At 33.6% G+C, this 114,709-nt stretch overlaps 16 protein-coding genes and 1 non-coding gene across 21 annotated transcripts; 10 read left to right on the top strand and 7 right to left on the bottom strand.

Moving 5' to 3' along the window:
* The first annotated feature begins 7,257 nt into the window (after positions 1-7,257).
* LOC133683109 (E3 ubiquitin-protein ligase PUB23-like) lies at positions 7,258-8,862 on the top strand. The gene has a single exon (XM_062106632.1). The coding sequence runs from the start codon at positions 7,387-7,389 to the stop codon at positions 8,650-8,652; it is 1,266 nt and encodes a 421-aa protein (XP_061962616.1). The 5' UTR covers positions 7,258-7,386; the 3' UTR covers positions 8,653-8,862.
* A 3,891-nt stretch (positions 8,863-12,753) lies between these two features.
* LOC133682992 (aluminum-activated malate transporter 10-like) lies at positions 12,754-14,860 on the top strand. The gene is made up of 8 exons (XM_062106516.1): positions 12,754-12,859; positions 12,906-13,127; positions 13,330-13,482; positions 13,713-13,883; positions 13,987-14,090; positions 14,182-14,253; positions 14,416-14,505; positions 14,591-14,860. The coding sequence occupies exons 1-8, from the start codon at positions 12,754-12,756 to the stop codon at positions 14,858-14,860; spliced, it is 1,188 nt and encodes a 395-aa protein (XP_061962500.1).
* Positions 14,861-15,854: 994 nt separating this feature from the next.
* Positions 15,855-19,186, bottom strand: LOC133681657 (protein LEAD-SENSITIVE 1). 2 transcript variants are annotated; one of them, XM_062104754.1, is made up of 3 exons: positions 18,980-19,186; positions 18,629-18,824; positions 15,855-16,788 (listed from the first exon to the last, which is right to left on the bottom strand). In XM_062104754.1, the coding sequence occupies exons 2-3, from the start codon at positions 18,720-18,722 to the stop codon at positions 16,097-16,099; spliced, it is 786 nt and encodes a 261-aa protein (XP_061960738.1). In that variant the 5' UTR covers positions 18,723-18,824; positions 18,980-19,186; the 3' UTR covers positions 15,855-16,096. The 2 variants fall into 2 exon arrangements, with proteins under 2 accessions (XP_061960738.1, XP_061960737.1); XM_062104753.1 differs by lacking the exon at positions 18,980-19,186 and having other exon boundaries at positions 18,629-18,917.
* Positions 19,187-19,613: 427 nt separating this feature from the next.
* Positions 19,614-26,353, bottom strand: LOC133682796 (bifunctional fucokinase/fucose pyrophosphorylase). Its single transcript, XM_062106322.1, has 7 exons — positions 25,887-26,353; positions 24,819-25,101; positions 23,661-24,025; positions 22,880-23,006; positions 21,794-22,807; positions 20,838-21,571; positions 19,614-20,231 (listed from the first exon to the last, which is right to left on the bottom strand). The coding sequence occupies exons 1-7, from the start codon at positions 26,232-26,234 to the stop codon at positions 19,836-19,838; spliced, it is 3,267 nt and encodes a 1,088-aa protein (XP_061962306.1). The 5' UTR covers positions 26,235-26,353; the 3' UTR covers positions 19,614-19,835.
* A 115-nt stretch (positions 26,354-26,468) lies between these two features.
* On the bottom strand, positions 26,469-26,542 carry TRNAV-AAC (transfer RNA valine (anticodon AAC)). Its single transcript has one exon. It is a non-coding gene; the product is annotated as a tRNA-Val (tRNA).
* A 3,201-nt stretch (positions 26,543-29,743) lies between these two features.
* Positions 29,744-33,309, top strand: LOC133681854 (probable serine/threonine-protein kinase WNK4). Of its 2 annotated transcripts, XM_062105024.1 has the most exons (8): positions 29,744-30,356; positions 30,441-30,546; positions 30,763-30,800; positions 30,944-31,171; positions 31,270-31,490; positions 31,574-31,731; positions 31,841-32,246; positions 32,331-33,309. In XM_062105024.1, the coding sequence occupies exons 2-8, from the start codon at positions 30,472-30,474 to the stop codon at positions 33,209-33,211; spliced, it is 2,007 nt and encodes a 668-aa protein (XP_061961008.1). In that variant the 5' UTR covers positions 29,744-30,356; positions 30,441-30,471; the 3' UTR covers positions 33,212-33,309. The 2 variants fall into 2 exon arrangements, with proteins under 2 accessions (XP_061961008.1, XP_061961007.1); XM_062105023.1 differs by having other exon boundaries at positions 29,744-30,546.
* Positions 33,310-35,346: 2,037 nt separating this feature from the next.
* On the top strand, positions 35,347-36,445 carry LOC133681387 (protein yippee-like At4g27745). The gene is made up of 2 exons (XM_062104426.1): positions 35,347-35,690; positions 36,021-36,445. Exons 1-2 carry the CDS (start codon positions 35,595-35,597, stop codon positions 36,246-36,248), a joined length of 324 nt encoding a protein of 107 aa, XP_061960410.1. The 5' UTR covers positions 35,347-35,594; the 3' UTR covers positions 36,249-36,445.
* A 2,658-nt stretch (positions 36,446-39,103) lies between these two features.
* LOC133681379 (calcium-binding protein KIC) lies at positions 39,104-39,699 on the top strand. Its single transcript, XM_062104413.1, has one exon. It carries the CDS (start codon positions 39,222-39,224, stop codon positions 39,597-39,599), a length of 378 nt encoding a protein of 125 aa, XP_061960397.1. The 5' UTR covers positions 39,104-39,221; the 3' UTR covers positions 39,600-39,699.
* A 712-nt stretch (positions 39,700-40,411) lies between these two features.
* Positions 40,412-43,099, bottom strand: LOC133681378 (serine/arginine-rich splicing factor RS31-like). Of its 2 annotated transcripts, none has more exons than XM_062104411.1 (6): positions 42,940-43,099; positions 42,724-42,856; positions 41,499-41,611; positions 41,139-41,368; positions 40,779-41,033; positions 40,412-40,624 (listed from the first exon to the last, which is right to left on the bottom strand). In XM_062104411.1, the coding sequence occupies exons 2-6, from the start codon at positions 42,830-42,832 to the stop codon at positions 40,609-40,611; spliced, it is 723 nt and encodes a 240-aa protein (XP_061960395.1). In that variant the 5' UTR covers positions 42,833-42,856; positions 42,940-43,099; the 3' UTR covers positions 40,412-40,608. The 2 variants fall into 2 exon arrangements, with proteins under 2 accessions (XP_061960395.1, XP_061960396.1); XM_062104412.1 differs by lacking the exon at positions 42,940-43,099 and adding an exon at positions 41,741-42,182 and having other exon boundaries at positions 42,724-42,862.
* A 5,616-nt stretch (positions 43,100-48,715) lies between these two features.
* On the top strand, positions 48,716-54,517 carry LOC133681905 (calcium-transporting ATPase, endoplasmic reticulum-type). 2 transcript variants are annotated; one of them, XM_062105097.1, is made up of 8 exons: positions 48,716-49,014; positions 49,620-51,158; positions 51,246-51,367; positions 52,129-52,407; positions 52,489-52,872; positions 53,114-53,223; positions 53,296-53,524; positions 53,706-54,517. In XM_062105097.1, the coding sequence occupies exons 2-8, from the start codon at positions 49,691-49,693 to the stop codon at positions 54,267-54,269; spliced, it is 3,156 nt and encodes a 1,051-aa protein (XP_061961081.1). In that variant the 5' UTR covers positions 48,716-49,014; positions 49,620-49,690; the 3' UTR covers positions 54,270-54,517. The 2 variants fall into 2 exon arrangements, with proteins under 2 accessions (XP_061961081.1, XP_061961080.1); XM_062105096.1 differs by having other exon boundaries at positions 48,716-49,118.
* Positions 54,518-58,373: 3,856 nt separating this feature from the next.
* Positions 58,374-64,804, bottom strand: LOC133682866 (U-box domain-containing protein 43-like). Its single transcript, XM_062106409.1, has 6 exons — positions 64,670-64,804; positions 64,445-64,505; positions 62,430-63,784; positions 61,401-61,704; positions 60,414-60,904; positions 58,374-59,755 (listed from the first exon to the last, which is right to left on the bottom strand). Exons 3-6 carry the CDS (start codon positions 63,669-63,671, stop codon positions 58,757-58,759), a joined length of 3,036 nt encoding a protein of 1,011 aa, XP_061962393.1. The 5' UTR covers positions 63,672-63,784; positions 64,445-64,505; positions 64,670-64,804; the 3' UTR covers positions 58,374-58,756.
* A 4,039-nt stretch (positions 64,805-68,843) lies between these two features.
* On the bottom strand, positions 68,844-69,890 carry LOC133681511 (ATP synthase subunit delta, chloroplastic-like). Its single transcript, XM_062104562.1, has one exon. It carries the CDS (start codon positions 69,786-69,788, stop codon positions 69,081-69,083), a length of 708 nt encoding a protein of 235 aa, XP_061960546.1. The 5' UTR covers positions 69,789-69,890; the 3' UTR covers positions 68,844-69,080.
* Positions 69,891-72,785: 2,895 nt separating this feature from the next.
* On the top strand, positions 72,786-74,442 carry LOC133681874 (ras-related protein RABA3-like). Its single transcript, XM_062105049.1, has 2 exons — positions 72,786-73,323; positions 73,753-74,442. The coding sequence occupies exons 1-2, from the start codon at positions 73,061-73,063 to the stop codon at positions 74,204-74,206; spliced, it is 717 nt and encodes a 238-aa protein (XP_061961033.1). The 5' UTR covers positions 72,786-73,060; the 3' UTR covers positions 74,207-74,442.
* Positions 74,443-82,132: 7,690 nt separating this feature from the next.
* On the bottom strand, positions 82,133-84,231 carry LOC133682800 (AAA-ATPase At2g46620-like). Its single transcript, XM_062106328.1, has one exon. It carries the CDS (start codon positions 83,820-83,822, stop codon positions 82,356-82,358), a length of 1,467 nt encoding a protein of 488 aa, XP_061962312.1. The 5' UTR covers positions 83,823-84,231; the 3' UTR covers positions 82,133-82,355.
* Positions 84,232-92,295: 8,064 nt separating this feature from the next.
* LOC133681396 (uncharacterized) lies at positions 92,296-94,342 on the top strand. The gene is made up of 4 exons (XM_062104433.1): positions 92,296-92,624; positions 92,719-92,979; positions 93,636-93,795; positions 93,989-94,342. The coding sequence occupies exons 1-4, from the start codon at positions 92,400-92,402 to the stop codon at positions 94,165-94,167; spliced, it is 825 nt and encodes a 274-aa protein (XP_061960417.1). The 5' UTR covers positions 92,296-92,399; the 3' UTR covers positions 94,168-94,342.
* Positions 94,343-96,723: 2,381 nt separating this feature from the next.
* LOC133682991 (vegetative cell wall protein gp1-like) lies at positions 96,724-98,067 on the top strand. Its single transcript, XM_062106514.1, has one exon. It carries the CDS (start codon positions 96,724-96,726, stop codon positions 98,065-98,067), a length of 1,344 nt encoding a protein of 447 aa, XP_061962498.1.
* A 12,814-nt stretch (positions 98,068-110,881) lies between these two features.
* Positions 110,882-113,749, top strand: LOC133682300 (protein TILLER ANGLE CONTROL 1-like). Its single transcript, XM_062105581.1, has 5 exons — positions 110,882-110,955; positions 111,098-111,143; positions 111,462-112,057; positions 112,149-112,299; positions 113,546-113,749. Exons 1-5 carry the CDS (start codon positions 110,950-110,952, stop codon positions 113,557-113,559), a joined length of 813 nt encoding a protein of 270 aa, XP_061961565.1. The 5' UTR covers positions 110,882-110,949; the 3' UTR covers positions 113,560-113,749.
* Positions 113,750-114,709: the final 960 nt, after the last annotated feature.

Raw genomic sequence — 114,709 nt, 5'->3', positions numbered from 1 at the left:
AATAACCTTATGGAAAACATATTGAATAAAACCATAAAACTCAATTATCAAAATCAATCTAATACTACAAAATCAATCTAATATTACAGGCGAAATTGAAGAAAAAAAAGCAATGAGAAAAAAGGCCCGAGTGAACTCAGGTAAATCTGCTGAATCCATGACCCGAAGCATGACATCAAGATAACTACATAGAGAAAAAAAGTTGAAAAAATAACAAATATTAATTTCCAACGAATGAAATCAAAATTAAAAAAGAGAGCAAAAAAAACTAAAACCATCTAATCTAATCTTCAAAGCTCTTGACACGGATCATGAGACCGAATTACAAAATAAAAGACAAACTTAAAAAGTAATAATGTCAAATTCTCAACCAGCTAAAATAATTAGGGATGAAATTAAAAAAAATCAAAAATAAAAAAATATAAATTTGAAAAGAATGAAGATCAAATTTGACACAAAAAAATAGAATCAAATCATTAGGGATGAAATCAAAAAATAATTTCAATTCATAGAAGGATAAGAAAAAATATACAAATAACAATCAAAAGAATGAGAACCAAATTTGATATAAGAATAAAATGTCAATGGATGAAATTAAAAAAAATTAATAAAAGACTCAAGATCAAATACATTGCAATAAAAAAAACGAGCATCTAATTTGATTCAATAAGTAAATAACTACTCTTTTTTTTTTTTGCAATATCCAAAGTGTTTTTCAAGGAGGGGGGAAGGAAAGAGGGAGGGAAGAAAAAACATGCAGCTAAACCTCAACCGCAGACTATCGGGTGACACACGCCTCACCACCATGACAAGGGTGCGAGGTGCATCGAACATGGCCTTAAAATAATAATAAAAAACTATAATTAAATAATGAAATTGCCCTTGCTTCCAAAGCCAATAAAGTTTGATTTTAAGGGGAATTTAAGTTATTGTACTATACAAAAAAATGAAAAGCCCATATACACTATGCACCAAAGTTATAAAAAGGTTAGTTAACCCTATTTATTTTTTTAATTACTAATAGATCTTATAGAAAAGATCTTCCTACCTCTAAGGTCAAGCTAATTAAGTTTTCCTTTCAATGGCAAAATGATCATTTCACTGTGTGAATCAACCATGAGTTATGAGACCCTATATAGTATTTCACACTGAGTTTTTTTTTTGTACTTCATATTTTTTTGATTAACATAGGTATCCAGGTCAACTTGCACGCACCTTGACTAATCACACGGACCTTAAAGTTAATGACTATGTAAGCCTTCAATAACCTTAAGGTTTGTAAGACTCGAACTAGTGACCTTGTACTGTATATTTATTTGTTCATTATTAGGGTTAGTGCAACACATTAATTTACAACAAGTTTGCAAGTGATAATGATAAATAAATACATGTAAAATAATGATATTCTATTTTGTCACTCTTTTTACTCTTTTGATCATTCTATTTTAGACTTTAGTATTTTGTTAGAAATATACTAGGTATCCAATCCAAGGTAATTCCTAATCTAAAATAAGTAGGAATTGACATTCTAAATGACTTTGTTTTTTAGGCTATGTTAGTTTTAAGTGGTTTCAATAGAAAATGAATTCTTTAAAATAAATTATTTTTTTTATGTTTAGTAATGTCATCAAAAATTGAGATGGAAATCAATTTTAATTCTAGTATTTGGCTATACTATAATAAATGAGCTGAAAAATAATTGTTTTAATTTTTTTCAAGTTTATTAAAAAAAAATAGAGACCAAAATTAACATATGAAAAAATTGAAGGATAATGAAATTGAGGAAAAAAAATCATATCTTATAAATTATTTCAAAGAAAACAAATAACAATCAAATAATATGGACCAAAACTGACATATAAAAAAGTTGAAAGATGATTAAATTAAAAAAATTTAATTTGATAAATCATTTCAAATAAAAAATAGCAATAAAAAAAATAAAAGACTAAATCTATTATATATAAAAAAAAAAGTTAAAAGAAGATGAAATTGAGAAAAAAAATCTAATTTCATATATTACTTGAAATAAAATAAATAGCAATCAAAAGATTTGGAACCAAATATGATACATAAAAAAATTCAATTAAGAAAAGGATAAAAAAAAACAAATAACAATCAAAAGAATAATAAGTAAAGTTGATATAAAAATCAAATTAAATCAAATTTTAAGGGATAAAATTGAAAATTAAAAAAAAATCTAAACAAAATATATAGCAATCAAAGGAATGAGGATCAAATTTGATACAATTAACAAATAACATGATATTTTTTTTTTATTTTTTTACAACTTCTAAAAAGTGTATCCCATCCAAAATAAAATGAAAACACTTTTATGAAAACTAAGCCAAGTTTTTTTTGACTAAAAAATGTTTTTTTTCGATCAATTTTTCTAATGATAAATAAACATGAGAAAGTTTGGAAAGTGATTTTTAAAAAACATATTTTTGTGAAACAAACGAAGCCTTAGTTAGAGCAACAAGGCATACATGATACAACATGTCATTTACTAAAAACGAGAGTTTGAGTTTTTAAATCACAAAAACTTAGATTTCAACCTATTTTAAATAAAAAGATCCAACCTCAGTAACCCAATTTTCAATCTCGTAGCATTCTCTAATCAATCTTAAAATAAAAAATCAAACCAAATACTAAAAGTTTACGAACCTCATTTTATTTTGTTCAAGTCAAACCAAACACTAAAACTTTATGAACCTCATTTTATTTTGTTCAACATGGTTAAAAAGCAAAACCATCTCCATTGAATTATCCTTCAAAAGATGAACTAATTGACATAACTATCAATCTTTTTATGGTTATAATGTAGTTGACTTTAATATTTCTCTCCTCTCTTCTTTTTTTGTCAACTTTCTCTTTTTTTGCAACATAAAGGGACTAAAATGTGAGGTAAATGAAGTTTAAGAACCAAAACATACATAACTAAAACTACAAGGACCAAAAATATAAGATTGAAAACATTATAGGTCAAATAAAACTTCTATGAAATATCCTATGACCAAATTGAGCTTTCTTAACATCTAGGGACTAACATTAGAAAAACAAAGTTGTATGACCATGACATAAACACACAAAACAACATGGGTAAGAAATATAAAAATACAAAAAAGAATTAGGATCGAAACATAAACACCTAAAATTACAAGGTCAAAAAATGTAAAGATAAAGAACTTTAGGTTCCAAATTGAATTTCTAACAAAGTTTTATGGATCAAATTGAAAGTTTTTTTAATTTCATGGACTGATATTTGACTTAAATGAAGTTTTAGGATCAAAATGTAAATACTTAAAACTACATGGACTAAAAATGAAATATATATATATATATATATATATAATTGAATTTTTTATACAAGTTAAAGCACAAAAAATATAGAATTTGATGAGCAAAAAGGATTACAGACATGAACCCTAAATTTATAGTTTTATTGATTAAAATAAAGTCTAAATAAGTCTACCTCTTTAAGAGGTTTATAATTTCTTTAAATAGACTAAAAAACCAACCTCTACTAAGTAATAAAATTAGAATTATAAAACATAAAGGAAAATAATAGAAAATCCAAAATAAACATGAAATACAAAAATAAACAATGAGAAATAACAAAATCGGCTACAATAGGACCTTCTAAGCCTAATTTAAAGTAATTTATTTAATGAATTGATTGAAAAAATAGGTTCCCTATAGAAGTAGGCCTTGGTGATCTCCTTTAAAAAAAAAGAGCTTTGTCAAATGATTGAAATAAAAGTTATAGTCATTTTTACATATTATACAAATATAACACAACAAAACCTTCTCGGGAGCCTAGTCATGTCCACTGATCCATAAAAAAATATTTATTAGACTATTTATATAATCTATTTATGATATATTTCCATCTAGTTATGAAAAATCTCTATCTAATTATATAGGACCTTTAGCTTCCGTTGACCTAACTACATCAATTTTATAAGATATTTTAAGGACCAAATTGAATTTTTAAAGATTGCATTATTCATATAACCAATAAAAGTCCAAGATCTTTTAGAATATTACCACATTAGTTATTTATTCTTTTTATTTAGTTCTTTTACAATTAAAATAGATATTTGTATGAAAAGGAATAATTAAAATAATGAAGAAAAAAAATACATTTATAATGTGAATTATTCTTTTCTTATTCATGTATCTTTTATTGTTTGAACAAAACATAATTTTTTTATTAGTAATATTTTTTTGAATAAAAGGGGAAGATAATTAAAATAAAGATTCATAAGAATCTTAATCATTTAAAATTAATAGGAAAATAATATCTCTTCAATCTAAAATCAATTTTCTTATCAATGTGTCTCTTTTTTGTTTTCAAGAAAATTAACATGTTTTGTAATTAATAAAAAGCAATGGTTTTTTAAATGAAAACTTATCATAATCTCAAAAGCAAATTTCAATAAAGAAAAACTATTAAAATAGTGTCTCAATATTTCAATCATTTCAAATAAGTAGGAAAAATATATCTCTTCAATCTAAAATCAATTCCTTATCAATGTGTTTTTTTTTTCAAGAAAAATAATGTGTTTTGTAATTAATCAAAAACATTTGTTTTTTAAATAAAAACTTATCATGATCTCAAACACAAGTTTCAATAAAAAAAACCATTAAAATATTGTCTCAATATTTTGTATATGATTAAATGAAAAATTAATTATCGTTATAAAATCATGCCAAAACTCTATTAAAAAATAAGCAAAAAGATTTATTAAATATTCATGAGCACATTGTTGATTTGTTTTGGCATATTTGGGATATAATAATTAAAAAAAATTAATATTAACATAAAAATATATAATAATATTTAAAAAACACATGGTAAGATTGAATAATAAATTAAATATCTTTTTAATCATTTAATTTAGAGTGCATTTTAATCAAAACCTAAAAACAATAATTTTTAAAATAAAAAGGACCTAAAAAGATACTTAAAAAGGCGAGGTAAATATGCATAAAAGATTAGAACCACATGTTTGATTTTATGTAAAGAAGGTCAACATACATAGGCTTCCAAAGCCAAAAGCCCATGAACACGACTTTCTTTTTTCTTTTTTGTGTTTGAGGGCCACTGACATGTCATTTACATTATAGTTTTTAATAAATAAATTGATGACGTGTTGATTATATTGACAAACAACATGTCATCTAATATGGTTTTGATTTCGATTACCTCAAGTAGCTAAAAAGTTGAGATTCGAGTTTTAGAACTTTAAAAACTTATTTTCAACATTTTTTTCACCTGAAAAATCCTAATAAATATCACAAAAACCACATTAAGTTTATTTCTAACATCAAAACACCTTTTATATAAAAAAAAATCCAAAATAAAATCAAAAGAAAAAATCTTCTTGAACCCCAATTTATTTTTCTGGAAAGATGAAAATTCTAAACCATAATGGAACCCCTAACGGGAAGTTAAATCTATTGACACCAATATCATCTTTTGTTGTTATTGAAATGTGGCAAACCAAATACTTTATCTCTCTCTCTTTTTTCAGCAACTTTCTCTCTCTTTTTTTCAAATTTATGGACTAAAACGTTGAATAAATGAAGTTCAATACTTAAGGGTACATTACAAAAACCACAGGGACCTAACATCCACGAACTAAATATTTATATACCAAAATGCTTTTTTTCACATCAAAATGAAACAAAAACTATTTGTTTTGTTTTTAATTCGATCCTTAATACTATGAATTTAAATCTAATTTCATTAAATTGACATCTAATTATATTTTAAAATATCACCAAACATCTTGAATTCGTAAAAATATGCAAAAAAATAAAATATCAATATAAAAATTATCAATAATATATTATGCAAGGATGAAATTGAGGAAGAATAAAGTTCAAGGATAAAGAAAAAATTAAACAACATATGTTGGGCAAGTAACACACTATATTCTTTTAATGTAATTATATAATGTATAATGTATAATAATCATTCATCTATTGCCATTGGTAGATTCCCAATTTACACTTATTAATTAGTAGAAAACTTTTTTACCTTTTAAACTAATATATAGTGATTCTTATATGTTACAACTTGTCTCAATTGTATCGATCGTAACATTCAATTTCTCTATAATTTATAACTTATTAATTTTTAATCAAACGTGTATGTTTTTATTTGAGTACGTATTTTTATTCTTTATACTTAAACATGCAAACATTAAAAAGAAATAACTAAGCATTTCTATTATATTCAATCAAGTATAAGTTGATGTCGCTGTTAAATTTACAGATCAGTAAGATAACTTTTATATCAAATATGCATGAATATTGCACTTTATTTTTTATTATTCAAGTGTATTTACCTTTTTTATTTCCATTTGATTATACTATATTTTTATTTTTTCTATTTAAACATTTGTTTAAAAATTTATCAATTAAATGCGACGATTTTAAAAGCTAATCTACTTTATAATCTTATGTGGGCATAATTGATCATATAAAATCAAATTAAAAAATGAAACAGGAAAAGAATAATATTAATTTACTCAAGTTAAAAGCTACAAGGGAAAAAAAAAAGACAAAATTGTGAATCATAATTAACGGGGCAAGAAATAAATGAAGCGACAAAAAGCCACCAAATGAAGAAATCGCGCGCCCTACCACAACCATATCCATGTCATATGACGGCTTTTGGTTGAAATGATGGAAGCTACTTCACTTAAACTACACTCCTCATGCCAAATAACTTTTTCTTCACGGCAATATACCAAGATTTTATTTTTATAAGAAAATAAAACCTCCCATTTTAATTCTTCATATAAGAAAAGAGAAGAGAAGAAGAACGCCAATATCGGTGGGGGGGGGGGGGGGGGAGAAAACCCATTAATATATTGGGTCGAAGGAAGCAGTTTGGTCTCCACCATCTTGTATAAGATCGATAACATATAAACCGAATTCAACAGTCTCCGTTCGGCTTAATTCATACTATAATTAAGTTATATGCATATAGAAATTAACATTTGGCTTAACAAATCAAAAGTCAACGACGAGAATGAAGTCCGAGCTTAATTATGGTTGGTACAGGTTGAGAAAACTGAACGTAGTCAATGCTTCCAAGTAATAAAAAAGGATATACGCAGCTCCGGGGAACAAAAGAGATTCAATGAACTCACATAAGAACGGTGTCACCGTGGCATCTCTTTTCCTCTCTACTAATATAATGCAGCGCCTTCTTTTGACCGTTCAAATGTCAACGATGTCAACACCCCATCCTCCTCTTTTAAATTAATCCTATCCTTGCTATTTACGACCATATTTGCTACTATAGCAATTGCATTTACTCTCTCTCTCTCTTCTTCATCCTGGCTAGTTTGCTAGTTCAACATTAATTACATGCAAAGAGAGGAACAAGAAATTCAAAGAATGGATGGTTCTGATCATCATATTGTGCCATCTTTCTTTATCTGCCCAATATCTCTTCAAATTATGAAAGATCCAGTTACTATATCCACAGGTATGACCTTTGATCGAGATAGCATACAGAAATGGCTTTTCTCTTATAAAAACATCGCCTGTCCTATTACAAAACAACCCCTCTCTGATTTCCGTCTCACCCCAAACTCTAATCTTCTTCGCTTGATCCAATCATGGCACTTGCAACACGCATCATCATCAACAACAAAGTTTGCGGAGCCTAATCATGATGCCTTGATGAAAGTGCTTCTTGAGGAGATCAAGCAACCCCATTTACAGGTAAAATCTCTCAGAAAGATCAAGTCATTAATCCAAGAGAATCATGGTGATAATAGCAGGATTAGTTGCATTAGAGATGATAGTTTATTTTCCCTTGCAGTATCTCTTTTAGTACAAACTGAGTTACCAGGGATTCCACAGATTACTGGTAATGACACTCCGGTGATCGCTGAAGCGGTGTCTTTGTTGTGTCTTTTAAGTCCATCTGATGAGGCATTAAAGATGGTTTCACAAAATGAAAATGGCCTATTAATCTGTTCACTATGTTCAATTATGACACAGTATCTGAGCAATCTACAGCTTAGAATTCAAGCTGCTCTTGTCCTGAAGTCCATATTCGAAGTGGTAGATGACATGTACAAGGAAGGACTTAAATTTGAGTTCTTTGAGAATATCATTGAGATATTAAAGGACCAAAATTCAAAACATGGAAGCATGGCAGTTTTAGCTATTTTAATAAGAGTTTTATCATATGGGAAGAATAAAGAGAAAGCTATTAAGGGAGGATGCATTCCGATCCTGATCGAGTTGCTAGCTGAGGAAAATGAGAGGCATGTCTGCGAGATGATGTTAGTCGTTCTAGAAAAACTGTGCCAGAAAGCAGAAGGGCGGGCGGCCTTTTTGTCACATCCAGCAGGCATGGCAGCTGTGGTATCAAAGATCTTGAAGGTTTCCCATGTTGGAGATGATAAATCAATAAGTTTGCTGTCATGTGTCTTAAGATTTTGTACTAGCAGTGGTGAGGCTGCTCAAGAATTTATGGAGGTGGGTGGAATGACTCAGATTTGCTTGGTGATACAAAGTGGAAGCAATTCAAAAACCAAGGAAAAGGCCAGGGAAATTTTAGGGTTTCACTTCAAAACATGGAACAAGTCTCCTTGTTTCCCCTCTTCATTCAAAGCTTGATTAATTACCTTGCGTCCACATTGTAGATCGAGAGAACCATTAATTTCTTGCGAAAGCTATACTTATGTGCATTATTTTTTTCCTGGTTATTTGTTATGTTTTTCAAGTGGATCGAAGACAGTTCTGTTTATCCCCATTTTGTAGTTGTTGCCAAATTAATGTAGTAAATAAAATATCATGATGAAGAAAAACAAAATAAAACTTGAAGTATACGCAGGCATTATTTTTAAAAATATTTTCTCACCATAATGCTATTCTTTAAAATTCAACAAGTTACTTTTCTAAAACAAGAGTACAAAAACAAATAAATCAAGAGCAAAAATAAATACCAACAAGTTTAGCAAACACAAGAAAAAACAATGGCATTCAATATTTTTGTAATTGCAAGAGTATATGGTATACATAGATTGCTAGCATGTAACAATTAGGTATGAAATAAATTAGAAAATTAAAAAGGTTTGCAATAATTCAAAAAATAAAAGAACTATTAGGGAATTAAAAATTTGCAACTATTAAAAAAAATTAAAATAAAAGAGCTCTTAAAATTTTGTAATTGTTAAAAAATTAATTCCAGGTGTTTAAAAATTATAGTTTTAGTTTAAACATCAAAAACAATTATTGTTGAAGACAAAATGTTCAAAAAATACGAGCATTGCATCGTGCATAAGAAAACAATCAAGGATTTTTCTCATGATTGGCTCAACCTTATACATACAAGCCCATTATCATTTTCTCATTGATTATTATCTCATATCAAAATTTACTATATAAAAACTAGATGAAGTTTTTAATTTTTTCAATGTGAAATATAAAGCCTTATATATATTTTATGTTCTTAAGAAGTAAGTTGTGTTTCTTTAATGTGAAATAATTTTTTTATGAAATATTCTTTATTATTTCCAACAAATGCAATTGTAAATCATAAAATGGAAGAACTTTAGATCTAGAATATACTGTTTCTGTTACAATAAATTTACTCTTTTGTTTGCAGTACTGGGAGCTAGCAACACCAGTACTGTTATACTCTAATATTTATGCTGTTATACTTGATTACGTGAATATGGATTCTGCAGCATATATACATGGCCGATAATGCAATATTTTTGCTACATCATAGGCAAAAGTTTACTACTCCAACAGCTTGAAATACCTTCTTTATATTTGATGCTAGGGTTTTGTAGTCATAAGTAGTGCAGCTGGGAGTTAATTACCAAGGCAAGGGATGAGCAATATTGTAACCAATAATTCATGCCAAACAATTATTCTTAAGACAAGCAAAGTAAATATGAACAAGTCTTCTCTGCGTACGTGTCAACATTGTATCATATATCCCAAACCAACAACCTTCACTAAGACGAAAGCGAACATGTTGTTGACAGAGTAAACCATCAATTGATTTTTCTTTTTTGATAAATTATATCAACTACTCTCTTTCGGATTTGTAAATGCCAAACATATGACGATAATAGTAGTTGGAAGACTTTTCCTGACGTAGCTAAATAATCAGGCCTGAATATATATATACATGGATGATTAATTAGCCGCCCGCAACTCACTGGCATCGATCTGCCACTGAAAGGGTCCTGCTTTGCCGCCGTGCATATCGAATACACGATAGAGCAGAGCAGGATGCCGCCGGGTAAATGCAGCCAAATCACTATGCATACGTCTACAAGGTACGTAGAAAGTTTTGTTGTAAATGAAGTGCATTTGGGAAAAGAAAAAAAATTAAATTGTCAGAAAAATAACAGAGGATTAAGTCATAAACAAGTATGAGAATATAGGAATTGAATTGTGGGTTTTTTAAACAATCGGGATTAACTAGTTATTTTTCTCAAAGACAATAAGCATGCATGGCAATTGAATAAAAGCTTACTTTCATTTCAATAATAAAGTGTATATATGTATGTATATTAATCTCATAATTCTAGAGTTTTCCAAAGTAGATAATAATTAATAATAATCCTTCTAAATATCATTTAGAAATCTTTTTATATATATATATATATATATATATAAATCAGGGAGATTATATATATATATATATATAAACGTTCAAGTACTTAAAGGCCTAATCAATTAATAATTACTCGATCGACCGATGAAATTTGTTAAATAGTTTTGACGAGAACATATATTATAAATTATAATGAGGTCGTACGTCTAATCCCTTAAACTCGGACATTAAATTGGAACGTTGAAAAGAGCTGAACCAAATGTTGTCAAACATGGTTGCTCTTTATTTCTGATTTATAAGTCTGATAACAACTTCGGAGAAATAATGAAAAAGCAATAATTTTTTAAAAATTTAAATTTATTTTTTTTATTAAAATTTAATATAATTTATATATTTTAAATTATTTTGATATATTGATGTTAAAAATAATTTTAAAAAATAAAAAAAATATTATTAATATATATTTTAATATAAAAAATTATTTAAAAAATAATCACAATCATTCTATCATGTACAGTTGCGTGCAATAAATTCGAGACAAGTTGCCAGTTTTGCGCTTGTGAATTTTCGTCGCTTGCTCGCAGCTTGGACGCCGCAATTAATAAGGTCAATTCAAGAAAAAAGCGCTTTTGACCACTTTGTTCCAACGATCCGGTCCAGCTATACAGAATTTGAATTTCAGAACACCAGTTTTAAAATTTTACACCAAAAAGTTTGAAGGGTATATATATATATATATATATATATATATATACAGAGAGAGAGAGGTATCAATATATTTTTCAAAATTTTACTTTTAGTGTAGAATTTTATTCAATACGTTCGACGGAATTACTCTAAGTTGGTCAAGTTTAAATTTATATCTTTTATTTTTAATTATTGTGGGTGTTCGGGTCAGCTTGCACGCACCTCGACTAATCACACGGGCCCTGAAGTTAACGACCATGTAAGCCTCCAATGGCTATCATATAAGTAACTATAGGGTTCGAATCTGAGACTTAAGAGGAAGCAAACCCCTTAGTTCCAAGCTCTTACCACTAGATCACCACCTATATTTATACTTAACATAGCTAGATAGAATGTTAGTATAGATGATATAGATGTAACTCATTCTAGACTTTATGTTTTTGGACGTGGTCAAGAACAAAATTCAAGTGGGTATACATTTAATGAGTTGCTAAACTCAACATTCTTGAATTTATCTATGTATTAAATCTAAATAAACATGAATATGACAAGCTGATCTAATATTTTTGGGTTTCATCTATATATCAAAACCAAACATACATGAATTTAACAAGTTACCAGACTCATAACTTGTGAACTTAGTATCGTGTTAAGTTTAGGTGGATATGAGTTTGATAATTATTATAGGTCCCTTGTTGAGCCATAAAACTTTATTTGTTTAATTTTGTAATTTTTAATATAAAATGTTAATATCCTATTACAGCAATTTACTCCTAAGCATCCTTTGCAAAATTGCTAATTTAATTTCGGATACAAAATTTAAAGAAGTTTAAGTGCATTTTAAGAGGGTCTATGTGCTTTATAAAACACCCACTTTTCTAAAAGGATAGGAGCACGAGGATATCACTAACTATAGCCACGAAGCAATGGCGTTTAATAGCAAAATCTGATATAATTTTTTAAGGCAATGTCATGTTATCTCTTTTCTATGTGTGCTCTCCGTGCTTTCTAATAAAAGTATTTGCCCATAAAGAATTGCATATCTTTGGCCACTAATGTGTCGAAGGTACTCTAGTTTTAATTTATCTACCACCAAGTACCTTGGAAATTTTCTTGTACGACCATCGAAGATCGAACAGGCCATTGTCTAAATTCATTTCAGAGACCTGGCTAGGTAGGTATGGAGCAGAGGCTGACATGTATATAAATGCTTTACTTGTGATAACTAGTCAGAAGTCCTAGAACAAACCGATATCAGTTACCTAGAAAATAAGCCTCTGAAAGCTTAAAAATTCATGTTAATGTTATTGAAGTTTCTCTAGCTATAAATCCTTTTTGTTAGAAGACACTCATATAGCACAAATAGATTCAAAAGAACAGCCCACTTGGCTAAGTATATCAAATTTGTCCTACCAATCTGACCTTTGCCATTTTGTGAGTGCTTTTCCCCCGCAAAAATGGTGATGGGAAATGAAGTGTCAAACATACTGGAATGGAGGATAAATGTACCTGATGGAACATTAGAGATATTGCAGCCTGAACATACTGGAATGGAGGATAAATGTACCTGATGGAACATTAGAGATATTGCAGCCTGAATCTGATTTAGTCCACAGAATCTGGCTGGGGTTAAAGGGTCTTCTAGGAGAATTCATATTGAAAATTTGGAAGTTTTTGGAGAAGGCTAGGAACATAGCAGTTGCTGAGCCTAAAAAGGTTATTCATTGTCTCAAAGTAGGGATGGAACTTTCTATTGTGTCGCTCTTCTACTATATGAGGCCTTTATATGAAGGTGTTAGGGAGTGCTGTGTGGGTGATAATGACAGCTGTGGTAGTTCTTGAAAACATTGCGGGTTAGTACTTAGTACTCCAAATTAAACCCCAGCAATTTGTGAGCTTCACTTAATTTTTCTGTCTTTACGTATGATGTCTACTTTATTAAGAGATAACAGTGTAGTACTCTAGGATCGAAACCATAATTCCAAACCATGTCTTCATGAAGTTCCAATGTTCCATGATATTTACTTTTTAAGTTGCTCGTTATATTGCTGGTGCAACATTATATAAATGTATTAGCAGAGGAATAGGCACTTTTCTTGCTGGATCACTTGGCGTTGGTGTTCATTGGGCTGCAAATCACTCTGGAGTTGAGCCCATAATTCTTGGAATCTCAGTTTTCCTTCTTGGTGAGTTAGAACCTGTTCTCAAAACAGATTTCCTCCCTTTGCAGTTTTACCTGCTGTTTTGTTTGTGGGTACTGTCTTGTTCTTTAAATACCTCCCTTCCACCCACACACCCTTCTCTAAATGACAGCTTCAGCAGCAACCTTTTCGGCGGTTTATACCATCTGTTAAAGCCCGATTTGATTATGGTGCTACGATCTTCATCCTGACCTTTAGTTTAGTGTCAGTTTCAGGTTATCGCGAGGATAAGGTGATTGATATTGCACACCAAAGGTTATCCGCAATTGCCATTGGGGCCTCTCTTTGCATTCTCATAAGCATGCTATTCTATCCCATCTGGGCTGGCGAAGAGCTTCACAATTTGATTCATCGTAACCTGGAAAAGCTTGCTGATGCTTTAGATGGTATATATGCACACAGCCAACCATGAAAATTGAATTCATCCGTTTCAACAGAACGACAATATAACTGATTTGAGGTGCAAATAGCTGTCAACATGAATTGCAGGATGTATTGCCGGGTACTTCACAGGCAGCAGTGATGGTGATTCTTGCAAGAAAATGGAAGGCTATAAATTCGTTCTTAATTCAAAGGCAGCTGAAGATTCTATGGTAGGTTACTAACCAATCCAAATCATTTTAGCAATAGATTTTCAGTGAACTTCTTGCAATGGTTGATAAACTTCCCCTTTAAAATGCGCAGGCTGGCTTCACAATATGGGAACCTGCACATGGTCGTTTCAACTTCCGGCATCCATGGAACCAGTACCTAAAGGTTGGGGCTTCGTTGGGAAGCTGCGCATATTGCATTGGAACTCTCAATGGTTGCTTAAACTTTGAAAATTGAGGTAAACCCTGAATATGGAATTCACTTCTATCTAAGTTCTTCGGTTTGCTCCACACTGTCAACTCTGGAAACATTAATGTATCGCTACAGGCACCTGAGCATCTAAAGAGGTATCTCAGTGATGTCTCCAACACATTGAGCTCCTATGCTTCACATGTCTTGAAAGAATTGGCTGTTGCAGTTAAGACTATGAAAAAAATCATCAAAAATAGACTACTCAATTGGAAAGATGTAGCATGCAGTAAAAGAACTTCAAAAGGCCTAGGAATCTCTTCCTAACCACCTTGTTGCTGCACCATCCTCAACATCGGATGGAGATGCCACAGTAGAGCCTATCAGAGCTGCACCATCTGTCATGGAGATTCTTGGACTAGCAACATTAGTACCTATGCTAACAGAAACAGCAGCAAGAATCGAAGAAGTTGCTGATGAAGTCAATGAACTTGCAAAGCTTGCAGATTTAAAGCCTCCTACCAGCAAAAAGGCTAACCAAAGCCAACCCCGTAACAAAGTTGATGAGATGATCAACCAATGAAGAATGCATGCGCCAAAGGTCTGGTATAATCCTGATTACACTATCCATAAAGTCCTGTTTTTACTGGTAGAAAACTATGAAGTACACATTACTCTGCAGCAAAGCAGGTTGTCATTGCCAAAAAAAAAATCAATCTTTGCTTGAAGAACAACTAATATTTTCACTTGTCATGCGTAAACAGTAACTTATGTCCTTATTCTCCCAGGGTGTACTCGTGTTGGCCATTCAATCTCCTGATGGCAAGTTAATTAAGTCGCCGATGGTTTTGATAAACCCATTTCATTGCTTGCTTGGGCAATTGCCCGACACCAAGCACACCACCAACTTAATTTATGCTTTCCACTATGCAAATCTTTCGTTACGCATATTGAATCATCACAGCTTTCATGTCTATTCGAATATAATATGTTAGCAATTATCGAAAAGACAAACGATAATGTTTTCGAATTCTAGAACCCTATTTTGCAGTACACGTCGTGTGAATCATTAAGTAGGCCGGTCCATTCATCAGGACTGTTTGATTTGAAATTAACTAATGACGAAACACAATAAGCAAGCAAAACAGAGAATGCATAGGTCCTACAAGTTCAATAAAAAGTGTCACATTAGTTGGAACTTGAAAGCAAGATGGGATTCAAATGAGTCAAGACCACAGCAAAATGAGAAAATCAGTTAATCATCCTGGCCACGGTTTGACAAATTACGTGATAAAAAGCTGCTCTGTGACAAGGAAAATGCTTCCCAGTACAATTCATCATCAAACGATATTACTACCATGAAAAGAAGGGCACGGCGTTTTCTGAATGAGGTACTCTTCACGTTGAACAGAAATTTGCAAGTTTATAATTAAACCAGTGTCATGCGTTGGATATTGTGATAAACCAAATCTGCCATGCCATGTATTGGACTATGATCTTGCCTATTTGTGTAAAGTCAGCAGGAACTGCATCTGTTACACCTGATGTTTGAAAGCGAAGAAACATGCTACCATAGCTTTGACAAACCACTAAAGTTCAAAGATCGAATTTCACAAGTAAATAATTATAACAGACCAGTCCAGGCCTCCGGAGGGTCAGCTTAATTTATTAGTACAGAACCAACAGCAACTAACTTACAAAGAAAGAAGAAAACAATAGACTCTCTCATGTGAGTGCACTTACATCAATGAATTCTTATTAATGGAGACTACCAATCACATATATACGCATCTTGACATGCATTGAGATGAAATTCACTTCAACTGGCAATCAGTGCACCAGAGGCCTCATTGTCTTCAGGTACTTCCTCCAGAGGGCCAGCCCAGCCCAGGTTCATAGCCAAATCTTCCACGGCCACCTTGATTACATCACTCCGAACACCTATATCAGTAGCATATCTGCTCATGCAGTACATTCCAGCTGTTACCGTAGCCACACCAACAGGACTAGGCATTAACAACTTTAAAGGGGATGAAAGAATTGCGGCCAATGGAGCACCAATAACCGAAGAAGCTTGACCACTTCTTCCAACCCCCAGCCTGTCCATTATCAAAAGACCTGTCTTGCAGTACATTGCAAAATCCTCGCAATTGTTATGAAATACATCATAATTGCCAAATCCATTTTGAAGAAGATACATTGCTCTGTGGATAACAGTTTCTGCTGGATCAGATGCTGCAGTGGTGCATGTGCCTCCACGTACTTTTGCAATAAAAACAGTAGGGGGCACCCCATACTCAAAGCTGTAAAGGGATCCTTTTTTGAGGAAGCAGTCCAGGCATGAGAGGACTACGCCACTATCAGGTTGTCTGAATCCACAGTCAGGAAAGGTTTCACAAGATGATGGAATGCTTGACATTGAATCATAGAAGTCAGAAGATGTATCAGAGCTTGAATTTGCATTCTGCCTGGGTGTAAAATGGACCACCTTGCTTCCCCCAACAAAGACACCTGCACAATCAAATAAAAAATATAGCTTCTGCTATATGTCTAACCACAGAAAGAAATGCTACTATCCAACAAGATTAGCAATGACCATTTGAAAACATGTCCAACTGCAGATGTAACTCATTAACAGAGCAAATGCATATACAAAAGAAGCTCAAGATAAAGATAACAATTATAATAAAACAATTGGTGAACTTGTGATTGCTTTGTTAGGCAGTAAATGTTATTTACAGTATTTTTCATTTATTTATTTAATATAACTCAGCATTAGAAAATGCAATTCCAGGTCAATAATTGCTTGAATTTACCCTAAACTCTCACATGGCATTTTATACCCACCAAACAACAACATTGAGAGAAGCCCAAGTTAGAGATGATATAGCAACACTAAGAGCTAAAACCCAAGTTAGAGAAAAGCACAAAACAACTTTAAGAGCGAAAACCCAAGTTACAGAAAGGCCCATGCCTAATATGCTAGATGCATGAGATTGGTTGGTGAAAATTATATGGTGGGAGTGGAAAAACTACAGCACAATAAGTTTTGAATAGTAGAAAAGAATTACAAAATATATTGATTCAAGACCAGAGTTGCTCAATAATACTAGACAAGAATGGCATGGGTTAACATTCCTTCCTAAATATGAGCTAAAGAAGAGCTAGAAATATAGCCCACAGCTCTAAACTGCCCATGACAAGCAACTTCCAACAACACTAATATAGGGATGTAATTGACAAAAATCAAATGGTGCGATATGACACAAATGTTGCTGACACAGCCACCATCCACTGAACTTGTTCATGTCACTAGCCTTCTAGCTCTAGACATCCTGATAGGCCAATTGACTCTTATCATAGAACAAGAAGTCTAAATGTGTATAAGTAGCTTCTCTAAATTGCCCACAAGGTTAATCATAACAAGGACATGAAGACATTATGCAAAATTCTATAAACACAATTTAATCCTGATGGTAGCCATTCAACTTCCAATTCCTTATGGCGACGCAGAGAAATCAAAACCATCAGATTACGAACCAAGATTCCGTGCTCGCTAAGGGTTAATGAACACTATAGAGAGCACAATTGAACATTTTCTTGAGATCAAAAGCAAAGATACGGTCCATTTTATGCAAAACTACCGCTCATCACCCATCTTCATGATGATACTATTTTCATCAATCACTGCCCTAAAATTATACCGAGATAATCTACAGAGTCCTTCCTCTTTAACTATCTTCCTTGATTCTTCAAGCTATAAAGCCCAACACAAATGTGAACTAAAGAAAGGTAATTAAACGACCACCAAGCAATCTAAATCCAAGTAAGAAGATGATATGATAGTCAAAGGACAACCAAATGTTAAGATAATGCTGTTGGTAGGTTTACCCTTCATCCAGAGAAAATGTTACAGTTTTAAGTTACATATTCCACAACTGATAAACATGATGAAGGAATCCACAGGCATAACCTTGCTAGAAAAGAAATTTCAAGTTTCACCCACCTCAAAACTGTCAAATGATCATTATAAATATCCAAATGCAAATTATACGGCAACTTTCAGACATCAGTAGGAGACCCAATCCAACCTAATTAATATCCACAGTCCAGAAGTAAGGAAAAAAAAATACAGATAAAAAAGAAAAGAAAAGAACTTATTAGACAAGGCATGTAAACTCAAACAATAATGTTGTTTGAAATAAACAAGAAAAGTCACGTTCTCAAATCAAATAGATTAACAAATCTTCAACAGTAGGAAAAAAGGAACAAACTTTAGCATGGGAATTACATAAGAAACACCCACATTGCAAAATTCAGAAAGAAGCAAAAAAAAAGAGGGATGAGATACCATGATGGGAGTAAGTGAAAACAGCTCTATAAGTATAGATATGATCTCCTGGTTTGATTTCACTTCTCTCCACTCTATGGCTAAGGAAACCCATCTCTCTGTGTCTTCCTCTCCTTCACTCTCCGTTACCCCACTCGTAATTTTTACTCAGGTCAATAGAAACAGCACGGCAGCATCCTCTGTACCTGCTCTAAAGCTAAAAAAACAAAAAACTGTAGAGTCAATAGACTCAATACAACTACATTTACCGAAAACCCCATAAAAAATATTTAAAAGGTGTCTATCATGATGGTGAGATATCGATGAAGATTCCTTATGTGATAGATAAATTCTTGCTGTTTAGACTTTTACCTTAACCTTTTCTTTTCCTTCTTGACTTTTCATATTCTTGGGGCCTTGACTCGACTTCGTTTCCGAAGGGTAAAAAAGGAGCAATGTGAAACCGACAGAATCATAAACAGCACCGGTTCGATAAGGTTAATGAACTATGTCATTCCATGTCTGATGTTGTAAATTGTAATGTAGGTAAGTTTAATTGGAAGGCAAGAGCGATACCGTTTCCTCAGAGGGGAGAAGGTAATAGGAGTCCAATGCACCTTGGATTCTTTGCTGGGTTGACAAGTTATCCTTTTCATACTTTTGCCATTAGACACATGATGATGTGCCTTTTAACACTTTTATTTGTAATCCAACTTTGGGTCATTCGATGTTTTTTAAAATATATTTTTTATTTTTTTTAAACAATCTAAAAATATTTAAAAATTAATTTGAAATAAAATAAATAAGTTTTCATAAATAAATAAATAAAAATCAACTGCAGCCCCACCAAAAGGGCACTTCAGAAAGACGAAACCGACAACCACAGCTTCAATTAAAAAAATGATTTGTTGTGAATGTCTGAATTCGAGGAAAAAGTCTATGCATAAATGATGGGATGGCCTGAGTACCGTTACGAAATACAAGCAGAAGTACAAAACAGAGAGAGTAATGCAAACAGCTTATTGCTACATCCTATTAAGCTTTTATAATGGATACCCAATATTTTGTGTTCTATTTGCAGCACTGCTTAATGTGTACAACAATGAGACAACCATAGACTAACAGTATCAAATAGCTTATATGCCCTGGACAGAAAGAATGAATAATAAGGCTGTGCGGTAAGAATTACATTACATGAAAACTATATTTCTGATTTTCTGCGTTTAATCTAATTATCTAAATGGATCTTCCAATTGTAGAATTTCACATTAAGACTGGAATCTTCTAGTTTATTCTTCAGCTCATTTCCAGATTCGGCATTCTTGGCCAGTAACAAAGCAAAGCCCCCGCCACCAGCACCGACAAGTTTGTATCCACAGCAGTAGGGGTCAGCAAATGCAAAGAGTTTATCCACAAATTCGTTGCTGCAGTAAGGGTCAAGTTCTTGATGCAACCTCCAGGCCTCGAGCATTATCTTCCCTAGTTCATCTACCTCACAGTTCATTAAAGCTTCCCTACCAATTTTGGCCAGCTCAGTGAGGCGCTTAATGCTGGATACAAGAAGGTTATCCCGCTGAAGATATCTAGTTACCACCTTCTGTAGGACTTGATGTGCAAGACGAACCTGCATGACAACACAGGAAGGCAACGGTTAAAGTAGGCAGATGTTTGCATTACGGATAACAATCATGTAACTCAAGATGTTTGCATTCCAGATAACAATCATGTAACTCAAATGTTTATTCAAAAAAGAAACCCTCAGATGTGCAAATCGCCATATAATACACAGCACCTAAATTCCAAGAAACAGCAGGGGTGCTGTCCACTGCAGGAAGAAAGTAGCCAGCTCTAACAAAAACACTCTCAATTAAAGAAATGAGCAACAAGAAGGATTTGAATCTTACATATCCATGACCACCTAGCATATACAACTTTTAAATTTACATTTGCATGTTGCATGTATTTTGAGGAATATTTAATTTCCATAAAATTACATCTAACATTTGATTATTCAAATAAGAATGTTACTATTGAAGAGACAAGCTGCCCAAATTTAATGAGTAAACATCTGGTTCAGTTAACCACTCCATGGACCATCGATCCTTACTATATCTACATCATGTTGTGCAGACTGCATAAGCCATTAATAAAAAGTTGGAGTGGTTATATTATTTATTTATAAAATATACTCACAAAGCATGTCCAAACTAGGAAAAGGATGGAGACTTACTTGACCAGTAAATACTACAAGCAATCTCTGCTGCAACTCCAAAATCAACTGAGGAGAAGCCAATAGGGGAATGACTTGGAGCCGCAACGGTACTCCAGGGAAACTTGTAGTGAATTTAATCCCAGGGTACAAACCTCCAACTTGATCCTGCCAGCCACCTCCTGTTCCCATGAGTTGCTCCAATACCAAAACAAGTCTAGCAACATTTTCATTACTTTCATCTCCATCTGTTATCTGAAGAAGTCCTTTCACAACAGCAGCTGCTAGTATGCTAGAAGTTCCCAGTCCGCTACCACGGGGTACATTAGCCCATGTCTTGATTTGCAAGCCCATGGATACAAGAATGTTTTCATGAACCAAACCAGTCACCAGCAACGCAGATTTGACGAGCCGGAATGGATCGTTGCCATCAAATGGAGGAGCAATAGAGACAAGATTCTCAACATATAACTGGTTTCCAGCATCATCATTAATCAAAACTCCAGTCTTTTCTGTTGTCTCTATAATGGTGCCAATTGGAAGGCAACCTTCCAAACTTATTGCCAAATTCAGAACACAACCAGCACGCTCTAAGCTCCATGGAGGGGTATCGCTCCATCCCCCAGCAAAATCTACCCGAACTGGTAACTCAACCTTTACCATTCTAGGGCAGAAAGGTTGATCCACATAGCCATCAAAATGATTGTTCTGGTCTGCTGAAGTAGGTGTGCTGCTAGGGGACTCCAAGACACGTTCTATAGAACAAAAGAATGGAGTTTAAGAACCATGAGCATTAAAAAATCAAAGACTAACCTATATGAACTCCAATGAAAAACAAAACAAACCATTTGTATCCATTGAAAAAAGACAACAGAGTTTAAAGAAAGTAAAGAGTGTATGAATCTATGCCAGAAGTTTTGATTCATTTAGAGGTTACTAGTTTGCTTTGTTCAAGACATGAATATTTTTTATTCTACCTCTGAATCCATATCTCACTGCTGAAGCAGTTTCATCAGCAACTGCAGCCCAAACTTTATGTTCTAGATGACATGCAGTTGTTTCATCTCCACATGCTCGAAGAAGATCAACTTGCACCTGGTATGCCCTGCTTTTGGGGAGAATTTTAGAATTCTGCTCCTCCAGTTTGGGACAAAGTTCTAGGAAGTCCTCACATATTTTGACTCCAGAAGCCTCCTTCTGTAAAATTTCTTGGCATAGTTGAGATAAATTCCGTCCAAGCATGCCATAGTTAATGCAAGCTTTAGCGATTCCAGCAGCAAGATCTGCTTGATGATTACTTGACCCCGTACACATTTTTGGAAAGTCAATTGATCTATGCAATTCCTCTAAACTGACGCGGCATGAACTTTTCCACAAGGGAAGCAAGGTTCTTGAATTTTGATCACTCAACCCCATCAGCCATGATGCCAGATGAAGCATCTCTAAGTAAGAAAGAATGGGGAATAATTTTGCATTCCATAAACAGTTCTCTTGAACACCTACTGAACTCCACAGATCACTCTCTTGAATACCTAAATCAAGCAAGACTTTCTTCCAGGGTTTCCCACAAAAGGTCCCATCCCTGGAAAGGGAACTTTTTGGATTATCATGAAGGCCACAATACACTATTACTCTTTCTGTGCATCCCACTAAAGGAACCTCCCAAAGACAATGACGATCTGGAAGCATGAACCTAAATGAATCATCTGCCATCCCACCAATATCTCTTGGGACATTAACGCCAACAACCACCGATAGGGAACCAATTTGTATTCCACTGGAAATGAATGAATCATATATAAGAGAATCTTCACCAACAGAAACACCAGGTTCAATTTTGCTAGAAAGGACTACAGCAGATGCTGCAATATCAGATGAAGTTGTGGCTGGGATGGAACACAAATGTCTTCGGCCAACAAGTTCTGAGCTAGCTCCACTTAAGTGATCCAATACTTCACTTGAAGTTCCAAGGTGTAGGAACAACAAATCATCTGCAACAAATATAAGGCATATTATAACAGCAATGAGATAAAATATGAAAATTACAGATTCTTTCAACATACATGCACAGTAACTAAACATATTTTGCCTGCCCAAACTCCTGACCATTTCCTCGCCTAGAGGGCGTGCTCTCAGCCAGTCATGTTTTGCAGGTACCCAAGCTGCTACCAGATCTTCATACAAACTCATCTGCATAACATTCCAGAAATGATGCCAGTTTCAATATTTCTATGTCAACACTTCTTGGACTTTGAAAATCCACAACATATGTTTTCTTTTCATTATTGTAACGACTTAAAGTAAGTCACATATCAAGTAGTCTAAGAATTAAAGACACTTGGGAATATACAGGTCTAACATGGAAGAAGCAAAGTAGCGGAAGAAAACTAAAAAAAGGGATTGATGCAAAACATGACAATCAAGGATGACCCAAACAATGGCTCTTGTTGCAATGAAATAATCATCCATAAGTAGGAAATCAATCAGGGTCCTCGCAAAAAAAAAAGGAGATCAAAATGGGAGCAGAACATAGTATTAATGTGCTTTAAAAGCTGGGAAATTATCAAAATAAGATAGCAGGATTCAAAGCAAGTTCTGAATTATAGCACAAAATGCTGGGCAGCGCATCCATAAATGAGAGTGCTTGGAAGTCCCAGACACAAACAGCGAGGAATAACAAACAACTGAGTTACAAAACATTCATGGAGATGAAGATTTAGAATAAAAAGCCTAAAGAGCATGAAATCAGTAACAATTTGACAAATAGAGATGACTGACATGGATGCATGTATAGTTTCTATATTTTATTATTTTCAATTAAACAACTGAAAAAATGGTACTCACCTCTTTTCTGCTCTTCAAAAGCTCTTCAATCATTGATTCACAGGATGATGCAAGCATGGCAAGTTCTGCCCATGCTTTGCCTCTGGCTGCTATTATTCCAGTGTCCAGCAATGTTCTACCATCATCTAATATAGCTTCATTCTCAACAAGTTCCTCTAGACTGGGTTTCTGTAGGAGATTGTCAACTAGACTGACTGTATAGCTTTCAGTGAGAATACCAGTATCAGATGCCACAATAACACCATGATTAGATGCAACATCAAGAGTGATGGGCACAGTAATAATGCAGGATGCATCCTCTGGAATAACCAAGGTGGATGCATCAAAACATGGAAGGACATCCCCAGTCATGGTCAATATTCCTCCTGCAAAGATTACAAATTCGTAAGTAAACACTTAAAATGGGGCATGACATGAATCTGTTCCCAGTACCACTATTCTAGCATGAATATGAGGATTACTTAGGTTGTGTTTGGTTAGTGTCCCAGGACAAAAGGGACATGATCGTGTTTGGTTGAAGGGGCGGAGACAAAGACATAAAATAAATGTCTTCGGGCCAATTTTATAGTGAGTTTCTGTCCATTCAAAACAAGAGGTACATGTCTCCCCTGTCTTCATCTCTTCTGTCTCAAGACACAACCAAATGCTATCTTAATGTTACAATGTCATCAAAAGTTTGAAAAACAGTTTATCAAATTTGTTCAGGCAGCAAGGTGTGGGAACTATCCTCGGGTATACTCAAATCAAAATAGAATTGGGAATCATGCCGATGAGGAAACGTAAATACAGATACTATGCAGTTTCAGAATAGATAATGGCTAAATAGTTCCAGACAATATGGAGAAGCACACATAAACACAAACACCCATAAACCATCACAAATCACACTGAGAATAATTTAATCATGCAGACAAATATTTTGCATACTGTCCACCATAGAAGGATATAAATAGACTATATACAAACTGTGTTACCCTTCAGCTTTTACTATGACAGTCTTTTCTTTTTCTTTTCATTTAGTGAAAATAAACAGATGTAAATTAACATAAAAATAGCAAGTACATGTTTTACATTGAAGAAAGTTGATACTGATTATGAATGTTTTACAGTTCAAATAAAGCCAATTTTCACTTGAATGTAACAAGCAGGAAAAATAACCTTCATTTTTAAATGCTTGTCTTGCACAAGAAGCAATTGCAAGAATATGGTCAAAAAGCAGCGGAACTGGCCCATCAGGGTCATCTGCTGCCAAAAATGGAAGTGGTAGGAAAATTTTCCCCATGGGGTTTGCCCATGGTACCCTTTTAGAGTCACCTCCAGCATGAAGCAATAGTATGTGTTTTTTTTCCATAAACCTAACCATTGGCTCAGTAGAATCTGCACTATTAGACTCTTCATGCGGCACACTTGATCCAGAACTACCATTCTCTGTTGTTTCCACCTGTTGATCACAGATATCATATCAAGCCTGGCAGTAAACTAGTTCACCAATAGCAATGTTGATTATCAAGTAACGCACTAATGCTGCATCGTGAAGACAACCATAACAACCAACATAAAAAATATTCAACTCATGAGAAATATACACACAGCGAAGAAAACCACAGCATCCCCCACTTTGTCAAATGCATACCAAAACAAGAACGGAAGATGATGTTAATCTTTCTTGCGACAAAATCATATTAGTTTAAGTGAATCACAATTAAAGTATAATTAAATGGTACTTCCATCGTCCTCCTTCCTTTTCTTTTATGTAAAATATATAATGAAAAACACTAGTAAACGGATGAAACTCCTTGAAAACCCCTTAGAATAAAACTCCATAAAGAAGGGTAAAAGAACATTCTATCTCAAAAGCAATAGACTCGAGGAAAATTCATCCTTAAAGATTCACGATTTCTGCTCCTACAAAACATTCCAAACAATAGTAATCATCTGCTCATCCTAGATGGACTTAGAAGCATATTCTTTTTTCTTTTTTCTTTTTTCTTTTTTCTAATAGTGACAACCTTACCAGACAATTTTGGCTCATATATCCATCTTTTATCTTTCACAGCAGTAAATTACACTCTTATGCTAACACACAAATTATGAGATATATTCATTTCATAAAATTCTCTCCTAAATCCCTGATAAGACTTTCCAAATTATTCCCAAGATAATTATCAACATTAAACAACAATTATAGAACAAAATCAGCAGTGCATTACATTAAAGCAATTTTACCTGTTCGCCAAGATAGAGACCGAGAGACCGATAATGTCTGCCAAGGGCAAAAATGGCATTGAGAGTGGCAGCACCGGAGCCGATCCGCTTAGCATCGGGATCAGGCACAGCTAACGTGATAGTAGAGCTAGCGATCCGGCCCATACGCTTGGCTCGGTTAAGCTGCCATTCATATAACTGGGCTTGTTCAGGGCTAGCAGCAGTTAGGACAATAGCATCCCATGTAGGGACTCTGGAAGGATGCCTGACCGACAACCTTAAATGGTACCATGATTTTCGTAGAATTGAGGTTATGTCAACTTTCTTGTGTTTGGTTCGAGAGAATGCTCTTTCTCTTCTTGATTCCATTTCTCTCTCTTCTTGCTTCGAGGGAAGAGAAGGAGGGGATAGGCAGTAAGTCAGAGGGAAGAAAAGAGAGGGAAAGGAAAAGATTTATTAACGCAGAGAAATAGAATGCCGACTGTCGGGGTTTCATGTTAAAAAAAAGAGAGAGATAAGAATTCAGAATACGGCGTCGCATATCAAGATGAAGGAAAACATACTCCAGGAGAACAAAAGTTAAAATAATTCAAAAAAACAAAATGGCGTCGCCCGGACTCGAACCGGAGACCTTCAGTGTGTTAGACTGACGTGATAACCAACTACACCACGACACCGCTTTGTCAAGGCTTGCCATATTTTTATATATATATTAATTTATTATTTTACATGTTTCTTTCCCATTTCAGAAAAACTAAAAATAACAGAGAAGAAGAATAGGAGAAGAATTGATCTTTCGATAATACACTAACATAATAGATCTAAAATGAAAACTTCTTTCAAGCTTGAGCTCACCGGAAGATCATAAAATCCACCACGATTTGTATAGGGATGGCAAAAGGATTGGTATGGGATATACGATTTTACCCCACCAGAAAATCAGAGTTCACATAAGGTAGATTTTTTATGCAAAAAAATCATAATTCTAAAATTCTCGGCGGGTCGACTTTGTATTTAACCAACCTGAGACTGGAGTCAAGTTAAATTTAAAAAAATAAAAAGTAAAAGTAAAAATCTAGAAAACTTGATTAATCGATAAGATTTGATAAAAATCTCGGTTGTAACCCGTTAACTACTTATTTTTTTTAATAAAAATAATATGTTTTTATTCTATAAAAACAATATGAATCAGCTTGAATTGACTCAATAATCTAATCAAAACTCATAACCCGAGTTTAAAGCACATCTACCTTCTAGTTGTATTTAAAAACTAAAATAAAATCATAAAAAGTAATTTTCTATCTTAATAAGTTTTTGTTAAAACAAATAAATAGCCAAAAAGGAAACATATTTCTTTTGGGGGCTAAAAACGGCAACATAATTAATAGTGAGAGAAAGTAGGTAATAATAAATTTTTTGACTTAATATCATCTAAAAGATGCAAAGTAAATCAAAGATTTTGTGCCAAGCTATAAGGGTTGCGAATTATTTACTTTAGATCTATGTTTAACATCAAATCACTATTTTTATTTGTTTATAAAAAAAACAATTTAAAGATACATTTTAAATGCAAAAAAAAAAATTAAATCATAATTTGGCAGGATAAAACATGGTAAGTTAGTTTAAATATTGACTTACTTTTTTTTTTTACAATTAACTGGGTTGTGTTTAAGGGTATAATTAGGGGCGGACTTGTGGTTCAAACCACAGGTGTTATGGCGTCGTCAAACCTCACAAATTTTTTAATTATTTGATTTAATATCATCTTAGTCAACCCTTCCCGTGACACCCTCAAACCATCTTAGTTAACCCAACCTGGAAATTCTAGTTCCGCCCTGAGTATAATATTGAGCAAAGTATCAACGTTTTCCAGACTAGCCATGAAAATGAAAGGGAAAGGAAAAGTGAGAAAAGAAAACAAAGATGAGGCAAAAACCAATTGTAGAATGAACGAGGTTGGTTTTGTGCTGTGCCATGGATCTGGAATCTGGATCTGTATTATTTTTTTTTCAGTAAAATATTTAGATGTTATTAGTGTTTTTTTTAAAAAAAATTCATTAACTTGAGTTATAGTCTCAATCAACTAAGAAAGCTAGTTTTATTTAAATTATATGAAAAAAAAACAATGATAAATGATGACCGAAATAAATAAAAATAACAATATACCATTAACTTGGATTTGAATTGAATGGTGAAATGAAAAATAATAAAATTTTTATAAAATCATTAAAGAAAAAAATTAAGAAATCATGAAAACAATGATCAAATTGAAAATATCAATACATAATAATAATAAAAAAACTTGAACATGTAAAATTTTTTAATGCGTTTTTTCACATAAAAAATCATAAATGTAAATTAAAAAACTTATGCATGCATCCAATTAAATAAATCAAGAATCATTGTATAAATAGATGAACTTAAGTAATTAACGATAAATAAAAACATAATTGAAAAAATCAAGAGATCAATGTAGTTAAAATATTTAATATCATAACACAAGTCATTTATTTGGTTGTGTTTAATAAAATTATTTATAAAAATCAATTTGTAATAGAAATTGACACACATATAACATTTATTGAATAAAATATAAGAAAAAAATATTATGAAAGGTTGCACATATTAAAATAATATAAGGAATTAATATTTAATCTATAACAAATATATAAAAACAAATTACAAATGAATTACAAAAATTAAAAACAACCAATATAATTAAAAAGATTGCTATTCAACAAAGGCTAAAAAAAAATCATAGAGAATATATATTAATTATAATATAAATTTAAAAAACATATCTAAAAAAGCCATTAATACATATATAAAAACATTTATGGAAAAAAAAAGCAATGAAGCCAGATGTTGTTGGGCCTGGTAAGTCAAGCCTAAGCCTCGTTTGTGTGGGTCTTTAATTTTTTTAAGTTTAACGGAGCGGATGACTTGAGTGGATCTTTAATTTATTTATTTTTAAGATTAACGGGATAGATAACATATCGTCCGCTAGTTTCCTAACAAAAAAACCGACACGTTGTTTGGAAATCCCAGCATATGGGTACTAGTGTGGTTGGAAAAACATGGCTCTTTTTTTACCCAAAAACCAATTTTGAACCGAATTTTTACCCAAAACATATAGGAAATACCTTAGAAACCTTGCTAAAGTAATTCATGGCCTCCAAAACACACAAAAAAATATATCTCAAAACTTGAAATCAATCTAGAAACAAAAATCTTCCCAGGCTCAAATCTATTTTTTAGGTGTTTTCAAGTTTTTTTTAAAAAAAAACATCTAATTATAACTTTTCTTATCACATGAACCTTTTAACATAAAAATAGACTATTTTGATTTCTAAAATCTTCCCCAACATTAACTTTCTCTCCTAAGCCGGAATTCAGTGGCCGTCCTTTTCTTCGCCCAAAAAAGAGTAAAAAAAAAAATTAAAAGTTGATATCAAAATATATTTTTAAAAGATTATAAGAACCAGCAATCTAATAGTTAAAAAAAATAAGGAAAAAAAATAAATTTTAAAACAAATTTCAAAACGACACTTATGTCGCTCATATTTTTTCACTTCAATTCTCTTTATTATTTTAATTCAACTCACCCTGCAAAAAAAAACATATAATTAAGTGCTAATTTGAATTTAAAATTGCTTAATTATATAAAAAAAATATTTGAGAATTAAAATATATATTTTAAAAAAAATACACTGTTATAACCAATTGTAAAAGAGTTAACAATGAAAATAGCTACAGTAAATTCCCGATTTAGTTTCTGTTAATTAAGAAACAAAGGGGGAAAAAAATAAAGAAATATGGTAACGGTTGAAAGCTAAGCTGGCAATAGATACAATAGAAGCGGCAAGACAAAACCAACTTCGCATAACGACACTCTCCAACCTAAACCAAGACAAGAAAAGAACCATCGCATGTTAGTTAACTAAAATTACTGATTTCATCGACCATACAAGTGTTTGTTTACTCCTTCTATTCCGGTTCCGTACATCACCACCATTTTCTCCTCTTTTTAGCCTATCCCATTTCTTCTCTCATTTCTTTTTTTCACTCCCATTTTCTTTTCAAAACAGACGTTCTTTTTTTTATATATATATTCTTTTATTTTTTTGGGTTCTTTTTTTGTTCTGGTTTACAAGGATGTTAATAGAGAACTTGGTGGTGTTGGGATTAGTTTAGAGAATGGACAAGAATTGTAGAGGCGTGGCTTTTGGGCTTACGAATTTCTGTAGTTCATTGCCTCAAGATCAACAACAAAAAGACGTGTCATTTCTTGTCATCGAATGCCGATTTCATTTGCGACATTCGGCTTTCGATATCTTCTGCATTGCTTCTGAAGCATTCTCCGAGCATCGACACGGAAAACGTCTTTGATTTTTGCCTGTCGATCAAGGGGAATTGCCTTAATTAGGTGTGAAAATTTTAGTAAATAACAGACAGGTTTTTTTGACCACCCAACAAGATAGGGAAATACGAGTGCGTTTTCCTTTTCCTTTTCTTTTTTTGTTCTTCTTTGTTGGTTTTTAGTTCGGCAAGAATGATACCTGTTACTAGTGACAGTGCTGGATTAGTTTTGGCACCAAATAATGGAATGTATTCGGCGATGGAGCCTTCTGATGCTGGGGCTGATTTGGTAGAAAAAGATCCAACCGGTAGATATGTCCGGGTATATAACAGTTTTCTTCAATTCAATTTCATGTTCGTTTTAGCATTTAGCTTTTCAAGTTGTTGCCTTCAGGTACTGTATGAGATGATTTGGTTTAATTTGAGGCAATTTAGTTATATTTTGGTTTTTTATTGTTCATGTTTTCTTTTATTATGAGAAAGCTCTTTTCTCTATTTGTGATCACTAATTTTCAGTTTTCCTTTTTGTTGATTACAGTATGATGATGTGTTGGGAAAGGGTGCATTTAAGACTGTGTATGATCCTTATGCTTAACCTTTCTTTTATTTAAGAAAAGTCTATTTGGAGGTTGCATATTTTCAGAAAGCTAAAATCTTTGAAAGCAGAGAATTAATTTTTGAATGCATATATGGCGATCCCTCTGTACTCTTTTTTGCAGTTACAGGGCATTTGATGAAGTGGATGGGATAGAAGTTGCTTGGAACCAAGTGAGAATTGATGATGTCTTGCGGTCGCCAGAAGATTTTGAAAAATTATATTCTGAAGTTTATCTGCTAAGGTCACTAAGACATGAAAACATCATCAAGTTCTTCAATTCTTGGGTGGATGATAAGAACAAAACAATTAACATGATTACTGAACTCTTCACATCTGGGAATCTGAGGCAGTATGTTCTTGAATCATTTTTTTGTTGGTTTTTCTTTGCCTTGCATTATTTGTCTTTGTTGTTTACATTTGTACTAATTGTTTGTCTTTGGTTATCAGATATCGAAGGAAGCACAGAAATATTGATATAAAAGCAATAAAGAATTGGGCGAGGCAAATTCTCCGAGGTTTAGTCTATCTCCATTGTCACAGTCCGCCTATCATTCACAGGGATTTAAAATGTGACAATATATTTGTTAATGGAAATCATGGAGAAGTTAAAATTGGAGACCTTGGGTTGGCCATTGTTATGCAGAAGCCTACTGCAAAGAGCGTTATCGGTATTGACTTGATGCTTCAATTCCTATGCATAGATAAAACGAACTTTGTTAGAATTACTGAGCATTTCTCTTGCTTACACCAGGAACTCCTGAATTTATGGCTCCAGAACTATATGAAGAGGAATATAACGAACTTGTCGACATATATTCTTTTGGGATGTGCATATTAGAATTGGTTACTTGTAATTATCCATACAGTGAATGCAGAAATGCAGCTCAAATTTATAAGAAGGTTACCTCTGTAAGTTCTTTAATCATCAGCTTATTATCATTTACATGGCCTTTCTTATCAAATTTCTTTATATGACTATCTTCTTGATTGATTGACGTGCATTTCACTACATTTGCAGGGTATTAAACCTGCTTCCCTCAAGACAGTGGGTAACACACAGATTAAGGAGTTTATTGAGAAATGTCTTCTTCCAGCATCTGAGAGATTGTCTGCCAAGGAGCTACTCAAACATCCATTTCTTCAGCTTGAGATTCCAATACTGGAACAGATCTGTGATCCCTTACCGGTACCTGACCAGTTTCCTATTTCACTAAGTTTACCCAAATCTGGCCCTCTATTCATGGACATGGATATCGACGAAAAGCAACTTTCAGAAAGTACATGTACCGGAAGCAACAATGGAAGTCCAAAATCTCCAGTTTTGGAATATCAGAGAGCACATAAGAACAATGAATTTGGGTTAAAGGGGATGAAAAATGATGATAACTCTGCATCTCTGACCTTACGAATCTCTGACTTGGGTGGTAAGGAATTATGAATTTTGGAGGACTTGCTGTTACTCATATTCGCAAATGCAATAACTTCAACTTGGTCATTGCTACTTGCAGGTCGGGTGAGGAATATTCATTTTATCTTCTACCTTGACAGCGATACCGCAATATCTGTGGCAAGTGAGATGGTTGAACAACTAGAGTTGGCAGATCATGATGTCGCTTTCATAGCTGAACTTATTGATTCCTTGATTGTGAAACTTCTCCCTGGTTGGAAGCCATCGTCTTATGGTTCCTCAAATGTTGCAATAGGTCCTTACACTGAGTCCCCAGTCTTTGAAAATGGAGAAAAATTAATTGCATACCCTTGGAATTCAATGTTGAGTAGTGTTCCTTTTGGAACACTAGCTGAGCAAGATGATCTCTCTGGGTTAACAAGGAGTCATTGCTTACAAGCTGATGGTAGTAATATCAGTGACCACCCCAATAATGAGATTTCTCAATTTGTATACAATTCCTCTCCAAGTTTAACTAACATGGGAGATCAAGAATCTCCGTCAACAGTTGTTTCAGAGATACTTGTCCAAGGTGCTTCATCTATAAACAATAGAACGTCTGAATATTACAATAATGATGGAAGCTTCAAAGGCACAAATGGATATGTTACTGAGTCAAAGCTTGGAGATGCATATCTCAATTGCGAGTTGGATAGACAAGATAGTTATGTAGGAGAATTCGTTTCAATGAACGAATGTACAGAGAACTCAGAGTGGTCATTCCCCAAGCAAAGTGGAGCATCAAATGTTATGAGCTTGACGAGCAGCTGCTCTTCTCAATCATTAGCTGACAAAGACGGATATGATGATCTAAAGCTGGGACTCGATGCAATAGAGGCACAGTACCATAATTGGTTTGTAGAACTTACTAGGATGAAAGAGGAGGCGCTGGAGGCCACCAGAAAGAGATGGACAGGAAAGAAGAAGTTACCTGCTCATTGATTAAGAACCTATCCCCCAGCTGATTTTTGTGTGTTTTCTTCTATCTTGTTTATAATAACATTCACTAATAATTTGTTTAAGGGCTGTAATATGTATTAACTTGAAACATGCGAAGATCTGAGTATAACTTGTGAGGCTTACAAGGCAAAAATATGGATGACAAGTCCTGAGCACATCACATCTTTCCACGCGTGTCATTCAAGCAAAAGTAAAATGCTGTTGCTGGCTTCTCAGCTGATCTAATCTGTACCTACCGTTAACAGGCCTTTCCGAAGTTGCAAAGGGAAATCAAATAAAAGAGAGAAAGTAGTAGAATTGAGAAACGACACCAAGAAAATAAGACCAATTCGAGTTAGCAAGCCTTCATCTGCCCTGATGAAGGAGCTGTAAGGATGCTGCAGGATGAACAAGAATGATTGAAAATAAGACCAGTTTTACAAGTTAAAACTTAAGGCATCGTCTTAAACTGTGGAAACTGAATATCATAATTTAGTCAAATCTAATAAGGAGATAGAAAATATTTCTCCCATGCAATTAGGTGAGCAAGTTCAGCTTAACCTTGTAAAACTCATGAACTCAACCCTGACACAACCGACCAGTTGAACAAGGCATAGCATTTCCATTGTTAAGCGGATGAGGTTCACTACCTAGTACCCTCATAGCCGCTCCCCACCCCCCCCACCCCCCCATTTATCAAATAAACCGAGATGTTTTTGAGTGTTCGTTTCGTTTTCTCAAAGCTTGAGTTATTATATTTCTTCACTAGAATTAGTCGTCCTTTATTGAAAAACAAATCGGAGAAGAAGAAAAAATGTTACATTGAATAATGTTTTATGATGAGAAGTTTAAAAAAACTCTAATTAATTTAATATTAAAAAAAATAAAATAAAAATATAAGTCAGTAAAGTTAACTCGTCAACCCCGCAATTTGTATTATAAGAATGTGATAACTCAATAAAAATATAAATTTAATATTAAATAATAAAATTAAAAAAACAATTATTATTCCAATAAATAATACTTTATTAGAAGGGTTGAGTAACTTCCTCTTTTTGTTTATACTTAATAATATATACTATTATTTTTAATCAAGTGATTAATGAGAACTTAATCAAATCATAATTAAAATTAAATATTTTCATTAAAAAAAAGTAGTAGTTGGAATAAGCGGAAAGAAGTGCTTTTTCTTTTTTAAAAAATAATCTTCTTCTCATTAATTTTCATATTTTATCCACTTCTTTTTCTTTTTTTCTCTATCTCTTAAGTAATAAAAATAAATAAATTGAAAAATAGTATTAAATGGACAAAAAGGATTAAGTTATTAATAGATTTAATAATATAAAAATTAAATTAATATATAGTTTTTTAAATAATAAGGACTAATTAATTAGTTTTGCTATAAAAAAAAAAGTCTTTCTCTTCCCCTCTCAATTATTCGGTGCATAAATGAGAGATTCAATCAATATTCCAAATAAAAAGGCAGAAGCTTGGAGAAAGATAATGAAACTGAAGGACAGTGTATGGGAGCAGTGCTCGTGAATAATTGGTTATGGCAAGGAATTTTCTATATGGTGAGACAATTGGTACCCTCGTGGTCCATTTGTTAAAGCTCTTCGACGAGGGATAATCATTGAATCAGGTTTATCTGGGAATTCAAAATTGTGTGACGTGATTCAAGAAGGAGAATGGATGTGGCCTCCTGCACGATCAAACCAGATGGATCAAGAAAGTTTCTTTATATGTAATTTGTAATTTTGATGATGAGGATCGCGATCATCTTTTCTTTACCTGTCTCCTTACCAAAAGGACTTGGCAGCAGCTATTGCATCTATGTAAAGTGCACAGGCAAGTTGGGAACTGGTCTTCTGAAAAATGAATATTGTCTATGGCCTATGGGGAAGGCAATCAATTCAGAAGATTTCGATAACTTGGCAGTCTTTAGTTAAGTCATAATACCTGTTTACCGTTGTTTTTGCTTACAGTACATTCTGTGAAACTGATGTTTTAATAATTTATTAGATTAGAATTTCCAGGACGAAGGCTTAGTCTAAAAGCAACAACCATTGACGGGTTTAATGCTTTGTTAATTACATTATTAGTGTAAACTTTTCATCTTGTTTTGGGTTTTGCTTTGGCCCCTGCCATTAACGTCTTTGTCAACCTGGTTTTGTTTATTCAATTTACTATATTTTTCTATTTGGATTCGTTACTCCATCAATTATCTTATTAGGGTCTCTGATTAGACTACATAGTTCTCAATCATTGATGCCTTATTAATGTTCTGATCGAGTTTATCCTTTAAAGAAAATTCTGGTTTAATGGCTGGCTAGTTTCTTTTCTTTGCCTTCTCTTGCTCTGGTTTCTTCGGAGAAGCAAAGTTTCCATGGCTGAGGGCGCAGTTGGGCCACGGTTGTACTGTTGTTTTAAGTGCAGAAACCTTGTTTCCTGTCACGATGATATTGTCTCCAAGACTTTTCGGGTGAGCTTCATTGATCTCTCAAGGTTTCTTTTTTTTTTTTATGCTGCAATGTAAATAAGTAAATAACACTATAAAACACGAAATTAACGGTACGGTTCACATAAAAAATATTCTTCTACATGTTCGATTAGCCTAGTAATTACAATTTACAGGATCTTCGCATGTCAAACATATGGAATCGAAGGATCCATATATACATGAGCACGATCTTAATTAAGTCATTTAATTTCAGTGTTGCTATAATTCAAGAACTTGGTTTATTAAATGATCCTTCTCGACATTTGGATGATAATATTTCAAGTTATTTCACAACAACGGATATTTTCTTAGGCAAACAATGGTAGAGCCATTCTGTTCTCCCATGCAATGAACATTATCTTAGGGCCGAAAGAGGACCGCCGGCTTATCACTGGTGTCCACACGATCGCTGATGTTTACTGCTCCGATTGTGGGGAGTTATTAGGTTGGAAGTATTGGAAGGCTTATGAAGAATCGCAGAGGTACAAGGAAGGAAAAATTGTCCTTGAAAATTTCAAGATTGTCAAGGAAAACTGGTAGCAGATGTATGGTCACCACAAGCCCTCGTGTCCTGGCCAATGGCCATCCATACAAGTTCTTTGATTGCCTTCAGAATGTTTTATCTTTTACACAGTATCAATTCAAATTCTAATTAAGTGGACATTAGCATGCTTCATGTGGTGAAAAATATTGTCATTAATGAATGTTTTCCGTGTAATTAGATCCAGTTTGTTTTTGTATTTTAAAAATATTTTTTTAAAATAAAAAAATTATGTTAATTTTTTTTTTAGATATTTTAATAGGCTGATATGAAAATAAATTTTAAAAAATAAAAAATATATATATTATATCAACTATTAAAATACTAACCAAATCTTAAGATCGGTAACTGTTCAAATTCTGCATTGAAAATCGGAATGTTGTATTATCTTGTGTTTTGACGTCAAGAAAAGTGGGAAAGTGAAATTTTTGTACCTAGGTGTCTAGCTTCTTGGCAAGTAAGGGGATTGAAGATGATATTTCGTCTCGAACATCAATGAAAAAAAAAATCTTTTTGGTAGTTTCTGGGTAGCTTCCTATTCCTTTTCAGTTTTAAAATTTCCTCATTCGTGTAAAATGATGCATTGCACATGCAGCGAAGCCACCTTTTGGCAGTCTAGCTAGCATATCTCCAATCAACAAGATCGTGAAAGTTGATTAAGCCATGTAATTTTGTAAACCTCTATAGAAAAACTTACACATTTCAGCCACATTTACTTTGATTCGCTCGAAGCTTAGAATATTGCTGGCAAGCAATGCTCGACAAACCAGTTGAGTAATATGTCATATTATCTAAAGTTAGATAGCAAGACTAAAACTTAAAACATTAAACAATCTCTTGATAATTGATTTAGCCATCTGTGCCAACATCAGACAATAATTTTTTTAAGAAAACAATTGAGGTGAAGAACATAAAATGATGTTATTGATGGAGACATGAAGCTAAACAAAAATGTACAATCAAACTGCTGACCCCAATTCGATTGTCTAATTGCATACACAGACAGTCTGGTACTCGTCAATTATTAAAATGGTATAGCTACCAAGGAGACGAGGACAACAATTTCGTAACGGATGAGCTCATGAAATTTGTAAGCATGAAAAAACCAATTATGCTTCCATCAGGCAAGAAAACAATTATCCCTGTAAGAACCCTGCAATTTAATGATGCCGCCATCTCGCCGCGCACCGTTTAGCCCACCACATCACTTGGGTAAGACCCAAGGGCATGGCAAGACCACTCGATCCAAGGCTAATAGGAGATGTTCGTGAGCCCAAAAACTCGCAACTGGTGAGCGCTAGCTATCCAATCACTTGCCATGTTCAAGATTCTCTTTGGTTTTATGTGTGGGTTTGAGCTTTCTTGCTTGTCTTTCTTTCGGGAAACATGGGTTTTTTTTTTTTGTCATTAAACTGACCTGGATAATATATGGCACTGATATTTAACTTCTAGATGACTTGGCAAGGACATCTCACCATCAAATTCAGCAAAAAAAAAAAAAACTTAATGTTTATGGGTGTTAAAAGGGTCTTAGGCTCTTGGCTGGAAGCAAGTCTTTATGGGAATCTCCCCTAATCTTATGTATTCAATAAGAAAGAAAGAAAAAAAAGAATCTTAATTAGGGTTCAGTCTTGACGGAGAGCAAGCACACATGATAAATGATTCAATAATTAGTAGGAAAAAAAACTCGTGGATAGCTTTAACAAATACAAGTTGAAAAATTGGTTACGATAAAGTTAATGGATTGATGCAGAGAGCGTTTGAAAATGTGAGTTTTAACAAAATTAAATTTTTTTATTAAAAATTAATTTTTTTTATGTTTTAAATTATTTTTTGATAGGCTGGTCTAAAAAATAAAAAGATATTATTTTGATGCATTTTAAAATAAAAAACACTTTAAAAATATCTATAACCACACTTCCAAATAGGTCTTAATCTTAATGAAGAGCAAGCATGTTTATTATTATTATTATTATTATTATTATTATGCTTTAATTTTTAAAACTAAAAACTTACTTTTGAAAATCCAAATAGTTCCAGAACATAGAAAAAAATGTTTTATTTTCTTTCCCTTCTTAGCTCTTGTGATATCCTTCCTAGAATCCCGACAAATTATTTATATTAAAATAGTTTACATTAATTGACGAATAATTAAGCTTTAAGGAGAAGAAATACAGTTCTTGACAAACAACTATCTTTATCTCTTGTTTTAATCCGAAATGGTTTTATATATTTGTGCTTATCGTTTGTGTAGTATGTTATTCGCTTGGTTATATGTCAAATATTCTGCAAAATCGTTGCTTCTCCTAAACAATTTTTAACAGCATCCACCATCTACATGAGTAGGCATGTGAATGCTTCCAATGGTCTAGTGCGTGCGTTAGATGCTGGAATCAATGACTAATTGGATGGAACAAATAAATCATAGTATTATAATGGACAGAGAACAATCAATGGAAGAATCCAAACATCAAATTGTTAGAGTGGGGGAGGGAGAGAGAGAGAACAGGAACCTTCACAGAAGCACACCAATCGGACATTTTAAGCCAATTCATCCCATCAATTATTAAGTTTGCGTCTAGCCACCGCCCATACGATCCTGTATTCCCCGCAAGATGAACCTTCCTAGAAACTTATATTCCTGGGAATAAAATAAAGGAAAATCTTAAAATGGTGGCACCACCACAGAACTTGTAAGACGCTGAACTGCCAATTTCTAGATATGTGTCCTGACACATGAATCAGACCGTCCATTTACATGAATAGTGGATGGATATCAATGGTTTTGATGTGTTTACTTTCTTTTGAGCTTCATTAGAAACTGCCCAAATGATATGGGACCATATCGAAAAAGCAATGACACTTTCCATGCTTATAAAAGGTCAGATAAATCTGTCAACCTTAGCTCATCCCTAAGGCTTTATATATTTTTCCACGCCCAAATATTGTCCTGAGTTTTCTCATCAACAGAAATGGAGAAGGGTCAAATTGGGATGAAAACTGCAACAAGCGGCGAGTATCAGGATTTGTTACCGGTTATGGCAGAGAAGCTTGATGTAAAGGCTTTTGTGTCTGAATTATGTGGGGGCTTTCGTCTTTTGGCGGACCCCGAAAAGGGGTTGATTACATCAGAAAGTCTGCGAAGGAATTCGGCACTACTAGGGATGGAAGGGATGAGCAAAGAAGATGCGGAGGCTATGGTGAGAGAAGGAGACCTTGACGGAGATGGAGCACTCAATGAAACAGAATTCTGCGTTCTGATGGTGAGACTGAGTCCTGAGATGATGCAGGATGCTGAAACCTGGCTCCAGAAAGCACTTGAAAAGGAACCAAGGACATCCTCACCCTGATTTTTCCTGTTGTATTAACTTAGAAGAAGGTTGTCTCTTTCATTATGTTGTACGAGCAGGTTGTAATTGATGAGCACAATGAACTTCATTTTGTATTGCATGCAGGAATACATCTACCATTAACAGGAAGTGCTCTCAGATTAACAGATCCGGCCACTAACTGAATGAAAAGAGATGCTAAACACAGCAACTAGTGACACGAATACACAATCACTCACCTTCACGTAAACTGCTCTGGAGACGGTGAGGTGATGATCATGTGGGTCTCCAAGTTCGTATTCCACGCGTGCATTGTTCACTGAAAATGAAAACTCAAAAGGCTTTTATTTTAGGCACATCAAAGAGGGGACAGGTTAGGCTAGCCTTCCTAGCAAGACAAATAAACTTCTAGCGGGCAAGGAAAGTAGGGAAGCAAAAACCCTAAAATGCTTGGATAGGACGTTGGATAATTGACTAGTTTGTCTTCTCTTAAAAGGCCATAAACTAAAAATATGCAGGCGTGATAATTGAGTTAAAAAGAACGGCCCATGAACTCAATGGAGAAGTGGGAATATAATTTACAATTCTTTTAGCCTAATCATCCATCCATCCAAGGAAACAACTTATTAAATTAATTGAACATCCAACTTCTCAACTACATAACCAAAAAACAATTTTGAAGGCATCGGCGCGGTTGACAGAAAATCACCATCTATTAGTAGGAATTTAACGAGGATGTTGCCAGAACCTTAAGAATTAAGATGCGCTGCTTCAAGCCCAGAGCAAACCATTCAAAGACATCGCCGTCTACTATGCGGCCAATGATAACCAAATTCGACCAATATCTCTACTTTGATATAAAATAGACAAGTGCCCCAAATTGTAAATCCATGAAATCTACACTGGAGAAGAAACTACATATACTATGCCAATATGCACTTTTCTACAGATCTTAAGCTATTGCAATTACACAAGAGATGGTGCAGTGAAACAAGCAGAAAGCTTCCATCATTCCTCGTGTTCTTGATCTTCAAACTGGTGATCGACTGTAAACAAACATAAGAAAACAAGATAATGAAAAATATGCGTTCCTCTGGAACAGATGAGAAGATAAGCTTCAAACAGCTGTGCTGTTTCTTGGAAAAACGAGCAAAAAAAAAGAGGAGTGGAGAAACTCTCAGTTCAAGTGGAAAGCAATACCTGCGGTGTCTGCCATACTCAGAGCTTCTGTTCCTACCATAATCAGGACTTCGGCGCCTGTCATGCACTGGACCATTGTACTTATCATAAACAGGGCTGTGACCTCGACCATAATCAGGATTTGGCCGCCTGTGATGAGCTGGACTCGGCGACCTCCCATCATAACTTCCTCTTCGAGGACTATCATATCTGTCACCCCTCTCACTGTCATCTTTCAAAGCATACTCAACAGAAACCACCCTGTCCAATATCTTGCTGCAGAAATGTAAGACGATACAATATGTTAATCATCTGATCTAAAAAAGAAAAATATAACCCGGCCATTTTAACAAGCAACATAGTCAAAAAATGTTGACTAACGTCATGTGCGTGCACTGAAGAGCTTTGGTAGCATCTTCTTGTGTCTCAAACTGCACAAATGCAAAGTTCCGTCGAATTCTGACATGAAGAACCTCTCCGTAACGCTCAAAGTGTCTTTTTATGTCCTCAACCCTTGTATGAATTGGATCGAAATTAATAACAAACAGGGTTTTAGTTGGCCTCTGGTTCACTGTCAACCTTGGTCCATCTCGATGCCGACCACGTTCACCCTAGTATATTCATGATATAATCAGAGAACAAAATAAATCTCAACCACTTACAAAAAAATATAGCAACAATTTGAGCAACACATGGACAAAACATTAGATTAAAAACTAGCAAAGTGAGAACAACATATACCCTAGCCCACTCAACAGAAAGCCTGCGCCTGTGATAACCGAAAGGTATATTGTCAAGTCCATGTATAGCATCTGCAGCATCACGGTCGTCCTCGAAATAAACAAAAGCAAACCCTGCAGCAAAGACTGAAATTAGAGACAGAATAAGTGATGCATGGCCTAGGAATTAAATCCACTTAACCAGGGTACATCAGCCAAATCAGGATTCCTTGTCCTGGTAAGAACTTGAAATTTATACAACACCTGTAGAATATTTGATGGGCTGATGCACATAGGGATGTAGATTGTGGAAGCGTTGCATGATGAACTAAGTGAAGATGTTGGCATTTAAGAGTTTAAAATCCAAAGTTTCACGCTGAGATGTCATTGCTAAGCATGCTTCACCATTCAGATAGCACTAGTTCAGAAATGGAAGGCATGGCAAGACAGATTTCAATTCATCCTCCTATTATCAGTAGTGGTAGACAAGGCATAGTAAATTGACTGAGATCATCACGACCACTCTTTTGAAATGCATAGTTAGGGCGGTGAGGTGGGTGAGTGACAGATGATCGAGTGAAGAAAATACAGGATGATTCCATCTGTGAGTGGAAGGAGAAGGAGAGCAGACAAGCAAGAAAGTTTCCAAGCCACTACAAATGTTGGCGAGCCCAGATAGAAGCTCAAATTTCCTTAGTAAGAGTTCCTGCGTCAAAACAAACACTTAATATGGAGGTGTTCTCCAGAGAAACTTCAAATTGCCCATTTCCGCTTTTTTATTTATAAATGGATTTTTAATTTGAACGTAATCACCACTACTCAAGTAGCCATATATTTTATATCCAACAAACTGATTTTCAGAATACCTATCCAGTCAAGAATTAACAAAATAACCACCCAATCCCACTCAAAACCAAAACTAGCAATCCCTTGGAGAAATCACAAAACTTAGCTCGAAACAAACCGTTCATGACACAAGAAACTACAGTGTGAAATTCCATTTTAAAAAAAAAAAACCATCAGACCATGTATCAACAGAGTTTCACAAGGCAAAAAAAAAAAAAAAGAGTTAAATGATAATCGAACTTGAAATGCAAAAAATACAACAATCAGACCAATAACTTCCATTCTTTCCTAAACCACGGCTCAATCATAAATAATATCATTAAACCAATTATCAAACTCAACTACAAGTCCTTCCGCATTTCATCACCAAATAAAAGTAATAAAAAAAAAGTACAGTTTACCAGATTTCATGTCAACTCGCTCCACCCGTCCGTACTTTCTGAACAAGCGCTCCAACTCCGAATGCCTCGTCTCCTGCTGAAAGTTTCCAACGAAAATTGGCCGCGCCATTCTTGCAAATCGATTCGCCCCTAACTAAACACCAACACAGTCGAAGACAGATAAGAACCCTAGAGGCGAGATTTATTTAACGGAAGGAGAGTGATCGGAAACCATACCTGAAGAGGAAGAGCACTTAGCGTGTTCGTGATGATAAAAGGAGTAAAACCCTGGAGGAAACAAGGAATAATTGAGTAGGGCTTATATAAATATAAACCCGTAATTAGACTCCACCTTTGGATTTTCCTTGCCACTTTTTCTTATTTCCAACTATTTCAGCCGTGGAAATTAAGGGTATTTTTGAGATATCAAGTTCATGATATAGATGGAAACGATGTTCGACGTGAAATAGATATAGGAAGGGATAAAGCCCGTTGGGTTTATTGAAGAGGTAATATAATCAGGCCCACTGGATAAATAAAACTCAGTAGAGCTGGTTTAATTAAGGCCATCTTACCTTACCTTGCCAGGTATCATTTTGATCAGACTCTCTCTCGGATCCCGGGTGTTTGTTTATGTGACTATATCTTGTTTTTTTAAAAAAAAAAATTATTTTATTTCTAAATTATTTTGATATATTAATATAACAAAATAAAAAATAAAAAAATATCATTTTAATACAATATAAAACATTATATTCATAAAATCTAATCCGTGTTTCAAAAATGATTTATTGATAAGAAAATTCACAAATTATTAATCTATTTGTCTCGGTGTATAAACAGGTGCGGAGCTAAAATAAAATAAAATTAAGGGTCAAGTTAGAAAAATTATTCTAGAGATGAAGATTCTATTTTATTTTTTACTTTTTTAAGCTAAAAATATAGATATTATTAACGGCGGGGAAAAAATTTCCTTGTCGGGGTCACGGTACTGCCAGCCCCTCTCTTCGTCACCGACTGTAAATTACACTATTATATAAAAAAAATATAAATAATGGAAATGAATTGGACTTTTTCTAACAATTCCAGTGGCCACGGCAGAAGTGAATTGGTGGCCGAAGAAGGGTTGCGCTGGAGAGGAGAGCTATTCAAATAACCTGGAAAAAAGAATAAAAGGAAAAAAAACTACATACAGCTCCTTAAGCCATTTATAGCCGTTATCACACGATACAATCCACTGGACACGTTCTCTTTCTTCTTCTTTTTTATATTTTTTTATGAATAGTGGGGTTAGGAGTAGACTTCTGTGGAAGGATGGAATTCCAGGAAATTGCGTTGTAGAAAGGATAACGGTCGAAGTGTGGATGGGGAGGTCAAACGAGCAAGGACAAAAGCAAACTGCTTGGATTCTTTGAAAGGGGTGGTCCATCAGGACAGCTTTTGTGTGTATCTTTTGACCATTGTATGTGTTTAATTGTAATAAATTTATTGGATAGGACATTTAAATTCGATCGGCTTGTCTCGGGGTTGATACAATGTTAAAGTGAGTGGTTGGATTGGATTTTAAAAAAATTAGAGCAGTTTTTTTAAAAATATTGGTGGAACAATAATTTTTGATTTTTTTTTCCTGGTGAAATAATATATTTTCTTCTTATTATATTTTAGAAGTGTCATAATTACTAAATATTACTATTTATAAATATAACAATATAGTTGTTGCGTTTTATAATAGCAATAATTAGTAAATGTTACGCTTCTGAAGTATAACAATATAAAATTTTATTCATCTGGCTTAACCGATTGACCGGTTGAGTTCAGTTATATTAATTGGTCAACCATTTCACATAAAAACTATAATTCAATAAACTTTTTCTTTTAAATATGTTTTATAAGTTATAATATACATATCCATCCAACTTGCAGGACTAAAAATAAACTCTAATTAAAATCTCAAAAAGTTATTATTTACACAGTAGTTATCTTTTGTTTTTTCAATGTTAATAATATAGTCAGACTTGCAATAACAAATAATTCTGAGCAGTTAAGTGTGGGTCTGTCATACCTAGACAAGGATCAGCCCCAAATAAATTACATGAATGATCTAGCAGATGTATTTTATGGTTCAATGTCAATGATGTAGTTGTCCTTTGTTTTTCAACATCAATAATGTAGTCGGATTTGCGATAACAGATAAATTTAAGCAGTTGGGTGTGGGTCTATTATAGCTAAACAATGATCAACTCCAAACATATTACATGGATAGTCTAGCAAATATATTTTATGGACTAGTGAGACAGGTTCAGACCCAAAAAAAAGTTTGATCACGTCAAACTAGAATAAGCTAAGCATGTGAACTTGACTTTTTACACCTACCAACTCCTTATTTTTTTATTATTTTTATTTTAAAATTATTTTTTTAAGTAATATCATCTCTTTTAATTAATATCATTCTACTAATCATTCAGGAGGCAAAATGAAACTAAACGAATCAAAATCTAAGTGTGAGAATGTGTTTTAGAGTGCAGTTACGGTTGTTTTTTAAAGTATTTTTCACTCGAAAATATATTAAAATAATATATTTTTTTTATTTTAAAACAATTATTTTTAACATCAGCATATCAAAATGATTTAAAAACACAGAAAAATATTAACATGAAAAAAAATTAAATTATTTTAAAAACACTTTTAACATGTAAAAACAAATAAAATCTTATGCATGTAAGTTGAAGGTGTGAAAAGAGTTAAATTCTTTGATTGGGGTGATGTCAAGATCATTGAGGGATTGAAAATTGAATTTAAGAAAAATACAGATAAAATTATTTTGTATCGTTGTAATTCATGACTCACTTCGTCCTGTGTAAAGTCAAAGAAATCAGAACGTAAAACCTTCAAGTTTTGTCTACACCGATAATCACATCATTTTCCAAGTCTCATGCAATTCTACATATGCTCATTATCAGAGTAGCCCCCCTCCGCAACTGGCATGCTTCAACAAATGCATAAACAATCACGAAGGGAATGGAAGAGATCAACTAAAAAAAGGGGAAAAGGAGGCTATAAAATATGCAGGAAAGCAACACGAACCATGAAAATTAATCGGGCATGACACTATCTTACACTGCACTCCTTGTTAGTTAAATGAAAACCGGTGACGAGAAATTATTCTAGATTACAATAGAGATTGTTTTTTAAATTAGTTTTTATTTGAAAATATATTAAAATAATTTTTTTATTTTTTTTAATATCAATACATAATTACATATATATATATAATAATTTGAAATGAAAAAAAAAATTGTAGAAATAAAGGTGTACCGTAATGATATACACCACCGAAGTAAACCCAACGAGGCGACAGAACAAGTCGAACAAATGGCAGCATTGCTGTCTTTGGATTTCGGATGACGTCACGATGCAGTGCTGGCAACTTTTGTTGCAGGTGATTAAAGCAAAATGGAACTTTCCAGGAAGGTGGGTTATGCTTTAAAAAATTGCTGATCGGGAGGATTATGTGCGCATTAGCTCCACAACAGAAGAGAAAATACTAAATTAAAACGACCGTGCTGTTCCAGTAACACTCTGTCGAGTAGTCGTGCTCATGTTTCGATAAGAAAAAAGTATTGCACACCTGTACTTTCACTCTCATTAAAGGTTTATATACACACACATTTTAGATGGATGCCTCCGTGAATTATATTAAATTATTTTTTAATACAAAAAAATATATTTTGGCATTCTAATATTTTTTTAATTATATAAATGTTCATCTGATGTGACATAATTAGTTTTTAAAGTCAACTCATGTTAAAAAAATAATTTAATTAAAAAAATTCAAAACAATATATGTTTTTAAAAAATAATATTGAAACTACAACATATTGAATTCAATTTGGGTTAATTTACTAAATTTCTAGTCAGAATCATGAGATCACGATAGCTCAATGTAAAACAACTCAAAATAAATTATAAAACTTTATTCTTAATCAATTCAATGTTAAAAAATAAAATTAAAAAAATAGTTAAAAAACATGAGTTAACCTTCCAAACCCGTGACTTGAGTTATTGAATTAAGATAACCTTGTAAAAAATAAACATAAAAATGACTTGAGTTAACCTGGGTTAACATGTCAAACTTGTAATAAAGTTCATGAAACTATGATAACTTAGTAGAAATCAAATCAAATAACAAATTATGAAGCTCAATTTTTAATAAACCTATTGTTGAATGTTAAAAAAAAATCAATCTACAAACAAGACATGGTAAAACTACCCGAGTCTACTCGGGTTAACCCACAAAACATGGGAATTGAGTCACAAAACAAAGTAACCTCATAAAAAGCAATCCAAAATAAATCATGAAGTCTAATTCGTAATTAATTTCATGCTGAAAGATGAAATTGAAAACAAATATCAATTAAAAAAGATTAAAAAAACTCGAGCCAACTGGGTTAACTCGTTAAATCCACAACCCGAGTCATGAGACCGAGATAAACTCATATAAAGAAAATCAAAATAATTCATGAAACCTAATTCTCAATCAAATCAATGTTTAATGATGAAATTGAAAAAAATAATATTAATTAAAAAAGACAAAAAAACTTGATTTTATCAAGTTCACCTGCCAAACCTGTTATACTAGTTACGAGACTGAGCTAACCGCATATAAAGTAAATCAAAATAAATTATAAAGTTCAATATCCAACAAACAAAATGTTAAAATATAAAATTAGAAAAAGAAATTTAAATGTAGAAAAAAAAGGAAAAAAACAAAGAAATAAATTGTGTTTTTATGAGTTGATGCACAGTAAAAGCACTATCTCTTTTAGTTTATACTATAACACACACTCACATACCACACACTCTCTACTATTAAACTCAGTCAAGTTCAATAAACTAGCCTGGATAAATTATGTATATAAAAGTTGATTTAATCAAACCTGTATTAAATATTTTTTTTATGTAGACCATCCCATCATGAACTCCTAACACTTTTGCACAGGGTTTCTTGAACATCTATTTCTTAAAAGAAATCTTCTTGCCATCCCCTACAGAACACATCATTTTATGTAATTTATTTTAATTATGATTATTCAATATCACACAATAACTAACCATCAAGAATTGTTAAGTTTTAATACATGTGTTTTACGACATTTAACCAAATTCATGAAGAATTATTAGATTTTAATACTAATACATCTAGAAGCGAATAATGAAATATTTGTTATAAGTTAAACTCTTAAAAGGCTAGAAAATATAATAATAAATAAATAAAAATATATAAAATTAATTTATTTTGGTGACCAGTGTAGAATGTCACTTCACTACATTTACAATAACAAATTAATTGTTACACGTTGAAAACAAAAGAGCTTTAGAAAAGAACGAGCCACTTAAATATTTTTAAATTTAGATTTAATAAGATATTTGGTATTGAAATTAAACTTGTTTTTTAATTAAAATTTATTTTTTTTGTTTTAAATTAATTTGATGTGATGATATTAAAAATAAAATTTTAAAAATAAAAAATATATAATTTTAATATATTTATGAATAAAAAATATTTTTAAAAATAACTAATATAAAAGAAAAAACCAATAAATTTCATAGGAATCCACTGCTCTTCCAATTATTAATCACCTCTTTTTATGCAAGTAGATATGATGACAGTTATCACGTTTGGTGCAGCTCCATATTAATGAAAACCACCTGATGAGCCCACGTCCCACAAGACGTCATCTCGTGTGCCCCTTCCCACTTTTGATCCCTCAGAAACTTCCAGGCAAATACACATACATATACGTTCGCTATCAGAGACCGACAAGTTCCGGATTCCTTATACGTGTATGGTCAAAGACACGACACAATTCATTATATGCAAATTACAAACTCCAGAAGGTCAACCTTGCAAAGGTAGAACTGTCATTCCACAACCTTTTTCAAGGGTACTTAAGTAAAAACAGACGGTTTCCATTTTCAAAATATTTAAACTGCCTGTGGTGGAGGAATTTTAAAAGCAAAGATCCCAAAATTCCAAAACCACCCACCATCCCTTTGATTCTTCAAAAGGAGAGAGAGACAGACAGACATAGCATGTAGTCCTAAAAATCAAGACTGGATTAAGAAGATGAAGAGTCTTGATCACAATTGTGGAATGTCTGACTGGCTCGCTCTTCTCCTATTCCTTTCTTTATTTGGTGTTTCCTCAGTGAACAAAGAATTTTTCTTTGTAGCCTTTGCTTAAGAATTTTTCTCTGTAGCCTTTGCTTTGTCTCCAAGCCAACTTTCTTGTCTTTAACTTAGCATTCAAAGGTTCCAATTCTGCTTCTCCTCTTTATTCCTCAGTTTTTACTTGCATTATAAGTTTGGAAGATTTTGTTTTCTTTTGCTGTCCAAATGGATGTTTTGATCCACGGGTAAGATTTACAGTGTACGTTTGATAATGATGATGATGTTTCTTTTTATTTTTTTATTCTTTGTTGTAAGTTCTTTTGATTTTACTAGTCTTTCTGTTTATTTTGGTTTGTTGGGGGTACTGTAACTAGTTAACTACTACTCTTCTTTTGGTGGGTGTATGACAAGACCAGTTATTAGAGGGATTTTAGTTTTGGGTGGTTGGGTTTGGTGTGCTGGAATTATGAACCTCCTGCTGCATATTTGAGTTGTCATGCTTATTGATTGTTCTTTTACCTCTCCTCTGGCATGAGTTTTTTTTAGTGATTAGAGCAAAAAAAAAAAAAAAAGTATGCAAAGTGATTTAGTTTGTTATACCTATGCTTTTAAATTTAATGAAGTTGCATGCTTTATTCGTGTTTGCGGCAATATTCTGTTTATCTGTAGTTAGAAATAGTGAAATTCGTGTTTTTTTTTTCCTAAACTGGTTATTGGATTTGACTATGTAATCAACTGTGTTGTAGGATTTTGAGGGAAGCTAGATTAAGATTTTTGTTTGGAGTAAATTAAAGTTTTGGAGTTGAAATTGAATTCGATGGAGGAAAAACCATTCCCTGCATGGTCATGGTCTGTGGAGCAGTGTTTGAAAGAGTTCAATGTGAAGTTAGACAAGGGTCTGAGTTCTTATGAGGTTGAGAAGCGGCGAGAGAGGTATGGTTGGAATGAGCTTGCTAAAGAAAAGGGTAAGCCCTTGTGGTGGTTAGTATTAGAACAATTTGATGATATGCTTGTAAAGATACTTCTGGTTGCAGCTTTTATATCATTTATTCTAGCTTATTTACATGCGGGTGAGTCTGGGGAGGCTGGATTTGAAGCTTATGTGGAGCCACTTGTTATAGTTTTGATTTTAGCCCTTAATGCTATTGTGGGGGTGTGGCAAGAGACTAATGCCGAAAAGGCTCTTGAAGCCCTTAAGGAGATGCAATGTGAATCTGGAAAGGTTTTAAGGGATGGGTACATGATGCCGGAGTTGCCAGCTCGAGAGCTTGTCCCTGGTGACATAGTGGAACTGCGGGTTGGAGATAAAGTGCCGGCTGACATGAGAGTGGCAGTTTTGAAGACATCGACTTTGAGAGTTGAGCAGAGCTCATTGACTGGAGAGGCGATGCCTGTTCTGAAAGGCACTGCTCCCATATTCATGGATGACTGTGAGTTGCAGGCTAAGGAAAATATGGTTTTTGCTGGCACAACTGTTGTTAATGGGAGCTGTATTTGCATTGTTATAAGCACTGGGATGAAAACTGAGATTGGAAAAATTCAGAAGCAAATACACGAGGCTTCTCTGGAAGAGAGTGATACTCCACTGAAGAAGAAGTTGGATGAATTTGGTGGCAGGCTTACAACTGCTATTGGGTTTGCTTGCCTCGTTGTATGGATCATTAATTACAAAAATTTCCTCTCATGGGATGTTGTGGATGGATGGCCTACAAATATCAGATTTTCTTTTGAGAAATGCACCTATTATTTCAAGATAGCTGTTGCCTTAGCTGTAGCAGCTATTCCAGAAGGCCTCCCTGCTGTAATCACGACTTCTTTGGCTCTGGGTACTAGGAAAATGGCACAAAAGAATGCAATTGTGAGAAAGCTTCCAAGCGTGGAAACTTTAGGATGCACAACTGTAATTTGTTCAGATAAAACTGGGACTTTGACCACTAACCAGATGTCTGTAACAGAGTTCTTCACTTTGGGTGGAAAAACTACTTCTTCTCGAATTTTTCGTGTTGAAGGAACAACTTATGATCCTAAGGATGGTGGAATTGTTGACTGGACTTGCTATAATATGGATGCAAATTTGCAAGCCATGGCAGAGATATGTGCTGTCTGTAATGACGCTGGGATCTTTTGTGACGGTCGTCTTTTCAGGGCTACAGGTTTGCCTACTGAGGCTGCTCTAAAGGTTTTGGTTGAGAAGATGGGTGTCCCAGATGCTAAGGCAAGGGAAAAAATTCGGGATATGCAGCTTGCTGCAAACTATTTGATTGATCGTAGCACAGTGAAATTAGGTAAGCAGAAACCTGAACATATTTATATGATGCAAGTCGTGCAACAGTTACGCAGTTTTCTGTCTTATTAACATTTGGTCACTGTAGGGAGTTGCGAGTGGTGGACAAAAAGATTGAAAAGGCTTGCCACATTGGAATTTGATCGCATTCGCAAGTCAATGAGCATTATTGTACGGGAGCCCAATGGACAAAATCGACTTCTTGTTAAGGTTTATTAATCTTCTTAGCTGATTTTGATGAAATTAAAATCACTTCTCGGAGTTAGTGATTAAATTGTTGTCTCCTTCATGTTATCTAAATAGTGATAGGAAATTGAAGTACTTATTTTAGTGCCTTTCGTTTCTTCTGTATTATTCGGAAACTCAATTCACTTGAAACAGGAGTTAATCTACTAAAAACAGGTTCCTGATTGGTTAAGCTTGAAAACCTATTGGGCTTGAGAATTAATTATTTGCCAGCGTGAAAAATGCAAATACAAATCCTGATCAAAACTAGAAACTAAGTTTGCAATGCTTGTTGGTCGTGTTTCATTATTAAAGCTAGTGGAGTGTGCAAGGCATCCCTATTTTTTTATTCCATCTAAATTGGATTAATTTCTGGCTAACTGATGCATGGTTGAGTGGTTGCCCAGTCAAGTTGAAGTTTCATTGAATTGACTAATCTTGAAGTAATTCTTCAGTTATATTGTTTTCCAATATATTATTTTAGTGCTTGATTTTAAACATGATAGCACTTGTTTTACTAACGATGAAATGCTTCTGATTAACAAAAAAAAAAAAAGAACAAGAAGAAACAAAATTGCATCTTAGCTATTGATTGGAGAGATTTGCTGAATTTGACAGTGCCAATTTACAAAACAAGTTTTTATCAACGTTTTTCCTGCCAGTGGTGGTTTTGGTCAATAGCTTGCTTCAATTATTGATTTCATCTACTGGTATTTGGAGATGAAACTAATTTTTGGGATCTGCAGGGAGCGGTCGAGAGTTTACTGGAGCGCAGTTCACATGTGCAGCTTGCAGATGGATCTGTTGTTCCTATAGATGAACCTTGTAGGCAACTATTATCTCTGAGACTTTTGGAGATGAGCTCTAAGGGGTTGCGGTGCTTGGGACTTGCATATAAGGATGATCTGGGGGAATTTTCAGACTACCATGCTGAAAATCATCCTGCGCACAAGAAGTTGCTCGATCCAGCTTACTACATGTCCATTGAAAGTGATTTGGTTTTTGTCGGAGTTGTTGGTCTAAGGGTAAGTGTACGTTGCAATCTTTCTGTTTCACATCCATTATTGTAAGACCAGTGAGGTAAAAATAATTTCAATATTGAACAGGACCCCCCACGTGAGGAAGTGCACAAAGCAATTGAGGATTGTAGAGGTGCTGGGATTAGAGTTATGGTTATAACTGGAGATAACAAGTCTACTGCTGAGGCTATTTGTAAGGAAATCAAGTTATTTGATGAAGGTGAAGGTCTCAGGGGAAGAAGTTTTACTGGCAAAGAGTTTACTGCTCTTTCCCCTTCAGAACAAATGGAAATTTTGTCCAAGCCTGGAGGGAAGGTCTTCTCACGTGCTGAGCCAAGACACAAGCAAGAAATTGTAAGGATGCTGAAGGATATGGGCGAAATTGTGGCAATGACTGGAGATGGTGTCAATGATGCACCTGCACTTAAACTAGCAGACATTGGAATTGCCATGGGAATAACAGGAACTGAGGTAAGTTGGTCAATCATTTATTGGGGGATATGGGGATGCATTTCTCACTTGTTGCCTTCATGCTGCCCACCCCACTCTGGCGAATGCATGATGCAACATGAATGCTCCACTGCTGTTCGATTTCCATTCATTAAGCAAAGTTGTACTTTTTAATTACAGTTAACAAGTTAACTTTTTTTTTTAACTGCGTACGGAAAGATCTTTAGGCTAAAAGTAACACCTGCCATTTTTACCAACACAGGTGGCAAAGGAAGCTTCTGATATGGTTTTGGCCGATGATAACTTTAGTTCCATTGTTTCAGCAGTTGCGGAGGGTCGCTCAATTTATAACAACATGAAAGCTTTTATCAGGTACATCTCTTTGTTGATCTTTTGCTTCCAAGTTCTGTTATATGGAAGCTGTATATATTCTTCAATCTGCAGGTACATGATATCATCTAATGTTGGAGAGGTGATATCCATTTTCTTAACTGCTGCATTGGGTATACCAGAGTGTATGATACCAGTACAGCTTTTGTGGGTGAATTTGGTTACTGATGGCCCGCCTGCTACAGCTCTTGGTTTTAATCCTGCTGATGTTGATATAATGCGGAAACCACCCCGCAAATGCAATGATGCCCTTATAAATTCCTGGGTTCTATTCCGCTACCTGGTAAATCATTTTCAGTACTCTAGTTCATTTTGGTCTCATGAAAAGACTGACACTTGCTGCTCTTTTATATTCGTCTTTGTTTGAGAAAACAACATCAATTTCTTTCTTTACTCCACTTAGTGAAGAAAGTCTCACGTTTGTTTTCATTGAATAACACCATTTAAACATCTTTGCGATTCAGGTCATCGGTTCTTATGTAGGAATTGCAACTGTTGGAATCTTTGTTTTGTGGTATACCCAGGCTTCTTTTCTGGGTATCAATCTCGTGAGCGACGGGCACACACTGGTTCAACTCTCCCAGCTTCGCAACTGGGGAGAGTGCCCCACATGGTCAAATTTCACCGTGACTCCATACCAGGTTGGTGGGGGACGCATGATCACCTTTTCAAACCCTTGTGACTATTTCTCTACTGGCAAAGTGAAGGCCATGACTCTGTCACTTTCTGTGTTGGTGGCGATTGAAATGTTCAATTCCCTAAATGCGCTTTCTGAAGACAATAGCTTGGTTACGATGCCACCTTGGAGGAACCCTTGGCTTTTAGTGGCCATGTCAGTCTCATTCGGATTGCATTGCGTTATACTGTATGTTCCGTTCCTGGCTGATGTGTTTGGTATCGTTCCATTGAGTCTGAAAGAATGGTTTCTAGTGATCTTGGTTTCAGCACCTGTAATTCTAATTGACGAGGCTCTTAAATTTGTTGGAAGGAGTGGAAGATGTAGAGCTAAGAAAGAGAAGATAGCGTGAGGGAGCACAATCAGTTATCGAGGGGTGTCCTTGACAGTGGGGGGGCTCTGTTTATTTTATATTCTTTAAATACCTTTTTCTCTTCTTTTTTCCTCTAAAATTATGAATATTTCTTCCAGTTTAATGGAAGGCATCATAACCACTCTCATTTTTCTTCATAACTAAAAGGAACAGTGATTGTGCTTGCGCGAGCTCTGTGCAAGAGGAGCTGAGAAACCAAAGGAAATAAGTTTCTTCTTTCCGAGACATTTGCCGGTTTTTATCGAGTACGAATAAATCCAGGATGTTGTATAGTGTCCCTATCATTGTCCAATGACCATGAACATCTGGGTACGTTCACAGATAGGAAATGTCCTATTTTGCCCCTATAAAAACCAGCAAATGAACTGGCCACTGAGAGGTAAAATAATCTTTCTTATAGACATATTGGTTATTGTCAAATTCAATAAAGTCAGACTGGTCGAACTGATATTTGGGGCTTTTATAGACATTTTATTATTTTTGCGCACAATGAAGTTACTTAACTTCCCTCAGGGATATTTTTTTTTTGTTGAGAAATTCACTGTAAAGCCTTTTTCATCTTTTACATTTTTTTAATTGATTAAGAGGTAATTTGATTTTTTTATATAAATATAAAATATTAATAAAAAAAAAGACTAACACATCTAAAAAACAAATTGAGCAATTAAGCATGTTCGTTTCCTCTAAAATATGTTCATCTGGAGTATATGACTGCTCATCTGGTGGTAATGCCACCTTGTGAAAAAATATCATGACATGTGCAAAATTCAATGTTTTCGATTTATAAGTGGATCCAAAACTTGGAAATTCATATCTTGATGTCACCAAAATCTTGTAATCTTCTATTCAAGACTTGAGTTTGTGAGGAAGAGATTCTGATCTAGGTTAGACATCATTACGGACCAACAATATAAGATCCGGTCCTATCTGTTTGAACAATCGTTCCAAATGGTCGGCTGTATCTGTATCTTTCTCACTTTAAGACTCAGGTAATGTGCACTTGTTATGTTGGAGTGGTTTGTTCACAATGACCAACCTGGGACGCTGATGAAGAAGATATTGCTCTTGAATTTCTCTGAAAAGTCACATAAAAGAAGGTAAGACATAATTAATATGTTTTAGATTTTCTGTACCATATGTGGGAATCGCTTCGTCGCTCTGTTAAAGACTTTCAAGTTATGAAGTGTGCATGAAAATCTCGAACCAATACATTAATTTATTTCAATCAGGAACAATTGAACAATTTTGCTGAAACAAGTACGCATATGTATTTGCAATTCAACATGACATAGAGGAGAGAAAGACGAAAAAAAGAACACAAACATAGAAGGCAGACAGACAGGAAAACTACACAAGAAGAACAGAGACACACACACAACATAGGGGGGAAGAAAAACAGAGGAAAAGAACCTGAAAAAAAGGAAGGAGAGAGAGAACAATAGAGAGAGATAGAGAGAGACGAAGACGAAGAGAAAACCAAAGAACGGAAGGACCTTCTGGGCTTCCTTTCAGAACACTAACAAAGGAATGCCTATTGTCCCTTAAACAGCAAATCACCGAACCAAACCAGCAGAGGAGAGACAAAATAAAAAAAAACACAGCAAAAGAGGAGAGAAAACCAGAGAAAAAAACAGAAGAGACAAAGAGAGAATTGACTGGAGAAACAGAAACAGAGAACGACAGAAGAAAAGACAGAAAGCAGAAAGGAAGTAGAAAACAAAAGCTTCGCCCAACAACAAGCACCTGTGGATTCTCGTCGAAAACGCCTGCCAACCAAGTAAACCGTTTTCGTTCCCTCCTTGCATTTTAATTACCTTCTTCCTGTAGCAAGCGTGCCTCCTGCAAGTAAAAACAGAGAGAAAGAGGAGCCGGGTTACTGGCGTAGAACATTAACCGGGCTGGGCCGCTGGGTGTAGCACAGCCTGCACGGGTTAGGCTAGATGCAGCTATCCTCCTAAAAAAACACAGACCCAGTTGTTGCCGGGATGGGTCTGGATCTCAGGCCCAGCTGACCAAACAAGCTTATTTTTTATATCAAAAACTTCTAGAAAAAATTATGTACCCTTTTGAATTTACTTGTGGTCCTTCGTATTTTTTTAGATGATTTCACTGTATATCTGATTTGTGGATTTTACTGTAAAATGAAAATATGATATGCGATACATGTTTTTTTTCAAAAAAATAAAAAATATGTATGCTTTGCGTTCAATTTATTTTACCACTTTATTCATTAGAGTTGGAGTTAGAAATATGATATTTTTTTGTGTTACATAATATTTACCAACGCCAGAGTTAGAAGTATTTTTAGTCGAATATCCACTGGTAATAGAGTCAAGAATATTACAAGTAGATCATCATAGCATAATTCAACATACTCTTAGTAATTTAAGGCAAAACCAACAATGCAACATGTTTCGGATAGGATACTTAAAGAGTGATAATATCTATTTTTTTGCGTAATTAGTCCCGAACCATAAAATATTTGTTGACCAGTTAGGGTTCTTAGTAATTATAATAATAGGTAACAACTTTTTAAACAAAACATTTTTCTATCCAAGAACAAGACACCATATCCATTCCTTTTCAATTTATTTTTTAAAGATCGCTGCGATATCAAGTGCGACATTTTACGATTTTTTTTTATAGGAAACATAATGACTCCAACACCAGACTATTTGTTTGGCATCAGTTAAATGTGACAAGATGCTCTTCTACAGCCACTCTATCTAGCATTGGAAACGAGAAGTCTTACACTTAGTGATACATAGGCTTCTTGCAACTGTTTAATCACCATGACGCTGCTAAAAAATAAAGATAAGATTCATTTTTAGTAATTACTTGTCAAACCTAGAGTAATTTTGTGTGATTTCAAGGAATAAACATTGAATTTCTTTAGAAGTGAGAGGGCTGGTCATGAAGTACATTCAAATGAGCAAGTATTCTAGCGTAATGATGCCTACTGTTAAGTTTTATGACAATAATTATAATTTTTAATTCGAACATTAGATTGGGTTAAAAATTTACCTAGAGTTTCCCAACATAATGTTCTATGTTGGGGTACACTTTCATATCAATTGGGATTTAAGAAGGTCTTGCGATGTAGGTCAGAATATGCTATATGAATTTTGTTATTTACTTTTTTTTGACTTGTGGACTTTTTATTTGGCAAAAATCCTTTTCATACAAGAATGTGACAACTTATTATAAGAATTTTCTAGTTTTACAAGGATCTTTAATGGACTGCAACATTATTTTCAGGTGTGGTAAGGATTCATTAATGTTCCAAATTTTTTTTCTTACATATGGAAAAAAAGGCTAATACCATATTTAATGTCTGATTGGTTAGCTTATTTTGAGAAGTTTTCTATCCTATAAGAAAAGTTAAAGAAAGACAACAAATGTTTTCATGTTTTGAGAGTATTCTTTAAAGCTACAATTAATTATTTACTGATGCAAATCTCTTGATCACGTGGTCAAACAACTCACGATGAAGATGATACAACTCTCGAAAAGCCAAAAAATCAGGTTTGATAAAAGTTTGATATAATAAAAACATGTTTCAAGACACCAACACTGTTGAAATAAAAAACTCCTACCTAACGAATATCAATTCGCGAAATGAGAAGTACAAGAAAAACACCACAATGTCAATTATACTTTAATAAGTCAATTCATTCTGTCCCAACAAAGAACACGCGTTGCTTAACGCAAAACATAAGTTTATTTCATAAATCCATGACTCCTGAAAATTTTAGCATACAAAACCTTATGTAATAGCTCAACTAGTAAACCTAATAGACCTAAAACTTATGAGCTAATATTTATCCACTTACAATAAACCCAAAGTATGTTAACTAAGCCCAAACAATGAAGAAAATAATAAAAATAACTAATTTATTATTAAATACCATCAACCATTATTTCCTTGTGTAGTTAGGATGAATAAAAAATTCTTATAAGAAAATAATTTTAGAACATTAATAAATCATTACGACACCTGGAAATTATATTGTACCCCATTAAAGATCCTTATAGAACTAGAAAATTCCTATAACAAGCTGTCACATCTTTGTAGAAAAAGGATCCTTGCTAAATAGAAAGTCCACAAGTAAAAATAAATAAATAAATAACAAAATTCATATAATCTATTTTGATCTATATTATAAGATCTTTCTGAAGCCCGATCCAATAGTTAGATTAAAAATTATGATTATTGCTATAAAATCAAAAAATAGACACAATTACATTAGAATCTAAATTTTCTTATTCAACCCTTTCTGGGATCAAATCACACTCTATCCAGCATTGGAAATGAGAAGTCTTACACCTGGTGATCCTGGGGCTTCTTGCAACTGTTCACTCACCATGGCGCTGCCAAAGAATCATGATGGGATGCATTCCTAGTAATTACTTGTCAAACCTGGAGCAGTTCTGTATGATTTCAAGGGAATAAACATTGAATTTCTTTAGAAGTAAGAGGACTGATCATGAAGTACATTCAAATGAGCAAGTATTCTGGCTGAAAGAGACTTCATGCTGCTGTTACCCCGCAGTGTCAGGTCAACCAAAGGCATTTGAGCAGAGGGCCCATACTTCTGTTTTAACTCGGGCAGCCGAAAGATCCTTTCTAATGTGTTTAGGGCCTTTTCCTGCAGCATGGGGGAGGAAGAACTAAGAAATCCAACAATTGGTTGTATGGCATTTGCCTGTGCGAGCACCTTACCACCATTTTGAAGTTTAACACCTTCAATTAGAGTCAATAGGGCGTCTAAAGAAGCCTCACAGGTTGCAGGATCTGGATCTCGAAGAACCCTCACAAGGGGTTCGACTGCATCAGCTTCCACAAGGCAAAATGATGATTCAACAGCACAGATTCCCCCATGAATCAGGCAGCCAGTTTCTGGTGGAACAGAGAAGCACCAGAATCCCTTGCGCTTGGGTATTGACCGGCTAAGCTCAAGCGAGCTCTCAGAGAAACGAGCCAGAGAAATTGCAGCACATTTCTTTGTCATGGTGGTTCCGAAGTCTAGCAGCTGCACTAGCACAGGAATTATCCCAGCTTCTGCAGCTTTCTTTTGCCATTCTGGATGTGTTGGAACAGTAAAACGACGCATGGCTCCAGCAGCATTTTCGACTAAGTCATTTTTATGGGGATCATTCTGCTTGCTATCAGGGAGAATTCTGGAGATTACAGGAAGTGCCCCGGCATCCAGAAGCCACTGAGTGATCTGGGGCTTTTCTGGGAGGTTTGAGATAATGCCCATTGACGAAGCAATCTCTTCTTCAAGATTAGAAGATTGGATAATCCGGAGCAAGGTCTCGAGGCATTTCTGACCCACATGCTCTAATATGGTGCCTTCATCACCATCTTCTACCAAACAATATAACAGCTTCACAGCATTTACTCTTACATTAGGGTTGTCGTCGCGCTCACATAACTGGACCAATACTTGCATGGCTGAACACTGTTATCAAGACCAATTAGTGAAAATACGATGAAACCCTATTGAATAAAATGTTATAGAGGAAACTTAAATGGAGGAGCAGAGTGGTGGGAGAAGACAATTACAATAAAAAAAAAGAGGAATAAACATCTCAAAATCAACAAAACTAAGAAGCAATAAGAAACCCAGCATTCCACTTTTTCCCATCGAATTAGCCCTCAGGGATGAGAAATAACTTCTCAGGTATTTGCAATTGGCAATTTGCCTGGTTTTTATACAGGTTTCATAAACAGTATATAATAATCATATGTTTGATCTGATCTGGCACTTTATTCTCTACAATTATAGTGAGTTTCTAGATCCCTTTCATCTTGTAAGAGCATTATTAGAAGATCGGAATCTTGATGACATTCTGAACTCTGGCACCAAATAGCCAAATTTGTTAGTCTAGCCAATCTCTGGTCATATCATTGCATCTACATATCTAATCACATTTAGGCACCAACATTTCTTGTTTTCTTTGTAGGAGAAAATATCTCTACTTTTATCTCAACCATTTTGGTCAGAAAATGTAAGTAGCTAGTGTGCACAATAGCCACGGTCTACTTTTCTTTCCATTTAATAGGCAGTAATTTTCTTACTAGAACTGGACATACACACAGACACAACCTCTTGTTACCTCTGTCAACTTGGTCTTGATATTTAATGCTGATGGGGACTGGCACAAGGCATGGAAAACTCGAAGAATGTTCTGTTGCACATTAGACCCCGTCAAGTTGATCAAAGAAAAGAGCCTGAAAGTATCATTATCAGATTCCAACAATGAAATCGGTGTTGGGCTGGATTCTTGAGACACTGTTGATAGAGCGAGGTGCACAATTGTGGCAGCCGCCAGCTCACATAAACTTGAGGATGAAGAGATGTGCTGAAAGAGAAGGCCAAGTAATGGCTGCACTGCACCTTCTTTAATCATCTGCAGGCCATTTGCAGGTAAGCTTGATAGGTTCTGAAGAGCTTTGACTGCCACTTTTTTCATCCGAACATCACCGCATGATACCAAGTGAAGAAGTGGACCCAGAGCACCTCCTTCCAACAAAGATGCTTTGTTGTGGTCAGTCAACTCCAATTCTGCCAAAGTTGATGCCATCATCGTTTTCACTTCTTCTGATCCTGCATAAACATATAAACAAGTACTTCTGAAGTATGAATATGTCTCTCTTCAATCACTGCAAGGCTAGGACATAAACTATTATAATATAAGTAATACAGTTAGCAGTCACTGGCAGAAACAATTTAAACTCCAGGCTAAATTGCTGAACTCACAACAAAACAATTTAGAGATGTATAGCAAGTTGGAGACCAGCATCCAGTATGCTGTGAATACGGCATGCCGCATGTTATTAGGATACCTGGAATTGTACAATTTGACACACAAAACACGTAAGGATTTTAGGGTTCTATGCAAGCGACAGCATAATTAGGCACAGTTTGACTCCATACTGTGACAGATTCTGCTCATTTGACAAGGGGCAGCAACAATTTCAGAAAGATTTTGCACCAAAAAAAATACAAAAAGCAGAAAATGTAAAGGGGAAAAATTGATGACAGCCAGAATCAAAATTCCATTAAGAAGCTTAAAATAGGTTGTCCTATGCAAGAAAATCACCTGTGGATATACGCTGGAGAAAATGTCTGAAATAATTTGCTTTAGTCATTTGTATGATGTTCTGATCAGAGAACGAAAGATTCTCCAATAGCTCTTGGGCATCTGTGGCAGCTTGACTGTCATCACTGCTTGCCATAGTCACTAAGAGGAGAATACAACCCTGAACCTTTCCAATGCCATCCCTTACCAAGTTACACTTTGACAACTCCAACAATAATGCCACGGCTAACTTCCTTTCCCCAATACGGCGTCCAAGTGATCGAACAATGGATTCGATTGCATTATCAACATCTGCAACTCTTTCCTGCAGCATGTTTCAGATTTTAGAAAAGAATTACTAATAACAAACACAATCTTGATTTTACTTCATCTACCAAGTTAATATGTCAAATATAATTAAGCCAGTCAATATCATGGATAATTTTATGAGTGTGATTTCAATATAAATCGAAAAGGAACTTCTTTTTGTTTAGTATCAATCAAGCATTGAAATTATCAAGAATAAATCAATTAACTAAATTCAACAGAACAAACAAATCAGCTATCACAGCTCACATATATATAGATTTAGAGGATGTATAATTGATCCAAATTTAAGGTAAGAAAATGGCTCATGTGCCTGCATTGTATTTTCCTATTCATGTATACGCATATTGTGCATGAGAATCCATGTTCTGTGTTCGCATTTGTTTGTGTCCAGTAGACACATATTTTCAATATTTGTGAGCATAATTTATATTTGTTAGAAGAGAGGAGGTAGAGAAGGTAGACCAAAATTAACGTGAGCTCAAGAGATGAAGAAAATCTAGCATCACAATGAAACTTTAGCCTCTAAAAAATGGATTGGAAGAGGTGGATCCATGTAGCCAACCCCAGCTACTTGCATATAGAGGTTTGGTTATTTTGAGTTGAGGTGAGCTGAAATGCTTAGTAAAATGCAGTTGCAAATATGATTCCAAGTATGTCAGAAATGGAAATAACAGAGAAAGAGAGAACACGCCATAATAGATCAAATAAATTTTGAAGTACCTTGGCATGATCACTATCCTTTGCCAGAATCAAAAGGACAACAAGAGCACGATTCCTTATATCACGATTTTTTGCTCCAAGAAGCTGGATAAAAAGTGGTATATAATTCTCCAAGATCACCCATTCCCGATGCTGTTCTCTTTGTTCACAGAGATCCTCTAACTGTTCCAGGCAACGAAGCACTTCTTCTTCTTGTTGTTCTTGATACACAAGCTTTGATTTCATGGAAGCAATTGTAATCATGGTGTTTCTATCCTTCCATTCTTCTATTGATTCCCTCAGGGTTTTGTTAGGCCTTAAAATTGATGTGTCTAGGGGGGTCATGGTCAGAGGACACATTTCATGCCCATCTGCTAACCATTTTTCTATTGCACTTCTCTCAAATGTCTGTCCTGAAGAGGTCTCCACAGGGTCCACCATAACATCCCGAGTAATTGGGCAATAAAAGGACTGAAGAGGTTCCAATGGCTGACTACCCAAAGACTTCCGTTTGGTGGAATACTTTATCTCTTTCTCCTTAGAAGAAGAAGCAGCGTCTGCCCTTTCTAGCAAAGCAATTATCTGATCCATTTGTATAGCTTCAGCCTGGTCCTTCCTAAGCCGCGCATTTTCAATCTCACTCTTGAATTCTTCAAACTCTTTCTTCAAAGCAGACTTCTCTGTTGAGATCCCAACAGCCTCAGCTATGTGAGCCAGTATCTTGTTGGCATAAGAACGATCAACATTCCTCTCCTGTATTCCAGACTCAATTTTAGCCAAAATCTCTTCTTCTGCTATAGCAGCCTTGAACTCAGCTCTCTGCATACTATCGCGAAGCTTTTCAATCTCTTCGATTAGACCGGTTGAAAGATCCAGATTGGCCAAAGGAATAAGACCTAGGGCCCGGCTTATCTCTCTTGTGATGTCCTCTAGGCTCTTAGTTATTGTCCGGCAATTCATTAGGAGATACACTTTGTTTCTCTTGGTGCAATCAGCAGTCAGCTGCTTTGCAGCTTTGATTTCCTGATTGAGGATCCCAATGGCATTGTTTATGCTCCCAGAACAACCAATGTCTTTCTTATTCAGCTCTTTTAGGACAGGTGCAATCCTTTCCAAGTAAACAGAAAGTTCCGTAAAACTGTCCTTCTTAATGAGCACATTGTTGGCAGCAGATACAACCTCCATCATGCCCTCCACGATTTGCGAAAGGCACTCAGCAGCTGGTACAGAAGAGACACTAGTAACCATATCTAATGCCATCATGTATTACTCCTACAAAAGCTAAGAATCAAAACCCTCTATTCCCATGAGGTCAAAAACACGGTCGCAAGCCAACCATCCAGACATTTCGATCCAGATCAGGTTTCATAAAATGCCTGCATTTAGTTCAGATCAGCCAGAACTTCTTGCTTTAGATTTTTGGAGCCCATGTTGACAAGAACAAAGAGGAAACAAAATACTCAAAGGAATTAAAGTCATAGCCTCCACTTGGTTGCTAAGCATACAAAAGAAAACAAATGCAGAAAAAGATTTAGGTCATATGACTATAATCTACCTGGTTGGATGAAGACAGAATAAATTATAGTTTTCATATCATTTGCAATCTCTTTAAGCCTACACATAAAGTGCTTAAATCCATTATTAAGCTTCGCTTAGACAAGTTCCTTGTTCAAAAATCATCTGAAATGGTGTTTGTTTCTTTTTTTCTCTCCGTAGCAGAAAAGTCCAAGTTTCCACCATAATTCATGTTCTTTTCCCACATTAGTTGATAAACCAAACAGAAATATTCCAGTGAAATAGTATCAAAAACAACAAATTTATGAAGTTCAGGCATATAGCCTTGGAGCATGAACATGAGTTCAATTTCAATCAAAATTCAACAACAGGAGATAAAAGAAAGGTTTAGCTATTCTTTTCTATATTCAATTCAAAGCAGAAAATGCAATTGAAATAAAAATAGTCAACGGGAGAAAAAGAAACGTTAAATTAGATTCAAAGTCCAACTACAATTATCTTTGAAGCAGAGAGAGAAGAACCTGTTTAGACAGTAAATGCCCATGAAAGTTCACTGAAGAACAGCTTCTTTGCTCTCTCTTCCTGGAAAATGCACAGAGATTTTGCGATAATGCATGAAATCGACCCGAAAGACCCAGAAAAAAAAAAAGCAAAAGCAAAAGAGGAAGCATATATTAATGAAAAAAAGAAAGAGAGTAAAAAAAAACAAGGAAGAAGACGGTTTTGGAAAGGCTATAAATACATACAAACGCCTAGGCAATGTCAGACATAGACGAAGACTCTGTCTTTCATTCTTCTCTATGTTTCTTTCTCTCTGCTTGTTTGTTGGTCTTGTGGTTTGACTTCTCAACCTTTTATAGTAGCAAATGGCAACTCCCAAGCTATGTGATCAAAATGTATTATAAAAATTCCTCATTTACAGCATTGTATTTAGAGATATTTACTCGATTAATGATCCTGTCATTTTCTTGAGGCCTGCTCGTGCAGATTAATTTTTTAAAAAAATTATTTATGGCTTGTCTTTTTATTATTAATATGTAAAGAGTTGCTTACTTGCAGTAGAATTAAGTTGGAGTAAGAAATGTTGTCAATTCAATTTAAACATTACGGTATATAAGCCATAACGATATTGCTGAGTCAACTCCACATATCATATGGATGAGAAATGCTTGTGGAGCTGATGCTCTCTCTCTCTCTCTCTCTCTCTCAAGCCAGTTAAAGAGTGTTCCAGTAGAGCACTGCTCGCTAAAGACAGGGAAGTAGCTATTTAACCCGTAATTTACGTAGGTTATTTTCTAATACATATTAAAGTATAAATTAAAAAATTTATGTAAATATTTAATTAAATAAATTGATAATTATTCATGTAAATAAATAAATAAAAATTATTAACAATAACAAAAAAATAATTAAAAAAATTAAGAGATGGATATAGATCAGGATATTTGATCTTGCAAAATAAAATAATAGTATTTCTATTATATTTCAAAGTGCAAAAAACCCTCGGTTAACTGTTTATTTTTTATATTTAAAGGGTAAATAAATATTTTAATTAATATAATATTTTTGAAAAGATTAAAAAACTCCTGGGCAACAACTCAAGAAATTATTAATCTAGAGGTAAAATTGCATTTGTACCGTGACTAATATATCTCTATGACTAATGGATTAATTGTAAAGAGTAAAACACCCTTACTACCATTACATTTTTTTTCAACTATCTAATGTTAAAATAAAAACCCCTCACTATTTAGAGTTTTTGTTAATATTGTTCATTTTTCTATAATAACAGCTAAATAGAGAGCCACTAATTATTAGCCAAGGATTGGATTCCTAACAAGAATTTGAATGCTCTAAAATGCAGTTTTGAGATAGCTTGAAGGAAGGAAAGTTAATTTCTTAAGGAGAGATTTTGGAAATGCTGTTGAAATAATATTTTTTATTTAATTTTTTTATTGTTAAAATATGCTATTAAAATAATTTTTAAAAAAATAAAAATATATTATTTTGATGCAATTTTAATTAAAAAACATTTTGAAAAGCAACCGCTATTAAAAAATGTCTATTTCTCACTGTAAAATAATTATTATATTAAAAAACCAACAAAATGATATTATTAAAATCTTTAAATTGATTGGTTGGAGGACTTGTAAATTATAAACTAGTTTATAGAAAATAATTTCTAATAAATATATCAATTCAAAGATGGATAATCTTTTTAAAACTCTGAAAATAAAAGGCTTAATACACATAATAATATTAATTGAGATATTCTTAACATTACAAAAAAAAAAAGAAAAGAAACAGCTGTTCAGTTAAATTGCACCCTTGAAATAATATTATTTTAAATTCTCTTAACATTAGATTATTATCTTCGCGACAATGATATTATTTTTCTTAGATCGACTCCGAAATCATATGAAGTTCAATTGCTTATCATAAGTGAATGAATCCTCCATTTGAAAAATAACAAACAGTGCTGACATGGAAAATAATTGAGAAATGCATGGTCAATGGGGGCATCCTAAATGCTCTTGGATACTCGACAGCTGCGCACCTTAGTTCCACAAATTAATTGACCATTTCAATTACGAAGAAAGCACCATGGCTTATTTATATGATTCGTGTTGGATTTAATTATATTTGAAATTAGTAACCACTGGAATCTTGGATAATTGATGTTTGACTTATAAATACAGTGACTTTTATGCTTTGAAATAATTCAATTTCATAAATAGAGTGTTAACCCAATTGAATATGTATCTAGTAAGATTTAAGATTTAATATACTTCAATTCAATCATGAACTAAACTCAAATAACCGTATCTATTTATTAAAATCGATTGACTCCTTACAACAAATATAGGGACTAATTAATTAACTTTTAAAATTAAAAACACTATTTAATTCATTTTATAAAAATAAAAGGATTAACTTATACTTTCCACATTTTTTTTAAGAATCCCCAACACGACCTTTTAATCGAGGTGCATACAAACTGACCCGGATATCAATGTTAATAATAATAAAAAAAAACATAAATAGAGTGTTAGTCCAATTGAACATGGATCTAGTCAGATTTCATATTTAATATACTACTGGAAGCGCAGTGGTAAGAGTTTGGATTAAAAGGTTTGCTCTCTTTATGATCTCAGGTTCGAGTCTTGTGGTTGTTAATATGATGGCCACTGGAGGCTTACATGATCGTTAACTTCAGAGCTTGTGGGATCAGTCGAGGTGCGCGTAACCTGACCTGGACTTTCAGGTTAATAATAATAAAAAAAAAAAAAAAAAGATAAGAGAGGCGTGCTCCTTCAAGGGCTGGGGAAGGAAAAAACAAGCTTGTGGCTCCTTGGTAACGGCCATTAAAAGAAGTATGTTAAAACTTGTCGACACAAACAATGATTTTTCTAAGAAAATTTCCTAGCCTAAATGTGAATAATCTGCAAGAGACATGATGAGTAGAGAATATAGTCTCGGCACACAAAAGCTAGCTCGAAAACACTTCCATTGTTGAGATTGAAAAGGTGTTGATAATATCATTAAGCATGTGAAGACCACAGATTAAAAAACTTAATGAGCATCGTCAAAAATGGAGTTCCCAAATATAAACTGCTTAATCCATCTCCAATTCATTTATCACCATATTCGAAAAAATTTGACAAAGCCCATTTTACACGACAAAAAAATTATGCTATCTTTTTATTACGAATACAGGGACTTGCATGTTCTATCCACGTACTTAAATATTTATAAAATAAATATTAATTTTATAAAATAATCTAGAAAATATAAATATTACGTCTTGGTATAATTTAGAATATTGATAATGTCTCATAAATTCAATATGTTCAATGAACATGTTATTTGGTGCATGAATTATGATTAATCAAATGTTCATGTATTTATTTTTTTCTCCTTACCTTACCACATGAGATGCAAAAATTGATGATACCAGTCCCAATACATGTAAAAATAATTATTGTCGATAAAACTTAAAAACCCTCCAATGATAAAGTCATGATCAATGAAAAAAAAAACTTTTAATTCCAAAAACAAAGGAGTTTGTTCTTAATATTTTGTGATTAATACTTAGAGTATAAGCTTTTAGAGTAAGAAAAAGTGTGAACTATTTATCTGGATTGTTCATGAGGTATTTTATAACTTCTAAACTTTCTCGTTTTTAGAAAAATAAAAGATTGGAATGGATAAATATTCACATCATTAATGAGATATAAAATATAATACACAATTTGAGATATTTTTTACACTTCCATTGGCATAGGGAGATTATTGTTCCTAATATGAACACTTCATGTAAATAATCTGAAAATAGAAACCTATGTTATGGTTTTAAGAAGGATCTCCAAATCTAACCGGGTCTGGTGTATAGCAACTCATCATACCCTTGATGCCCTGGGTTCATCCCACGGGAGAATCCAAGGATAATGGATTTGGTATTCCACTCTTCTCCATTAAAAACACAAACCTTTTTACAATGATTCAACTTGACATTACTACTAAGAGTCTCTTGTTCTGACAATGCAAAACCAAATAAAAGGTGAAACAGATTCTGCATTTTTGCTTTTAAATAATCATTCTGTTCATACTCTTCCTAATTCCCTTAATTGATGACATCAATGCTAAGCTCCTACATCAACATTTAGGACAAAACTATCAAGATATGAACATCAGTCTAAAGCATAAACATAATTCACCAAAAAGAGGACAAAGGTAATCATGATTGAAGGATTATTATTATATAAAGAATAGACAACAATTACAGCTATTTATGGCATTTCTATATTCTTCGATCATCAGGTAACTAATTAAGTGGAGCTCTTCAACCATCAGTGGGTTATCCCATTATCCATGAGAATAAAAACAAAAATCAGCAATGACTTTAGGCAAATCAATACAGGTCCGAAATATAATCCAAGGTTGATGTTTTAGTTTAATCTGTCAAGCTCACGAGGGTACACATTTCAACATCGCAGGCTTTAGCAATAATTGCTGGGCAGCACGAGCTATTGCAAGTGACAAGATGTATGTCAAAAGAACTGAGCTTTATCCAGTTCAGATATATCCAATTGTCACAAGAATCGACCATAACTAATTTACAATAAAAAATGTGCAATTTTTTACATCAAATTGAACTTAAGCAACAAATGCTGGCAACTTCTCATCAAAGAAATTTTTTACCTTAACATTCACAGCCCCGGTAAGATTCTGCACAGTCTTGGCAATCCAAAACAACTGATCTTCCTCCATCTTTTTAGAAGACGGAACCAAAACCACTCTTGTCCCACTCAACTCATCACATATCCTCTCAAACTCCATCAAAACATCACTCACGATCATCACCTTATTTCTATCAATCAACATCTTCACCAAACCTATCAAATATCTATTGAATTTACCTCTCTTTGCCACTTCCTTCACTACTTGTCCCTTCTCTTTGTCACCCACAAACGGGCTACCCAAAACAGATTGGATTTGCTCATTTTGAAGCAGCTTCAATAATTTCTGCACATCATTTTGGACTATGTCAAGGGAACTCTTGCATCGAGCTATGTCTACAAGTGCGGCGGCATAGCCACTGACAGGGTTTCTGTGGATATGTGGAGATGAGTTATGAGATGAGCTTTGAGAGATGTTAGAAAAGAGTGGAGGGTTAAGATTCTTAAAAGATAAGGTTTTAGTCTTGGATGGGGTTCTGTTAGAGATTGAAGAGGTGGGTTTAGTTGTAAGATTAGGAGGGAGTTGATGAGATACGTGAGGAGTCCTTAAATGTTGCAATTCAGGAAGTGTTGACAGAAAGGCAGGGCCTTTGAGGGTTGAAATGGAACTTGAGATGGTATCCATGGCGAGAGTGGAAGATTTGAATAGTGCTTCTGGGGATGCTTCCGATTTGGTTTTAGGACGAGGGATGACGATAAGATACTAAAATTGTGTGTTCCATTTCTCTTCCTTGAGCAAAATATAAAAATAATAATAATTGGGATTGAATTAGAGATCGATTCATTCATGGACTCACAAGGTGAATGTTTAGGACACCCAACATCACCAGCCTGGTTCGGTGGATCAAGCTTGTTTCATATAAATGTTACCAACCTTAGTGGGCTTCACCTCATTAATTTCCCCTAAAGGTTTATTTTGATGCAAAAACAGTGTGCACCCAGAACACAGTACAACATGAACGAAAAACAGCTGCGAGCCTACAAACTTTTTTCTGTCGTTGGGTCTACAAATGGACAGGATATTTTTCATGGCCCATATTATTATAAAATGACAAATATGTACCGGGATGTAGGCCTACAAGAACCTGGCCCGTCACGACAGTCTGATTGTACTTCAAATCTCCGGTAAGAGATCCCCTGGCCCATTAAGATATATTCCAACGCAAGGCGATTTGATTCAAGTTGAGGAACAATCGTTACTTACGTGCGAAGCCAAGATCAGAGTGCAGTGTCCTGGCCCCAATTGTTGATGGCCCCATTCCTGCTTTTTGACCCTTTCAAGTGTTAAAAATGTTCTTGTTTATGATTAGCTGTTTGCTTTTTGCAGCATAATGATGTTGGGTTAGTTCATCTCATCATTAAAAACCAAATGTTTAGTTTTACCGGGAAAATAAATGTTTCCTTTGGGCTGTGAATCTTTTTTGAAATTGAATTGAAAGATCGTCCAGATTTTCAAAAGAGAAAAGAAAAGAAGAAAACTTATGTCTCGCACCTTACGAACCAGAATAGGAGTGAATTGTTAAACCCGTCCATCTCTTTCATCTTTCACGATTCCATTTTTGTGCTAATTAATTTTTATTCTTATTTAGAAAATGAGAAAAATTCACGAATCATAATGTTGCTTAATTACATGCATATTGTTTAATTACAAATGGCATTTATAGAAAGAAAAATAATTGTTAGATTAAATACTAAATTACAAAGAAAGGGGTCAAGTGACTGGTTTCATTAGACTATATAAAAAGCTTACAAGTTCGGTCAAAAAAACTAATTGAGCACAAACGACTAGCAGCTGGCTAGTTTCCCCCATGAATTTCCAGTCTGGGCATTCAGGTACAGACATCACAGCAGTACTTTAGTTTCCTTGAAATGTGTTGCGCCAGTTGCGGGGTTTACCCCGTTCTTTGGAATGTCACTGTCCCCAAAAATTCTGTCGGTGCAAAACAATTAGGAGCTCATTTCGATTTTACTGCGATCAAGCAAGCTTTATTCGAAGTTTCCTGTGTATTTATGGGGTCACTGTAATAAAACTAGGAACGTCACGTCCTTTTTTATGGATGCATGAGAGACATGCGAGCTGGCGGGACATCGATCCCCCATGTGGAACAAAAAAGCTTCAAATTAATTTTATAGGTATTTCAAAAAAAAAAAAAGGGTCTATTATTATTTTTGCACATAATGATCAATTAAAAAAAATTATGTTTTAGCTCTTTGAATTTATTTTTGTATCCGTCTTTTGATGTTATTTACGATTTTATTTTTATTATTTTTAAGTATCTATGTTTTCCTTCTCTGCCGACAAATAAAGTTTGATCGCTGTGCAGTTAAATGGATTTATTTTTAATTAGTTAAATTTTTTATTTGAATCATATGATAATTATGTAGACAATAAAACAAATTAAAATAATATATAATATATAATTTTCAAGTAATCCAATATTAAATGATAAAATTAAAATTAAAAATATTCAATTAAAAAATATAAGTAAATCCATATTAATTTATCAAACCTATAATCAAAGTCATTCACCTTACCAGATTTAATAAATTTTTTATGAAATTATTTTTTATTTTATTATATAACAATAACGCATAAGACCTTTTTTGTATCAAATAAAAAAATCTTTTCTTAAAAAAACAAACAGTTCAGGTTTTACTATATATATATATATATATATATATATATATATATATATATATAGTAAAACCTGTAAACAAACATTAATGTCACCGGGGTAACGTCAATGGGGAGATTGAGTGTCCATAAATGAATGATGATTTGGGGAGTTTTCTGGCATTTGGGAAAAGAAAAATTACGTGTACATCGTTTAGACTATCTGTCGTCTACCTTACTGTACATGAATTATAGTTAGGAGGCGCGCATTTAATTGAAAGAAGATGTCATTCAATGGGACTTAAGTTCCGTAAGCTTTGACATATTAAATTGCAGCATCGAGTGGTGGTTTCCAGCCCATCTTTCCATTCCGATGTGTACATGTATGTATGTATGCATGTATGAATGACTGCAAAATCCAAGTTGTGATACACTAGCTACCGTGCTTGAACCAGTGCTCCATTATTGTTCTCACTTTTCCAGAGAGCCTCAAATTAAAATAAACAAAAGCTGAAGCTCAATCCCGAGATTGTGCCAGGAAATACGACCATATAAGCTGCCTGGACAAATAATTACATTCACTAATCCCAACTCACACTCTCATCTGTCTGTGTTGATTTAGCGCCTGTGGTAATGCTGTCATTATAGAGCTTTCTTTTTTTAACCAACTCATGCCAAAAACATATTTAATAAACTATTATAATTTAAAAATACTAGACGTAATCTGGTTTTTGAGTGATTTAAGAGGCCAAACACATGCTAAAAAAACATGGGTTTTGAGTGATTTTAGAGGCCAAAAATCTCATGTCATCTAGTTAAGTTTGTATTGTATTGAACATGTGGACTCACATGTCTCAGAAAAAATCACCATGGTGTGTCGTCAGATGAATCCTGTTACTGTCAAAAAAAAAAAAGATTTAGAGAGGCAGTAATTAAGAAGTCTACAATGGCTAATGCTAAATAATTTCTCTGGCGTGTTATATGAATAAATAATGCATGGTGCGCATACAGCTACAAAGAATTAGAAGAGAGACAGACTGGACCTCCTCCTTTCACTACATTAGTGAGGGATTACGAACCCTTGAAAACATCGGTCTTGTCTGGTCCTCTTTTTCAATCTCTTTCCTTTACTTACTCCATTCACCACCAGGACTAGAGTCCCAAGACCAAGAACAAAGTTTCAAGAGGTTCATATTATATTTCGCAGAGCAGCTGAGCAATAAGGTCAAGATAAAGTCCCATTCTTTTTCCTTGCCCCAAGTTTGTTTGAGGGGTTATAAAAAATGAACCAAGAGATGAATGGCGTTGATACAGAGATTGATCAGAACCACCAAAAGAATGTGCAAGAGAAAATCGATTATGTGTTTAAGGTGGTGGTGATCGGTGACTCTGCAGTAGGCAAGACGCAAATTCTTTCCAGGTTTACCAAGAATGAATTCTGCTTTGATTCAAAGTCTACCATCGGTGTCGAGTTCCAGACTAGGACTGTCATCATTAAAGACAAGGTCATCAAGGCTCAGATCTGGGATACTGCTGGCCAAGAAAGGTTGGGGTCCTCTCTCTCTCGCTCTTTTCTCATACCCACATCAAACACGTACCTTTTTGCTTGACCCTTTCGGCCCGACTAGAATATACATGTAATCGTTTTTAAAACTATAGTGTATAGCTACTTGCCTGCTTGTCAGAAGATAAAAACCCTAATTGAAGTTCAGAGTTTTTCAATTGTTACGAACGAGATGATCCTTTTTCTTAAGAAAAACATACTGATCAAAGAAATGTTCTTAGAATTACTATATATAATAATTGTGGAAATGTGTGCCTTGAATGCAATATTTGGATCCATTCCATATTGGCTCGTGAATAGCATTGAAATGCCGATGCTACCGTCACTACGTATCCCGAAGTTGCAGTAAAACTCTGATATATCAAATCCAATTTATTGAAAGAAATTTAAAAAAAAAACAAAATTCTGCAGGTACCGGGCAGTGACAAGCGCATACTATAGAGGGGCATTAGGGGCTATGTTAGTCTACGACACTACCAAGAGACCAACGTTTGATCATGTGGCTAGGTGGGTTGAGGAGCTCCGAGCCCATGCTGACAACTCAATTGTGATCATGCTGATTGGAAACAAGGCTGATCTTGTGGACCTCAGGGCAGTTCCAACAGAAGACGCGGTGGAATTTGCAGAGGAGCAAGGCCTATTTTTTTCTGAGACATCAGCCCTTAGTGGTGACAATGTGGACGGTGCATTTTTCAGACTGCTAGAAGAAATTTACGGTGTGATTTGTAAGAAGTCGTTGGAATGTGGCAATGGAAATCCCCATGCTGCTGATGCCATAACGCTTAGAGGTTCTAAGATTGATGGCATATCAGGGACCGATCTGGAGATTAGTGAGATGAAGAAATTATCTGCTTGCTCGTGTTGATTTGATAATTTTTCTAGTGAATTGTGTACTATAAGACTTTACCACTCCATGTTCTTAATTGATTCTGTGGCTTTCTTTGGAAAGTGGTGATCTTTCGGTAGTGTGGTAAGGGTGGCAAGTTTTTTCTTTTCTGTGACCTGTCAAGATTTTAGCAGTATTGTACTTGTCTTACAGAAACCATGAATTTGGTTTTTTTACATGTATTGATTTGGATGGATGGTTTTCCTTTTCCTTCATTCGTTGGAATTCTGGATTCATTGGGAAAAATCACCTCTGAACAAGTGAAACGAGGGTTCTTAGTGAAGGTAAAAAGTTTTTCTACTACTTTTTTTTTCTCGGTCAAACTGAAATACATCAATGATTATATATTGATGATTATATTGGTTCGTTGGTAATTAACTAAACCTTGTAGCGTTTTTTTATGTCCATAAAATTATTATTTACTTTTTCATAAATTATTGTTAATTGGAATAATGAATTTTTTTTTAATCTCAATTTGATTTTTAAATTTTTTCTTTACACAATTATGTATTTTTAGCCAAAATTAGCATTCAAATACATATTTTTTAAGGATTGAGGGTTGAATTGAAAGACAGGAGACTAAAATGAAAAATACAAATAACATAAATAGTACTTTCAAATTTGTTTGTGATGTATATTTAAGTCCCCTAACTTTTTTTCTTATAAGGTGACCAATCCTTTTAATTTTTAAAAAACATATTTTGATACCAAACTTTATTTTTTTCATTTTCATTTCTTTTTTTATGGAATGAGAGAGAAGTTGTCGGATTCTATCAAAGAGAAAAAAATCTTTATTGGTGACAATTTCGATCACCAAACAGGTTAAAATTGGTGTCAACGAGTTCTATTAGATGATGAGAGTTTTATGTGGTTGTTTTAAGCTTCAATATAGCATATAAAACCAGATCTGGATCAGGGATACAATATTTCTTTCTGCTTGATTTAGTAGTTTGGATTGTTTCATGGGTTTAATGGGTCGATAGGTCGGTTTCTTAGTGTTCTAAGAGTATTTTATGGTTGAAAATAGGGTGTTTTTTGATAGAAATCTTGTAGGTAACTTGATTATTGAGTTTCTATCACTTCGTTAAAAACATGATCATCTCCTCTATTTTTCGGGTTAAAACAAATCTGGTCGACTAGATTGCAGTGTCTTGCGGGCCACCAATCTAGTTAACAAAACTAAAGCTTGTGGGTAAAATATTGTTTTTAGAAGGTTAGTATATTTCATATATAATTTTTTCATGTATTTTATATAAATTAAATATTTGTTTTTTTATAATATTTTTAGTGTGTATCACCTTGCACAATATTTTTTTTTCTTTTATCTTATTCAATAAGTTTTATGAGTGTGTCGATTTCTATTACAAATGGATTTTAATAAACAAATTTAATGAATAAAAGCAAGTAAATGACCCATGTTGCGATATTAAATATCTTGATCTATATTTGTCTCTCAATTTTTCCAATTATGTTTTTATTTATCTTTAATGACTTTTTTTTCTTTTGTTTACACAATGATTTGTAATTTATTTAATTAGATAGGTGCATAAGTTTTTCGATTAATATTTATGATTTTTTTTAGTCAAAAAACATGTTGTAAAATTTTACATGTTCAATTTTTTTATCATATATTAGTGTTTTCAATTTGATCTTTATTCTTATAATTTTTTATTTTCAATTTCACTTTTTAATCCAAGTTAATAGTGTTTTTCCCCCTCTCATTTTGGTTCTTTTTTTATTTCTAAATCTTCAGTTTTTATTAATTCCTTTTATTATACATGTTTTTTAAAATAATTTTAAAATTTATGCTTTAATTAATACCTCTTTTCTGTTATTTAGCTTTGGTTTTTTAGTTTTTTTTAAATAGAAATTATTTTTTAATTAAATTGGTTGTGTTTAGTGTAATACCTAAGATCACAAAGAAAACAAATATTTTAGTTTGAAATTCTTATTATTAGATCACAATCTAAATGGTTAAGCAAGTAAGTACTTGATGAAACAAGTGAATGGGTGAATAGTACAAATCAATACAGAGATTAAATATAGATTTCTTTATGATGAAACCTTCAAACCTTCAAAGAAGAATCTATGTTTCTTTTTATGATGAAACGCTTTCGAAAGAATTGATGAGGCTCTGTTTGTCTGCCTGTCTGCCCCCTCCTTTGCCGCGGTTGGTCCCTCCTCTAGTAATCCTTTTAAGACTCGTCGACTTCCCCGTTCATGTGAACGATTTGTGTGTTTAATTCTTTTTACAATTCATTTCATAGTTTTATGATAGGGTCCACATCTAAGATAAAATATTCAAATAAAAAAATAATTTATTTTACCTAACTTCTACACATTTTTATATATTCTCGTACTCTTTTAATTATTCTACACACACACATATATAAAAGAATTTTCAAAAAGGAAGAAGGAATAAAATGCAATTTGGAAATAAGTTAAATAATGGAGATTTGTTAGACTGATCCTCGTAGTTGTGTTTTATGGTTCGATTTTTCTGGTTTAATTTGTTTTTTTGATCTTTTTGCTCATCTCTTCTTAATATAAACATGGATTGGGTTTAGGATTTAAAGAGCTATAATCAAATATGGAAAAGGAAAGGACAATAACAAAAAAAAAAAAAGTTAGAGTTGTAGAAAACTCAGGAAACTAGGTTTCAAGGAAAAGTTAGAATGAGAGAAGGAGAGTGATAATGAGCTTAAAGATAGATTTGGATTATTTCCATCCAAACTCACTAATGACCCTTACCCTCCTTTATTTATCCATTTAAATTATTTAACTGATTTTGATCAATCTTACAATTTGACTTCCAGGAATTGTTTTCAAAAACCAACCAGAGATTAAATTTTAATTAAAAAAAATTAAGGATAAGAAAGACTAATTTGCAAGAAAAATAAAATCAGATACTAAAATAAAAATCTCAAAGTTTTAGGGACTAAAATGTATTTTGTTTGTAATCATTTTATTGTGCATATCTTTACATGATTCCAGTAGGTAGCCCATACCCAACCCTACCTAATCGAATTAATTTTAGGGTATTTTTGGGTCAACCCATTAATGATCCATTTAATTTTTGTATTGATCTATTTATGACAAACATATACGAGCTGGTTAATGGACATGGATAGCCTTTGTCATCTCTACACGTCATGTGTGAGTATACACATACACATACACATACACATCACATACATTCATCCTGGTTCTTCGTAACATTTTATTTGAGGAGGTTTTCAATTTGAATTCTATAATTAGATTTATATATATATATTTACATTCGATTAGCCCTATTCATAGAAATATCTTAAATTTTAAATGAGAATTCCACGTGTAGACGTAAAAAAGAGAAATGTTATTTGTTGGATGTCCATACAAGCAAAAAGTGTTTTTTTAAAAAAAAAATTATGTTTTTTTTGGTAGATTTATTTTTTTATAATTTTATATAGTTATGATGTGTTACTGTCAAAAATAAATTGTAAAGCAATCATTAAGCTTAATAATAATAATAAGATCAATTAATCAAAATACAAAATAGTAAAAACAATATATATGAAAAATGGAAACCATTAATTAATGAAAATAAGATTCTCATAGACAATAAGTAGTCATGGTCTTGCAGCCATGCCATTGTTGTTCGTGTAGTGAGGAAGTCAAATGTCCTTTCATAATCAGTGATTTGTAACTAAAACAGCTCTCATTGCTAAATTATCGGGCATTTAACATGAGAACTAAAACACTTCATCAATCGGGGGGGAAAAGCCTTTCAAGAAGCATTTGCGACTCTTGCACGATTTAACTAAATTAATTCCGTTTTTCAATTGTTGATCCTAAAAGCAAATCGAATATCTTTCTAATTCCAGATTATTCTCTATAAAATCAATTCGAAATAATGACTATTTAGCATTTTCTATTGGCCGTACAGTTACGTCTGGCGCCGAGGATCATTATGAGGACAGCTGACCCTTGGAACCCACCAGCTGCTGGCATGGGGACAAAACCAAAGTAGCGAAAATTTATTTCATCAGTTGGGCCGCGCGCGTTTTTGTCTTTAACTCAAAGATAGAGTGCAAGGTCAAAGACAACCATTTCGGTGGTTGAATGATAAAAATTGAAAAAGCCTTTTAACAATAAATTTCAATAAAGATTCAATTATGAATGAAGGATAAAATTTTAAAAAAATAACTATAAAACAAAATAAATAAAAAGAAGAAGAAAAAAGCTTCATCTTACGATCTAGTTGGCCCAGCAAGCCTAACCTAGCCTGGAGGTTTTCTGGCATTCATCCTGTATAAACATATAGATTGAGGCTAGGAAAAATTTATGATATCAAGTTAATTTCTTAGTTTCTTCCTGATTTTTTTGCTACTTTAAACGCATAAATAGTCCGAGAAGGGTTTTAAATGTATGAAGAAACCACGCTAGGATTTTTGTTGAAATTAAAAGTTCTGTTATACCTCATTATATCAAAGACTAAAGGACAATATAAATTTAAGATCAAATTAAATGATCAATAAACGAATCTGCATAAAAATTAATTTGCAGGTGTATGAGGGCTTGATTAAACCTTTAATTGATCAGTCTAATTTAATCATAGGCCTAATTAAATTTTTGATTAAGTGTAAGAATTAATATGTATCAAATTAAAAGATTTAATTAAGTGCAATGACTTAATTGGACCTCTAATGAGTCAAATTAATTTTATAGGAACTTAATTAGTGAAAATTTAAGTTTAGAAGCTTAATTAGGGCTTAATTAAAAAGACTAGAATTTTAAAGGATCAAATTTAATTTCTCCAAACTCAATTAGGTGAAATCGAGAATAAAATTACAAGAAAATCAAAGTTTGGAGATCAATTTAAAATCAAATTGAAGATATTCAGAACATTGCCTTGGTTACATAAATTGGACTAGTTTTAGTTTATTTCTTGGCACTAACCACTTTTTATGACTCCTTTAACTAGTAATCTAGGTCTCTTTTGCCTCAGTAACATATTGTTTATGGTTTTAATCTTAGGTTTCAGTTTCAAATTGACACCTTTTTTGACCAAATCGTAATATTTTAGTGACTAAATTATTGATCCTTGTATGATTTATAATCTCTTTGTGGCTCTTGTTTTGCTGTATCTAGTCGATGATGAGAGTTATATTTTCTAAGTTCACGAAGAACAATCATCATATTTTTCATTTCATATGTGTTAGATATGTTTTTATTAAGGAATTTTATTTTTTTTCATGTTTTATTTGAGTTGAATATGTTTCTAGATATTTACTTTGTTTTGGGTTTGATTTTTAGTGAAATCAAAATTTTAGGTTTGGTTCACAATCAAACCAATAATTTCAGGCCAACCCGTCAATCTGGATTCATGTTAATCATTTCAGGCCAACCCGTCAATCTGGCTTCATGTTAATCAAGTCAGGTCTTGTTTGTTTAGCAAGCATTTTGATAAAGGTTTTTTTGGTGCAAGGGCATGTTTGATAAACATACCTTTAGACCTATTTTGGCAACTTCATTTAAAGGGACAATGAGTTTTTTGCCAAACAGGTGTAAAGTAAATTTTCAAAAATTCTTAAAAAAAATCAAGAATCATTTTAAAATTATTTATAGTCTCTCACATATTTTTTTCAATTATTTCATTTAATATCAGGGGACTTAACAGTAAGATACCTATTCGATATTAAAAATATTTGTTTTTCACTGAAATTTCAAAAATTTCTAAAAACTTTATTCATTTTAAAAATACAAAAACAAATATGTTTAATTTTGTTTGCATACAACCAAATTTCTAAAATTTCCATTCATATTTTATAAGAAATAAAAATTGCATTATCATTATACTTTGAAAAAAAATCAAACATGGCTTATAATTCATTGAATTTGTATCATTCATAAAATAAAATAAAATAAACATTCTGAGTGTAAAAAGATTTAAAATTAATTGTGAACGTGAATTAAATTTTCATAAACATCTAAAGAAAACTTTAGTTGAAAATATCAAAATATTATTTTTTTAAAAAAGATTTTTGATTGATACCAGCAGTGAAATTAAATAAAGGGATACTATTTATGAAAAATATGAGAGTTCGAAAACGTTTGACGGTGCAGTTCTTAATGTGCCATAACTCCAATAGTTTAGGGATAAAAAATGTCATTAAATCGCTATTTTGATATTTTTTTATTTTGTTAGTATTTTTAAAGTAAAATAATTATAAAAATGTTATTTTGTTGAAATCTTATATTACCAAACCAACATGAGAACGATATTTTTATGAGAATCTCCGCCACAAAATCAATTTTATTAAACAGTGATATCAAAGAAGAAATTGGCATTTTGCGGGGGGAAAAAAAAAAAAAAACCCTATCATGTTTTCAAGGACTCCCGGAGTCTTCTTTGACATTGCCCGCATTCTGCTGGTTCCCTGTCTAAACGCTAAAAACCAAAGAGACAAGACAAAAGCACTTTACAAGAAACAACAAGAGTCATTAATCAAGCACATCGTCGCCAATCATAAGAGTAAGAAAATGGTTCGAGCATCTTTGCTTTTGGCAGGAGAAGAAGATTGGCAGTGCGCTAGAAATAGAAGAAAAGTCCCATTTCCAGAACTTTCGTATCCCATATATACTCGGTTTAAGTCAGGTGTGCCTCTGCTCAGTTCGTTAAAAGACCATTACAGATTTCTCGCTTCACCCTTTAGTTACATCCCATCAAACTCTAAAGGCCAGCCCTTTATAGTAAACACTCTGGGTTCTTTTTTGCTACTGATGCGTTCTTTAATGCTCCGATTCCATTATCAAACAACCAAAAATAGAGGGGGGGGGGGGATCACTGAAGATTGTGGAACACAAAATTCAGTTCCATTGTTTTCTTATGCTCTTACAGAACAAGTGAGATGAGGGAATGTTTCTTAATCGGTGTTTACTTCACCGTAAGGTTACAGTCTCATAATTTAACAGACAAATTAAGAGGGTATCGTGGTTAAGATGATATCGTGACAGTGATTGTTTTTTAAAATATTTATTTATTTAAAAATAAATTAAAATAATATATTTTTAAAATATTTTTTATAATCACATATTAAAATAATCTAAAAATACATAAAACAAATTAAAATTTAAGATAACGTTGTTGTTGAGACGCAGTTCTAACCAGCCCCTCATATTCCATGTTGTTGGCATGTCCTAGCCTAGTTTATACGGTAGAAGGCGTCACACCTAACCACCGGATCTAGGAGCATTGCCCAGATTTTATTATCAAATAGAAGCAAATAGTAAATGAGGGTAAAAAACATAAAGCTTGAATTATGAATGAAGTATCTTTTAACACAAAATAGAGAAGGAAGTGGAAACAATGTACAAAAACTGGAACCCAGCATGTCATACTGTGTTTTATCTTTTTTTTTTAATTGCAGACATGGCTAAAAGGAGGATCTTTTGCTCAGTGATTCAAGCCAGGAGCGTGTAAATTGATCAGAAATTTCACCTCTTTACCTTCTTCTTTTTCTTTTTTTCAAAGCCCTTTATTCTTTTAATTAGGTAGATGATGATTATGCTGCCCTTGGTTACCTCAACATTTGGCCTACAGAATAGTATATTATATGATAATAACATAGCACCTACTTTTGATTATATGTATAGTCATGTAATTTGCATAAACTGCAGATTATCAAAGCTAATTACAAACCAAAACACTTCGAAGAAAACTATTAAGAGGAGAGGCAGAGAAGATGAAAAGGTGTTCGGGAGTACATTAATATTTTTTAAAAATTAATTTATATCAACATGATTAAAAAAAACATAAAAAATTAATTTTAATGCGTTACCAAACCACATCTAACTGCAACTTCAACTCCTTCTATTGCTAATCTAAACGAGGGAGTAATTTAAAAAGAAGAAGGGGAAAATAAATGACACAAACAGAATCATATTCTAATTGAATTGGAACAAAAGCATCCAAACACCAGAAATAATAAATAAAAAAAAAAAAAAACTAACTGTTCTGAGCTATGCCATATTCTTATCAACATCTGGCTTCTGCCCTGTATAAGTTCTTCATGCCCCCTTGCTGCTTATGAACATGAAACATTGAGATGCATCAAGGCAATGAAATTGCCGACATCTCCTCGAAACGTCAAGAACCATATGATTGCCCGTCCTTACGGTCTGGTGTCATATCAAACGATTCCGATGTTTTGTTACTTTTGAATCTCAACAAGCCATATAATTTTCTAAAATCCTTCATGGCATGGACACCTTCCTTGGAAAAAACCCCCGAGTGTTCCCCTGAATCCTCAGTTGACTTCCTTGAAGAATTGTCAGTCCACTGTCTTCTAATGTTCAAAGACCCCCTTCCATCACCGTCCGTTTGCAAAGCAGTAATAACCGATTTCAAGGCCCGACTGGGCGAATTCCTGTTCGCAAGCATAAGCTCCCCAATCTCAGCTGGGCTCAAACTTGCCCCAGTTAGAAAAATCTCCTCTACTTGAGGAAACAATTTATGATCCTTAACACCCAAGTAACTGTTCGCCAGAGTTTTGAATGCAGCAAAATCACACAAAGGGAAATGAATATGAACATCAATCCGACCCGGTCTAAGAACAGCTGGGTCAACATGATCTTTACCGTTCATTGTAAAAACCATAATTCTTTCCTCTGCACAGCAAGCATTTAATATCCCATCCATGAAGTTCAAAACACCTGATAAGCTAACACCCGTTGATTTATCCATCAAAAACCGATCAAGGTCTTCAATCAAAATCACTGACTTGCTTGTCGTTTGTAACAATAGCGTTTTCAGATCCGAATCATCCAAAACTCTTGAAAGATCAATACCATACACATCGTAGCCAATAAAATTGGCCATAGCTGCAACAAAGCTGGATTTTCCAGTACCTGATGGACCGTACAATAAGTAGCTTCGCTTCCAGGCACGCCCCAGCCGGTGGTAGTACTGTTTGGTTTTGAGGAATGACTCAAGATCTGATTTCAACTTATTCTTGAGATCAGAATCCATCACAATTGTATCAAACGTTGAAGGATGATTGAATGGAACAGATCTCCACCGTCTGTTTTGCTCATGACTGCCAATATTTATGTAGAGATTCAAACCTTTCTTCTTCTGCTCGACCTCGTCCGATGTTATGTGGATGTGCTGCAGATAAGGACGCAGAATTCTGCGCTTATCGGCTCTTCTGACCTTCAAAACCAAGGTTCTGCAACAAGTCGTATCGCTTTTGTCGTCGTTAATCCAAGACACTCTAGCTCCAAGGAAATAATCATCGATTACCTGGTTGGGATCGAGATGAAGGATGATATCGTTGGATTTTTTTCCGGTGAAGAGATTGGTGTAATCAGAGTCTTCCATGGAAGCCAGAGAGCTGAGATAAATTGAGACTTTGTGATAAAGCTGATTTTCTTGCATGCTCTCGTTGAATTCTGGGACTTTGAAGAATTGATAGACATGAAAACAATCTTCTATAGATCTCCACCATTTTTTGGTGATGTAAATTAGCCCGGTTTTGAATAAAAGGACACGAAGCAAAAACAGTAGACTAACAATTATGAACAAAAGTAAGAATGGGGTATAAAGAATTTCCATGGTTTGCTGCAAATTGAAGAAAAAAAAAAGAAAAAAAGAAGAAGAAGAAAGATATAAACTCAAAGATGGAGTCTTGGGATTTCAACGGGAGATTTTTTCCTCTTGCAAGAATTAGAAGTAGCCATGAGTGAGGGAATCTGCAAGTGGAAGGGAGACGGAGAAATATACAGCAAAAAAACCTAGAAAGATTTGATTAAAATAGGAGATGAGAGGAGAGAAGTCTAAATCTAATTGAAGTTAAGAGCCGGCTAATTGCCGGCACCAGGAAAGTGTTGCGTTGCGTTGCGTTTTGATTTCTTTTCCTTTTTGTGAGAGTGGCGATTGCCGAACCCTCGTGTTTCGCAGTCGTTTCTGTGATTCTTCCATCTACTTGACAGCCAGGACGTTAAATTAATTATAATTTCATAAATAATATCGTGAGTGAGGTTTTTGTTTTTTTCTATATCTTACGTTTGTTTTCAAGTTTCTAATATTTGTCTTCGTGTTCTACTTGTACTGCTATTTCGGCCGTAGACCGGTTTTCATTTCGGGCAGGTCCCAGCGATGAAGCAGGAGTATGTAAGCCTAAATTAGGGAGGAAATCCATCTCAATAATTAGGATTCAATTTCTATTCATTTTTTTTAGCAATAATTTCCGTTAGATGAATAAATTACTCAATTTGTTCTTCCGAATCACTTAAAGTATTATTAAAAAACAACTTACATTAATCATATAGTACATGATCCGGTAATAAGAGGTTATGATTAAGAAATTTGTTCTCCCTGTGGTTTTAGGTTTAAATCCTATAATTGCTAATATGATAACTATTAGAGATCTATATGATCATTAATTTCGGGACCCGTGAAATTAGTAGCAGCTTTCATTAATTTATGAAATTCATAGGAAACAAAACCATAGTACCCATCAAGGAGTTGCCTGACTAATAATCTCAGTTATCCGGTAAACAAATTTACAACGAAAAATAAATAATTGGAAGCGAGGACCGACTCTTTTCTATATGGTATACTAATAATGCTAAGAAAATCCATCAAATCTTGGATTCCTCGCTCTAGAAGGCTGAATCTTGGTGACAAATGAACAGGGAATTTCTTCACGAGCCAGTTGGCCACGGAAAGCTCATAAAATTATTCCACCGAGAATTTATTATTTTCAGTTTCGTCCTCCTTCTACATTAAGGACTCTACAAGACTTATTAGTTATTACATCCAAAGGAGAAGGAAAAAAAAATAGTATTCTAGTTAAAAATTCAAATTCCCTCGCTTTATTCTTCCCTTTTATGAACTGGAAAGTTCAAATTACTTGGTTTTGATTACAACTGCACACGGTTTGGGTTGTGACAAATAATAGCCGAGTCGAAGAAGACAGCGAATATTTCGTGACATGGACATGCCCAAAAATTGCTTTTATTTTGATCTGAGGACTGAGATATCCTTTATTATCTACGTGATTTCTTATCAAATAAATCAGATGAGTCACAAATTCGTTTTTTGCACAAATTCTCTCCGAGTGGAAGGATCACCAGACTTCGGCCCGCTTACTAAACAGCAACAGTGTTTGACGGGTTTTCTTTTCTTTTCCTACTGAAGAACCAACGATCCTTTGTCTTTACTGCATGTGTATATATAAAGTTTTGTTTGTTTTTGTATTTTACAAATGTTTTTAAGAAAAATTAAATATTTTATTTTAAATTAATTTTTTTATGTTTTTAGATTATTTTTATGTGCTTTAAAAATAAATTTAAAAAAAATATATTATTTTAATATATTTTTAAATAATATATTTTTTTAAATAACAACCATTACAATACCAAATAAACTCTTACGCGCAAAACCCTTGACTATAGGATGCTTTTCTTGCTGAACATAGTTTATAAATGTTCTTGCCAGATTAGAACCGGTAAAAAAAATAGGAAAAAAGGTTTGGTAAAAGTAGCTGTGATATATATATATATATATATATATATATATATATATATATATATATATATATATATATATATATATATATTGGTCATAGTTTACAAAGTTTTAAAAAATGTGCTAGCTTTATTCAAAGTTTAAAATGCTAACTAAATTGCCCACCATTATGGTTAATTGAATCCATAATTTTAAAACCACCATTTATCACAAGCTTTTTTCTTTTGTATAAGAATAGTTAAATTTGAGCCTTTTCATATTTCTTTGTACTTAGGGACATGGAGATAATGCTTCGCGATGTTTTAAAAGTGCTTTAAAATTATTTTTTATTTTTTAAAAAATTAAATTAATATTTTTTTAATAATTTAATGTAATGATATTAAAAAATCTAAAAATGATTATATTAATATATTTTTAATTAAAAAATTAATATCACGAATCATGTCACAATATCAAACATAAATAATAACATCATATATATTATTAAAAAAATATTTAAAAGATGAGACCAACAATTCAAGAAAATTCTCTAAATATTCATGGAGTGTGTTATTTTCTTGAAATTTTTACTTAATATGCTAAATTCCAAATAATAACGCCAATAAAGTTAAAGAATTAACCACAATCAAATCCAGATACTAAAAAATAATTTATTCATCCATTTCTTAAAAATCCCCTCATACGCACGCATATGACGTCACAATAAGAAATCCCACTGTCTAATTCTTTCACGGAGGAGAAAAGGAACGTTGTTTTGAAAATGTCAGCACAACAGGGGAGGAGAGAGAGACTTTACAGAAAGTTTAGTGATCGAATTAAAAGGTTAAAAGAATAAGCAATTATGCCAACACTTTCCACCTTAAAAAAAAAATAAAAAATAAAAATTCCAAGCTCCTTCTCTCCGACGGCATTTCCACAGAGCAATAAGAAATGCATATGCTCTCCAACTGTTTGTCAGATGTCAACCTCAATTAAACCCTGCACACGGATTTTCCAAGGGCATGACTTGCTGAGAATCCAAAAGGTGGAGAAAATTCTGGTGTCAAAACGCAACGAGTCTCCTTCATCTCCTCTTTCTGCTGGTTCATTGTTTTTAGGTGCTCCTCTACTGATTCGTGACCCACTTCGTTCCATTTATATGTTTTTCCATGGAAGCATGTATAAAAGTTTATAAATGACAAATATGCAGATTATTCTATCAATCAAGTAGATAACCCCCCCGGAATCCTAGCTATTCTAGCTGCTATAAATCTAGAACCTGTTTATTTGCTGGAAAGTTTTAAAAATAAATTTTCAATATTTGATTATGTCATGGAAAATGAACTGAAAAATAACTTATTAATATTTTTTTTAAGTTTATTAAAATAATAAGAAACAAATCTTACAGATTAAAAAGTTAAATGAAAATAAAATTTTTAAAAAATATATAATTTCATAAATTATCTCAAATAAAATAGATAACAATTAAAATAATAGATATCAAATCTAACAGATAAAAAAATTGAAAGATGGTGAGATTAAAATAATAATAATAATAATAATTTCATAAATTATTTCAAATAAAATAAGTAACAATAAAAAGAATGAGAATCAAATTTGATATATAAAAAAATTTATTTAAAAAAATAATAAGAGAAAAGTAAATAACAATTATAAAAATAAGGACCAAAGTTAATATAAATACTAAATTAAATCAAATTCTAAGAGGTGAAAATGAAAAAAAAAATTTTAAAAAAATATATAGCAATCAAAAGTTTGATGATCAAATTTGTTGTAATCAGCAAATAATATGATATTTCTAATTTTTTCACAACTTTTTGAAAGTTTTTTCCGTCCAAAATAAAAGAAAAATACTTTTTTAAAAATCAAATCAAATTTTTATTTGACTAGAAAGTATTTTTGTTAAGTTAATTAATTAATTTTTCTAATAATAAACCAACACATAAAAATTTTAAAAATAATTTTTTAAAAATTATTACAATGCTTTAGTAGTGCTCCAAGAACCCAACGGAACAAATCAATTAAAGGCGCTGCACCTGTGAGTCTGCTAAACTCGCTAATAACATTTTTAATTTAATTAATATTTGAACATGGTAAAAAAAATCAAAATATCTTTAATGAATTTGATAAAGATAAGAAACCTAGAGTGTGAAAAGATAATTGCGTGATTTTTTTTTAATACTAAATTTGTTATTTTACTGTATTTAAAAAAATAAAAATTACTATCCCTGTTTACCAATGTGATGAATTCTTATTATGGCTGTTTAAGTTATTTCACTTTGTTTTTTTTTTTTTTTTAAATACGTATACCTCCGATTATGACTAACGTGAGTTTTGAAAAGACACGAATACCTCCAAAACAAGACATTCATTTTTATTTTTTATTTTTTTTCGTGGGTGGAAAGGTCGAAGATTACAATGTTCTACAGTGCTTTTCAATTGGTTAAATATGCACGTCTTTTTGCTAATTCCATGACAGGTAGGTGTAACTGGGCTTCGTACACAAACTATTATTTAATTAATTAATTTGCGATCAACCATAAACCCATCCACGCACACAACGATTCGAGGGATATCAAAACTCAGGACCATCACGGGCTAGTGGTACAAAATCAGGCAATATTTATTTGAAGCCGCGTCTACTTTATTTATTTTTATTAATGTAAATATTCGGATTAATTTAGATGTATTTTAATTAATTTTATAAATTTTAAATTTAACTACTATATAAATTTATAATAACTCTAAAAAAACTTAAATTTATAATCATTAAAATCTAAATTTAAAATCTAACCTGTTAAATTATCCTAAAAAAATTGCTTATACTTATTTTTTTTAGTTTAATATAGGTATCCGGGTCAGCTTGAGCACACCTCAACTAATTTCACGGGCTTGAAATTAACGATCATGTAAATCTCCAATAGTTATTTATGAATAATCACAGGATACAAATCTAAACTAAAAAAATAAATAATCTCAAGTTTTTATTATTGAGCTACCACGTTGATAATTAAGTTGTTAAGTTGGTTGATAATTAAGTTGTTAAGTTGCTTGTGCTGGTAGTACGAAGTTTCGAAACCACTCGTGGATTTAGTGGTTTAGCCTTTTCAACTAGATTATCCTTCTATTCTTTATCGTCTGCTGTCAAGTGTTCCGATGACATGTCGTTGAATGATGTAACCTCATAAAGGCAATACACCTGCCTCACATATCATATGCATGATGGGCAGGTGATTTCTGAAGGAAACAATTTATTGCCAATTAGTGACATGGCATTGATAATTACTTAAATGTAATCATGCCATTTTTAAAACTCACAGAAATGCAGCCACGTGGTTCATGAGTCCACACCCACACCCACACACACACACACAAACACACACACACACACACACACACACACACACAAAAAACAGCTGGCTGATTCAATAATCCATGTTTGGAAGCATTTAATTTTAAGATTTGCCTTAACATGTGTCATTAAAATACTTGTTAAAATTCATTTTTCAAATCAATTTCCCCCATTTTTTAGTTATACTATAACATAAACTAAAAAAAAAAAACACTAAAAGTCAGCCACGGTTCCTACCCGTTTTTTTTATATTTTTTAATTGCATCTTTTGTTTTCGGTTTAATTATATAAAATTAAGCTCTAAATTAAAACATGAAAAAAAACATGGTTTATTCTAAATTTATAAAAAAATTTTATTTTAGTTTAAAAGTTCATTTTTTTATTTTTTTAATCTCTAAATTAAAAAGAATAGAAAAAAAGTTATCGGAAAACAATGAAAAATAAAGAAAATAGTTTGTTTTCGCAATATCAACAATAAAAATAATCAAACTTGATGTTAACGGGTTCTATTCGTCAAGGGGAGTTCAATGATAATGGGTTTCCCGGTAAACATGTCTAAAAATAAAAATCAAGTTTTGTTTTGATTTTTTAGATTCGGTTAATTTTGGTTTTCTTAGATGATTTTGAAGTATTTTAAAGTTAGCTGGCGACTTGTAAAATTTTTTATGATGCTTATTAGATATATTTTTGGTGAAAGTAGGTTGAAAAATAAATTTTTAACCCAAAAAAACCTACCTTACGATTTTTTGACCACCATAGTGGTAGCTAAATTCTAAGTTAGACATGAAAGGCAACGTATCATCTGCCTTGACAAGTAACATGTCGCATGTTTTTTTTTTAAAAAAACTAGAAAACAAACAACATGTCATCCTCCTTATAAAAAAATTGATTAGAGAACGCGAGCTTGATACAAGCCCTCATATGCCAAGGCTTTTTTTAACGCCCTTGCATGTTAAGCCACCGAGACCTAGCATGCAAGGGTCTTGAAAAAAAAGTTAAGTTGGAAGTTTTGAAGTTCGACTCGTTGGACAGAGTTGAATGATAATGTCAAAAGATTTTCTGTGAATATTTTTTTCATGTTTAAAATCTTTTTAATCTAACCCGAGGCATGGTAGTGAGAGAAGTGAACTAGTAATTTACTATAAACACTTATAAATATTATTATATAAAATAACATTTGATTTCTATAAAAAATACCGTTTATTTACATTCAAATATTTGATTTTTGTTCTTTTTATTACGATTCAATAACAAGTGAAATACAGTAAAAACATTTAAACAAAATACATAATAGATATTCCGAGGACACTCATGAGCTTTTACCGAAACCTTCTTGGAGGGGAGACCAATCCTTTCATTCTTCGCAAAACCCGAGAGGGCACCTGATATTTAAAAAGAAGCTTACTGCCCATGCCCTGGACCGGTTGTTTTACTTAATTGCTGGCATCTCATGAACGTTCTTGCTTTTGGTGGAAAAGGTGGATGGTGGTCCAGCACGACTGAGTCCGGCACGAGGCCCACTCTCCTTTCCCATTTTCTTATGCCTACTATACACCAGCTGCATCAATCAAGGACAAGATGTTAGGTAATTCTGTAGAGATAAATCATTTTAAATTCTAGTCAGGAGGAGGAGAAAGTAGAACTTAAAAAGTCCTCTCCGGACTCTTGTATCAGATACATCACTTATCACGGCAGTATTTATTTTTTAAAATATTTTTTATTTAGTTATATATTACAGCAATATATATTTTTTATTTTTTTTAAATTTATTTTGACATCTATATATATTGAATTTTTTAAAAAAATATAAAAAAATAACCCATCGTGTCATTAGAAATTATAATGTCATCGGTGCCTTGCGTAGTCAAAAGACTGATTTCTTTCCGTGTAAGTTTTGTCAACAAGAGTAATTCTTACCAAATTCAGTCTTTAGACTATCAATATTTTTTATTCTTGACTTGAAGAGGATTTGTGCCCATATCAGGGTAATCTTAGGATTTAACATGGAGTCAAAGAAAATAAATAAAATTCACAGTAAATATAAATAATAAACAATGCATAGCTATGGGTTCTATGCTTTATTTGAATAAAAATTAATGAGAATAAATCTTTTAGCACAAACCCCAAATTCCCTCCCCCACCACCAGTTTTTTACCTCACTACTTTAAAAAACCCATCAAATAAGATTAAAGAAATGTCGTTGTTAATATAGAGGGTCGGTTTGATTTTATATTTTAAAAATATTTTTTTAAAAAAATATTTTTTTTTGTTTTAAATAAATATATATTTTTAATATTTTCAGATCATTTTAATATACCAATGTAAAAAATAATTTTTTAAAAATAAAAAATAATTTTAATATATTTCCAAATTAAAAATAAACACTCGTTACCGCACTTCTAAACCCTTTTTTAATCCTTTTAATTTAGAACCGAACACAACCTAGACTTGAGCCAAAGGCTAAGATCAAAGGGGAAATCATTGCAATTTTTCTTGCTTCTATCTAATCAGAAAACCTTTCGATTTAATAAGAAATATTTGAAATTATTCGTGAAAGGTAGAGAGATAAAGTTTACCACCTGGTTGAAATGATCCCGTGGCTATATAGAATAAATTAAAAACGATGGAGGGAACGAAGGATTAGGTTTAGGTGTCTGTCTAAGTTCAGATTGAACTAGAAGTAGAAGAGCTGTAATATAGATTTTAAGAATACTTGATCTTCACAGCCTTACCAAAATTAGGTTTTCAAAACACATCAATGGAGATATCAAAAGACAGCAAATTACATAAGCCTACAGGCTACAAGAGAATAATCTAGGATTGTCCCTCCATAACAAAGTTTAGAAAGCAGAAGCGTTTCATTTTGGATCCGGCTGAACTACAAGGCAAGCCCAAAACCTTGGAATATCCTCAGACGTCATAAATCACTTGAAGAACACAGCAACGATTTCCAACTCTTTCACAGAGCTTGTAAATGGACCCTAGCAACGTTCTGAACCCACCCCATGAGAGAGCCTATCTTTTTTATGATCTAAAATGTTGATAAATCTTGTAAGTTGTCTTCATCACAGCCCAAGCCTCATTTTACAAAATGACAACACTGTTTTCAAAAGTAGACTGTAACTTACAAACTGAACAGATGGATCAGCAATCATGTAGTCGTTACAGAGACGGGCCCATTTTCTTACAAACCAAAACAAATGCTTGAAAAAGTCTTGCAAATCTCAGTTCCTTATCTTCTGTTGTAGCCAGTTTATCCTCTCTTCCTCTATCTTCCTGTCCCAGGCAACAGACCGACAGAGGACAGCATGGCCACCACACTCGGCCTTCTAAAATTCCCAATTCTTGCTCAGAAGAATAATACTCCATTTATCCACTCAAAAATGCCTCTTCTTTCTAACTCATCAAAGTTAGATGTCTGCAAAAAGGACTCGCATAGCCCTCGTAAGCTTTTCACTGAAACCATCCAGCATCTAAGTTCAGCTTCTCTTTCACCTGCATCGCTCGCATTACCTTTCTTCTTAGACACAAAGGCAAGCCATTGTCAAGCAGTTTTAGAAATCCTCTTTTGCTCTAATTTATCATTTTCTGGACTGAATAGCTAACCCTTTTTTTTTTGGACTGCAGGATGCGCTTGCTGTTGGTGGGGAGTTTGGGATATTGGAGGGAAGGTCATTTGCACTTATCCACCCCATTGTCATGGGTGGTTTGTTATTCTACACTTTGTGGGCTGGATATTTGGGGTGGCAATGGAGGCGTGTTAGGACCACACAGAATGAGATCAGTGAACTTAAAAGGCAAGTGAAACCTACCCCAGTTACTCCTGAAGGCACACCCGTGGAAGCTGCACCATCTCCTGTTGAACTCAAAATTCAGCAACTCAGTGAGGTAAGGCTACAGGCTTAAAAAAAAAGAACAGTTTTAATTGTAGTGATTCAGAATTCCTTCTGTGAGTTACCATTTGAGGGAGTCATCTGAGAAGGAAAAATGTTAGGATTGCAATTTGCAAAGCATATGACAACTTTTTTTATTTTTTATTTTTTTTTATATGTGAATGCCATTGATACCTAATGATATGTTTGGCATATCATAAAGTAATACGATTTAGATATGTTAATAGAACGAATCATGATTAATGCAATGTTATCGAAGAAGGAATTGGTGTATATTTCTTCTTCCAATATTACCAAATTTAGTTTAATATAACTAAGAGATGAAATTATTTTTCTCTCTTTGTTGTTTGCATATTCACATCCTATCATATAATAACAAAGATCACTTCTAAAATTGTTTGGAGTACCATGGTCTCCTGGCTGGGGTGAAAATGTTCCATTGTGATTCTTTTCAAATTCTTTGTAGATTTCTTAATTACACATAAATTGTTGTTAATGCTACATTGCTTGAAAGTTTTTTTGAGGAATTGCATTGCTTGAATGTTGAAATGGTGTGACTTCTGTGAGGCATTTATTTTCCTAACCAATTGCATTTCTGAAGGAGTCGAGGAGAGAATATGTTTATCTAAGGCATTGATATTTCTAATACAGGAGAGGAAGGAGTTGATTAAAGGGTCTTACAGGGACAGGCACTTCAACGCGGGATCAATATTGCTAGGATTTGGAGTATTTGAAGCAATTGGCGGAGGAGTCAACACATGGTTTAGGACAGGAAAGCTATTCCCTGGACCTCATTTGTTTGCAGGAGCAGGTATAGCACCAGTGTTTATGTTTATCAAAATCCAAAATTATAACCCGATAGGGGAAACAAGGGTTCTTGTAGGTTGACTCGCCTGTTATAGGATAAGGTTTTCTAAATTGCTGTTCAATTTAGTCATGCTGCTGGTTTTCACTTCTGAGAAACTGCCTTGATCAGCTGATCTTACTGTTTTTAATTGTCACAGGCATTACGGTGTTATGGGCAGCAGCAGCCGCCCTAGTCCCTGCAATGCAGAAAGGGAATGAAACGGCAAGGAGCCTTCACATTGCATTGAATGCAATTAACGTTGTTCTCTTCTTGTGGCAAGTCCCCACTGGAATTGACATAGTTTTTAAAGTGTTTGAATTCACTAAATGGCCTTGAATCATAGAGGCCTCGAGTGTGAGTTTTATTACAATCCAGGCAGGTATATTGTCTCTATATCAGGTCACTTGTATAACCTGCACTCGAAAATTTTTCCATCCACTTCCACTGTGATTGTCTGTATCCTTGTCATTAGTATATATGATTAAGCAGAAAGAAATACATTACCATGCAATTGATGCTCCTCGATCCGTAAGAAATAGCATTTGGACAATGTTGTAGATTCAACAGAAATCCTACCATAACTCTTCTCATGGTATCAGCTAATGTTCGGCAAAAGAATGTCAGAAGTACTTGCTCAGTTCATATGCAACTGCTTTCTTCTTTTTTCTCAGGCTATGCTTTTACCATTTTTTTAAAATCAAAATTACAGGAAGAGAATCTGCAATTTATTGAAATGTAGCAGTACGGCATGACAGTGAAGAATCTCTCTCTGTTGAAGGAGTTGAGAATTAGACCAAGGCAAATTTCTTTCAAGATCATTAGATTACAAGAAAATTGGTTTAGCTCATCAGCACCCATTAGTATCTGCATTTGTCCTTCCCTAATGTGTTCGATCTGCAAATCCAACAAATGTGTTGACCTTCATGTGCCCTGTAAATTATATCTGAAAGTTCAAATGCATTTCAAGATTTCATACATATACAACTAAGATTTTTATTTCCCCTGGTGCCAATTAATTTACATAAAGGGCGCTAGCAGTTCATAGACACATAAAGAATCTATCAGAATGAAGGTATATGGTGCAAAAGAAAATAAACTGATAAATGCAATGAAATGTCCCTGCCCACTGCAATGATAGATTAAGAGAGCTTGTGAATTTTTGTGTTTTAAAAGTGTATTTTTTAAAATTATTTTATTTTTTGTTTTAAATTATTTTATTTTTTGTGTTTTGAGATCTTCTTAATTTGCTAATTTTAAAAATAATTTTTTTTAAATAAAAAATATTATTTTAATATATTTCAAACAAAAAATATTTTAAAAAATAAGTGTTAACACTTCTTCAAAAACCCTCTTAATAAGCTTGATTTACTGGGTCTGGATACCAAAATCTGTAGCTGCCATATATATATCACATCACACCCATAGTCAATGTAATGCATTTAAAATATTTTTGCTGTATAATTAGATTAAACGAACCCAAATATAACATTGATTGATACTTCCAGATGAAGAGTTTTTGCCTAATATTCTATTCTAGAATCTCTCTTCTGACATATTTCATTGGTGTTCTCTCAACCACAATTTTCTTGATCTCATTTGAAGCTACTAAAATAATATTTGAAGGGGACTTGTAAAAGAAGATTCTACAACCTTTGCGACTCCTAAGTAGTTACGAAGAGATAGGGTAGATATTCCCTGGACACCTCTGACGTTCTTTTCCTTTCTTTTACAACAATGGAGAACTTTGGTGTATCTCCAGTCACCGTCAACCATTGCTACCTCTCTCTATCCTCTCTCAGCTATTTTAACACCCTTAATTATTTTGATGGAAGGGAAATCTTGAAGCGTCGTGAGGTAAACGAAGTTCGAAATGGAAAACAAAGACGGAAAGAATCGCAATGGCTAAATCTAGCAAGCAAAGTGGAAGATGAATACATAGACAGCTACGGTACTAAAATCCTCTAGGGGATTTCAAGAATATTATTACAGTATGCTTTGTGGTCACTAACTACAAAACAAATTGACAAATTCTGATTCGCCTTGTAACAATGGGAAACAGGGAGAGTAGAGTGAAGCCGCAATAAGCACAGCGTGAATATGCTCATTAGTCAATATGAGTTTGGTGGACAGCCGTTACCATGTTTGGAAAGGAACGGCTGCTATGATCCCAGCAAGAGAAGTGCAAGAAAATGCAGAACAATGCACCAAAAAAGTCGATGATGATGATGATGTTAATTAAAAGTTTGCCGAGGTGGAACTTAATTTGTAGCCAGGCTTCGAAGGAGGGGCTGGGAGTTGAATCTCCTATAGCAGTCACTAAAAATTCAAACAATTTAAAATGGCATATGCTATTCTTTTCGATTGGTGAACTCAAAAGCTCGCACCAAAGTGAAAGGAACATTTTAGAAAATGATGGCAGGATCCTGCTCAGTTTTTCTTCATAATGTTAATACTAACACATGAGGTGGATTTCTATCAGTTTTGGAAAACAAGCGTCTACCTTCTGACTCGTTTTTCAATTACTTAATTCAATCCAATGATCCCCCATGAAACCAGAGAAGTCATTCCATCATGCCTGAAAAGCCAAGTTTCTATATGACTAGTTGATACCAATCTTAGATTGTGGGCGAGCCAATGTCAGCTGTATGTGCTTTCTGAATCTGATGCCTTTCCCTTATTCCTTTCATCTCTCTGTATGCAATAGAGTGGATTCCGCATGGCTTCCCCCCTTTTTTTTCTGTTTCTATGTCAAGCTAGCTTAAGGTCCATCGATTATAAAATTATAACACTATAAATAACAACTCGCATGCATTAATCATCTATATTCTATACTTGTATTCATTCCTGCGTTTCTTATCTGTCAAGTTCTAAAATCCAAAATCTCTCCTCGACATGTCAAACCAACCTGCCCCGCCTCGCCCATGGTTCCGTTTGCCATCAATAGCTCGCCCAGCTGCCCCTGCTCCAACCCCAACTCCAGAGTCGCCTCCTCCGCAACCCCGTCCAGCTCTTGCTCGACCTTCATTTAGGCTTACTGCTCTGCCTCAGCCTGTGCCAACACAGCCTCAAGAACCCACTCCCGCACCACCTCCTTCTGCTGCGACAGTGCCACCTGCCGCTGGTATTGCTTCAGTTCCAACATCTCCAGCTGTAAAAGCTGCAGGTGGTGTTGCATCATTACCAACATCCCCAGCTCCAAGGGCACCTGCTCCTTCATCTTCAGTGCCAACTTCTCCTGTCCCAACTTCCACAGTGTTTCCACCCGCTACTTTTTCACTGCCACCTTCTCCAACCCTCAAACCATCACGTACTTCGTCTTCAGTTCCTACCTCTCCAGCTTCTACACCAGCTCCATCTGCTTCCGTCTCAACTTCTCCTTCCACTAGGCCAGTGTCAACCACATCCTCAGCGCCAAGCTCTCCTGCCCCTGCGCCAGCGACAGTCACATCCTCGGTGCCAAATTCTCCAGCCACTAAAGCTGTAACCACCAGTGCAGCTCGTGTGCCTGGCCCTACACCATCTCTAAGAATCGTCAAGCCTACAGTTCAAACCCCACCCCAGTCACCTAAGCCTAAGCCCACTGCTCCACCACCTTCTCCTCTAACACTTCCACCTTCCCGAGTAAAATCTGACGCTGATCTCGAACCCAAGATTCCATTAGTAGCAGAGCCAAAAACTGTGTTGGTTCAGAAGATTATTGACAAGCCTAAGGAGGCAGGTGATTCGCTGAGGGCCTTTGCAGACAGTCTCAGCTCTGGCATTGCGCGTCTTGCAAAGCCAGAAACTGCCAAAGATCAAACAAAGGAGAAAGGTAGCGGCAAGAAGATTTCTTCAGATTCTGAGGGTGTTGGCATGAGGGTAATTACAATTGCTGGTGAAAACAAAGGTGCTTTCATGGAAGTAATCCGTTCTCCGAAGAAACATTTTTTTGAAGGCAATTCTCATACTCTCAACAAGAAGGGTAATCCTAGAAGTGAAGGCAGTGATTGGGGAAGCCAGAGCAGCAGTGGTGAAGAAGGCAACAGCAAGAAGGACAAGAACCACAAAGGAAGATCAACGGGGCCATCTCCTATGAGTACATTTATGAACAGTAATGTGCAAGGTGTTAACAACTCAATCGTTTACAATTCTTCATGCAGTTATCATGATCCTGGGGTGCATGTTGCTCTCTCCAGAAAACCTTCTGGTTCTGCTGGATTCCATGTCAAGGACCGTGGCAATGGCTACCAAAGTTGAAAGGGATAAAGAAAGAAACAAAAAATTTGTGATTTTATGTCTTCATACGATATTATACTGTGAAAATAAATACAAGTAACCGAGTGATGAGAAGAAAAGGGCATGGATTCTATTCTTCATTGTTGCGTACCACTTTTTGTGGATTGCAGAAGAAGTTTAGTCCATTGCCCTGCCTTTGGTAGAGGCGAACCTGAAATATATATATATGTAAGTGGGTATCTAATAAGTCAGCAAGTTTGCTTTGTATTAATTTGCACTTATATCTACTCGTAAGTTCCTACTGTATGACAGTTTTCCTTTATGAATTTAACAAATCATTATTTCTCTCTTGTCTTGCAATTCAAATTCACAGCAAACAAGAACATGGAGGATAAAAAAACCCTGGATTTCTCTTCTTTTTTCATAGAATGACGGATTCGAATTTTGGTTTCTTAGTAGAAGAATCTTATACCCACTTGTTTAAGTGAAGTGTTGATTGTTCGTTCATTCTTTTCAACTACTTTCTTTTCTTTTCTTTTTTATCTTAATAATAAAGATGGCTTTAAGCCATCTTATGTAGAGTATTAAATCTAAATTCATCTCAGATAAGGTTTTAAGTAAGAATCCACATCCAAATTACTGTTTTTTTTTCCTCTTATAATCTCTCTTAATATTTGAACACTGGACAATAACAGAAAATATATACACCTACTAACCAACTTAAGCTTTCAAGGATTTCCAGCTACAATGTGATTGCTATGTTTGGAAAGCTAAATAATGACCCCCAATGAGCAAATTTGAGAAGAATTAATTATAAGGTACATAGAAACTAATTAATTAATCCTAATAGTATAATAAATAATTAAATAACTCTCTGGTTACTATTAATCATCCTCAATTTAGTAATTTTTTTTTAAGGATTAAGGATTTGTTTGTATTGAGAAATATATCTTCCTCTATTTTTAAGTTCATAACAAATCGTTGCAAAATAAGTCAATGAAATTCTTCAATCCTTAAACAACATGAATTAAGAATATATTTTAGCATAAAAAAAGGACAAGAGTATTTTTCTTGATATTGTCCACTCACAATATACATTAACACCATAACTTAACCACTTTAATATTTATTATTAACACCATCACCACCACCACCATTATCATTACAACAACAACAACTCATATCACCGATATTATTATTATTTCACTAACATTTTATTATCAATATAACCATCATTTTATCACTACCATACCATAACTCCCTAACACCATTTCCTCCACCACCACCACAACAACCACCACTCTATTATTATAAACAACACTACGTGTCATTACCTCTTGGTTATCTATGTGACAGCTAATGCATTATCATTTTCATCACTATCACCACCATCACCACCACAATAACAATTACCACTATTAGTCATTATTGTTGTTGCCCCTGCCACCATCTTGTGATTAAAGTAAACATCATTACAATCACTATCTAATCATATTGCCACTACTAAAACAACTATCATCCTACAATTAATACCATTACCGCTAACATTATCATAACTATTACCGTAAATATTGTTAAACTGAGAGAGCTTTTGAAAAAAAAACTACTTTATCTTGATGAAGAGTTTTCATTGTATAAAAAGAGTACAAGAGTATAAAATCTATAAAAACTAATTTCTAACCTTTAGAACATCAAAATTACCATACACAATTAGCCTACAACTAATATATTACTAACAAATAAATTAGTTGTCAAAGTTGTAAAAGGTATAGAATATGATATAGAATATGTTGGCTTTAAATGGCCAACACACTCTTCTAACATCCCCCCTTCAAATTAATGCTGGCAAATCTACAAACATCAATTTGCTAACAAGAAAATGATGTAATTGACGTGTCATAGCTTTGGTGAAGATATCCAAGATCTGTAGAGTAGTGGAGGCGTGTGCAAGGGTAATAACTTTACGGTCAAAGGCTTTTTGAATAGAATGGTAGTCAACCTCTATGTGCTTTGTGCGCTCATGGTAGACGGGGTTGACAACAATTTGGATGGCATCAATGTTGTTAGCATGTAGTGGAGTAGAGTGAACCTGAGAGAAATCAACCTTTGTGAAGAGACCACATAGCTGGATGATTTTGGAGCAGGCAATAATCATGACACGATACTCTACCTTAATAGAGGACTTAAATACACAATCTTGCTTCTTGTATTTATAAGAGATAAAAGCATTAACAAGAAATAAGCACCATCTAGTAGTGGATTTTCTAGTGTTAAGCAACCATGCCAATCAGTATCACAATATATTTGTAACTGGAGTGAAGAACAACCAGGAAAGAATAAGTCATAACTACATGTGCCAATAATGTATCGAATGATATGGTAGACGACAATGAGGTGGGGATTTCAGAAGGGGCTAGCATGAACTTGCTGACAATATAGAACACATAAAGGTAGATATTTTGTGAGTCATGCTAAATGAGTGAGATCCTAAATATACTTGTTCTGATTTTAAAAAAATACTTTGAAGTTAGTGATGCACCTCTAACCCCAAGAAATAGGTGAGTTGCCCAAGGTCTTTCATGTGAAAAGAAGGATATAATAATTTTTTAATATTAGAGATAACTGTCATATCAGAACCAAAGACAATAATGTCATCTACATAAACAAGGATGGAGACTATGCAATTAGATGTTCTCTGCTAAAAAAAAAAGGAGTCGTACTGACTCTGAGTAAATGAAAACTCAAGGAGAGTGGTGTAAAATTTTTCAATCCATGCTTTTGATGTCTATTTCAAACCATGATAAAAAAGGTTTAGTTTGCAAACATTAGTAGGTGAAGAAGTAAGCATACCATATGAAAGTTTCATGTAAACTTTCTCATTGAGACCACCATGTAGAAATGCGTTCTTAACATCCATATGATGTAAAGGTCAGGATTGAGAGGCCACATGGGTTATGATTATACGCATGGTGATCATCTTGGTGACTGGTGTAAATGTATCATCATGGTCTAGGCCATATTCTCAATATGTAATGATCTATGGATCCATCAAAATGAAGCTTAATAGAAAACATCCATTTACTCTTAATATGTTTCATAGATGGAGGAAACATTAACATCCCAGGTGTGGTTTTCTTCTAGTGCTAGAAATTCTGTTTCAATAGCTTTTCACCAACACCCATATACCATTGTCTGTTTGTAACTTGAGGGAATAAAAATCGAAGACAAAGTGGTTGTTAAAGATAAAGGATTTTTAAAACCAAACCTATATAGGGGTCTATGAACTCAAGTACTATACCTGAGAGGAGTGAGTGCAGTTGCTTAAACAGAATCAACAGTCAGGGGATGATCTGAAAGGGACTCAAGAAGTGCTGGAATCTAAGTTGATGGGGGGAACCAGATTGTCACTAATGTACTAGGAAAGACTTAAGAGTTATCGAATATGAAAAAATAGTTAGCAAATAATGACAGAAAAAAATTTAAAGGTAAATAGGATCATGATGAATTTGAAAGAAATATTGGTTTTCTAGAAAGATTACATTTCTAGAAATCCAAATACAACCTAGATCTTGATCTTAACAAAGAAAACCTTTTTAGTGTATAAAATATCTTAGAAAATCACATTGGACAGACTGAGCCATGAGTTTTGTGCATTCGAGTGTAGGAAGATGAACATAACACACATCAAAAAATATAAAAAGTAAAATAGGTCGGAGTATGACCAAATAATTGAGTGAAGGGGAGATTCTTGATGCAATGAAGGAGATGAATGAGTATGACCAAATAATCCAAAGGTAAGGGCTTTTGTGAGGTAAGGTAGTAGACACAATATCAATATATTTAGTTAAAAAATTCATGAAACTAAAGTAAAAATCAAAGATAAAAAGACTGTCTTGTTTGAGATTGACCAATTCAAGTTCAAGCTAGAATTGACGAGCATTATTGTGCTGACCGTAGAAAGTTTTTAGGTAAGTTCACATTTTGGCAACAATATTAAAGGGTTGGAGATTAAATACAAGTTTATGTTCTATAGATTCGAGAAATCATGTCATGATTTGGGCATCCTTAACTTTCCATTGTCTTACAAATCCTTGTCTTTATCTTTATTAGAAGCAGGGTTGATGCCCTCAATATGGTCTCATAAATCCTTGCCTTTGATAAATAATTTGAAGTGGAATTATCAGGTTAAGTAGTTGTTGTCATTAAAAAATATATGACTTGTTCAATGACTAAGAAAAAAGAACTGAACTAGACTTATGAGCAAGAGACACGAGGGGAATCAAAATCATGGCTCTAGTACCATATTAAACTTAGAAAGCTTTTGAAGAAAACTACTTTCTATCAATAGAGAGTTTTCATTATTTAAGAAAAATACAAAATTATAAAATTCATACAAGTTGATTTCTAACCTTTAGAACATTCAGAATACCACATACAATTAGCCTAACATCTAGCATATCCTAAATAAAAAAAGATTTACAAACAAAGAAATTACTTATTAAAGCTATAGAAGATATATAATCTGCTAGCTTTAAATGTCTAGCTAACTTTCCTTTAACAAATACTACCATCATAATTATAATCAATACTAATATTACTATCATAATCACCACCACTAATATCTTGTTATTCAAGCATCATCAATAAAAAAAATAATTTATTTTATAGAAAAATAATTTTTTTAATATAGGAGAATATTTTCCATACAAAAATGTTTTTCTTAGATTTTTTTTATATAAAAAAAGGGATCCTAAGTCATAATTAATTCATTTGAGAATCAAACAAAGATTTATTACGGTCAAGAAAAGAAGGGAACTCTCGTTAAAAAGAAAGAAAAGGATAAGAAAGATTGGGGAACTGTGTATGAAACAGTAGCGTAGGACCGGATTGGGGCCTGGGCTAAAATCACGATCTAGAGATTGGCCTGTGCCTGCTGAGTTAGACTCTAACTGGGTCTATAAAAATAGATTGATTGGGCCGCTGGGACTCCGGACCAGGCTTGTTGCGTCGAAACCTTGTCAGCTTTCATGTTTTTAAGACCTGACCGAGCCCCGGAACGTGGGTCTCCCTGTGAGCTTGGACAAGACAATTTATGACGTTCATTTATGCTGTCTTATTAAGAACAAACCCTTATGAAAGAAAACATTTTCGTGAACAAAAGAATTTGATTAGTGATCATACAGAGTTTTCCCAGCAGCGTTGTTTTCTTAATTTTTTAATTTGATACAAACCATGGGATGAGTGAAAGGGGATTTTAGGAAATTCCAGCAACTTGATTATACCTACAAATTTATTTATTACTGTTGATTACACGAACTTATTAAAAAAAAAACAATTATTAGTTATTGTGCCTTTCATGCATTAATTATTAACGTTGTGGCCTATCTCCAACACTAATATATGAATTCCATTATCACTAATTAAGAATAAACATTGAAGGAATTATTAAAGAAAGAAAATTATATATTAAAACCTAAAAAATAGGTTAATCCCCCTTTTCTATTATTTTACCATTTATTAACCATATAAAACCTTAAATAACATAAAATTAAGCTTCTTAAATATATATTCACTCCTAAGTACCTATATAGTATATTATTACTTTATATATATGAAAACTCTGAAATGATTTAAAAAATCCCAAAAAAATAATTATGTTAAAATCCAAAAATAGTAAAAATACATCATATTATTAAATTAGATTCTTATTATTTTTATATTTTTCTTATATTACTTTTCACTCAACTGGAAAATTATTTATAAAATTTATATTATTGATATTTTAGATATATAGAATTTGGACTTTGTCATATGCAAATCACGTGATATATACACTTTCGTTAGTTTTGATTGTGAAAATTCAATAGAGAAATATATTGAGGACATAATAAGTTTTTAAGGATAAATTGAAGATATAACCTCTAAAACATAAGGATATGTGGAGCTGTTTTCCTTTTTTTTTTTTTTGACAAATTCTGCTCATTTATATATAAAAATGATTTATCAAAATAAAGGTTAATAAATTTAATATTTATTACATTTTATAGTTTAGCATTGGATTATTTTAAAATTGAGCTTTCTAATCTTTCCAGTTTGTTTTCTATTAAATTATCTCATTTGCATAATTTAAGTTATAAAATTTGATTAGCTTGCTTAGTTTCTTGTTTTTTTTTTAAATTTTATTTCTTTATATTTAATTTATTTAGAATAATTTTTTTTTATTTTCTTTTTGCTAGCTTATTCCGGTCACTTGACCTAACTTGCATATTTAACATGCTTATTTAAGTTGGCTCAAGATTTTTTTCCCTTTTCTTCTAGTATTTTATCTTTTTTTTGTCATTTGATTTGCTGAAATCTTAACTTTGTTGTCCTTTTCATTTCGGTGATTTTTTTTTCAGGTTCCCATCATTCTTTTTATATTAAATTGATCCATTGATTTTCTTTTTAAAATACATTTGTGTCTTCCAAATATCTCTTTTTAATTGATAAAAAATATTACAGCCGATGTCATGTCATAGCGCGGTACCATTAATCTAGTAAATTGCTATATTTCATACTAGAAAAATAATATAAGAATCACATTATATAAATCTTTAAACCTTGAGGAGCTGGGCACCCCTGCCAAATCCAAACTCTTGAGTACTCTCCACAGTATAATCTCTTAAATTAATTGCCAGTTCAATCATTCCACTATATTTTTCTCATATTTACATTAAATCAGACGGGATATATATGTTGATTCTTCGCCAGTCACGCAATTAATTTTGACACCATCTCCTTAATTTGTTCTATTGGCAATAATTTATTGGTGAGGGTTTAAATGGGGAATAGCAGCTCCAACACAATGAGCCAATAGCTAGGATGCTTCTTGTGGTTCCACTATAATTGGCCCACAAACTTCTGTTATGAAAACCTTTTTGAGTGGGGCTTTAATTCACTGGTGTCGTTAAAAAGCCTTGCATGTGCCTCAGATAACAGATACGATGCACCTGTTGACAGTCATGGCTCATAACAATTTCTGGCCCTGGTTACTTTGAGACTCTGCCATGGCCTATAATAATAATGCAGAAGATTTTGAGGAGGAAGATAAAAGGAAAAATTAGGACAAGAATTCGACAAGATGCAGATAGTTAGCTCTTTGACATAAAGAAGGGGACCGGAAAGCAATGCCACATACCTGCATGATTATAGCCACCTGGGCTAGCTCAGGTGCTGATCAGGGGTGGATTTGCCTGTTATGTACGGTAGAGAACAAAGGGATTTAAGCTAGATATGCTGCAGTGGAGTCAATAGACATCACCGTACGTTAACAGTTTTCGGGTGTTCTGGGCGTTGTAACTTGCTGCTGAAGGATCGAGCCAAGGTCAAATTACTTTAGGGTTTATGACCAGCTTTACTCAGACGAATTATCAATCAAGTTTTCACTTAAGAAAGTGCTACGCAAACAAAATGCAACGTGCATTTGTTTGTTTTATTGATTGGGGATTAGCTAAGTAAGAAAAAAGGAACATTTCCCCCTTTTCTCTCAAGACTTTTTGACAGGCCATTGACTCTGCACATGGAATTTTTATGTAGAGTCAATTACGATTTTATAAAGTGCTTCCTTTAGTAGGGCATTGAGCCAGAGATTAGAGAAACCATTATTTGAAAGCAGCAGAAGCATGTATGAAAAGGTTGAATTATGCTGCCGAACAACTTGGACCACACAAAATCTCTTGTTCCGCTAGACATTCTAATGTGCTAAATCAATTTTGTATTTGGATAATACGTTCTTCCTTTTCCTTTTCCATGTTTGCTTTCGCTGCCACTCAAAAAGAGGTTTCGTTGTCATCAGGAGGGACCAAAGTGACCCCCCAGGCTATGCGGGGCCCACATAGCTCAAGGATTGGATCAGATCGCTTCGGTTAGAATCCAAAGCACCTGCTCCTGGAGATTTGGAGCCTGCGAGTGATATTGTTTCAAGGCATTCATCAAGACCTAGCAAAATCACACAGCACTTGGCTTTTTTATGTATTCAAAACCAGTTCAAACCAGAAACCGGTTTACACCGGTCAATTTCAGTTTGTTTTCTTAAGGAGTAAAACTAGCAAAACATGTGGGTTTTTTATGGCCAAATCCACTCGGGCAATTTAATGAAACATAGGTTAACATCATATGCAAAAATCCTAAGAGTAACCTAAATCATTTAATGAAACACATCCTGCAAATATTCCTATCACTAATAAAAACATAAAAAATATTTATTGAGGAGATGAAAAGATCCTCGATTTATATCAAAATATATACACATCCTGTAAATACAAAAACAAAGGGACGTAATGATCACACACAAATCCTGCAACATTTGAGAATTTAGGAATGGAAAACGTCTCCCATATCCTGCAACATTAGTATGCAACTATCAATTTATCATTTAGAAATGAGGCATTAATGATTATTTACACTCAAAAAATCAAAGTTAGCTACCACCCCTTTTCACCGAATTCTATAAAATAACAAATTAGACATGTTAGATTAAAAATGCATGGATTAATAAACCATAAAATAAAAGATTTAAGTTTATAAGATAAATTATCTAACTCAATGTTTTTGCAAGTTTCAATATCATTCATCAAAGCTCTAATGTAAATTATAATTGGTCTATAATACAACCAAATTTGATAATAAATAAGTGTTTGAATTGTTGCTAGAGATAAAAAAATAAACTTCAAAATTGGTTAAGCATACTCCCACCAATACTAAGAATTGATTTGAAAGTCATTGTCGATATAAGAATAGCTAGCATTTGTTGTGAAACCTTTGAAAGAATTTTATATTTCAAAACATATTATACTTTCACCAACTCAAAATATCTAACTTATCATCATTAGAATCTTTACAACCATCAATTAACTACTTCTCAATCTAACATTATGTCTGCTAATATTATAATTGTTAATAAAACTATATGATTTTTAATAAAACAATTATATTTCAAGTTAAATTGAATAGTTATTATTTAATTTTATCCTAACAGTCACAAATATCAAAATTAATTATAAAAATTAAATAAATAAATTAATTTTAAAAATAAATTAATCTTACTAACGTATTAAATGTCAAATATTATATTTTGATATTATAAATATCTATATAATAATATTACAAACTTACTAAAGAATAAAGTATTTCTTTCTTGTCTGAAATAAATATCTTTTCCTTCCTTATTTTTTAATAAACTACACCGACGATACCTTTTGCTGCATGATGAGAAGTGACAACTTGCCAAGAACTAATAGCTGCACTGTAACTAATAAAACTCTCCATGTCTCCGCTCGCTATTTGTTTCCCCTCGGTCACTTCTTGTTGAACACCTATTCCAGGCTAGGATATCATTTTTCATGGAACATTCCACCTCTGAATGTCTGATTTGTCCTTGAGAATCTAGCTAGCTTCTAGCTCTTCCACGTGTCACCATAAAAGGCAGAAAACTAATGGTTCAATTATTTGAAAGACAGAAGACGAGGCAGCTAGCTAAGGGTTTTTTTTTTTAATTTTATTTTAATGGGCAACCCGCTAATCCCAATACTACAAGCTGCGGATACGTGTATAAATTACTTGTATATAGCAATTACCCAGCCACTGATTGGTATTTTTTATAGTTTTAAGATGTTAATATAAAAAAAAAATCATTTTAATTAATTTTCAATTAAAAAACTCACATTACCATTCACACACTAATAAGAGAAGAATAATTAAGGATGATTCTCGGCAGCATGTGATGGCTTACAATCTTAATCAGATTTGCAATGGGGAATTTAATTCAAAATTAATGTTTGAAGACAATTAGGGCTTTTGCTCATCACAAAACTAGTTGTGAGCACAAATTACTCGTATTGAGTTTCTAAATTCAAACTACTGGGACAATGACCTACCTTCGAACACCAGTGTCTATCGTCCAACAGCGCCATCATCAGCCATAGGCATGCAGTAGCTGCTCTTATCTAGTCCTCATTGAAGACTTGACTTTTTATCAAGTCCAAGACAGGTTCACACAGCTTCCAACTGGAAACCGAACTGGGACTGCACAAACTTACAAGCATAGCATGACAATTGTGCTAACACTTTTAGCTTTCTATCCAACCAGCTTCATATATCGCATGGTAGCTTGGAGGAGCCGGATCCAACTGTTTCGTTCAACTTTCCAAGCTAAGCCCTCATAGACAAGAAGTTTGGCAACTGTTAGGCGTTGCAGAAAGGATATTAATTATTTTGTGCAATCGGAGGCCTAACTTAATTAGAATATCTACCTGTACCTTATCATGATGGAGGGAGGAGTGTCGTTTATTGCCATTGGATAAGGATATTTTTGGGTCCAAAGTACAGAAGGAAAAAGCAAAGAAAGTTTCACATCATCACCTGCAAATTCCATGGTTATTGTTGCAAGTTTTTCTTTTTCCTATTCATCTATACTGGTTGGGGTGCACTAAGGGCTATGGCGATCCCCCTAGCTTGTGATCTCCTCCATCCAGATTCCTGTTAACTGAACTGATCAGTTAACGTTAAATCTCTCTGTTCATAGTATGATCAGTGATGGCGATAGCTTGGGGAAACGTTAAGTGAATTTCCAATTAATTTAGTTGTCACCCACCATAGATAATACAAACAAAAGAGCTTGTTCAATGCTGAATGCTTCGTGGTGGAAAGTGAACTGGCAAGAATGCAAATTAAGGAGAACCTGTCCTTTTACTTGTAATGTCATTTGCAAGCTCCATCTATGCAAAAGTGTAATTTCTGGAGTTGCATGATAGCTATTCTATGTCTGCCATTGAGCAATATGACTTCCTCTTTTCTCTTCAAATCAAAAGTTTGTTAAGAAACCTTTGATAAGATACAAAGGCGAAAAGGTAAATAGAAAGACAAAGAAAAGTAGTATCATTAGTCCCACTAGACATCATCCTGAATGCTACAAGTGACTGAACTCTTACATGGAAAAAGAGAGCTTCTCTGATGTGGTCTGCAGGGGGGGTTGGCCTGCTTGATTTTTTTATAGGCTGTAATTAATTTTTTTAACTGACATCGATCTTTAGCCTGCCAGTTATCAGGCCAAATGTTTATGTACATGGAGAAAAATTTCATGCTTTGTTTTTGCGTAAGTATTTTTAAAAAATTTAATTTTAATTGCGTAAGTCGAAATTAAATCCAAGTCGAAATCTTTGCATACATAGTGACGCACGCAACCTATAATATATATGAAGACGTGATTTTCATGAAAGGGCTTACAACAAAAACTCCCTTCATATTTTATTATTGAACATTTTTTTAACATAAAACCAAAAAATTAAGCTAAAATTTAAAATTAACTAAAAAAAATAAAATTTAATTCAAACAACATCTTTCAATTCTTTTTTAAGGGTCTTTCCAAAATGAGCTAGGAAATTTTATTATAAAGAATATTTAGTCAGGAGAAATTGGTTTCTCATGATTTGTTTGATTTTTCATTTGTTACATTCCCTTGTTTCATGTAATAGTTTTTGTGTTTTCTTTTTCTCTACTTGTTCATTTGATGTAAAATTAAGCTATTATCTTTTTAGTTTTTTTTAAATAAAATTTTGATTATTAACCAAAAAAAAAGATGAGCTAGAAAAGTTTACTGGACTTTTTATAAAACACGGGACTTATAGAATTTATTAGCAAAATTTATGTGCAGTCTGACACAATCAGATATAAAGTTATGAGCTTCTTAGACACATTGTTTGGCATTGGCATAGGCATATATATATATATATATATATATATATATATTAATTTTAATTTGTTTATCTAGTTCAAATATGTATTGATTTTCTTAAAATTAGACTAATAAGCATTGATTGTTTGCTAGTAAAAATTATATATCTAGGAATTAAACTAATTTTTGTATGAGTTTGGTTTCTAAGCATGTATTTTTCTATATCACAGCAAATGTACAATCAAAACTAAAAACATATAAGGATTCTAGAATGTATACTAAACACATATTAAAAGTATTAGAGATTGAAACACAATTCTAGTATATATTGAAAACATATTTAAACAAAATTAATAAAAAATACTTACTTATTAAAAATGCTTGTTATATATATAATCAATTTAGCATGGAACAATACCAAGAAACCAGTTAATCAACCATGTTCCTTGTAGAATCAAACATGGGAAATTTTTATCTCATATCTGTCTCAGTGTCTCGTGCTCCCTATCAAATCTTATCCAAGTGTACTGGATAACTAATTAAGGAGAAAACAGTTCAATATTGTCAAAGAACCATCTCAATCCAATAGCTTAAACTGTTAGGTGAGGCTTCAAGATATGATTTATATTATTATCTAACATCCCTCCTTAAATGAAAGCTTTTTGGGCTTGAAACTTGCACAAGTTCACATTATCTTTATCAAATAAATGGGGATGATGAGATTCGAACTCGTAACTGCTTGGTCATCAAGGCTTTGATACCATGTTAAAAAACCATCTTATAATTTAAATTATTAAATAAAATTTCAAAATATAATTTATATTAACAAATAATATGATGAGGTGAAAATGTTAACAAATCGATAAAAGATGGCAAAAGAGATTGGGTAGGTCTTTAGTAGATCTCTGTATCAGTAGCTAGCATGCAACAGAGAGGGATACACACTCTGCACATCACTTCGAGAATTTTGACACATCGATCATGCCAGAAAGACCCAACATTGTGGCTCACAAACATGCCATGCACCCCAAAACATAGGCTATATGAGAGGCCCCACTACTCATGGACACGTGTTATCACCAAAGGCCTCCACCCACTTGATACCCCTGCTTTTTAGTTCTTTCTTCAAAATCATTTCCCTCATTTTGACATTTCCTTTGTACCAATTCCATTGCCAAGAACTTGCTGTGAACATGAAGGTTAGAAGTATAGCACATTATCAAAATTGAAATGTATCTTGATGCTTTTTTATGGCCAGGCTGATCATCTACTCTCACTCTCTACAGTTGTTCTAGTGATGATCTTTTATTGTTTACTAATGTTTTTTTCTCTTGGAAACAGATCTTCAACTGGGTGCAGAGGAGGTTTCATCATGGCGCAATCAAAGGTTTGATATTCATTCGTATTTCTGTCTCTTTTTTCACTACTGGAACAAACTGGATTTTTGAATGGAACAAAAGTCTAGTTGACTCGGTCTCGAGAATTTATTTTTAGTATTATAATAATCATCGTGTCCTCTATAAATGAGTGCCTTGTTGATTTTAGTTCGCCTCTTTTTTAATTATTCCCCAACAAGCCTGTGTCACAATCATTATCGAACACTGGTTTTGCTAATCAAAATCATTAAAATTATTATTTAAGTGTGACTGTGATTGTTGTTTATATAATTGTTCAATTAAATGGATGAGAAATTTGTTTTAACCAGATGGGCTAGCTAGAAATGTGAAGAAGGCTGAATCCATTACAAATGAGGCTGACAAGCAAGCATTGCTGAAACAAGTAGCCCTGGTGGATGTGCTTGATGGTTGGAAAGATGGCATTTTAACAATTGGCACATTAGGTCTTGACCCTTTAAAACCCTTTAACCAACAAAATGATCAGTATTTCATTTTGGAAAGTGAAGAGGAGGAGGAAGTAGAAAGGGAACAAGAACAATACTCAGTTGATGATGATTATTTTGATGATGACAATGTTGAAGATGAAGAAGTGAGCCCTTTGATATATGCAACATTTGAGCACAGTTTTGAGGGAACTGGATCAAATACCGTGACATGTGATGTCATAACCAACTCTAGTATCACCGAGCAAGAACAAAGAAGAAGGAAAGGAGAAAGAATAACACTGGCAGAACTGTTCTTGGAAGATGCTGACATGAAAAAGAAGCCGGATTCTGTTGAAATTGAGACCAAATCAGGTAATAAAAAGCCGGTTGCTCGTGCCAAGGGTGGCCTTTCTTTCGCCAAGAAGCTAATACGTCCTCGCCCAGGAGAGGATTCGCGTCCAATTAAAAAACTCAACCAAGTACGTATCGATTCTCTCTTCTTGTGCAATGATACACTTTTCTTCAAGGTATTTTCAAGTAACAATTTGTCAATTTTATGATGTACTGTAGTTGATGAGGAGGATGTTGAAGAGAAAAATTCACCCAGAATTTGATGGGAAGGGAAATAAAACAGACAATCAAAATAAGCCTGGCATTATGGATGTCCAAATCCGCAAGGGAAATGAAGCCGAATCAGTTTTTCTGCTTCAAACTCCATCAGGTACTTGATCTCTGCCTCTCTCAGGAAAAAAAGTAAAAAAAAAAAACCCTTTGATTTAATGTTTGTGTAAATTATGTGTGCTGATCGATATGGCAAACTTGCAACTTTATACTTTGCCTCAAAAGTTACTGGAAAATGATGGGTTGGTGACCCTTATTAAGATGAGTAGCATCATAATGTGATCTCGCTCTTCTTCACTCTAGATTGAAATAATAACAGCAAATTATCTACTTGATATCAGTAATTGTGTGAATATTAGAAGACCAAAATCATGAGTTCGCCTTCCATCTGGACAGAATAATGCCAAATAATTTTATCGATTAAATAATTAACCAATGCTCACTTAATCTTCACATTAAAATATAAAGACAAAATAATTAAAGCAAGTATTATATGCATCCAATGAACCTGCACATATGACCATACCGCTTGAGGACACGGCTTAAAAATTAATTTGTGAAGTTGTGTATAATCATTTTAGTACAATGGATGATTGCAATATGTTTAAACATCCAATCATTGGGTGTGTCAACAATTTCCATCGGCAGATTATTTAGTTCTGTTATATATGGGACCTAATCTCCAATTTCAGAGTGGCCCAGATTGACAAGAATCTGCATCTTAATTTCTCTGTGATTTGGTAGCGTTTAGCATCTAACAATCGATGCCACATAAATCAGAAAACGATCTCCCACATTATGTATGATATGTTGCTACACGTACCATAGCATCAAATTAAAAGGTGATGTATCTTCTAATTCTTCTTGGTCTTCTAAACTTCGCGTATGTGCTTTACAACCTGTTCTACTTGGACGTGCCTTAGTCGCATGCATGGTCTGGGTGGACGGGAGAGATCTGGAGCTGGCCTCCCTGTCATTTTCCATGGATTTCTTATAGGGTTGCCATCATCTATAGGGTAATGGGGTCCCTCCTAGGAAAAAGCTAAAAACATAAATCCAATGAGGAAGCCATCCAATAAAAACATTCCAATTAGCTTTGATATGAATGGAAATATGCTCAAACGATTCTCCTTCTCAAATTGAGTCCAACTCTGCTCCAGTGTAATCTCCTAGTTGGGCTGGCCATGCCTGTCCATAGACTGGTAGGGTATACAGACCAGTAACATTTTCTCCCCTTCTCCACATTACGTATACAATCATCACCGCATGATTACTATTTGTAGCGTTGCGATTTGTACTGCAGAGTGGCTTTGCTAACATTTCTCTTGCCGTGACTTGTGTTGCAGGTCCTACCATATGAGCTTTCAGTGATGATCTAATTTGCTAGAGATGGATTTGGGTTTTGTTGTTAATTTATTTTTTTGCGTTAATGTTAATCGGGTTGTTGTATGCATGTGTGTGTGTGTGTGTAACTTGGAACTATGTGATCTGTTTTGTAAGTTTTCTTCTGTTTTGGATTTCGTAAATATTTGGATGTTTGGTTGCCAACACATTAACAGGCTTTCATTTGTTCACGGATCTTGACGTTGTGATGCATCCTTTGAAGTATCAAATTACTGAACTTTGTGTAGCAGAATGTGCATGCATGGATGCTGGAGAGGCACCTCATTTGGGGCACGCACTTGCCTCTAAAGTTTTTATCCTTTTCCAAAACAATGAGCAGATAAATTCTTTTGCTGAAAAATAAAACAAAAATTCACAAATGAAATTAAAAAAGTGAGAAAAACATGTTTAATTTATAAACACATAATACAATAAAGAGTATGACAACTTGCAATTATAACAAAAAAGACTAATATATAACCATCTAGGTGGTGGCTCAGTGGTAAGAGCTTGGGACCAAGAGGTTTGCTTCGTCTGTGGTCTCAGGTTTGAGCCATGTGGTTGCTCATATAATGGCTACTGGAGGCTTATATGGTCGTTAACTTCAGGGCTCGTGGGATTAGTCGAGGTGCACGCAAGTTGGCTCGGATACCCACGTTAAACTAAAAAAAACTAATATATTTATTAAACAAATATATAAACTTACATAAATGATCGAATTATAATCTTAACATGTATACTAATGTATAGAATTAAAAAACAAAAATGAGTGCTTAATTGTTGAAGTACTTTAAAATTAATCCAGTTATGTTGTTGTTAAAGATCAATTTTTTATCTTTAAAATTTTATTGCTCCTTGCAAAGACTTTTTTTAATAAAAAATTTAGGATTCTAATAATACCATATTATTTAAGTGCATTTTTAAACAAGACTCAACAACCTCAAATGAATTATACTCAATATCTCTCTACAAAGACTGAACCTAAGTTCTAGAATATGAAAATAAATCTAAGAAAAACCAACAACAAATGAAGAAAAACTCAAGAAATTTCATAGATCCTTCTCCACCCATTCAAAAAACCTATTTATAGAACTTGAAAACCAAAACATTAATCTTCATGATTCATA

Source organism: Populus nigra, chromosome 2, assembly GCF_951802175.1.
Source record: "Populus nigra chromosome 2, ddPopNigr1.1, whole genome shotgun sequence".
NCBI classification, from domain to species: Eukaryota; Viridiplantae; Streptophyta; class Magnoliopsida; order Malpighiales; family Salicaceae; genus Populus; species Populus nigra.
The sequence above is the reverse complement of the archived record's forward strand: the minus strand, read 5'-3'. Positions and strand labels throughout refer to the sequence as shown.

Excerpts from the sequence above, each read along its gene's own strand:
- LOC133683109 (XM_062106632.1), top strand. The coding sequence starts at position 7,387 with ATGCAAAGAGAGGAACAAGAAATTCAAAGAATGGATGGTTCTGATCAT.
- LOC133682992 (XM_062106516.1), top strand. The coding sequence starts at position 12,754 with ATGGTGATGGGAAATGAAGTGTCAAACATACTGGAATGGAGGATAAAT. Across the intron at positions 13,128-13,329 it reads GGGTGATAATGACAGCTGTG|TTGCTCGTTATATTGCTGGT; the intron begins GTAGTTCTTGAA and ends TTACTTTTTAAG. Across the intron at positions 14,091-14,181 it reads AGGCAGCTGAAGATTCTATG|GCTGGCTTCACAATATGGGA; the intron begins GTAGGTTACTAA and ends TAAAATGCGCAG.
- LOC133681657 (XM_062104754.1), bottom strand. The coding sequence starts at position 18,722 with ATGGGTTTCCTTAGCCATAGAGTGGAGAGAAGTGAAATCAAACCAGGA. Across the intron at positions 16,789-18,628 it reads TTTCACTTACTCCCATCATG|GTGTCTTTGTTGGGGGAAGC; the intron begins GTATCTCATCCC and ends TTGATTGTGCAG.
- LOC133682796 (XM_062106322.1), bottom strand. The coding sequence starts at position 26,234 with ATGGAATCAAGAAGAGAAAGAGCATTCTCTCGAACCAAACACAAGAAA. Across the intron at positions 23,007-23,660 it reads TTTTGAAGAGCAGAAAAGAG|ATGAGTTTGTATGAAGATCT; the intron begins GTGAGTACCATT and ends AATGTTATGCAG. Across the intron at positions 22,808-22,879 it reads TATGTTTAGTTACTGTGCAT|ATGATTTGTTGTTCCTACAC; the intron begins GTATGTTGAAAG and ends TATTTGTTGCAG.
- LOC133681854 (XM_062105023.1), top strand. The coding sequence starts at position 30,418 with ATGATACCTGTTACTAGTGACAGTGCTGGATTAGTTTTGGCACCAAAT. Across the intron at positions 31,172-31,269 it reads ACATCTGGGAATCTGAGGCA|ATATCGAAGGAAGCACAGAA; the intron begins GTATGTTCTTGA and ends TTTGGTTATCAG. Across the intron at positions 32,247-32,330 it reads ACGAATCTCTGACTTGGGTG|GTCGGGTGAGGAATATTCAT; the intron begins GTAAGGAATTAT and ends TGCTACTTGCAG.
- LOC133681387 (XM_062104426.1), top strand. The coding sequence starts at position 35,595 with ATGGCTGAGGGCGCAGTTGGGCCACGGTTGTACTGTTGTTTTAAGTGC. Across the intron at positions 35,691-36,020 it reads TTGTCTCCAAGACTTTTCGG|GCAAACAATGGTAGAGCCAT; the intron begins GTGAGCTTCATT and ends ATATTTTCTTAG.
- LOC133681379 (XM_062104413.1), top strand. The coding sequence starts at position 39,222 with ATGGAGAAGGGTCAAATTGGGATGAAAACTGCAACAAGCGGCGAGTAT.
- LOC133681378 (XM_062104411.1), bottom strand. The coding sequence starts at position 42,832 with ATGGCGCGGCCAATTTTCGTTGGAAACTTTCAGCAGGAGACGAGGCAT. Across the intron at positions 41,369-41,498 it reads TTTCTGTTGAGTGGGCTAGG|GGTGAACGTGGTCGGCATCG; the intron begins GTATATGTTGTT and ends TGAATATACTAG. Across the intron at positions 41,034-41,138 it reads CTTCAGTGCACGCACATGAC|CAAGATATTGGACAGGGTGG; the intron begins GTTAGTCAACAT and ends ACATTTCTGCAG.
- LOC133681905 (XM_062105097.1), top strand. The coding sequence starts at position 49,691 with ATGGAGGAAAAACCATTCCCTGCATGGTCATGGTCTGTGGAGCAGTGT. Across the intron at positions 51,159-51,245 it reads TCGTAGCACAGTGAAATTAG|GGAGTTGCGAGTGGTGGACA; the intron begins GTAAGCAGAAAC and ends TGGTCACTGTAG. Across the intron at positions 53,525-53,705 it reads GGGTTCTATTCCGCTACCTG|GTCATCGGTTCTTATGTAGG; the intron begins GTAAATCATTTT and ends TTTGCGATTCAG.
- LOC133682866 (XM_062106409.1), bottom strand. The coding sequence starts at position 63,671 with ATGATGGCATTAGATATGGTTACTAGTGTCTCTTCTGTACCAGCTGCT. Across the intron at positions 61,705-62,429 it reads AGGATAGTGATCATGCCAAG|GAAAGAGTTGCAGATGTTGA; the intron begins GTACTTCAAAAT and ends AACATGCTGCAG. Across the intron at positions 60,905-61,400 it reads TCTCCAGCGTATATCCACAG|GATCAGAAGAAGTGAAAACG; the intron begins GTGATTTTCTTG and ends ATGTTTATGCAG.
- LOC133681511 (XM_062104562.1), bottom strand. The coding sequence starts at position 69,788 with ATGGATACCATCTCAAGTTCCATTTCAACCCTCAAAGGCCCTGCCTTT.
- LOC133681874 (XM_062105049.1), top strand. The coding sequence starts at position 73,061 with ATGAACCAAGAGATGAATGGCGTTGATACAGAGATTGATCAGAACCAC. Across the intron at positions 73,324-73,752 it reads GATACTGCTGGCCAAGAAAG|GTACCGGGCAGTGACAAGCG; the intron begins GTTGGGGTCCTC and ends AAAATTCTGCAG.
- LOC133682800 (XM_062106328.1), bottom strand. The coding sequence starts at position 83,822 with ATGGAAATTCTTTATACCCCATTCTTACTTTTGTTCATAATTGTTAGT.
- LOC133681396 (XM_062104433.1), top strand. The coding sequence starts at position 92,400 with ATGGCCACCACACTCGGCCTTCTAAAATTCCCAATTCTTGCTCAGAAG. Across the intron at positions 92,625-92,718 it reads CTTTCTTCTTAGACACAAAG|GATGCGCTTGCTGTTGGTGG; the intron begins GCAAGCCATTGT and ends TTTGGACTGCAG. Across the intron at positions 93,796-93,988 it reads TCATTTGTTTGCAGGAGCAG|GCATTACGGTGTTATGGGCA; the intron begins GTATAGCACCAG and ends TAATTGTCACAG.
- LOC133682991 (XM_062106514.1), top strand. The coding sequence starts at position 96,724 with ATGTCAAACCAACCTGCCCCGCCTCGCCCATGGTTCCGTTTGCCATCA.
- LOC133682300 (XM_062105581.1), top strand. Across the intron at positions 111,144-111,461 it reads TCATCATGGCGCAATCAAAG|ATGGGCTAGCTAGAAATGTG; the intron begins GTTTGATATTCA and ends TGTTTTAACCAG. Across the intron at positions 112,058-112,148 it reads CAATTAAAAAACTCAACCAA|TTGATGAGGAGGATGTTGAA; the intron begins GTACGTATCGAT and ends GATGTACTGTAG.